At 43.6% G+C, this 144,179-nt stretch overlaps 1 protein-coding gene across 1 annotated transcript; it reads left to right on the top strand.

Moving 5' to 3' along the window:
* The first annotated feature begins 30,379 nt into the window (after positions 1-30,379).
* LOC124595759 lies at positions 30,380-132,185 on the top strand. Its single transcript, XM_047134637.1, has 10 exons — positions 30,380-31,506; positions 55,929-56,006; positions 62,394-62,549; positions 65,237-65,321; positions 79,456-79,676; positions 88,815-88,961; positions 104,824-104,956; positions 110,034-110,189; positions 123,811-123,896; positions 131,150-132,185. The coding sequence occupies exons 1-10, from the start codon at positions 30,436-30,438 to the stop codon at positions 131,957-131,959; spliced, it is 2,943 nt and encodes a 980-aa protein (XP_046990593.1). The 5' UTR covers positions 30,380-30,435; the 3' UTR covers positions 131,960-132,185.
* The last annotated feature ends 11,994 nt before the right edge of the window (positions 132,186-144,179 follow it).

Genomic DNA, 144,179 nt, shown 5'->3' with positions numbered 1-144,179 from the left:
TGGAGGAGGGAGGAGGGTAGTGCGGGCCACAGTCGGCTCGGATGAATTCAAGCAGTGCGCTGCAAAAATCTGTTAGAAACGAATTATAGAATGTATTCTCATCACATACACGTTCTTCTCCCCTCCAACCTCTCCCCATCGTTCCGTATCGGAACCGGTTTTCATAACTGAGTACCGCCTGGATGACCAGATTTGGGCTAATAAGGATCTGCTTGATAGGTTCCCGGGAATTACGCCGGATAATATTGTAGAAACCGCACAATATTTCAGCGAGACAACTGCCCGCCATCTTCAGGTGCTACTGTCGCGTTGCTGAGAAGCTCGCCAATTTATATGCTGGCTTTCTAGAACAGCGCAGGCGCCAGCGGGGGCATAACGTCATCGAAGATCAATCGTAGACGGCGTCGAATACCAGAGCCCTCTGCTGGAGAAACGGGTCGCGGTTTGCGGAAGCGCGCCGCGGCGCGGGAAAATGCGGCCGGGAGCGATGGATCCCGTTCGCGCGCGCGAGGTGTTGGCGCGCGATTTAAGCATTAATGCTGGCAGTCCCATGGTGTCATTCGCGAGGAGTAGGCTATGGGCCGGAACCGCGTTCTCTCTCTCCCTTCTCTCATCATCACGCAACTCAAACGTAACACTACATTCCGCACACACACACACACACACACACACACACAAACACACACACACACACACACACACACACAAATACATAGATGTAGTATTACGTATACTGTAATGGTGCTTGGGGTAAATAAATAAACGAACAAACGCTTATAGTTGCAACGAGCATTTGTGTGTACATGACGCTGTACCGTTATCGAGCATTTGACGCTTATAGTTGCAACGAGCATTTGTGTGTATATGACGCTGTACCGTTATCGAGCATTTGTAGCCTTGGGAAAGTGTTTCCTCACGCTGTTAATTACTTGCTGGAGTCTTTCCGGCTGCAACACAAAGGCGTAATCTTAAACATTTTTAAAGAGACTATGAGCTACTGCTGTGCTTGCGTTTAAACATTTATGACTCGAAGAACGACTGTGTGCCCATAAATGCCATCAGCTTCGTTCTGTAACTTCTGCAATGCAAATTATGGTATATGGAGGGTAGTTCTGCCTCTGCTGCCACTTTCGGGAACATAATTTTTCTTGCATTGATCACCAAGACATGCTGCGGCACCTACGTGTCATCATTGATCGGTATCTGATTCTGAAAATTCGTGAAATATTTAATAGAACAATATTAATTGTTTAGTGATAAAGTATTAAAGTTTGCTTGATTTACAGGCAGTAGTCGCAATTTTAATTAACAATTCAAAAATAAGATAACGTAATGAATTTCCTATTCTGTGGAGTTTCGGATTTTCAGCCGGATGACGTCGACTTCTTTCCGCGATAGTTCGGCTGACAACCATTCAGCCATCGCCGGGTGAGTGTTTTACACTGGAGGTGGCCCTCTATCGCGTTCACGTCCCACTTAGAATATTTCTCGTTCTACAGTGGTCAGGTGCATGCTTAATGTCGATATTACATGAGCATTCTCTTGCAGAAAAAGGGGCTCGCGGTTTCAAAATTCAGATGTCAAATTAATAAAATTAACTGTTGCTAGATATATTATTAGTTATAAAATGTTTACTTTCTGAAGATCTTAAAGAAATCACCGGTCCATCTTATCCAGTTGAAAACCGCCATCACAGTTAATGACATATTCCACCAAATGTATACCCACCGATTCTTTAATAACTGAATCGTAGAAGGGTCTCGTCGCGGCGAAGATTTCCGTGGCAGAATAATCCACAGAATGTCCTGTCGAGATACAGCCCTCGGCTATGGCTGAGTTATTGGGCTGCGAAAGGCGACTGTGGCGACCATGTTCAAACACGTTTCCCGTACTGTGCGTTTTCTCTGACCAATATAGGCCCTGCCACAATGGCACGGTATTCTGCAGGTTCCATTCCTCAGCAATCCTAGATCGTCAGAACAATATCGTCCTTTGTCGAACCGAGAAGACCCCAAGTCTTTGAGGTGGCTCGAAGATTACTTTGACGTAATGTTCCCTTAGGATTCTCCGTAATTTCGATGGAATATTGCCGACATATACGTAGGAGGAACGCCCTGGCCTTGAAGCGTTCCCACTATTTACACCGGTACAGTTTCAAGAATCACAATTTTTGTATTGTTTGCTGTTGAGGGATTTAGGGAACAGCAGCCACTCTAAGGGAAACTGAATTTCACCATGGCATGGGTATTGGGAGGAGCTTTCATATTTTGAATCCACGTATTATAATGTTTCACACTAAATATTTCAAGTGAAAAAGAAAATAATATGCAGGAACTATATGCATTATCTTGAGGGCTTGTACAGTGGCCAAACATTCCTACACAGTGGGTGGAGGGGGAGCGGAGGGAGTGTGGGGGAAGGGTAATGTGGCCAGTGCCATCGCTAGAGTCTGGCATGTTTGTTGTTCTAAATTTCGGACATATTTGCTAGTATCCGAAACGAAACGAAAGGGCTGTAATGTATTGTTTTCAATCGGTTTTTGATTCAGGCCAAATATAACAGAGTAGGTAGGATTTTAAGTAATGCAAATTATGTTGTTGTGGTCTTCAGTCCAGAGACTGGTTTGATGCAGCTCTCCATGCTACTCTATCCTGTGCAAGCTTCTTCATCTCCCAGTACTTACTGCAACCTACATCCTTCTGAATCTGTTTAGTGTACTCATCTCTTGGTCTCCCTCTACGATTTTTACCCTCCACGCTACCCTCCAGTACTAAAATGGTGATCCCTTGATGCCTCAGAATATGCCCTACCAACCGATCTCTTCTTATAGACAAGTTGTGCCACAAATTTCTCTTCTTTCCAATTCTATTTAATACCCCCTCATTAGTTATGTGATCTACCCATCTAATCTTCAGCATTCTTCCGTGGCACCACATTTCGAAAGCTTCTATTCTCTTCTTGTCTAAATTATTTATCGTCCATGTTTCACTTCCATACATGGCTACACTACATACAAATACTTTCAGAAACGACTTCCTTACACTTAAACCTATACTCAACGTTAACAAATTTCTCTTCTTCAGAAACGCTATCCTTGCCATTGCCAGTCTATATTTTATATCCTCTCTACTTCGACTATAATCAATTATTTTGCTCCCGAAATAGTAAAACTCATTTACTACTTTAAGTGTCTCATTTCCTAATCTAATTCCCGCAGCATCACCCGATTTAATTCGACTACATTCCATTATCCTCGTTCTGCTTTTGTTGGTTTTCATCTTATATGCTCCTTTCAAGACACTCTCCATTCCGTTCATCTGCTCTTCTAGGTCCTTTACCGCCTCTGACAGACTTACAGTGCCGTCGGCGAACCTCAAAGTTTTTATGTCTTCTCCATGGATTTTAATTCCTACTTCGAAAGACACTCGGATAAGAAATGACAAAAAGAATTTGTCTTGATATAATTGTAAATTAACAATTTTTCCCATTTTTCCCCCTATGCTTTATTGCGCTGCTTGTCAAGTTTCTTGATTTTAGGACAACGGGAAATACCCTATATGTTTTGATGAGTGAGTTTGCGGGTGTCAAAATGCATGATATAAATGATTATATCTTTTGATTTCTTTGACATGGAAGCTTCAATTTTTTGTACCTCAGAGAGACTGTAGACCTTAGTGTGTTGCATAAATTTCAACTCGATACGTCTACCAGTTCGTGAGAAAAAGGATTTTTTTAACAGTCGGACAGGCAGACCGACAGAGAAACACACAGCAAAGTGATCCTATAACGGTGCTGCTTTAACCAACTGACGTAAGGAATCCTAAAAATTAGAAAACTTGTTTTATTTCAGTGATTACTTCATTTTTAAATCATAACAAATAATATAGATATCATAATAAAATTTAAACACATAATTAGAATCGTCAAATCTAAAAAAAAGCGCCATGTTATTAATAGTTTTTCGCGGAGCAGTTACTCATTTCCCGCGGAACACCAGTCCACGGAAAACCTGCTCTACAGTCTGTAACGGTACCGTGGCGCGGACATTTCAACGTGCACTAAAGCTGCAGGCGCGTACCTGCAAGGAAACAACAAATTAGTTCCACATTTCTGTTTTTTCGACGTTATTATTAAAATATTGGTCGCCGGTACGACAGTATACTTTTACATTTTAGTTTGCAGATGCCGTTTTCTAGGCATACCGTATGTTTTGACAGCGTATCATTTGCACTGTATTGATGAAAGAGTCCTTTTATTTGTTCCGGTAAGATATAGGAAGCGAATGAGATCAGTGCGGCCGCATGCCAAACTCTTTTATCCGATAACGCTATGTCAACATTTACTGAGCTTCGGGAGGCAAAGTTGGACAATGGCTCGTCAGAACATAACGGACACCCTATCACCTAAGTCAAACGCACTATCATGGAAAAGCGCCGTCAGGCTTTGTATTGCAGGCTGGTGTGTTCCGAAACAGTAGAGCTGAGTACTCATGGGCTGTACCTTAGAAGAACCTTCCAGCGTGCCACTTCATGACAGCTTTGGTGATTAAGAGCACGTCTAGAGCTCCTGTGTCTTTCTAGAAAGTGCACCGGCATAAAAAACACACCAACCAAAAAGATTAAACTCTTTGCACCAGCTGTTATATAACGTAGGATCACGAAAGAAGGCGATGCTCCTGCTGCCAGTGTCTCATCACAAGTTTATAGTTTATATTTCTGATCATCGAGCCCTGTGTGCGGACATTAGAAACGAATAATTATTTAAATAAAAATAATTTTTTTAACCTAATGCGTTTCATATCGGATTAAGAAGTGTAAATAATTACTCGTAGATCTATAGTTAGTTCTAAAAATCTCTGATCATAAATTTTTTATAGCTATGAAAATACTTTTAAGATTTATAACGAAGAACATAGGGGCACATGCAACAGATATAATTACAGTGCAGCTACTCACGGAAGTCCAGTACGGGCAGTAATTATCGTGTGGCAACGAAACTTGGTAGTTTTACGCTGGAAAACAAATTAGTTCCAGTTGTGACCACCAGCTCCAACTCTGGCGCTGTACACTGCATACAGGGTGAGTCACTAACTATTGCTACTTAGAATAACTCCGAAAGTATGAGAGTAGCTGAAAACTTTGTGGGACCAATGTTGCATCAGACAACGGGGACCACAATATGACGTTGGTTTTTTGTTGCTAGGTGGGGTCGCATCAGAGATATGAAGGTCAACTTTGCTTTCTTAAATGGGGTGCTATAGTTTGGTACTTATTTTCTGGTAGAGGCTATCGAGACGAATTGAATGATGTGTAACAGTCAGGTCTTTGAAGGTTGGCGAAGGTCACAAAGGTAGCATGAACATCCATTCACAGTAGGTGTTCGAAGTGATGACCATTGGTATCAATGCAGTGATGCAATCTTCTAATCATTGACTGAGTGGTATTCCTTATCACCTTGGCACTTATCGAAGCACATGCTCTGACAATTCTGTCTCGTATATCGTGCAAATAGTAAATACTCGCCGAATACGGCGTATCCATCCAACGTGCCATTGACATGTAAACATCATTCGACGATTTCGCAATACAACACTAAAAGGAACGGTAAGACTAGCATATTCGAATCAAGCGAATGTGAATGATGTATTCCTTCAAAGAACAAGTCGATATGCTTCTAATTTACGGAGAATGCCAACGAAATTCAGTGAGAGCTAGTGTCGTACATTTAAATATGGGTATGATAAATTGAGAACAACTGGATCTTTGACGCATCGAAACATTTATAGCAAAGGAAAGTTACTAGCGAGTAAACGGAAATTGGTACTATTGCCACTGTGGTTCGAGCTCCTTGTCTTAGTTCGCGTCAAATCGCAAGAGAATCTGGCATGAGCCAGAGTAGCGTTGTTCGTGTTCTGCATCGTCGTAAATATCATCCTTGACATATCAGTCTCCACCAAGAATTAACTGGTACGGATTGTGTGCGTCGCATCGAATTCTGCCGATGGGCTCAACTTCAGATTCAGAGGGATGACACATTTATTAATTTGATTTTATTTACTGACGAGGTTACTACATTCACGAACCATGGAAATATTAATTTGCATAACATACATTATTGGACAACTGAAAATCCATGTTGGCTGCGACAAGTTGCTCACAAAAAATCGTGGTCGGTGAATGTATGGTGTGGGATTCTGGAGGACAGAATTATAAGCCCCTATTTTATCGAAGGAAATTTTAATGGTACGAAGAAATATTCGGTCTGTTATTGGAAAAAACACCTTTAGGAACAAGGAACAGACTGTGGTATCAACACTAGGGGTGTCCGGCCATTTTTCGCTGGTGGCTAGAAAAGAGTTGCAGAGACAATTCCCAGATCGTTGGATTGGATGCGGAGGAGATGTGTCGTGGCCGGCTCGTTCGCCAGACTTGACGCCTCTGGAATTTTTCTTGTGGGGATTCGTAAAAGACATTGTTTATAAAGACGTTCCAACTAAACCTGAAGATATGCTAGAGAGAATTGTCAGAGCATGTGCTTCGGTAAGAGCCGATCTGATAAGGAATAACACTCAATCCATGATAAGAAGATTGCAACACTGCAGTGATACCAATGGTCATCACTTCGAGCGCCTTCTGTAAATGGACGTTCATGGCATCTTTGTGACCTTCGTTGATCTTCAAAGACGTTACTGTTACACATCATTGGATTCGTTTCGACAGCTAGTATCAGAAAATAAATAGCAAACTATAACATTCCATTAAAAAAAAACAAAAAAAACAAAAGAGAAACAAAAACAAAGCTGACCTTCATATCTCTGAAGCAGCTCCACCTATCAACAAAAAAAATCAACGTTGTCCCATGCAACTTTTGTCGCACAAACTTTTCAGCGCCTATCATACTTTTAGAGTTATTCTAGGTGGCAATAGTGACTCGCCCTCTATAGAGAGCCTATAAAATGGTTCAAATGGCTCTGAGCACTATGGGACTTAACATCTGAGGTCATCAGTCCCCTAGAACTTAGAACTACTTAAACCTAACTAACCTAAGGACATCACACACATCCATGCCCGAGGCAGGATTCGAACCTGCGACCGTAGCAGTCGCGCGGTTCTGGACTGAGCGCCTAGAACCGCTAGACCACCGCGGCCAGAGAGCCTATATAAAGCCTCTCTATTTGTATGGCGGTTTGAGGTCCACGCTGTTATTTGTCAAGCCATAACGCCAGGGCTCAGTATGGTTATCAAGAGGAAAGATGGTGCGACGTTAGTGAAGCTGTTTTATGTGAACGGCGCCAAATAAAGTGCAGCACTGAAAACGTACCGACGACTGGATCGTCTATGGAGAGGCCTGGAGTCATTAAACGGATTAAAGGAGATGATAATGAAATTCTAAAACATGGGTGAGCTAGATGTGGCACCTGAAAGAGGAATGCGTCCTGTCCCAGTGGAAGTCACTGACGAGGTTGCTGTTGCTGTAACTGACCATGCAGGACGCGCCCCGCGCAATGCTAGTGCTCGCGCAGAGTAACGACAATTGTCCATCCCATGGTCAACACTACCAGAAGTTTTTTGGTCTATTTTACACTGGTACCTGAAGAAGATCCAGACGGTGCAGCAACTGAACTTCAAGACCCGCAGCAACGTTGTGAATTTGCTCTGCGGCTTCTGGTAATGATCGAAATTGATGACATGTGGCCGGAAAATATTCTATGGAGTGACGAGGCACATTTTACACTAAAGGATGCAGTGAATACACAGAACTGCCAAATTTTGGGTACTGTTAGACCGCATGTTGTGCACGAAGAGCTGTTACACTCACCGTATACGACTGCGTGGTGTGCATTCACAAGCACCTTTACGTTCTGTGCCGTTTCTCTTGGAAGAGAATACACTAAGAAGGTCTGCCGGATGTACCGTGACGTCTGCACATTATCGAGATCTCCTTAGCACGTGATTCCTGCTTTACACTGTGCAACTGTGTGGAAACCACTGTTTTCATGCACTGTGGGTAAAACGTCATATCGCTCTCCCAACGAAAGATCTGCTTAATGCAACCTGCCACGAACGTGTTATCTCAAAGGTTTCCCAGATGAATGACTTGCAAGATTACGTGATCTTCATCCATGTGACTTTTGGCTCTGGGGATATCTGAAAGAATGCGTTTATTAGGGAAACGTTCGGTTTTAACTGACCTGAAAGCAGGAACACGTTGCTCAGATTCCACCGGAACTGCAGTAAGCAACTGTTGATGACGTCGCTTTACGAGTGAAGCACGTCTCCGGTGCTCATAATGAACGAATTGTGTAAGCGGCGGGTTATAATAATATCAACATAATGCTTTTCTCAGTTGTTTGATATATTCCGCCCACGTCCCGTTCCTAATTCCATTACGCATGGAAACATTTCTGTACGTCTGTCTTCCATTCACAGCGCGAGATTTGCATCTGGTGGCCAAAACTGGGACTAATTTTATTTTTACAGCCTAAATCGGTTCCACAGTAATGCGTTAAACTATCCACCAAGTTTCGCTGCCGTACGATAATTACAGCCTACACTGAACATCTTTGAGTAGCTGCACTTTGATTATGAGCAGATGGTAGCCAGAAGGTGGACTAATGACGCATCTACTATGTAGAGCATGAGCCCCACGTTTTCCGTTATACATCTTACAAGTATTTTTATAGCTATTAAAAATTCACAATCACAAATTTTCAGTACTATCTGTATGGTTTTAGGAGACTTTATACAGGATAGGAGAAATTACTTTATACTTTGTAGCCCGAACCAAAAATCTGATATCTTAAAACATTATTTTCATGTAAATAATTACTTTATTTTTTTAGTCCTGTGTGTGTGAAATGTTGTAATCGATTTGAAACACCTTGATGAGATTAGAACAGAAATGTGTGGTAAATTTCGGATTTATATCAGTTTATCTTCATCTGAATCAACCAGTATATTGCCTCCTACGTATATCTCACGATAGGCCGTGAAAGTAAAAATTATAGAGATATTTGAACACACACGAAGGCTTACCAGCAACCGTTCTTCCTGTACATCATTCGCGACTGGAACGGGAAAAGGAGAAATGGCAGTGGCACACAGTGTACCCTCCGCCACATGTCAGACAAGGAAGCGAGTTAATAATTCATTGTCACCCAGTTCTGAACTGTGTTCAACGTTTCAAGTCTGTAGCTCTTCGAGAAACGACAGTGGTAAATAAAGTAACCTGCACCACAAACCACACAAGAAATCGAGTTAATATTGCAATGTCATCCAGTTCTGAGCTATGTTGAAAGTTTCAGATCTCTCGTTCACCGGGAAAGCAGTTTAAACTCAATTGCAAAATTTGTGCCGATCAGACAGGCAGGCAAACAAGAAGTGACATAATAAAAACATTTTAAAATGGAAGATGTGGGAACTAGAGATCAAAACATCATCGCAGTGCAGACGTAATAATCACGACACTGAAAAGCGTGGCGTACTGTAAGTGGAGGACAGGAAATACGCTCATGAGAAAATTGAATTAGAGGCACATAACTATGAGTAGTGTTCAGATGAACAGGTACGAAACGCCGTTGACAAATAAACCGGTTGAAATTTGCGTGTTTCGCTTTGCGATAGCATAGCGACACATCTGCGCAATGGAAGAATGCGTCGTCACCCTCCCCTAAAAATTCAAAGCTGTGCCCCCAGCAGGCAAGGAGATGCTCGTCACCTTTTTGGACGTCCGAAGACCGACTCTCATAAATTTCCTAGAGCACGGGAAAACCGTTGAAAGTGACGTGTACCGTGAGACATTCTGTAGCCTGTGCAAGGCCGTCAAGAGCAAACGGCTTGGGCTGCTCACGGAGGGAGAGATTCTGCTCCACGATAGCGGGCGTCCATACGTCTCCCAAGTTCACACGAAGTGTAATGGCAAAGTTCAAGTGGGAGCAGCTAGAGCATCCGCACTACAGTCCAGACATGTCGACCTGCGACTTCCGTGTGTTTGGTACAAAAAAAAAAAAAAAAAAAAAAAAAAAAAAAAAAAAAAAAAAAAAAAAAAAAAAAAATGGAAGCGCTTCAACTCGGACGACGAACTGAAGGACACAGTGGAAGACTGGCTCCTGTCACAGCCACAGGGATTGTGGGAACAGGGAATCCTTCGGCTCGTGAAACAGTGGGATAGTTGTGCTCAGGTCTCTGAAAGAGGAAGCCGCCTGGTAGAATTTTGCGCAGAGCATAACTTAATCATAGCTAACGCTTGGTTTAAGAATCATGAAAGAAGGCTGCATACATGGAAGAACCCTGGAGATACTAAAAGGTATCAGATAGATTATATAATGGTAAGACAGAGATTTAGGAACCAGGTTTTAAATTGTAAGACATTTCCAGAGGCAGATGTGGACTCTGACCACAATCTACTGGTTATGAACTGTAGATTAAAACTGAAGAAACTGGGAAAAGGTGGGAATTTAAGGAGATTGGACCTGGATAAACTGAAAGAACCAGAGGTTGTACAGAGTTTCAGGGAGAGCGTAAGGGAACAATTGACAGCAATGGGGGAAAGAAATACAGTAGAAGAAGAATGGGTAGCTTTGAGGGATGAAATAGTGACGGCAGCAGAGGATCAAATAGGTAAAAAAACGAGGGCTAGTAGAAACCCTTGGGTAACACAAGAAATATTGGATTTAATTGATGAAAGGAGAAAATATAAAAATTAGTAAATAAAGCAGGCAAAAAGGAATACAAACGTCTCAAAAATGGTATCGACAGGTAGTGCAAAATGGCTAAGCAGGGATGGCTAGAGGACAAATGTAAGGATGTAGAGGCTTATCTCACTAGGGGTAAGATAGACACTGCCTATAGGAAAATTAAAGAGACCTTTGGAGAAAGGAGAACCACTTGCATGAATATCAAGCGCTTTGATGGAAACCCAGTTCTAAGCAAAGAAGGAAAGCAGAAAGGTGGAAGGAGTATATAGAGGGTTTTTACAAGGGCGATGTACTTGAGGACAATATTATGGAAATGGAAGAGGATGTACATGAGGATGAAATGGGAGATATGATATTGCGTGAAGAGTTTGACAGAGCACTGAAAGACCTGAGTCGAAACAAGGCCCCCGGAGTAGACAAAATTCCATTAGAACTATTGACAGCCTTGGGAGAGCCAGTCCTGACAAAACTCTACCATCTGGTGAGCAAGATGTATGAGACAGGCTAAATACCCTCAGACTTCAAGAAGCACCTAATAATCCCAATCCCAAAGAAAGCAGGTGTTGACATATGTGAAAATTACCGAACTATCAGTTTAATAAGTCACAGCCGCAAAATACTAACGCGAATTCTTTACAGACGAATGGAAAAACTGATAGAAGCCGACCTAGGGAAAGATCAGTTTGGATTCCGTAGAAATGTTGGAACACGTGAGGCAATACTGACCCTACGACTTACCTTAGAAGAAAGATTAAGGAAAGGCAAACCTACGTTTCTTGCATTTGTAGACTTAGAGAAAGCTTTTGACAATGTTGATTGGAATACTCTCTTTCAAATTCTGAATGTGGCAGGGGTAAAATACAGAGAGCTAAAGGCTATTTACAATTTGTACAGAAACCAGATGCAGTTATAAGAGTCGAGGGATATTAAAGGGAAGCAGTGGTTGGGAAGGGAGTGAGACAGGGTTGTAGCCTCTCCCCGATGTTATTCAATATGTATACTAAGCAAGCAATAAAGGAAACAAAAGAAAAGTTCGGAGTAGGTATTAAAATCCATGGAGAAGAAGTAAAAACTTTGAGGTTCGCCGATGACATTGTAATTCCGTCAGAGACAGCAAAGGACTTGGAAGAGCAGTTGAACGGAATGGACAGTGTCTTGAAAGGAGGATATAAGATGAACATCAACAAAAGCAAAACGAGGATAATGGAATGTAGTCGAATTAAGTCGGGTGATGCTGAAGGAATTAGATTAGGAAATGAGACACTTAAAGTAGTAAAGGAGTTTTGCTACTTGTTGAGCAAAATAACTGATGTTGGTCGTATTAGAGAGGATATAAAATGTAGACTAGCAATGGCAAGGAAAGCGGTTCTGAAGAAGAAAAATTTGCTAATATCGAGTATAGATTTAAATGTCAGGAAGTCGTTTCTGAAAGTATTTGTATGGAGTGTAGCCCTATATGGAAGTGAAACGGGGACGATAAATAGCTTGGACAAGAAGAGAATAGAAGCTTTCGAAAGGTGGTGCTACAGAAGAATGCTGAAGATTTGATGGGTAGGTCACATAACTAATGAGGAGGTATTGAATAGAATTGGGGAGAAGAGGAGCTTGTGGCACAACTTGACTAGAAGAAGCGATCGGTTGGTAGGACATGTTCTGAGACATCGAGGGATCACCGATTTAGTACTAGAGGGCCATGTGGAGGGTAAAAATCGTAGAGGGAGACCAAGAGATGAATACACTAAGCAGATTCAGAAGGATGTAGGCTGCAGTGGGTACTGGGAGATGAAGAAGCTTGCACATGATAGAGTAGGATGGAGAGCTGCATCAAACCAGTCTCAGGACTGAAGACCACAACAGTAACAACTCTGATGATTACAACTGAATAAAGACTACAATTATACCCAGAGTGTTATTTCGTACTTTTTGTTTTGAATACCACTAATGTTAGCACGTAGCAATCAGTTTCGCCGTGATCACGACAGCGACGCAGAGTTGTATGAATTGCACGATATGTCGAAAACGTTATGCCGTCGTCCTGATGCATGGCTACTCAAATGCTGTGGCTACTTGTTCCAAGACATGCAATCTTGCTCCAACGCGTTCCAGGCGTGCTCAACAGGATTGAGATCAGGTGCCCTGGAGGACCACACAAGCACCCGCATGTCTGTGGCGGGTTACGCAAACGAGTCAGATGGGAAGAGATGGGGTGCCGCGTTGTCGTCTAAAGATCGATAGCGGGATGTTGTAGAGAACCACTCGTATACATATGACAGGACAATAGGTTTTCTTATCGTTCTTGAGAAAAAGACGTTATTAGATGTATCATCGCCCTATTTCAGCCCATGTAAGTATCTCACACATAATTGCCTCCATCTCTTGTACGAATGGCACGCTCATGGCAATTCGATGCCTCGTCTCTTTTGATTCCTGACGTAGTGCCATCGGCGTGTACCAACATGTACCAGACCAGGCGACATCTTTCCATGCTTCACAGTTCTTATGGTGGCGCATCTCCTTTTGGATCATCAGTCCTCTGACTGGTATGCTGCCGCCTATTCATAAACCACATATCTGTGCATGTGTCCATTACACAATGGTTTCCATTGCCTTGTGCATCCTCATGTCGTTGATCATCGCTGATTCTTCAGCCTTTGTGTGAAGTTTCCCACCCCAAAGGCAGGAATGTGCCTTAAACCTCTATCCGCTCCTCTGCCCTCTTTGTTAAGGCCATACGCAGAATGATGGTGACTCTTTACACTGGAAGTCGTCTGCTGCCAACACTGATGATTTTTATTCACAGTATCAGTAGTGGCTGGGTTCGAACCAGGGGCCCAGGACATTTCGATTGGTAGTCAGTGACGCTACTCCTAGGTTTCGGTCCCCACACCCCTGCAAAGCCATACGGAGGTGATCCCACGTCCATGGCAGAACTGCAAAATCTGCTTCCCTGCCTCTCAGGTATAACTATCTTTTTTTGCTATTTCTCGTGGCGCAGTTTTAGTAACTTTTATGATTTTGTAGAAATGAAACATAACTGAGAAATAATACTGAAATTGCGGACAACCAGTTAAAGGTATTATTGTATCAAGGAATTACAAATCATATAAACTTTCCAAAACATTGAAACTACAACAACATCGGCCTACGCTGTTAGATCATGTTGTGTACATAGTTCCGCGTAGTCAGCGTGTACACAACTTTCCCAATAGAGCGCGCCCCGCTAAGCACAACAGCGCAGGCGCAGTGCTCGTCCGTCTCCGCACTACGAGATGGCGCTGTCTTAGAGACGGACCAAATGCTGCTTCCGCCGATCCATGTATTAATATGTAACGCAGCCAATGAGATTGCTGCTAACGTAGAACATTTTTTCTCCTTGCGGATCACACTCGCACAGTGATACATTATAACGAGTGTACAGACCTCCGATTAGTCAGTCTGCATTTGTCTGTACCAGTCTGCATTTGTCTGTGCCAGTCTATAGTCAAGTTTCAGTCTGCGCCTAATAAGATTATCATATTCCTGTATATAGCCATGAAGAGAAATATATAGACACTTTGTCAAGTATCAGAGATATGTGAGAATAAGATTAACGTACCAAGACCAAAGGAACTTCAGATTGTCAATTGTAAACAGCATCCAGAATCAAGTTAAGTAATTTCTATGCTTTTTATTATTTTAATAAATATGTGTGAAAATTAACCAAGTTCTGTTTAAAGTTGGTCACCGTCAACTCGCTACTCCAAGCGTGCAAGTGGCATTTGTATCGTCTGACCTAACGGAGGAAGATAAACACGCCACGATAAGCCCACGAGACATATTGCTGACACTCGCCTACTTCGTTAGAGCGACAAGTCAAATAATCTGGTGGTGTGTGTACCGAAGGTCTTACAGTAAGCACACCACAGATCATTTTAAATTATTCGCGGAGGCAGTGCGGCGTAGAGGATTCGGCAGGGAGGCCGTTCGCCGGCGTTTATGATCGGGCAGCGGTGACCCGGGTCAGCGCGGCCGCCGGCTCTGACCGCTCGTAACGCGGCGCACGGAGTAGTGGTGTGGCAAGGTCTGGTGCCTGGTGATGAGGACGCGCTGCCCCGCGAGGTGATGTCCGCGCTGCGCCTCCGGCGCGACCCCGAAACACGGCGCCTGCTGCCGGCGGCTCCCTCCGCAAGATCAGGTCTGTAGCTCCTCCCTTATTCCACCTCAAGTGCATGTTCACTTACACCTTATTCCGACCATATATACGAGGAGCATTCAAGTTCTAAGGCCTCCGATTTTTTTTCTAATTAACTACTCACCCGAAATCGATGAAACTGGCGTTACTTCTCGACGTAATCGCCCTGTAGACGTACACATTTTTCACAACGCTGACGCCATGATTCCATGGCAGCGGCGAAGGCTTCTTTAGGAGTCTGTTTTGACCACTGGAAAATCGCTGAGGCAATTGCAGCACGGCTGGTGAATGTGCGGCCATGGAGAGTGTCTTTCATTGTTGGAAAAAGCCAAAAGTCACTAGGAGCCAGGTCAGGTGAGTAGGGAGCATGAGGAATCACTTCAAAGTTGTTATCATGAAGAAACTGTTGCGTAACGTTAGCTCGATGTGCGGGTGCGTTGTCTTGGTGAAACAGCACACGCACAGCCCTTCCTGGACGTTTTTGTTGCAGTGCAAGGAGGAATTTGTTCTTCAAAACATTTTCGTAGGATGCACCTGTTACCGTAGTGCCCTTTGGAACGCAATGGGTCAGGATTACGCCCTCGCTGTCCCAGAACATGGACACCATCATTTTTTCAGCACTGGCGGTTACCCGAAATTTTTTTGGTGGCGGTGAATCTGTGTGCTTCCATTGAGCTGACTGGCGCTTTGTTTCTGGATTGAAAAATGGCATCCACGTCTCATCCATTGTCACAACCGACGAAAAGAAAGTCCCATTCATGCTGTCGTTGCGCGTCAACATTGCTTGGCAACATGCCACACAGGCAGCCATGTGGTCGTCCGTCAGCATTCGTGGCACCAACCTGGATGACACTTTTCGTATTTTCAGGTCGTCATGCAGGATTGTGTGCACAGAACCCACAGAAATGCCAACTCTGGAGGCGATCTGTTCAACAGTCATTCGGCGATCCCCCAAAACAAATCTCTCCACTTTCTCGATCATGTCGTCAGACCGGCTTGTGCGAGCCCAAGGTTGTTTCGGTTTGTTGTCACACGATGTTCTGCCTTCATTAAACTATCACACCCACGAACGCACTTTCGACACATCCATAACTCCATCACCACATGTCTTCTTCAACTGCCAATGAATTGCCCGCATCTCGTGGTCGTGCGGTAGCGTTCTAGCTTCCCATGCCCGGGTTCCCGGGTTCGATTCCCGGTGGGGTCAGGGATTTTCTCTGCCTCGTGATGGCTGGGTGTTGTGTGCTGTCCTTAGGTTAGTTAGGTTTAAGTAGTTCTAAGTTCTAGGGGACTGATGACCATAGATGTTAAGTCCCATAGTGCTCAGAGCCATTTGAACCATTTTGTCGATGAATTTCAATTGGTTTCACACCAAGCAAATTCAGAAAACGAATGATTACACGCTGTTCAAGTAAGGAAAACGTCGCCATTTTAAGTATTTAAAACAGTTCTCATTCTCGCAGCTGGCAGTAAAATTCCATCTGCCGTACGGTGCTGCCATCTCTGGGACGTATTGACAATGTACGCGGCCTCATTTTAAAACAATGCGCATGTTTCTATCTCTTTCCAGTCTGGAGAAAAAAAAATCGGAGGCCTTAGAACTTGAATGCACCTCGTACATCAGTTTTTGATACGCATAAAACAAAACACACTACCGGAAAAAAATCGGGATGTCAAAAAAATTAATGTAAAGCAACGCAATTTCTGGAATACGTTCGTCTGGATAACAAATTTAAATGATTAACACTGCAACATCACAGGTTAATGTAAAAGCGAGACGATGATGAAGTCCCATACTCCGTAACAGGGTGTAGGGGACGATGCGGGAGACTCGCACCGCCGTACTAGGCAAGGTCCTACTGGTTTGCCATTGCCTTACTCCGACCGTAATTTGGATGAAACATGATGATGAAGACGACACAACAACACCCAGTCATCTCGAGGCAGGTGAAAAATCCCTGACCCCGCTGGGAATCGAATCCGGGACGCTGTGCTCGGTAAGCGAGAACGCTGCCGGGAGACCACGAGCTGTGGACAAAAAGCGAGATAAGCCATTGCAAATGTGAAATGCTGGTGAATTAATAACCGGTGTAACCGACAGAATGTTCAATGCGAGCATACAAACGTGCAATCATTGTGTTCTACAGGTGCTGCATGTCTGTTTGTGGGCTGGCGTTCCAAGCTTGTTGCGCTTGGTCCGTCAATAGAGGGACGCCTAATGCTGTTAGTGGATGATGCAGGAGTGTCGACCCGTGATGTCCTACACATGTGCTCGATTAGAGACAGATCTGGTCATTGAGCACGGCAACGCAACATATCTGTAGAGCATGTTGGGTTACAGCACCGGTATGTGGGCGAGCGTTATTGTGTTGAAAAACTCCCTTGGAAAGCTGTTCATGAATGGTAGCACAACAGGTCCAATCACCAAACTGGCGTACAGATTTGCAGTCAGGATGCATGCGATAACCACGAGAGTGCTCTTGCTCTCATACGAAATCGCAGCCCAGACAATAACGTCAGTTGTAGGACCAGGGTGTCTAACACGTATACAGGCCCCCTCCTAACCAACACTCGGCCATCATTGGCACCGAGGCAGAGCCAGCTTTCATAACAAAAAACAACAGCCCGCCAACCTGTCCTCCAATGGTCTCTCGCTTGACACCACTGAAATCGGAAATGGTGCTGGTTTGCGGTCACTGGAATGCTCGCTACAGGGCATCTGGCTCGGAGCTGTCCTTGAACTAACCGATTTGTAGCAGTTTGTTGTGTCGCTGCAGTGTCAACTGCTGCTAAAAAAAATGGCTCTGAGCACTATGGGACTTAACATGTGAGGTCATCAGTCCCCTAGAACTTACAACCACTTAAACCTAGCTAATCTAAGGACATCACACACACCCATGCCCGAGGCAGGATTCGAAGCTGCGACCGTCACGGTCGCGCGGTTCCAGACTGAAGTGCCTAGAACCGCTCGGCCACACCGGCCGGCACTGCTGCTCAAATTACTGCTGTAGATGCTGTATAATGCGTCAGAGTCATACGCCGAATACGATGGTCTTTCCTCTCACGTGGCCGTCCGGAGCCCGGTCATCTTGCAACCGTACATTCTAGTGACCGCCACTGCCAGCAGTCATGTGTAGGGGCTACATTCCTGCCAAGTCTTTCTGCAGTATAGCAGAAGAAACATCCACCTCCTCGTAGCTCTACAACACGACTTCGTTCAGACTTAGTGAGATGTTGAACACGGCGTCTTTATCGGTTTAAACGCATTCTCGACTAACATCAACTGCCCAACTTCAGTATCAAAGATAACTAACGGGTGTTTAAAGTGAACCTTATTTGCATCCTCACAGTGATGATACTAGCTCTGCTCTTAAGCGATTGGCACGAAATGTGAATGGACATCATCTTTCAGATGTAGAAATACGCTTACCAACTTTCGTTTACCTCTAACGACACCTTTTTGGTGTTGCTATTTTTTTCTATTTGCTATAGAAATTAAAACATCGTCTTTTAAGTGGAACTAGTTGTCTAAAGCGAGGCTTTCTTGCCTCCTGCTGCGATTGAAATACATCAGTCGCTTCAGAGGGCTTTCTTAGGAAAGTGTCAAAATGAACCATTGTTCTCCAACCAGGCTTTGCAAGATTAAGTGATGGAATCAATCCGCTACGAAATCTATTGCGAATAAGAGGTGGTTGAGACTTGCAGTAGTTATTGGCAAAGCTGGAAATGATTTCAAGAAGAGAAACCAAATACGAAAACTTTAACCACACGAAAAAAACAGTAAAAGTAAATATGGGTAGAGGACTGACTATGAAAAAGGAGAGATAATTTCAAGCAATTTTCTGCACGGGCGAAACAGTCTGTTATGTTACATCAGTAAACAACTTTTACTACGAAGAATGTAGGTTTTGACGAGCAAAGCAGTTTTCCTGCGAACAAATATGTTTCAAATAGAGCGATCGATTGATCGCAGTCGATTTCCTTTCGATAAAAGCACTGCTAGATTGATAGAATTATGTTACAAGTTCACCTGAGATCTCAAAAAAGGGATTGTGTAAGAAGTATTTGGAGACGAACATGACGTGACCTAACAACACACCTTCAAAACATTTTATTGTTAAATGCGTATATGAATAATTTTCAAAGGTATTCTCTCTCGTCCGAAATAGTAGTAGTAGTTTTATTCATCCATTATCCAGTTTTACAGGAATGATGGACATTTTATGGATTCGAACCTGCGACCGTAGCAGTCACGCGCTTCCGGACTGAAGCGCCTAGAACCGCTCCGCCACCGCGGCCGGCACCTAAATACAAACCTGGGGGATTTTGGGTCAGCTGTTCTAGGAGTCCAAATTTTTCGCGTTGCACCACCTTGTTCGGCATTTTTGCGTGAGCAAAGCAAATCGCTAAGAAGCGGTACTCGTCATTTATGTGGCCGACCGACGCTGCATGATTATACGACCTTCACGGGCACAGGCAATTTGTCAGCAAGTGCTTAACAAGAACCAGTAAATATTTACTGGTGCCGTTTCACAAAAGGTTACGTCAGGAAGCCGGATCAACAAGTGTTTTCTGTTCAACGCCGAGCGCTGCTGTTTGCTTGTTCCTCAAGCTTCACTTGACTGGATGTGCCGGTTACACCAAGCGTTAACAGTTTTTTTATTCGTCTTTGCAGTCGTTCCTCATGGAGATAATGACAAACAAAGATACAGAAATCATCGTGTTCAGGAAACCTGACCAATTTTCCTCTAAATCTATCATGGAAATGGAGCGGGAAACATTAGTATGACGTTGGAACGGAGAACATATGTTTTACGACTTGTCCTAGCTTTCTGTCCTCTCTCATTATCATAAACAAATGACTTGCTATATTAGCACAGTCAATTATGTACTTGTTATTGAATACCTACTATGTTATGGCCTTAGCTATACCATTAAAAGAGAACGCCTAGGTTGGACAGGGACACAAAGATATATTTCGTCTAACTCTGTCAGCAGTGAATGGTGGCAGCCACTGATTCTAGTTACTCTGCAGAAGGGAAGGCTGTAATAGCCTGACAACTGGGAAAGAGTCTCTCAAACATGGCGAGACAAGCCGGATGTTCACGTGTTGCACTGCTGAAAGCAAACAAGTAGACCTTGAAACGCTAGCAGGCGACAACATGCTGTGAGTCTACACTTCTTCAAAGTATGTTGATATCGGATACTTGTTCGGACTGTAGAGTAGAGTAGGTGGCTATCTGTGTCACAACAGACACGGACATATAATGAAGGGGAAAGGACATGCCTTTCAAAACTGACGGTTTATTACACGCTGTTGGAAATTTATTTATTTTTATTTATTTATTAGTTTAACCTGATCTAATTAGGGCCATCAGGCAGTCTCTCATATCGGACCAAGATTTCATACATTCGGTACGTTTTTACGTTATAGTTATCTAAGCATTAACAATTTCAGTATGACAAATAGTATTAAAATGATGTGAGTGACTGTAGATTCAATGTGAGTAAATAGTACTGACTATGAACTGATAAAGTGAATACTGGCAGTACTTCTACATCTTCTGCTGCTGCCCTGCTGCCACTAATAATAACTATAATAATAATAATAATAATAGTGGCAGATATAAAAAGAATTTATAGGTGTCCATAAAAGTTGTTTTCTGATATAGCGACTTCTGGGGACAGGAAATGTTAGGAAACTGCACCAGCTAAGAGTACTGGGGAATGACGAAGATCAGGTTGGAAAGAAGGACATACAAGGGTAACGAGTGCATACAGGGGTAACGAGTGCGTACAGGGACGATGGTTATCATTATTGTTGTTTGTGTCATTAACTGTCTTCTGAAACTGTCCTTTTTAGGTAGTGGTTTAACTAGTTCCTGTTTCCAGGCATCAGGGAAAACACTTATGGTTAAGGAGTGGTTGAAGATATCTGTTATAATGGGCAGTACTGGGTCAATAACAAGCTTCATCATTTGAACTGTGATGCCATCGTGTTCAGTAGATGCTGGTCTGATACGCATGATGGTTTTTATGACGGTATTGCTGGTAAAATGCTTTGGATAGAATTTTTCGTGGCTACAGTCGTTTACCCCCCATGAGGTAGTCAATGAGTCCCTGTTTCGTTTGCAATTCAATTGTTGATCTGGGTAATGAGAAGTACCGGTTCAGTTCTTCGACTGGGAGCATAGGATGAGCTGTAGTTTTGACTTTTCCTGTACCAAGCCCATTCAGGTTTTTCCATAGGGCAGCTGGTCCATTTCTGTTGTCGGTTAATGTATGAGCATGCCTGAGTTCGGCATTTCTCACAACATGACAGACTCTTTTACGTTTGTGCTTATAAGCAATATTATTTTCAGGAATGGGGCGCCGGCCGGTGTGGCCGTGCGGTTCTAGGTGCTTCAGTCTGGAACCGCGTGACCGCTGCGGTCGCAGGTTCGAATCCTGCCTCGGGCATGGATGTGTGTGATGTCCTTAGGTTAGTTAGGTTTAATTAGTTCTAAGTTCTAGGCGACTGATGAAAAAAATGGTTCAAATGGCTCTGAGCACTATGGGACTCAACTTCTCAGGTCATTAGTCCCCTAGAACTCAGAACTAGTTAAACCTAACTAACCTAAGGACATCACACACATCCATGCCCGAGGCAGGATTCGAACCTGCGACCGTAGCGGTCTCGCGGTTCCAGACTGCAGCGCCTAAAACCGCACGGCCACTTCGGCCGGCCAGGCGATTGATGATCTCAGAAGTTAAGTCGCATAGTGCTCAGAGCCATTTGAACCATTTGAACCAGGAATGGGGCGCAGTTTCCATGCCCGATGTGCAGCGTCTCTCAGATTCATGAGCTGTTTTAGTTCTTCAGTTACAAGGTGCAGGTTTCCTTCTTATTTTTCAGTCACCAGAGAAGCATATTTGTGATATAGTACAGTACGTTTGTTAGCAAATCAATGAAGTTTTTCGTTTATGTCAGAGAGGGGAATAGAAGACGTCCACCAAACTACCCCTTGAGCCTCAGTTGCAAGTTCAGATAAAAAATTAATGCGTTTGAAGTCCCGTTATTTAGTCAGTTGTGGTTTCTTTCTGCGACATTCTAATGAGTACGTCATGAAAATTAAGTCATGGGCAGACATACCAGGTGCAGATATTTGAGAGATACGAAACACTGCGTTTGGGGATTCCGTTGCAAATACAGGGTGGCCAGAAAGACTCTGAAACGCTTTCAAGGGTGTTGTAGGGTAAATTGTACCGATAATTGTTAGTAAAAATTCCATACCTTCCGCCGTTTAATTAGCATTGGAGTTATTGCACGCAAATTCAAGCAGTGTGCCAGAGACTGTGTCGCCAAAAGTGTTCCTCGTTTGATTTCCTCAGACCGAACAAACGTAGCTTTTGCTCGCCAAGCTTAAATTTTTTGCTTCCTAAAAAAGGCACATTTTAACTGGTAATGAGCATTTCAACAAGTGGTGACTGACAGACCAATAGATGTCTGTGCATTACCACATTTTATTGCGTGCTGGTGTGCTGGTTACCTCATTGGCTAATTTCAATGCTAATTAAATCGTAAACAGCGCGACGTATGGAATTTTTCATTAACTATTACTTTTCAGCCAACCTAGCCCGCAATATCCCTGCAAGCTTTTCAGACTGTTTCTGATCACCCCGTATATTGATGAGAGTGACTACTGTTCGTATGGTGGGTAAGAGGAACATGAAGTAGCGGCACCCATGCCCCGTTCCCGTCTACGAGATTTCCTCAAGAGAAAAGCTAAAGAGAAGACTGAAGGAACCATGGGTCATTTTTTCATCCCGAAAACACCAGGAAACCTACTGGGAATAGTGACATTTAAAAGAACTTGTAAGCAGAAAATTACACCCAACAAGCATTAAGAAAAAATTTTATTGCTTCAAGATAAAATTATTTATTTGTTCATAGCAAGGTGGTCGATTATTGAACTTAGATGTTGTAGGTGTTTGATGAACTGTAAACACTGAGTCTGTAATCAATCCAACTCATGTGCACAAAGTAGCTTCAAACTTGTTATTACTTCACAAATGTGTTAAATATTTGATATTAAGCATGTAAGTGAGGAAAAAAAGTTGAGAAAAGATTTGAAATTATGTTTAACATTTGTAGGAAGTCGCTAAGTGCTTTCATTATCAAACACTGTATGAACATAGCCTGAGTAATTTACGCTCCGTTTTAAGCAGAAACTAGCTTTTAATACAGCTTGATGTTTATGACGTCATGGCTCCTGAACCATATAGTAGAAGGATATAATTTTGCAGGTACATTCAATGGTATACGTGGGCACTTGTCTGCAAAATGTGTTGGGAATAACGTTCCAGAATGAGATTTTCACTCTGCAGCGGAGTGTGCGCTGATATGAAACTTCCTGGCAGATTAAAACTGTGTGCCGGACCGAGACTCGAACTCGCGACCTTTGCCTTTCGCGGGAAAGTGTTCTGCCATCTGAGCTACCCAAGCACGACTCACACCCCCTACTCACAGCTCTACTTCTGCCAACACCTCGTGTCCTACCTCTCAGAATGATATTGCGGAGACATGCCTTTCTTTCAGGAGTGCTAGTTCTGCAAGTGATCGCAGGAGAGCTTCTGTTAAGTTTGGAAGGCAGGAGACGAGGTATTGGCAGAAGTAAAGCTGTGGGGACGGGGCGTGAGTCGTGCTTGGTAGAGCACTTGCCCACGAAAGGCAAAGGTCCCGAGTTCGAGTCTCGGTCCGTCAGACAGTTTTAATCTGCCAGGAAGTTTCGGGAATAAAGTTGTTAGTAAAGAAGTAGTTAATTAAAACGTTATGCTTGATGCTGAAGTTTTACTGCATGATCAGTGAAAATGTAGTAAGCGATAACCATTTTTGCTTTCATCATTTTGTTGCAGGCGTAAGCGATAAAAGGTTCGTAAACGTTTGACATGTGTCAAGTTTGTTGGAAGTCTCTGAAATTCTAAAATACTGGATGCATATAGTCTGGATAATATGCGCACCCTAGGTTACACCGTCTCAAGATGGTTCAAAAATGGTTCAAATGGCTCTGAGCACTATGGGACTTAACAGCTATGGTCATCAGTCCCCCAGAACTTAGAACTACTTAAACCTAACTAACCTAAGGACATCACACACATCCATGCCCGAGGCAGGATTCGAAGCTGCGACCGTATCAGCAGCGCGGTTCCGGACTGAAGCGCCTAGAACCGCTCGGCCACAGCGGGCAGCACACCGTCTCAAGGCACATACACAATTTCTAAGTGTAATATACTGCAAGACACACAAAAAGACGACGCACCACGAAGAAATTACCCAAATGCGACGGAAATCTACAGTTATTTTGTACATGTACAGACAAACAAATGACCACAATTTCAGACAAACTGGAGAACATTCAAGAGAATTAATTTCACAATATGATCAAGTGAATAACGCATTCGTCCACCACTGACCCTTAATCGTCTTGCCACTGACTGATAGAGATGGCGGATGTCCTCTTGAGGCATATTGTACTAAATTCTGTCCAATAGGGGCGGTTGATCGTCAAAATCCCGAGGTGGTTTGAGGGCCCTGCCCATAATGCTCCACATCTTCACAGGTGGGGAGATCCGGCAACCTTGCTGGTCAAGATAGGGTTTGGCAAACAAGGGGACAAGCTGTAGAAACTCTCACCGTATACAGGCGGGCATTGGCTTGCCGAATGTAATCCCAGAATAGCTTGTCATGAAGGGCAACAAAACGGTCCGCAATTTATCGTCGACGTGCCGTTGTGCTGTAAGAGTCTCGCGATGACAACCAAATGGGTCATGCTGTGAAGTGAACTAGCACCCCAGACCATCACACACAGTTGTCGGGCCATTTATTTATTTATTTACACGTCAAGTTCCGTAGGACCAAAAAGAGGAGCAAATATCCACGGTCATGGAACGTGTCAATACATGAAATTACAACATAAAAGTAATAACAGATAAAAATAAATGTTCATGAATGTGAAAAAAAGTCAGTCCATAAGTTTAAGTAAACGCTATCAGCAATACAATAAGAATCAGCTTAATGTTTTAAGGAACTCATCGACAGAATAGAATGAGTGACCCATGAGGAAACTGTTCAGTTTCGATTTGAAACCGCGTGGATTACTGCTAGGATTTTTGAATTCCAGTGGCAGCTTATTGAAAATGGATGCAGCAGTATATTGCACACCTTTTTGCACAAGAGTTAAGGAAGTCCGATCCAAATGGAGGTTTGATTTCTGCCGAGTATTAACCGAGTGAATGCGGCTTATTCTTGGGAATAAACTAATATTGGTAACAAGAAACGACAATAAGGAATATACATATTGAGAGGCCAATGTCAAAATACCCAGACTCGTGAACAGAGGTCGACAAGAGGTTCGTGAACGCACACCACTTATTACCCGAACCGCCTGTTTCTGAGCCAAAAATATCCTGCTAGAATAGGAAGAGTTACTCAAAATATAATACCATACGACATAAGTGAATGAAAATAAGCAAAGTAGACTAATTTACGCGTCGAAGTATCACTCACTTTTGATACCGTTCGAATAGTAAAAATGGCAGTATAAAGTCTTTGAGCAAGATCCTGAACGTGGGCTTTCCACGACAGCTTACTATCTATCTGAACACCTAGAAATTTGAACTGTTCAGTTCCACTAATCATATGCCCGTTCTGCGAGATTAAAACGGCAGGTCTTGTTGAATTATGTGTCAGAAACTGTATAAACTGCGTCTTACTGTGATTTAACGTTAGTTTATTTTCTACTAGCCCTGAACTGAGGTCATGTACTGCACAATTTGAAACCGAGTCAATGTAGCACGCAACATCCTTTACTACCAAGCTAGTCTCATCAGCAAACAGAAATATTTTAGAGTTACCCATAATACTAGAGGGCATATAATTATATACATAAGGAACAGGGGTGACCCCAACACTGATCCCTGGGGCACCCCTCCACTTGACAGTACCCCACTCAGATCCCACATCACAGCCGTTATCAACATTGTGAATAATGACCTTTTGCTGCCTGTTGCTAAAGTAAGAGGTGAACCAATTGTGAGCTACTCCCCTTATTCTGTAATAGTCCAACTTCTGGAGCAATATTTTGTGATCAACACAGTCAAATGCCTTAGTTAAATAAAAAAAATACGCCAAGCGTTCGAAACTTTTTGTTTAGCCCATGCAGTACCTCACAGAAAAAAGAGAATATAGCATTTTCAGTTGATAAACGACTTCTAAAGCCGAACTGTACATTTGATAGCAAATCGTGTGATATAAAATGATCAATTAACCTTACATACACAGCATTTTCGATAACTTCTGCAAACATTGATGGCATAGAAATAGGTCTAAAATTATCTACATTATCCCTTTCTCCCTTTTTATAAAGCGGCTTTACTACTGAGTACTTTAATCGCTCAGGAAACTGACCATTCCTAAAGGAAAAATTACAAATATGGCTTAATACAGTGCTAACATGTGCAGAACAGTACTTCAATATTCTGCTAGACACTCCATCACAACCATGAGAGTCCTTAGTCTTCAGTGATTTAATTATTGACTCAATCTCCCTTTTGTCTGTATCACAGGGGAGTATTTCAGACATCAATCTCGGAAAGGCATTTGCTAAGAAATTTATATGATTTCCTGTAGAAACTAAATTTTTATTTAATTCACCAGCAATGCTCAGAAAATGATTGCTAAATACTGTATATATATCTGATTTATCAGTAACAGAAATATTATTACTGCAAACTGACTTTATATCATTGACCTTGTTCTGCTGACCAGATACTTCCTTCACAACTGACCATATGGTTGTAATTTTATCCTGTGAATTAACTATTCTATTTGCATACCACATACTCTTTGCCTTGCTAATAACATTTTTAAGCACCTTACAATACTGTTTATAATGGGCTACTGTAGCTTGATTGCGACTACTTCTAGCATTTTGGTATAATTCCCGCTTTGTTCTTCATGATATTCTTATCCAACTAGTCAGCCACCCGGGCTGTCCATTACTGCTAGCACCCCGTTTAGAATGTTCTAATGGAAAGCAACTCTCAAAGAGCATGAGAAATGTGTTATGGAAAGCACTGTATTTATCATATATATTATCGGCACTATAAACATCTTGCCACTCTTGTTCCTTGACAAGTTTTAAAAAACTCTCTCTTGCTGTTGGATTAATTTTCCTACATAGTTTGTATTTAATATGATATTGGTTTGAGTACAAAAGCCTTTTAGTGTTAAAATTTGTGCATCATGGTCTGAAAGGCCATTCACTCTTTTACTAACAGAATGCCCATCAAGCAATTAAGAATGAATAAGAATATTGTCTATGACTGTGCTATTGTTCCCCTGCACCCTAGTTGGAAAAAACACAGTTTGCATCAGATCATATGAATTTAGGAGATCTACCAACAACCTTTTTCTTGCACAATCATACACAAAATTATTATTGAAGTCACCATATACAACTACTTTCTGGTACTTCCTACAAAGTGAATCAAGAACCCCCACTAGCTTAAGCAAAAATGCTCTGAAGTCAGAGTTAGGGGATCTATAAACAACAACAATCAGAAGTTTAGTTTCACTAAATTCAACTAATGCTGCACAACTTTCAAATATCTGTTCAGTGCAGTGTCGTGATACGTCTATGGACTCAAATGAAATACTGTTTTTTACGTACAGAGCCACTCCCCCACCCCGCAAGGAACTCCTTGAGAAACAGCCAGCTAATCTGTAGCCTGGTAAAGGAAGCCTCTGAATTATCAAATTATTCAAGTGGTGCTCTGATATACCAATAATTTCCGAGTTAACATTTATTAGCAGTTCACCAACTTTATCTTTAATACCTTTTACATTTTGATAAAATATGCTAATTCCTTCTCTACTTGGAAACATTACATCCTCTGAAGGTGAGGCCTTAGGTAGAGGGACTTCCTTTGAGCAGGTATACCTATCAGCTGACTTCAATCTAAAAAAGGTGCAGCTCTAACACCAACTATTACAGGAGTTTTTCCATGAGTGACACCACTACCACCACCACCACCACCACCACCCACTACACTGTCACCTATAAGCTTAGCCAGCCTCCCCTTCCCATACCTATCGAGGTACAGGCCATGCCTAGTGAAACTCCATCTACTGACAGACCCAACTGGCACCACTGAGATGTGACCCATGCCCTCCGCCATCAGCGCCCTCTCAAGCCCCACGTTAACGCGCCTAACAGCCGCATTAAGGTGAGGCCGACCATGACGCTGAAACAGTTGCACGAAATGCACATTAGCGCCACCAGTTTGAGTAGCTGTCTTAACCAAGTCACCACTGACATCATATTCCCCTTCCCTATCGAGACTGTTCCCTGCTCCACGCACTATCACTACCTGGGCCTCCTTCGTAAAATTCTTACATAACTCTCTATGCTTTCAGTCACCTGAGCCAACCCTGCACTAGGCTTCACAATGCTGGTGACCTGGTACTCACTCCCCAACACTTTCTGCAACTGCTGGCCCATACCTCTACCGTGGGAACTACCTAGCAGCAGAACCTTCTTACTGCTAGAGTTTGCAACTAACCTAGGCCTCCTAACTACTGAGGACTGCTGCAGGTTCCCTACATCTACAGCTACACGAGGCTCCTCTCCACTCAACTCTGACAGTTGGTCGTATCTATTGCATGTATACAAAGTAAAACTGTCTGAATACCTCCTCTTCCTAGATACCTTCTTACCAACTGCCAGTTCCCATTCCCCACCACCCTTCACCCTCCTCAATCTATCTAGTTCCTCCTTTGCGCATTGTAACGACACCTGAAGGGCACAGATCTTACGCTCCTGCTCCTCTAATAACTTGTTTCTACTACAGAGTCTACATTCCCAGGAGAGGATCTCCCTAAAATGACCACTGCGTTCCCCACTGCATACCCACCAATGAAAATACTTTGAACAAATCCCACAGCTTAATCCACTACTCACAAACCTACGACAGAGCCTACACTTCTCACTCATGCTAAAATTTTACAGTTACTGAAAAAAAAACTATACGTCTACGTTACCAAAGTGCAGTTACACCAGAAGAACTATTTAAGAACTAACAATAATGGTCTCGAAATTCTCTGCTTACTAAGAAAGCAGCTATTTGTATTAATACTACTACAACACAGCCAATACCAATACCAGCAAAACTTCACACAATTATTAGCTAAAACCAAAAAATTAAAACGGCCACTGTAACACTGAGCGAAGTTAAAACACTGAATGAAAATTTTACTGAAATATTTCACTAGAAAGAATAATGAACGTCAGTTGAAAACTAAAGCACGAAATTTACTAAACGACTTCAACACCATATGGCGGGTGACAGTCAGATTGGTATCCCACAGCTGTCTGGGGCGTCTCCAGACCCGTCTTCGGTGGTCAACGGGGCTCACTTCGAAGCGAGACTCATCATTGAAGACAATTCTACTCCAGTTAATGAGATTCCAGGTCGAATGTGCGCGACACCACTGCAAACGGGCTTGATGTTGTCCAGAGGTCAATGGTAGTTGGCGCAAGGGGCGCTGTTAGCTCAACTACACGTCCTCTTCCAAACGTTGACATCTGCATGTATTGTTCAGGCGCCTGTGTGCGAGGCGTAGATACTGTCCAACTAAGTGCACGAAATGAAATTCGCGAATATTTTGTACCCTGGTGACGATATATGTGAAGTTTGGAAGGTAGGAGACGAGGTACTGGCAGAATTGAAGCTGTGAGGAGGCGTCTTGAGTCGTGCTTGGGTAGCTCAGTTGGTAGAGCACTTTCCCGCGAGAGGCAAAGTTCCCGAGTTCGAGTCTCGGTCCAGCACACAGTTTTAATCTGTCAGGAAGTTTCATATCCGCGCACACTCCACTGCAGAGTGAAAATCTCATTCTGGATATGTCCCCTGTTTACTATCCTTGCCAGCTGCAAGGAGCAATTGTGCTGCAGCGTCACACATTCATCCATCCGCCGCCAAAGTTTAAAATTTTGAATTTTCATGTATGAATAGGAAAAAATGGTTCAAATGGCTCTGAGCATTATGGGACTTAACATCTGAGGTCATCAATCCCCTTGAACTTAGAACTACTTAAACCTAACTAACCTAAGGACATCACACACAACCATGCCTCGCGCGGTCCCTGACTGAAGCGCCTAGAGCTGCTCCGCCACAGCGGCCGACTATGAATAGCAGTTTCTGACCAATTTGCATAACTCCGCGGTGCGTCGTTTTTTTGGCGCAGAGTGTATTTGTTTAACTGTGCTTATCGTTTAACATAAGATTATTCCTCCTAATCATTAGATTACGATAGTACTTCAAATTTTTAAATTCGGTTAATAATCATACAGAAAGTCAAACTTGTGTTGCCCTTGGAAGCCGCTAGATAGGCAACCTGCAGCTGGGATCGTGCAACAAGAATCACGAACAGCGTTAGCCGTCTGGTAACATAGATGTTCCCGTTTCAGGGTGGCTGTCGGCCCGCGATGTGCTGTGGTACCTCACCTTCTGCGGCTTCGCCATCAACTACATGCTGCGCATCAACATCAACATCGCCATCGTGGGCATGGCGCGCAGCCGCGCGCGGCAGCAGACCGGAGGCCCGTCTGCCGCCAGCTACTGCGGGAGCGACGGCGTCAGCGCCCTCGGCGTCCCGACGGCAAACTACACTGACAGCCTCGTCACTGGGGACATTAGCTCTCATGGTCCCCGACTGTTCACCACCCCAAGTGTCAATAGGACAGAGCTGTACGTTCCCAACAACACCAGTACCATTGGCATCGACATTGAGACTAAGTATACCGTCCAGTTCAATATTTCGACCCCTATCATACCTAAGAACGTGGACGCCAACATGTCTAGTTTCATCAGCGCTGTGGACGTGACACACAGCGTCACTGGTACCAACTTTACGATGCTCAATTCGACGGAAGTTCACAGTCCTAGCGCCACTCCATTCAAGACTTCAGAGGATTATAACACTCTTGATAGCATCTATCGTGTTAGTAGCTGGACTGTCAGTACGCGTGCTCCAGTCACCAATGACATTGTTAATGATACAGGCACGGTGGCCGCAGAATTTAGTGATCTGCCAAAAGAAAACAGTATGGGCAACGACACAACTCCCTCTCCCCCCAAAACAAGTAGCTGGCATGACAGCTCTGGTGTCCTAGACAGCGACGGTGTTGACAAGACTACAGTTCCAAAGACTCTACCCAGTCTCCCTCAGAAACAAGGCAGTTCTACAGGTCCTACGACAGTTTCTGCGACAGCGCACCAGATGGCTAGAGCTGACAATACGCAAGCACCACAGTCGATGGTGACAGGAGGGGCAAGTCCACCTCCCCCCAAAACAAGTACCTGGCATGAAAGCCCTGGTAGCCTAGGCAGGGACAGCGTTGACAAGACGTCCGTACCAAAGACTATAACTATTCTCCCCCCGAAACAAGTCAGTTCTACAGTTCCTACGACAGTTTCTACGACAGGAATCCAGATGACTAAAGCTGACAATATGCAAGCACCGCATCTGGCGGGCACTGGATTGACAAGTACAACACCAGTTCCGACGCTGCCAGCCGCAATGGCCCTCACTGCGGAGGAGGTAGGTACCTCAAATATCTCTGCGATCACTGACTTCTGTAGTTATCACAAAGCAGACATTGCTTAACATCTATTGTTGAACATGTTACCACACTTTTCACTTATTGCTAGATGTTGTTGTTATTGTTCTTGTTGCTGCTATTGTTTTTGCCTTCAGTCCGAAGACTGGCTTGATGCAGCTGTTCACGGTACACTACCGTCTGCAAGTCTCTTCATATGCGAACAACTACTGCAAACTACATTCATTTGAACCTACTTACTGTAATCATCTCTTGCTCTCCCTCTACAATTTTTACCCGCAACACTTCCATCCAGTACTAAATTGGTGTTTCCTTGATACGTTGGATACAAGGCTGGAATATCGCATTGTCCTGGACAGTCTACTAGTGGAGGCAGTTTGCTTTTGGTTTCCTATGATCTGTCAGTGAAGTGCTAATGCATATTTGTAAAGTGTGGGTGACGTATGAGTGTTTTTGTACTGTAGGTGAGTATGGAATAAAAGGAAGTGAGGAGATGAACTCTGGGACCGGAACTTAACGAGCTTAACGTACGGATCTAGCTCACGGACTGCCAACAACGGTGTCGCATGGAATTTAATCCTGGACATTCTACACAGCCTGATTGTCAGCTTCTGAGTACCGCCAACTCTCGAATAGCACCAAGCATGTCCCATCCGACAAGTGACTCGTCATAAACATTATCGCCTGCATTTATTTTTCAGACAGTGTGGAGGTAGTATTTGGACTAGTCTGCTGATCATGTAATGCAGGGGTAGTCAACCTTTATTACCTATCGTCCACTTTTGTATCTTTGCAGTAAAAAAATTTCCTAGCCGCTTTCCTGTTCCAAAGTAATGGTAATTTGTAGAATAGGAAAGTAACTTCACAAAATATATAAAGGAGAGTTACGGCAACTTAAAATGTATTATAATAATTACCTAGGAAAACTTTGTGAAAACCTTAGGAAAATCCAATGAAATTGTTTTCAAAACTCCTACCGCCCCCACGAAAGCTGGAACGCCAAAAAAAAAAAAAAAAATAAAAAAAATAAAAAAAATTCAAGTGTGTGTGAAATCTTATGGGACTTAACTGCTAAGGTCATCAGTCCATAAGCTTACGCACTACTTAACATAAATTATCCTAAGGACAAACACACACAACCATGCCCGAGTGAGGACTCGAACCTCCGCCGGGATCAGCCGCACAGTCCATGACTGCAGCGCCACAGACCGCTCGGCTAATCCCGCGCGGCTGGAACGGCCTCTAGTGAGCGAGAGCGACCAGGATGACTGCGACTGATCTAAGGTAAACGACTCTCTGTCATCTCCTCGCTCTCAGTTGGGGAGAGACCCGGCTAAATTGGCAACCGAGGCAGGATTTGGCAAGCACGAAGACAAGCAGTAGAAACTCTCGCCGTGTGTGAACGGGCCCTATCTTGCTGAAATGTAATCCCACGATGGCTATCTTCAGCGGTAAAGTACAAGAAAATTACAGAATCAGAATTGATTTACATAAAACAATAACTGAAATATCGAATTATCCAATAGCTGTGATTCATTCTAGTCAACATACCATATGAGAGAGTTACCAAACTCGCAGCAGTACATGTCACCACAGGACTTTACTGTCTTATAGGCAGAAGTAAACTAAGGCTGTTGTTTACAACCGGCCGGAGTGGCCGAGCGGTTCTAGGCGCTACAGTCTGGAACCGCGCGACCGCTACGGTCGCAGGTTCGAATCCTGCCTTGGGCGTGGATGTGTGTGATGTCCTTAGGTTAGTTAGGTTTAAGTAGTTCTAAGTTCTAGGGGACTGATGACCTCAGAAGTTAAGTCCCATAGTGGTCAGAGCCATTTTTTGTTGTTGTTTACAAGCACAGCAGCCTCCATTTGTATCATGTAGAGTAAGTAACAGCCTCTATATTACAAAAATAACTAACCTATATTCATTTCAGTATAACGATTTAATAAAATTAGCAACTATGTTTGGATATCACCTTTAAAGTATACAATCTTATGCGAAAGGTCATACAACTGTCCTATACAGAACTGTTACATTACAGTAATGATCTTCTGCATAGGACGTGGTGTATTGCTTCACCACTAGTAAATGAACAAATACATTGTAAATCGGCTTTTATTGATGCATTTTAGAGATGTTAAGCAAATATACTTGCTGAGTTTATTTATAAAAAAGCGTTTTAATCCAGTATTGGAATGAAACTGGGTTATTTATTTTTATAATATAGAGGGTGTAGCTTATACTACATGACGCAAACTGAAGGTGTTGTGCTCGTTGTAAACAGTCACCTCTGTTTCCTTCTGCCTGTACACCAACATACTCATTGGTGGCATGAACTACTGCGAGTTAGTCGCATGGTAGCTCACTCAAATGGTATGTCGATTAATGCTATTGCATAACATGGTGTTTTACTTATTGTTTTGGGGAAATCAGTTCTGATTCTGCAATTTCCTTGTATTGTAACACTGAAGGCGGCTATTTATAGCAGAAATCTAGATATGCAAGGCTAATAAAAGCCAGTGGGATTGGGACTGATTGCTGCGTTCCTGTTTTTCCTCAATTTATCTGCAGTCGCTATGCACATCCGTCTCTTGTGGAATCAAGATTGGAAATAGTTATTACATTTTTGAATTCCAAGAATTAGTAACATTAGTGACATAAGCAAAAACTACTTCGTGAATAAATACTTTCGAATATCTGTATAATTGCAGCTTACTCCGTAGAAAGAAAGAGAATATAAATACATAGTTCATGCAACAGAAGCATAAATTTCTGTTTTTCTTTGCTCTTATTATGATCGGTAATTTTCTTGACACGTAACAGTTTTACATGGAGTCTAATGATTCGCACATTCTTACACTTTACTCGACTTTCTAGTACACGAATATGTTTGTAAATGTAATTACTTTTGCGAATGAGTTGAAGATTTTTTTCTAGAACTGATTTCTTCTGCATTGGGAAACAGTTTTATTGCTTTTGGTGTTTTATTGTCACATCTGTGTGGTTTTCCCTTAAGCTAAAGTTGTAGTGGCTTATTTGGTACATTAAATAATGTGGCTATTACATTCCCTAAGAGCTTCCAATTTTCCAAGTTCAATGATTTATTTGGAAGTGTAGCGAAAAAAAACTTCATGTTGTCGGATAGATGTAAGACGTCCTCCTGCAAAATATCAGCGCTTGTGGCGCTTACTAGCAATTTTTTGTTCTTAAAGGAAAATGATATTCTCCAGTAAATATCTGTACGTTACAAGAGAATCGTAAATAAACTGCTGTGTAATGTACAGCTTCATAATCTCCAACAGTCCTTAGGAAACTAAAGAAAGAGAAATTTGATGTCAGTTTTTAGTTCTTGTCGATTTTTATGGCACTACATATGCTCCCTACTGTAAAAACTATATTAAAAATCAGTATAAACGACATTCGCACGTATACGGTATAGTATTCAGAAGAGTAGCCTGCTGCCCGCTTGGCACGTTGTTATCGCTATGGGTAACAAAAAAGTAATGGAGTGTCGCGACTGTTATGTTAGACTGTGCGTAGATCCAATATTGTTATAATTTGCTATAATTTGAAAATCTTGTCTTCGTATTAATAGGAAACTTTTTTGCTTTAAAATAGTAATGGCTTTCCTTCCCTCAGTCAAACATTTACTGATTGACGTGATGGCCTTCAGACGTAATATGCGATATTCACAGATATTTTCTGACGTGCATTCACGTATATCTCAATATTCAGACATTTCTCTATTTTAATTAATCACTTCTCATGTAGTTACTTACTACAGCAGTATGTTAATAAATGTTCAGTATGCTATCTACTTTCATGGAAATAGCATTAACACGACAAATGTTTTTCTTCACAAATAACTTCCCGTTCATTTACTGTCCATAGATTACAATATACACCACGTATAGCAATATCTCAAATTAATTCATTACATGTGTGTGAATTCAGTTATGGCAATGAAACAGAACTGACGCAAGCATCAACAGGAAACTGTATACGATGCAAAACTTATTCATTTATTTGTGTTTTTATCACAATAAGCAACCATCTCTAGACGCAGTTGGAAGCATCTTCTTGCGATACATAGCTGTCCAATCTGCTGCAAGTTCGCCCGGTATCTAAAAGTCACGACCAACATCGTCAGAAAACTCCTCCACCGATGTCTAGGCTCCGTGTGGTACACGAAACAAACACGAAAGACAAACACATTTCGTACCGTCTCCAAAATATAATTAATATAGTAAACTGTTTATTATTTATTGGACATAACAGAATAAACTACTGTACCTTGTATTGTGGGAGCGGCGAAGTTCGTAATGAACCAGCTTGAACCAGGTGAATAATTACACTTTCTCCAACATGCGACCACGAAGCTAAAATTAGAGAAAGTTCAAATAAATAAGAGTGAACAAATTGCTCTTATTATGCATAGCTGTTGTCAGACTTTAAAGGAAAAAAATAGACAATTTTGCGAACGCTGAGAAAATTCAAATTCTCACAATGGCGCCAAGGAGATGCTATATTAAAAAAATCTCAGCATAATTTAGTGGGTCTAAGAAGATGGAGAATGAATGCAAGTGCACATTTTTCTTGCATGTCTGATCATAGCTGAGTATAATCAGAGCTGTCCACTTACTGCCGTTCACCACAAACTGCCGGCTGTTGTGACTCACTACGGTCGAGCGAGTAGCATTCGCCACTTGACTGCTTATTAAGCTCTGAGCCTGATTAACTTTGCGTTTGGCATGTTTTTAAATTACGTTTACTGGCACTCTGAATTTTAACAGGGGACCGGACCTCCAATAGATCTCAAACTGCTGTTCAGTTTTTCAGGCACTTCCTCGTCAGATCAAGAATTTATTACGGCGTTCAAAAAAAATGGTTCAAATGGCTCTGAGCACTATGGGACTCAACTGCTGAGGTCATTAGTCCCCTAGAACTTAGAACTAGTTAAACCTAACTAAACTAAGGACATCACAAACATCCATGCCCGAGGCAGGATTCGAACCTGCGACCGTAGCGGTCTTGCGGTTCCAGACTGCAGCGCCTTTAACCGCACGGCCACTTCGGCCGGCTTACGGCGTTCCACTTGACGGTTTCAATACAGCTTTTGCCCGACCTAACCAATCTTGCTGAACTATTTCAAACTGATTTTCCAGCGTTTCACTTTTTCGACTAAATTCTTTTGAATGTGATGATACTTCTGTCAAAATGCATTATAACACGATTTTTGTAGAAATTCAGATTTTATCACCAAAGTGGCTCTATGATGCAGACAAATTGCAAGTGCCTTGCTGAACCTTAGGAAGAACACCTCAGGAACAAGTCTACAACATTTTGCAACCCCCTTTCTGGAATTATAGGTCAGAAAATGACAATTTGAAGTATCCAGATTACCTAAAGCACACTTTGAGAAGTCTTCTTCACTTGCTGAATCCATCACAGTTTCAAAAGAAACAGTAAGAAAACTCTCCTGTGTATATAAAATTTTGACTGTCGTTTACTTTTCTGTTTTGTATTGCAGTTCGCGAAAGTTGAAAATTGCAGAATAATCCTCCATTTTTCATTCAAGACATCCAGAATTTGTGCATGTATTTACTACTGTTTTCCAACAAATAGTGCCATCTTAGAATATGATGCTCCAGAGTAGTGATTTGCATGCGGAACTTTACTGGATAAATGTAGAGGATCAGGAAGAAATGCAATCGCGAAAATTTCATATTTTCAAACGATGGTTACCGCAAATTGGGATCAGGTACCCTTTTGACATGCAAGGAATTGTCTGTGCCACATTTATTTTCACTGAAAGCCCCATACATCTCATACACTATGCATCCAAAAGTGATAAAATTTTCAGGTGTTGTAACCGGCCGGTGTGGCCATGCGGTTCTAGGCGCTGCAGTCTGGAACCGAGCGCCCGCTACGGTCGCAGGTTCGAATCCTATCTCGGGCATGGATGTGTGTGATGTCCTTAGGTTAGTTAGGTTTAATTAGTTCTAAGTTCTAGGTGACTGATGACCTCAGAAGTTAAGTCGCATAGTGTTCAGAGCCATTTGAACCAATCAGGTGTTGTAAACAAGCAACTAAATAACAAAGACAGAGAATGAGGGCTTCCTGAAGTACTTATAAATATACTTATAAATATGGGAAGAGACAAAGGTACTTAAATGTGGGAAAATTTTGTAACCACAAAATTTAAAACTTCCTGGCAGATTAAAACTGTGTGCCGGACCAAGACTCGAACTCGGAAAAGGTCCCGAGTTCGAGTCTCGGTCCGGCACACTGTTTTAATCTACCAGGAAGTTTCATATCAGTGTACACTCCGCTGCAGAGTGAAAATTTCATTCTGAACCACAAAATTTATTGACGACGTGGAATGCTACCGGAGCAAAAATGCCGAATAAAGTGACATAAAACGAACAGAATGTGCGTAATGCAAATTCTCACGTTGTTGTTTTACCTTGTCAAATCGGGAGACAGGCGATCTGTTACATTAAAATGTGAGGATGAAAATCCTAGGTTAAGATCGCTAAAACTCCTTTATTGATTGCTAGTTTCAGCTCATTAACGAGCCATCTTCAGGTCTAAATTATGTCGTCATGGTTACATGATGTATATTATCTAACCATGACGACCATGTTTAGGTCTGACGACGGCTCGTCAATGAACTGGAACTAGTAATAAATAAAGGAGTTTTAGCGATCTCGGTGTAGGATTTTTACCCACACACTGCAAACTGTTCAACTTTCTTGGCAAGTTTTGCAGCTTTTCCGCAAGTATTTACTGAAATATGTCACTTCAGACCTGCTCGACATTTCTGAAATGTCGCCGCGATGTTTCTTTCTCCCTTCACTTAACGGGATGTTACTTTGAAATTTGTAAGTTGACAGTTTAGCAAACTTGCACACAAAATGTGGAAGGAATCTCAAATGGCCGGGAGCGAACTCCTTTGACCACTTTACACGTAATCAACCTAAACCGAGTTGAGAGGTTTAACTGCTGTGCCTCTCGGTAAGGCTCCAGCGAGCAGCAGCGGGGCAAAAGAAAGATAGCATAACTCAAATTGGAAACAATGGACGACATGTAGCGAGAGAAGAGTAACTGAGGATGGAAAAAGAAAGAGAGGACAAGAAAGAAGTGCACGTGCTTGGACGTGAATAGAGGATACTTGTGTCAAACTGAAGAAAATTTATTATGATGTCAACATGAGACACTTCGAATAATCTTACAAGGTGTGCATGGGTCTTAGTAAACTGCCGTGTTGTGGAAGTTCATGGAAGATTTTCTTTTATTTATTAAATGCAGTTCCACAGTCGTACACAGAAATATAACAAGCATTTTGTTGTGAGGAAAAGTAGCACGTTATCGCGAGAGCGTTAAGTGTCTCTCGTGTTGTCGGCGTATAAGCTGTCTCTTTGCAACTCTGTTGTTACGTAGGCTCCGGCGGCAGCTGTCAGCGACCTTCCTACACGTTACGTAAATAGCACGCAGACTGAACTCCTAAACTTCCATGATGTCTTAATTACTTTGCTAAGCAAGCAAGTATGGAATACAGGCTTCTGAAATCCAGAGGCCTACGATCACATCCTTACACCTCACCCTGATTTGTATAGCTTCTGTGAAATATTCCTTCAAATTTTCCTTACAAATCGCTACAGTGTCGTCAGAGTTCTCTGCAGAAAGTCATTATTGGACTTTCCAGCGATCGATATTAGATCCGAGGGTCGATCTTTGCCTCAAACGATTTGACTGTCGGGTGATCTATAAACTAAACAGCAGTAGCTTCATCTCAGCAAATTAGTCCATTCAATCCGAAAACTACAGCTTCATGGAATAGCGTACCGACAATGTACAGTAATAGTGACGGAACGAAAACAGACACTAAAGATGTATAGAAGGCAAATTACGTTAACTTGAATCGGTTGCAGACGAAAACTAAGAGTCTGTTCAAGCAGAGAAAGTGTGAGGTACCGCTCGAATTCTGTGGTGCCTTAAGTAACTACATTCTTTGGGCAATCATATGGCATAGTACGAAAATCCTGCGCCGAGCGTTCGATGGCAGCCACACTATCCCTGCTCTAACTATAAACACTCCGAAATACCTGCCGGGACGTTCAGTTCTGGCTGGCGCCTTCCTGCCCATAAAATGGCCTTCCACGGTAGGAAAACGTCCAGGAACTGCTGTGGGGTTAGAGTTAGGCCCCAGATCTGGAAAATACACTTACTGTACTCCATGTCAACACAACTGCCTGTACAAAGACGCAAAAACCATTGCAGTTTTTCCAACAAACTATGAGAAACCAGAACTGACATGCCGGACTGCAAGATATCACGAGTCGTTCGCTTAGTTACAGATTCATAATGGTGCCAAGCTGCGTCCTAAAGGTTATGGAAAAGATAATAAACCGTAGTTTGAAGTGGTGGTATAAAAAGCACAACCTTGGTCTCTGGACGGTTTTCGCTTTACGCTTTACGAAAGGCTACGGCACAAACATTACCTTATATTTGATTATCGATATCCAATTTCCAGTCAGTGCAAATGGTTATATTGAGGACGTGTTCACCGAATAACGTATATGATAAGGTATATTACTATACCCATCTCTATTAGACAAAAAACCGCGGATGCACCAGATTACAATAGATTTTTCAAAAAGCTGGTGCACTCTGTGTCAAATTATGGATTATAAAAAATGCAATATAATTAAGCATACTAAGTGAACGATCGGAGTTCTCTCGAAGGATTCGATTATGTCCCTACTGCTTGTTAACATATTCACGATGGACACAACACGACGCCTTAAATCTAAACGCAAAGTTTCTACAATACGGTTACTATTCGTTTACACACACTTACTTGGAGATAAATAAACTAAGCACTACAGATAGAAACTCTACAGTAGTTACATTTACCAGGCACCTAGTATGCTCAGCGGAACCAAATGACCAAGTCCAGGTCGCCGTCATACCTGTTGTTCTCTTCACTGACTTATAGCGACGGTGGAATATACACGTTAAAAACGCTACTGAGAAACACGAAAAAACGATATAATTCATAAAGCTAATGGAACTCATGTGGGGAGCAAGGCAGATGGCTGGACTTAATGTTATTCAGCGCTTTAGTGCGACCCCATTTTGATTGTGTGATGCCTGTACTTGGATTTGGCTTTCGATTCAGTATTTCGATGCCTTAGCTAGTGCCAATACAAAACACTGAACAGAAGTCCCCAACAGCCGTGGTAGAGTTCACGTTACCAGAAGCAGCTCCGGCTAGATGTCCGCTGTCAGCGCACTATCCTTAACCGGACGTCTTCTTCCGGACGGAGACAATCGTAGTAACCTCCCTAATGATCTCTCCAAATGGAGAAAACCATTTGAACACGAACTGTCGCTGTTGTTTCAAGTAACAGCATTTCAATGCCAGGACGGTGAACTGTTAAAAAAATCCTACTACTCACAAATACGTTTTCACAGCCTACGTCTGTGGCCATTTGTTCAGGCATACTAAATTTTAATACTCACTAATCCTCACCCCTAGCGGAAGCTTTGTTTCGTTATGGGGTGACAGTTTAGACTCCTTGATCACCAGCATTGCTCTCAGGGAACAAAAAAATGTCAAAAATTTCAAAAATGTTCGAAACTCAAATCTGTGACACTTCAAATTTTTGCAGATTATCTAATAAAAAGCATACATTTTATTACTGACGTTGCATACTTCCAGTTACTTCGGTCTTATGTTGTGCATTTTCATATAGAACTCGGCGTTTGAATTTTACGCCTTGTCCACTATCTACAACGCTAATCAAATACGCTACAACTATTGTTCGTCTCTTGGCTCAGAGAGATTCTTACCAAGTTGTACGCCAGTGAAAATATTTTTACGTTAATTTACATGTACGTGTTGCGTAGAGTATTAAATTTCTTTATACTGGTTTAATTCTATTTAGAATGCGTATCTTAATTACAAATTAATTCGTTCCATTGCCTGTACAAAAGGATATTAATAAGATAAAATGTAATACACGCCTTGTAAGAAGGAGATAGAGGTGCGAGAGACAAGGAAGGCACGAGAAAGCAACCGAAGAGGACTAACGTTATGCGTGAAAATTTTGACGTCATCTGACGCAGCCTTATCTCTTCTGTTAAAGTGACCGACAAGGCAAGTTGTATTTGCTTCCACTGTTTCTGAAAACTTACAGCTACTACAGTGTATACACAGTCTATCGCCAGTTGACAAAATGATCGTCGGCGGTATGCTAACAAGGGAACCTCCCCATCGCACCCCCCTCAGATTTAGTTATAAGTTGGCACAGTGGATAGACCTTGAAAAACTGAACACAGATCAACTGAGAAAACAGGAAGAAGTTGTGTGGAACTGTTAAAAAATAAGCAAAATATACAAACTGAGTAGTTCATGGGAAAATATACAACATCAAGTCCAACAGGATTGCAGGAGCGCCATGCTCCCGTCGTAAAGTGACCAGCTACGGAGCGAAAGTTCCTTGGTTCAAATCTTCCATTGAGTGAAAATTTTTATTTTTTATTTTCAGTTTATGTGACGAACTCTTATGTTTTCATCACTTTTTTGGGAGTGATTATCACATCCACAAGAAAACCTAAATTGGGCAAGGTAGAAGAATCTTTTTACCCATTCGCCAAGTGTACAAGTTAGGTGGGTCGACAACATATTCCTGTCATGTGACACACATGCCGTCACCAGTGTCGTATAGAATATATCAGATGTGTTTTCCAATGGAGGAATCGGTTGACCTATGACCTTGCGATCAAATGTGTTCGGTTCCCACTGGAGAGGCACGTCCTTTCGTCTACTAATCGCACGGTTTTGCGATGCGGTCGCGAAACACAGACACTAAACTTATTACAGTGAACAGAGACGTCAATGAACGAACGGACAGATAATAACTATGAAAAAATAAATAAAGTAATTTTCACTCCAGGGAATACTTGAACCAAGGACCTCTCGTTCTGCAGCTGCTCACGCTACCACGGGACCACGGCGCTCCTGAGCTCACATTGTGCATGATGTTGCCTATGTGGCCCATGGACTACTCAGTTTGTATATTTTGCTTATTTTTTCACAGTTCCACACAACTTCTTCCTGTTTTCTCAATTGATCTGTGTTCAGTTTATCAAGGCCTATCCACTGTGCCAACTTATAACTAAATCTGAGGGGGGTGCGATGGGGAGGTTCCCTTGTAAGTATGTCGACAGAGTAACTGGCGGAGAAGCTGTGGGAAATACGAACTCTTTTAGCAAACACATCGACACTCTGACAGATTAAGCAAGCGTTTAGTTCAACAGCCGTGCGTCAATCTCGGAAGAGAAGGTCCAGCATTCGTCATCAAATATGTGTGTGAAGACTCTTAGAGATACCGGTTCTCTGAAAAGCAGCAATCTATATCCCTATATAATGTGGTTATTTATTATATACAAAACGAGGGAAATTCAAACTGTGGCAGTCAGAACTGACAAGCAGCGCAGAAGAGTTAATGATGGTACTTAGTTCAAATTCAGCTCGAGGAGTCATCAAGCACTTCTTGCGGCATGTGTAAGGATTACTATGGTAAAGGAAGGGGATAGTGACACAAACAGGAACTTCGTTGCGAGTTGAAACTGTATGTCCTGGTGCGATTCGACCTCAAATCTGCGAATTTCTCCTCACACGTCGTAACTCTAAGGGAACATACTATTCACTGCTTCAAAGCTTACATTGTCCTGATATCTCTTCTAAAGTCAAACCCATCGTCCGATTTCAAGTTTTCCACGGTGTCCCCAGTTCAGTTCAGTAGAATTCTCAAATTCTCAATTAGAACAAGTCACGGTCGGTTTCCTAACCCATCATTGGTAAAAGGAGCTTGAGCTTCGTCTCTAATGACTTCAACATCAACAGGAAACTAATTTTACTTCTTTCCCCTCTTTCAAAGACTATTCCCCTCGCTTTACAGAATACCATTTGTCACAGTCAATCTTCAGCACAACTTAAGAATTAGTTGCCTAATGAAATTTTTCCTTTGTGGTAAAGTAGTGTGCAGTGTGGCCGTTTATAGAGCAGGAATCGGAAATGGCGGCTCTGACCAATTAATTCAGTTACAGAACTATACTCTGAAGCGCTTACTGTCAACGATTAAAATATACTGTGAAACAGTAGTCAGAATGCCCAACTCTTTAAACAGATCTCTGTAAGATGATCATCAGTGCGCACCATATACTACTCTAACAGCACGTTTTTGAACAATGAAGCTCTTCTTTCTTAAAGATGAGTTATCCCAGAACATTATTCCATATGACACTATTGAATGAAAATATGTCAAATTGTTGATTTGTAATTCAAGCCGTGGCAAGGTTTGCAATGTGACTGGACTAAGTTGTTTTAGGAGTTCCAAAATGTGCTCTCTCCATTTTAAATTTTCATCAATGCGAACACCTAAGATTTTGAAGTTTCCTCCCTATTCATTATTTCCTCACCATGTGTTACACTTATCATTGGTGTAGGACCCCTAGATGAGAAGAACTGAATGTGTTGCTTTTTTTTTTTTTTTTTAATGAATCTGAGAGCATTCGCAGGAAAACAGTCAGTGATACTATTAAGAACAGTGTTTACTATTTTTCGTATGTCTGCTTGTACTGATTACAATACTAGTGTCATCTGCAAAAATAACTAATTGTGTTTGTTGTATATCAGACGGAAGATCGTTTACATATGTAAGGAACAATAGTGGACCTAACGTTGAGCCTTGGGAAACCCCATACGTAATTTGTCCTCACACTGCGTGATGTTCCCCGACGACACTGGCTGAATTGCTAAATACAACTTCCTTCACTCTTTTGGTTTGCTAAGACATTGTCCACTGGTCGCCTGTAAGATCAGTCCCATAAAACGTCAATTTATGTAGGAGAATATTGTGATTCAAAGTCAAATGCATTAGATAGATCGCAGAAAATACCAGCCGCCACTATTTTGTTATTTAACGCTTGTAAAATCTGGTGAGTGAACGTATAAATGGGATATTATTGTCTCTAAGGTCAGATACTGTCCCAGAATACACTACGTTCTCAAAAGTTTTGCAAAGTTATGTCAGCAGTGATACAGGATGGCAGTTATTAACATCGTTCCTATCACTTTCCTTATGGAGGGGTTTGATAATAGCATGTGTCAGTCTCTCTGGAAAAATATCTTGTGTTAGCAATGCATTACAATTTTCATATAAGATGGGGCTTATTATATGGGAACAAATATCTAATACTCTGTTGGAAACCCCATCAAAACCACATGGCCTTTTCTTTTTGAGAGCATGTACACTGCCGGAAAAAAATTAGTACACCCTTTTAGAGGTTTCAGATTCACTCAAGATGCAACAGTGCATGTGGAGTACATGAAATGATTACTCTTACAGATCAATAACACAAGCAGTTCTGATGTACCAGGTAACGACCCACGCTGAAACACCCGTAGTAGGACGTGGTGTAGTCTCCAATGGCGGCAATGTAGGCCCTAACTCCGACATCTAGTCGCTCGTACAGATGGAGGATATTGTCCTGTGTAAGTAATTCCATGCCTGCTCGACCTGTTTACGTAGTTCTGTCCAAGTTGACAGTCGCACGAGTCATTTCTCGTTCATCAAATCCCAAGCATTATCGATTGGAGGAAAATCTTGAGGTCGTGCAGGCCAGGAAAGTTGCAGCACGTCTTTCAGAGGACATTGATTTTTCACGCGCAGTTTGTGGGCTATCATTATCCTGTTGGAACAACACATCACCTTCCTTTTGCAAGAATGGAAAAAGAAAGGGTCTAACAACATTCTGCACGTACCGAGCGGCGGTTAGAGTCCTCTCCAAAAACACCTAAGGCGAACGAGAGTTGCAGCCTGTCACATACCAGACGATAAGGCTTGGGGTGGGGCCAGTCTGTCTTGGATGAATGCACTCTACGAGACAGCGCTCACCAGGTCTGTGTCGTACGCGCAAACGACCATCACTTGCATGCATCCAGAAACTGCTTTCATCGCTGGAGACCACGGCGCTCTATTCCAGCTTCCAAGCGATCTTCTGACGGCGTCGGTCGATCGATGCAAGTCGATGCTGTAGCGGGAGCAGAAGAAGGGGTGCGCGTGCCCGTAGTCCCACTTCTAATACCGGTTCGCAGCCGTTCATATTGACACGTCTGGGCTCATAAGCTCTCTTATCTGTGCTGTGGTAGCTGTACGATCTGCAAATCCTGCCCTTACACCCTTACAATTCGACGGTTCTGGCTGGTGTCTGTACTGCGTGGTCGTCCAGTCGTCTACGGTTGTGAGAATGTTCACGTGACCACTGATACCATCATCGCTGCACAGCTGACACAGCACGTCCGACTTGTGTGGCAGTTCTCCGAAAGGACCTTCCCGTCACTCGGAAGGGCCAATTTGACTCCTTTCAAACTCGCTCAGTTGGCTGTAGGAAGCACGAGTGTGTCTCCATGGCATGGTGGTCTACTTGCTTCATGCGTTTGTGCCACTGAGCCCTCTGGCCTTGAACATTCTCTATTAAAGGATAGACACAGCTCTCGATATCTCTTGGCAGATGACATTGAAACTATTATCAGTACATCTACAATCCCCTAGGTAGCATATGCCGTCATCGGATCAACATCGACGTCGTCTTTCCAAGTGCGCTATTTTTTTTTTTCCGGCAGTGTATAATTTTCTTAATTTCAGAAGAAGAATTTGGTCATACATTCGTTTGACTGAATTCTATGAGAGCTGCCTTTTCAGCATACTGCTGTGATATTACTCTTGAACTTTTTGTCCCTATATTTTCTATTATATTCAAGAAATGATTATTAAATATATTTGCTGCCTCTGACTCATCATTTATAGCCCTTTCATTCAGTTCAATAGCAATGCCATCCTGTTATGTGGCTGTTTGTCTTGTGTCTCATTTTAGTACATTCCATGTAGTCTTAAGTCTGTTGTTGGAGTTATTGATTTATGAGATAATGTGCACGTTCCTTGATTTTTTAATAATTTTCCTTAGTAATTTTGAGTAGTGTTCTTCACGACAAGAACGGAAAGCACGCCTCTACAGTTGACACAACAATATCCATGGGAATCAATCATGCTGGGAAGGAAGGAAGGAACATAAGGCTTTAATGACCTATCGATGATGAGGTCATTAAATGTGGAGCACAAGTTCGAACGAGGAAAAAATAGAAAGGATATCGGCCGGGTACTTTTTAAAGGAAGCAACTGGTATTTACCTTAAGCACGGAAAACAAAAATCTGGATGGTCGCTTAGGGACTGGAATTGCCGTCCTCCTGAATGCGAGTCCACTGAGACGCCTAGGAGGGTTGAACAAAGCTATGGAGATATCCAAAACACAGTACATTACCATGCTTAATGCTGTGTAGGAAATTATCACCGGACCCTTGCCATGTTTCGCTCTTGGGAAATAAACTCTGTCTGTCAGAAGTCTGAAATAGTATGAAACTAGACTTATCCGACCAAATGACTTCATTCTATGGCTCCACAGTCCATCTTTTATGACTTCTTCACCAAGTTTCACTGTTACGGATATTTGAATCACTGATGAGTGGCTTTTGAATTCCAGCCCGCCCTGCATCTCATAGCTTCTGGAGCTCCCTTCATGTTGTTTTCGTACTGGAAAGGTTCGCGAGTGCGACACTCAATTCTGCAGTCACTTTTTCAGCTGTCGTCCTCTTACTTTTCGTCACAACGCTCATCAACGATCGTCCGTCACGATCACTCAACACACTTTTCGTCCTCGTTGTGACTTAGCGGATCATATCTTCCGTTTTCCTTGCATGTGGTGCAAATCTTCTACATGGTGCCAAACAATTCGGCTTCCTTGGTCGCTGAAGCACCCACGATGCAAGCACCAACAATTTGCATACGTTAGAATTCATTTAGCTCCGACACAATCCACCGGCAACTACACAGAACACTGCTCTGACCACGATTGACGCTTGCAACGTAGTGAGGACAACGCAAAGGTGCCTTTTGTGGTCAAACACAACAGCGCAACCTGCAGACATGGCTATCATCTCCATTTTTGTCCAAGGATCCATTTCTCGTGGTGTTTCCGTATTTTTCTCCAACTCCTCTACCTCACCGCCACGCTAGAGCTCTAGCTCCACTGTCTGTAACAAAATTTTGTTGAATTCTTGTTGAGAAAAAAGTTGCCTGTCAAAACCACTGTCACAAAGCTGTAAGAAATTACGATGTTCTGTGAAACTGTCCAACGAGATCCAGTATCTCTTTGAGAAAAGTGTATTAATCTAACATTTTTAATAACAAAGATTCATTTCCGCCATGTTGCTGTCGTCTGAAATTTGCCATGCTTCTGGACTCGACTTAATATTTAATCAAATTGTTAACATACCTCCGTGCGGTAAGTTTGATGGCAGCGAAGTAGGTGTTGGACTGCAAATACAAGGGTTGTCTAAAATCTCATTTAACGTAACATTCACCACAGGAGTTGCGTCATAGCCCTTAAGAAAAGGTAGTTGTGACGCATTTCGGAATGCCCTTCATCCTGTAGGCCTATCTGTCAGTAGCCAAGCGAGCCGGTTCAAATAGACCATGTGTGGTATAGTGATGAGGTTTTCAATGGATCACCTTTTTTAATAAGGGGGACATACGCGTGACCTCCTCAAGAGGATACAGAGCGAAATTCAATGTCGCAATTTTTATCTCATTCGTCTTTGGATACAGCGCATACTATGAAGACTCGCTGGATATGTCCATTGTGAAGTTTTATAGTAGTTTCCTATCTTTCACTTCATATGATGCATAGCATTAGGTACTTCACTTGCAGACGCGGCTCGTAATTAGAGGCTCTGAGGCGGAGCCGCCCCAAAATATATGTTAAAGTAAATTTCACAAGAACGTATTACATAATTTAAATTATCAGGACGAATTTCGCATATTTTCCATTCCGATTAAAATAACGACGGTCAACGTTTTTGGAACTGTTTGTATCGATAGATGTTTTCCGAACGGTTAGTAGTGTTTAGGCTGCGCCTTGGAACGACCTTAAGCTGCATGTAGTAGCGGTTTGGGGGCGTGGCTTCTACATAGTACTGCTCTTTATGGGCGACCCGAAGCCTCAGAGCTTGCAGCCTAAGGTTGTCACACCAACCACCATACATTTTTCAGGTTCCACTACCTATGCAATAAAGGAATGTAGAGTGGCCGAAACTTCGCTATCCAATCTCTGTCTCTGCACATCTGTACTACGCTTCGATGCGTTATTAATCGACGTTTAGTATTATTGTTTTGATAATGTTTTACATAGTTGTTTTGTTTCTGCCATTGGCTATTTTATCCACATTTAGAATAAGTTTGCAAATATCCCGCCAGAGTGCACTAGACTACCGTAACATAACAGTACTGCCATCTAACGAGAGTTTCATAAGTAATTAGAGGACAAAGCACGCGCAACTTGTGCCGTTACTTTACTTTCCTTGCTTGCTGATGCTGACTGCTTTTGTTGATACCGTGTGGTATTAGCAAGTTTCTTTTTCGGAGTGTATTTTGCAAGATTTTAATGTTTTACTTGCTGGTGAATATCTGCGACATACCGCGAGTGTGAAACAAGCGCAATATGAATTCAGTGTTCAATTTAATTGGTAAAAACTTGGAATACGGCCATAGGATGAAAGTGAAAGAACTTGGTGCATCCAGACCCGCATTGAAGATCTCTCCGAAACGCGTCTTTTCATATGATTTGCTGCAAAGTGTCAGAAAATGTAATGATGACGTATAAAAACACTAACCAAAGATTTTAACCCGAAGTTAGCTTCTAATGATATTTAATACCTGATTATAGAAGATACAGTACGCAAAATTATGGGTAGAGAGTGATCTGCCCACCCCCTCCCCCTGAATTCTTAGTTGTTTATGTCAGACTAATCTGTAGCGTAACCCGAGGTCTATGTCGGCTCCGATCGATAAATGCCGCAGCCTTCCCCAGTATAGAAATCACGAGCCGCGCCTGAATCACTTGGTTATTTTACCTGAGAACTTCGCGCTGCACAAGCTCAATGAAGTTGCCGTGTGGAGTGGCCGCGCGGTTTGAGGCACCATGTCACGGATTGCGCGGCCACTCCCGCCGGCTGTTCGAGTCCTCTCTTGTGTGTGTGTGTGTGTGTGTGTGTGTGTGTGTGTGTGTGTGTGTGTTGTCCCTAGCGTAAGTTAGTTTAAGATAGTTTAAGTAGTGTGTAAGTCTAGGGACCGATACCCTCAACAGTTTAGACCCTTAAGAATTCACACACACACACACACACACACACACACACACACACACACACATGTCGCTCATTTAAGTTACCGTTGACTGTTGACTGTTGACTAGTTCCATCGTAACCGTGCTCACTGTTATGCAGGTTCTTCTCGATGCTTTTCCATGCGGTATATAATCGTGTAATGACAAAATAATTCCCTATCTCAGTATTTAAACTGGCTACTAAATAACAGACAAATGCCGTGAATAGCCACATTCACATCGTACTTTTTTAATCACATCCGTCTTTGTTTCTGATGATGTGTCTTTTCTGTAATAGCACAAAGTTCGTTTCTTCAAGAGAGTTGAGCTCAGGAACAATAGTAGGCTGATAGTCCGAGAAAACTTATTTGTTAATTGATAATGTGCACCACAGTGACCCAAGTTTTCAATACAATGAGTACAGAATGATAAAGGTGCATAAAGTGTCACAGCAGAATATTTTATGCGATTCCAACAAAGTAAGAAAAAAATGAAAAACATAAGCAGCAAATGTGACTGTCAACATTATAACGTTTAACAAAAAATTTGTATTATCCATGCAGAGTATGTTTATGCTATGGCAAGGTTATTATGCCAGACAATGTTAACACATTGTTTCTAGTGTATAATATGAGTTAACAAATAGGAAAAGTTGTCTCTGTGCGAGCTGCCGGGGCTAGCAGTGTATTTAACACTAAATTCTAGAATCTACACATGTAAATGATGCTCTAAGGCCCCCCTATTCTAACTCTGACTTTTGCTGTTGCACAAGGATTAAAAAATATGCGCAAACTGACTGTAATCAACCCTGCAAGTGGAGTAGAAAAGAGTTTGGCACCTGCAATAATTTAATTTGATAAGTAAGTTAAATAAAGGAAGGTTTCATTAACGTAGTGAGAAATGATGGGTTGCTCTACCGATTAACAGAATGAAAGTTCTGTCCAAAATAACAATATGATTTATTCAGACTAAACACAAATTAATAAACAAAAACACATGAAACATTTATAATACATCAAATTGGCTCAAACTGGATACACAAACAAACGCTGTGAAGGTGAAGTTGTCCCTAAACTAGATTGTGAGGTTTATGACGAAGTGGTATGTGGAGCCAATTCCTTGCCACTCAAATCTTAAGAGAGACACACAGCTAACCCAACATTAATTGCTGCTACTCAAGACAGAACAAAGTTAGAAAAAGACGGACAGGCGCACTCTGCTGGGCTCTGATTATCACCTAGGAAAATCCCTATCTGCCGGTGCTGCGGACATACATTACCAAACTGTCTTCTTAACTACCAGAACACGATCTGGCGTACCGTAGGCGATGGCTGGTTGCTTCGACGTCCTCGACCGAAAGGCGAGAGCCGACTACCTAGAGCACCCGTACAGGCCGAACACACAACATTCCCGCCCCCACGACAGTGGCCGTGGTTAAACGTTCCAATCAGCAACTCGAAAACCGGCGGAAAATTCCACTCCATTGCCGGAGCACTACCATTCCACCAATGGAGATTCTTGGCGCCAATTTCTGCGCTAATTTTGCTACGTCACGGAGCTATGCCCTGAGCCAGCCAATCACAGTTACTATTTTGCAGAAAGCGCGGGAATTTTCCCGCCACAACTGCCTGGGTACACAAGTCATTCCCACGCCTCGCTGGTAGCCCGCCAGAAAGTGTTTTCGCTAAGATTCTGCGAAGTAACGGAACCTCTAGCCCAGCCGCTACTTCAGACCCCTCCGGGCGTGTCTTTTGACAATGTCGGCGTCTGCAAAGCATTCACTCGACTTCCTCACACCCGTCGGCTTAACCCTTTCCAGATGAGGAGAGCCCGCCTGTCACCGGACCACCCGGGTGACGAGAGACACTGCGTGGAAAGTCCGCGTGTGAAGGAATAGCAACTTTTCACCGCATGCAATTAGAGACGAAAATCGTAAGATAGAAATATGAGAGGGGGCTCATGCCACCTCTCATCTGTGCCACTCTATAATCTACCAGATACATTTCTGTTGATGCAGATTGTCATGAATAAGCTCAAACAGTGGCCCTATTTCAAAGATCTGTCGGATTCCAGTTCCCCTTTGCTTCAGCTGCCAGTCACGTGACAGCACAGAAAGCAGCCACCAGCGTGAGCCCCGACACTCGTATGGCTACGTCATCACTCTACTTTACGTTGCTGAGTATTGCACGTCACGCAGGAGGGACAGCTCTACAAACTTGGCTTCTCGCGATCGTTTAACTTTGAACTATTCAGTGCAATGAGGGACGTAGACCGGACCTTGCAGAACAAATAAAAACAACAGGGCTCGTCGAGGATTTGAGCCCGGGATCTCTCGCACCCGAAGCGAGAATCATACCCTTCTTCTTTTTTTAGTTTTCATTTTGTTCACTTTAGTTCGTTGCATCTGCTCGGGGCGGACGTCGTAAGACATCCAGTTAAGTTTGTTGTTGATTTGTTGACTTCGTTATTTTATTACAGAGGGGACATTACCCTCTAACCGAACACGCTGAGCTACCGTGCCGGCTGTCCTAGACCAACGAGCCTTGGCGAAATAAGATTCTACTTCCAAAGAGCCTGCGCGGATGGTCAGCTGTTAGACTCTAAGGACCTACACTTCTATTAAAAAAAGAGAACAATGTTGTTCCAACTCAGTGCTTTAAAACAAACGCTTCTTGTAAGTCCAAACTGACACTATGAATGCATTAAATTAATGATTCAAAGCATGACACTATGACCTAGTCTCTTCCTTGATATTGTTTGACAGTTTCTGTTTTAAAAAAGGAAGATAAACGTCGATAAAATTTATGATTTATAATACCTTTTGGATGATTGTCGAATCTATGTAAGGATGGCGAAGGAAAATATTCTCTGCAGCATAACACAGAGAAGGGAATGGAGAAAAATTTACATTACTTAATAATTATTACATAACTGTATTTGTACAGTAAACGGTCATAGTTTAATGCATTTTACTGCAAAACTCTATGCCCAGGATCCATGATAGATGATTCGAACCTATTTCCATTTTCTTCATTCATCGCGGTGAGATGTTGACAAAGGTTTTTCATAAGGGTCAACGAGGCAACACGAAGAATTCAATAGATTGACGGTAGTACCGTCAATGATTTGATGCCAGCGGAAAGTTGGCCAGTAACCAGTAATGAGTTACAAAGGAACAGTGTGAAAGTATTGTTTTTAATTAATTTTAAAGTTATTTGGAAATATGTTTCATTCGGTAAAAATCACCGCTCTTCCAGGTCTTCACACACATCTCAGTATACATAAACTGAAGTCATCAATTTCCAGAATAATTTATTCTTTAACGCTTTTCTTTTTAGAAGACACAAAACGTTAATGTCGTAACACCATACACAGATGACTGTTACGTAAGTATTTCAATATACATCTGCCATCAAGCGTGGCTGTTTCAGAACAACTTACATCGAACTCTGACGTAGAACTGAAGTTACAACATTACATTTTCGTTTATGAAACAATTTCATTGTTAAAAACATAGGGCACAGCATCAAAGGGAAGCTTCCAGCATCTTCTTTCTGCGCACGGCCGTCGACTTTCTGACGTCTGCGTCCGGCAACTCCAATATTCCGGCCCAATTGGAAGATTCCTTCCGCTGCCGTTTAGCTGCTGCGCCGCTCATGAAACACGGGAAACAACAAACACACAAATTTGTAGATTTCAAAACAGAAATTAAGATAATTTATTCAACAGTTGACTGTGTTATACTACACTTAATATGAATAAGTTCAGGAGACATTTGCCATTGTCGTTGCTGCGCTGATGTAAAGAACCCTGGGTAAGAAATAAGACGAGTTATGTATTCCAGAAAACGAGGCCGTAACCTCACTGACAGATAAATCGACTTCACCTTTATTGGTAACATCAATAGGTTTCGACTTACCTCTTTCTTAACTTTTGCATTATTGGCCCGAAGTAGGAAGTCCAAGATTCACCCACAGAAACACGTCACAGTCAAAATCAACTGGAGTCTTTTTAAAACAGTACAAGCATTGCTCAACTATATACCTTTGATGGTGGTGTGGGTTAAGCACCATAAGGAGATGGCGGGAGATGTGTTGAGGGGTTTGGAAGGGATTAGATTAATACTTCGGAATATGAAAGGGATGGGAATAACTATTCCGGGAATTGGAAAACCTCTGCAAAATTTTAAAGGGATGCAATTAGTACCTACACGACATCTTGGGAAAGCCTGTGTGGAGCTCGGAAGACTAGCCCTTTCAGGTAATCGACGGCGAGCCTCTATGGATTTTGGATGGAATGGTGGTAGAACCTTCAACAGAACGTGGGAAAGTATCTACGAAGTTCGCAAGGAATGTCTAGCAGCTAGCGCAAGCTTAATTTTTGACATAAATCACACATCAATGTACCTCACTCGTTGCGAGTGTGTGTCCACATTTTTTATCTTGTCTCCAAAATTATTCTCAGCTATGGAAAATGCCTACGTTGCATCTAGTTTTACAAAGTGAAACGGGAAGGTAGAGGATAAAACCGTCTGAAAGGTCTATTTAAAATCAGAGTAGTGAGGCAACTCAAATCACTTAATAAAAGCAAGTCTTCTGGTCCAGACTGTATACCAATTAGGTTCCTTTTGGAGTATGCTGATGTATTAGCTCCATACTTAACAATCATATACAACCGTCTCTCGACGAAAGATCCGTACCCAAAGACTGGAAAGTTGCACAGGTCACACCAATATTCAAGAAAGGTAGTAGCAGTAATCCACTAAATTACAGGCCCATATCGTTAACGTCGATTTGCAGCAGGATTCTAGAACATATATTGTGTTCGAAAATTATGAATTACCTCGAAGTAAACGGTCTATTGACACACAGTCAACATGGGTCTAGAAAACATCGTTCCTGTGAAACACAACTAGCTCGTTATTCACATGAAGTGCTGAGTGCTATTGACAAGGGATTTCAGATCAATTCCGTATTCCTGGATTTCCTGTACCACACAAGCGGCTCGTACTGAAATTGCGTGCTTATGAAATATCGTCTCAGTTATGACTGGATTTGCGATTTCCTGTCAGAGAGGTCACAGCTCGTAGTAATTGACGGAAAGTCATCGAGTTAAACAGAAGTGATTTCTGGCGTTCCCCAAGGTAGTGTTATAGGCCCTTTGCTGTTCCTTATCTATATAAACGATTTAGGAGACGATCTGAGCAGCCGTCTTCGGTTGTTTGCGGATGACGCTGTCGTTTATCGACTAATAAAGTCATCAGAAGATCAAAACAAACTGCAAAACGATTTTAAAAAATATCTGAATGATGCAAAAAGTGACAGTTGACCCTAAATAACGAAAAGCGTGAGGTCACCCACATGAGTGTTAAAAGGAACTCGTTAAACTTCGGTTACACGATAAATCAGTCTAATCTACAAGCCGTAAATTCAACTAAATACCTAGGTATTACAATTACGAACAACTTAAATTGGAAAGAACACATAGAAAATGTTGTGGGGAAGGCTAACGAAAGGCTGCGTTTTATTGGCAGGACACTTAGAAAATGTAGCAGACCTACTAAGGAAACTGCCTACACTACGCTTGTCCGTCCTCTTTTAGAATACTGCTGCGCGGTGTGGGATTCTTAGCAGGTAGGGCTGACGGAGTACATCGAAAAAGTTCAAAGAAAGGCAGAACGTTTTGTATTATCGCGAAATATCAGAGAGAGTGTCACAGAAATGATACAGGGTTTGGGCTGGAAATCATTAAAAGAAAGGCGTTTTTCGTTGCGATGGAATCTTCTCACGAAATTCCAATCACCAACTTTCTCCTCCGAATGCGAAAATATTTTGTTGACGCCGACCTACATAGCGTGGAACGATCACCACAATAAAATAAGGGAAATCAGAGCTCGTACGGAAATATATAGGTGTTCATTCTTTCCGCGCGCTATACGAGATTGGAATACTAGAGAATTGTGAAGGTGGTGCGATGAACCCTCTGCCAGGCACTTAAATGTGATTTGCAGGGTATCCATGTAGATGTAGAGCGATGTGTCATTACACGATTCACGTAAACTCTAGGCATCATTCCGACGCCGGCGACTTGCCTGACACGAACTGTGACTGTTACAGGATGGCCGCTACGACTGGGACGAGTACCAGCAAGGCCTGGTGCTGGGAGGCTTCTTCTGGCTGCACTGGTCCACTCAGGTAGGTCCTTCCGCGGAGTGCGTCGAGGTTAGCAGGTAAGTCCTATGTTATGACCATATTATTGGTTGGAATTCAGCTGTTAAAGACCTCACTTCTCTTTGGTAGTATCCACCTTGTTGTAAACAAAAAACGTAGGATAGTTATAGACATCAGACGAGTGGATAGCTCGAAATAAGTTTACTGCTGTGAGAGGAAACTGGCGTTCAGATCTGCAATATGCAGGATCACTCAAAAAGTATCTGCCATATACAGCAGCGTGCTGATACTGCGATATCTGAAATTTTAGGATGTGACCAACACAAGATGCATTTCTGAGATCCAACTAATCAATCCGATAGTAGTCCAATCAGGAAAATTGTTTAAGGCAATGGCTCGCAGTATCTGGCGAAAACAACCAGGTCAGTCGTGAGCGTGTTGCTCTGGAGCTTTGTCAAGACAAATATTTAAGAATCAAAATTCTAGTGTGCGTAAGATAATTAAATGCGACTATAGCATCAAAACATAAATTGGTATTTTGAATAGCAGAGTCAAATCGAAAACATTAGTACAAGGAAGATCATGCTAAGAGATAGGACAAATCTAAAAGTATTTCCACAAGATATTAAGAAATGTAATCAGTAAGAAGTTCAAAAAAAGCAAAAAGAGTCTGAGAAGGAAAGATATCCTACGAAATTAAAAAACTAATAGATTAAATAGCTAATATGCAAGGGGGAAAAGAAAAACGAGACATACGAAATTTTTATGTAACACGATAATGTAGAAAATCAAGTCGATGTGTAAGATGCTAAATTCGGAGGCCGTACATTCCCGACGCTTCTTTCTTCAGGTATTGCAATGTCTATTCTCTCATAAGCGATAAGGTCGCAGCAGAGAGAGTCTATTTTTTCAGCTACATATGTTGTTTTGAGATCTAATGAACAGATAACCTAACAGGCGTTGCAGTTAGATGTTATCTGGTATTATCTGGCAAATATTGTCAAAAATAGTGTTCTACAATAAAGTGATGCCACGTGTTGTAGGAGGCACGGACGCGAATAACGACGAAGTTTACGAAGTGATGACATTGAGAAGAAATGTTGACAAGGATGACTGAATTAATGTTTTAAAAAGAGCGCTGAAATGTTGTGAAAACGGAGGAAGAGAGAATCGGAGTGGGACGACGACCACTGAACCGTACGGGTTGCTATCAGAAAGATGTCTGCATATATTTCGATCAGGAAGCAGGAAATAATTCGCTTTCGTATGAGCCAAGTTGGAGAAAGTGAGGAACTGCAATGATTTGTGGATGTAACGATGGTCAATGGATAGGAATTATAGGACGCGGACTGATTTTAAAAATGAAGCGACAAGAAAAACATGCGTAAGTGTTGCAGAAGCAGAGGACGCGGAAGTTCTTACGAGGCAGGTATAGAGAGATCTAGGCACAATATCAAAAATATCCAGATGCAAATACCTGTTGAGATATGGGCCACTTATATATGTGTCGAGAACGGTCAGTACACAGTGACATAAGATGTCTCTTTGTTAGCGTTTCTTATTTGTTGTCTTTTTCAGAGTTTGCACGCTGGATATGTAGGAGCATACATTGCAACGAATACACGACGATTCTGAAATAAGCATGTGAAGAACTGGAGAAGTTGAAGGGTCTTGCTTGGTTAATTTTGCGCGAGTAATCACTTTGTCTACATCGCAATGATCGTGTAAAAACTCTCGGACTGCAGTACTACCACGCCAGATCACATTTCTCACAATGGATTCTAAGACGGAGCATTGATGATTCATAGTTCCCAGCTATCAGTTTATTTACGGATGAGATGGGACTTACACAACGTAGGATAATGAATACCTCATAACCATGTACGGGCAGATGCAAATTAGCGCACGAGCCTGAGAGAAGGAATGAAGTTCGCTCTATTACCAATGTGCGTGCAAGAATTGTAGGATTAACTGTTGTTTGCCACCAGTATGTGCGCGACAGATTGGTCACATTACACGAGAGCGTTATCCTTACGGAAATAAAACAAATATGGTTTATGCACAATGAGGCATGACCCCCAATTTGTACTGTTTGTACGACAGTACCTAACACAAGCGTTTAATAAGCGATCGATTGTTCAAGGTGATCCAGTCACATGGGTCTCCCCATTCTTTCGACCTTAATGTCTAAGGTGTCAGGCTACGAGAACATTTAAAAGCATTCGTGTGTTCCACACACACGTGCGTACATTACTAAAACGCGTGTGCCATACGTGTGGTTAAATTCGAGAGCAACTAGATGTGTACACACGAGTTCTCGGTTCTTTGAGGAGGAGGACAGGAGGATGTTTATTGGTGGTTGGTAACTACTTTGAGCACCTCATATAGTCTCAGTAGACAGGTAGTTATCACAGGATATAATGACCCATATATCAACAAGTAGTTTATGTTCTAATACATGTTTAAAACACTTTTTTCTAGCTTTGAACAGTACTTTGTATGAACATGAGTATGGGACACTTTCTTATCTAGACGCACTGTATAAGACCAAGTTCTTTCCTCTTTTATTTTAAGGAGCTTATTTATACAGTCTGAATTGAATCAAGTACCATTGCTGTTTCTAGAGCGAAATGGCTTCGCACTTCAGACTTTACAAAAATTTTCCTCAACAGTTGATAACGACGACAAGTCAGATGTTGTACATCAGGCGCAGTCATTAATTAGATGTCAACAAGTCGGGAAATAAGCTAAAAAGTAATAATACAAGGTGTTAAAATGTCACATATTCCTATAGAAATTACTATTGGTCAAAACTGCCAAAAAAGTTCATATAATTATGTGACTGGAAACCAATACCTGTTGAGATATGGGCCATTGTTGGGAACACACTCATAGGGCATGAACTTTACCAAACAGATTAACAGGTTATGTGTAAAACCGATTTCTGTGCAATTAATTACAAGCGCTATTGAGGAACGTTACCCTTGCACAAAGGTAACGACTGTGGTTTATGCACGACGGAGCATCACCCTATTTTCTGTAGACCGTACGATAGTACCTCAGTGCAACGTTTCATGGCCAGCGGATCGGGCGAAGAGGTTCCTTAGCACTGTGTTCCAGTTCACGGACGTGAATCTGTTGGATTCAGGACTGTGGGGACATTCAAAAGCATTGCTGTATTGTCGAACCCATCGAAGACATGTGGAGGTTACAGGAACGTATGGCCAATGCATGTGAGGCAATCCGAATGGAGCCAGGTGTATTTGAAAGAGGGCTCAAGGATGTGTCAGGATGCGTGGTAACCACATGCAGCTCTGCCTATGGTGTCTACTGCTACGTAACAGACAGCTGGGAAAGACAGAAGAGACTTGCCCATGGTTTCTGTACATGTTATTATACGAACTAGTCTTCTAGTTTTGACCAATAGTACCTACTATGGGAGTATATGACACTTTTTTAAAACACCCAGTATACAGGGTGTTCCAGGAGGGATGGCCAGTATTCAGGGATATTACAGCAACGATCACTTGAAGCAGAAAAACCTCAACTGGACATATGCCCTATTCAGAGTGGTTTGCGAGATATAACACATTTATTGTATGTTGTTATTTATTTTCTGTGTTATTCATACATGCACATACTATGACACTCGTTTTACAAAGTATCAATTGAAAAATATGTCTTTTTAACAGGTACATCTCCAAGCATTATCGTACACGTCACAGTACAGCTGTTGTACAGTTCACAATAAATGCTCCAATATCCCGCCGTCAACTTCAATGTACACTCCTGGAAATTGAAATAAGAACACCGTGAATTCATTGTCCCAGGAAGGGGAAACTTTATTGACACATTCCTGGGGTCAGATACATCACATGATCACACTGACAGAACCACAGGCACATAGACACAGGCAACAGAGCATGCACAATGTCGGCACTAGTACAGTGTATACCCACCTTTCGCAGCAATGCAGGCTGTTATTCTCCCATGGAGACGATCGTAGAGATGCTGGATGTAGTCCTGTGGAACGGCTTGCCATGCCATTTCCACCTGGCGCCCCAGTTGGACCAGCGTTCGTGCTGGACGTGCAGACCGCGTGAGACGACGCTTCATCCAGTCCCAAACATGCTCAATGGGGGACAGATCAGGAGATCTTGCTGGCCAGGGTAGTTGACTTACACCTTCTAGAGCACGTTGGGTGGCACGGGATACATGCGGACGTGCATTGTCCTGTTGGAACAGCAAGTTCCCTTGCCGATCTAGGAATGGTAGAACGATGGGTTCGATGACGGTTTGGATGTACCGTGCACTATTCAGTGTCCCCTCGACGATCACCAGTGGTGTACGGCCAGTGTAGGAGATCGCTCCCCACACCATGATGCCGGGTGTTGGCCCTGTGTGCCTCGGTCGTATGCAGTCCTGATTGTGGCGCTCACCTGCACGGCGCCAAACACGCATACGACCATCATTGGCACCAAGGCAGAAGCGACTCTCATCGCTGAAGACGACACGTCTCCATTCGTCCCTCCATTCACGCCTGTCGCGACACCACTGGAGGCGGGCTGCACGATGTTGGGGCGTGAGCGGAAGACGGCCTAACGGTGTGCGGGACCGTAGCCCAGCTTCATGGAGACGGTTGCGAATGGTCCTCGCCGATACCCCAGGAGCAACAGTGTCCCTAATTTGCTGGGAAGTGGCGGTGCGGTCCCCTACGGCACTGCGTAGGATCCTACGGTCTTGGCGTGCATCCGTGCGTCGCTGTGGTCCGGTCCCAGGTCGACGGGCACGTGCACCTTCCGCCGACCACTGGCGACAACATCGATGTACTGTGGAGACCTCACGCCCCACGTGTTGAGCAATTCGGCGGTACGTCCACCCGGCCTCCCGCATGCCCACTATACGCCCTCGCTCAAAGTCCGTCAACTGCACATACGGTTCACGTCCACGCTGTCGCGGCATGCTACCAGTGTTAAAGACTGCGATGGAGCTCCGTATGCCACGGCAAACTGGCTGACACTGACGGCGGCGGTGCACAAATTCTGCGCAGTTAGCGCCATTCGACGGCCAACACCGCGGTTCCTGGTGTGTCCGCTGTGCCGTGCGTGTGATCATTGCTTGTACAGCCCTCTCGCAGTGTCCGGAGCAAGTATGGTGGGTCTGACACACCGGTGTCAATGTGTTCTTTTTTCCATTTCCAGGAGTGTATTTGTGCACTCTTGGGTGAACATGTGTTGCTTCATTGAGTGCCTCTGCACGTTCCCTAATGACGGCAGTAGCGTCCAGGATGCAACCAATCAATTCATCTCACGTAATCATCCTTCGATTGTACACACCAGACCTCGTGCAACCCCATAAACGCAAATCGAGTAGCGTAAGGTTGTTCACTGTACTACCACGACCAATCCAGCGATGAGTGTAAGTGAGGTTGAGATGTTCCCTTGCAGGTATGGTTAAATGTGGAGTTTTGTCATGCTGGAAGTACATTGTGTTCTCAAGTTGTTCAGAAGACAAATTTTCCAAAATAATGCAAGTAGTTCTGTCCCGTCATTCGCTCTCCTAAAACGAGAGAACCTATCACCAAACATACATTAAATATGGCCGGCCGGTGTGGCCGAGCGGTTCTAGGCATGGGCATGGATGTCTGTGATGTCCTTAGGTTAGTTAGGTTTGAGTAGTTCTAAGTTCTAGGGGAATGATGACCTCAGATGTTAAGTCCCATAGTGCTCAGAGCCATTTGAACCATTAAATATGTTCAGTTTCGGAAACCCGCCAGGGTAGCCAAGAGCGCTAATGCGCTGCTTCCTGTACTCGGGTCGGGGCGCCGGCCCCGGATCTAATCCGCTCGGCGGATTAACGACGAGTGCCGGTACGCCAGCCAGCCTGGATGTGGTTTTTAGGCGGGTTTCCACATCCCACGAGGTGAATACAGGGCTGGTCCCCAAGTTCCGCCTCAGTTACACAGCTCGCAGACAATTGAAAATGTTCGCACTATTCCATGGCTTACACTAGATGCAGACAGCTGGGGTACACTTATTCTGTTCCAGGGGTTCGGGATGGCGGCAGGAAGGGCATACGGTCACCATCTGCAACTAACACTGCCAAATCAATAGTAACACGGCCGACCCCGCGTGAAGCGGGGCTAAGGCCCCAAGAAGGAAAGAAGGAACGAAAATGTTCTACTTCAGAAACGGTTCGCAATAGAGCATATGTCCATACAAAGTTTTTGCTTCAGATGATCGTTCCTGTCACATCCCTGAGTACTGACCATTCTTCCTGGGATACCCTGTACTCTGCCTGCAGGATATGGATTTCAAGACTATCATGGTGACGCCCTGCAGACAAATTAGTCTCCCCAAGGTGCTAGTTGGGTGCAGGCATAGAAGTGAGCGCTACCACTTGTTGTTGCAGATCCCTGGCGGCATGCTGGCGCAGCGGTTCGGGCCCAAGCTGGTGTTCGGCGTCAGCAACCTGGTGGCGTGCCTGCTGGCCGTGCTGCTGCCGCTCGCCGCCAGCATCGACTACCGCGCCCTCATCGCCGTCAGGGTCCTCCAGGGGTTCATCGCCGTAAGTACACTCCTCACTGCTCCAAGTCTTGGAAAACCGTTTCCATCCGGGAATTATTTTAGAATCTGCTCCGTGAAATGCCTTCCCTTTTAGGTCACATAAAGTATGTGATCAACAGTATATGGACACCTATTAGTGGACATTAATATGCGATACGTACGCCCTTCCCTTTATCATGATTTAAGCGATGCAGTGGTCACATTCAGTGAGATGTCTGAATGTCTGTGGAGGAATGGCAGCTCATTCTTCCTGAAGAGCCGAAATCAGAGAAGATAGTGATGTTGGACGCAGGGGTCTGGAGCGCAATAAGGGCATCATACCCAAACCAAGTAAAACACTTCCTTGCTATAACACCACCTCCTCTATACTTCATTCTGGAGAGCTAGATTTTTCAATCGGATTGCTACAGTATATAGCGTGATTCATCACTCCAAATAATTCGTTTCCAGTTCATCCACTGCTCAGTGGCGTTGCTCATTACATCGCTTCAGTCGTCGCTTATCACTGACTACTTGTGATGAGCTGCTCGACCATTCTGTCCCATTCTTTTTAACTCACTACGCACGTGAGCCTGGATGGACCTCCTCCACATCTGGGGTCAGACCTCCTGGCAAATATACCGAGTGCGCACTGAATTTCTTTACCGACTGAGCTGCTGTTCCCCTGAGGCGCTCCATTAATGGTCTGACGTTGTAGTTCCGAGTGGCTCGCATGCCAGGTCTCTGCCGTTGTGCAGACTTGTCCAGACTTGGCAGGAAGATCGACCACTGGCCCCAAAAGCGAAGCATCCCGGCTGTCTCAGAAGTGTAATAAATGTTGGGTAACACGTCATATACGTCGCTACAGTGTAAGGGGGCAGCCGTCTGACCACTTCACACTTCAGTTCTCCGTCCAGAGATGCGCTGTTCTACCGTTGCCCACCACTCACTCTCGAGAGAAGACAGGACAGTCAGAATGCTGCGAATTGGGAGACGCAGTGATAATGGGGTCTCCCGGCGATTCCAGCGGCATCGAATGTGTCGCAGCTTTCGCCTGTCGCAATGTCGTTGTAGCTGTATCCTGAAGCTTTTTAATGACTTCATTTTCGCCGTTCGCTGTACTCCTTACTGCAATATCCACTATTGCAGTTTAGACCTTAGGTAGCTTTCAAGTAGTTACAGATGCTGAAAATACAACAATAGTCAACATCAAAAAGAATAAAAATGACCTGAGTCTCTATGGCTCGTGTCAGCTTTTGTCACGTAGACTATCAGTATGTAACGCAAAGGATAAGATGTTCCTTACTGATACGTGCACTAAGCATGAATATAGTGTCATGTGTTTTTATCCTGTCAGTCACAGTAACAAAGGCTGACACGAACCATAAAGGCTCACGTAATTTTTATACTTTTTAATGTTGCCAACTGCTATGTTTTCAGAACCTGTAACCACTTGAAAATTGTGTAAGATGAAACTGCAACTAATTAAATGAAAATTAAAATGGAAATAGATAACAGTACGTAAAACAGATATAAACAGTTACTTTACAGTAGAAAGTGAAGTCAAGCAAAACTGTTGTGCGGAAAAAAGTACGCGAACACTTATAAAAATGTAATTTAACCCTAGTCAACCCATCCGAATGGGTCTATAGTGCCGCCAGTTATCTTCGACAGTTAACCTACGACACTTTTCGGCATTTGTCTAGTTTGCAGTAAGGCAAGGCTTTTATCAATCAAGAGGATTACTCTTCCTTGTCGAAAACTATTTGCAGCATTTATAGGTACAAGACTTTCGAGCTACATCGACCAAGCTACAAACTGTGACATTTAGAATAGCAACTGTGTGGACCGTCTCAGCTTGCTTGGATACAAGGTGATCCAAACCGCTCGGAAACCTTTGTCCACAATTGAGTGACAAAAATTACGAACAGTACATCTTAGTCTCAATGGTTCCACTATCCTAACCAAGACAATCCTGGAGATCTACCCTCAAGAGGCCCATGTGTAAAGCGCCTACGTTAATCTACCTTACTGTGATACAGATGTTTAACCCACAAGCTTAAATTTAGCAGATGTGGATTCTTGGATATAAAAGAAGCACAAGTGGCCATCTTGGATTGTAGCATCAGAGTGATGAGAGAAACATTGGATTTCTTAAAATGTCCCCCCCCCCCCCCCCATTTTAAACTTAGCTCAATTCGATTAGGTCCACCGTTTTGGATTTTTGAATTTCCTACCATTTTAAACAGAGATTTCGTGCCAGTTTTAAAACTTCCAGCTTCTTCGAATCTTGAAATTCCTGTCATTGTATGCTTAGGACAAGTGGCCTGCTTCCGCCATCTTGGACTGTGATAACAGAAATTTGGGAGCACGAGTGGGGGGTAACATTGTACGATGTCATCAGGTGACCATAAGCTGAAATCAACAGGAATATGACAACAATGCAGGCTGTGCCAGAACCTGCAATTCACTAATACTGCTGTCTGCAAACAAATAAAGGTACCGGAGATTCTAAGGGCGAGTAACCTGAATCACAACAAGAATTATTACTGTTGTCCTGGACGACAGATATGAGCTGTCGTATAGGCTACTGAGAGCCGTAAGTACAAGTCTCAAATACAGTAGTTTCAGAACTTTCAGTCGCAGAAAACTAACAATGCTTATTATCATTTATCATTTTTGTCCAACGCCTTACCTTGTGTGCTGCAGGGAGCTGCCTGGCCTTCGATGCACTCTATGACGGCAAACTGGATCCCTCCCAACGACAGGAGCAAGTTCGTCACAGCGTATCTCGGTAAGTAAGAGCCTCTCTAGTTCTGAGACGTACGAATGTCTAGCATAGCGGCTTTATTTTGTACCTACCTGATCTCATTTTCCAGATTTCTGCGTTACTTTCTTTTTTATCCACATTATCCAGCTAGAAACTAATGCAGTCCATTAGTTTTCCACAAATACATTATAACAGTCTATTTCTGTGTGTTTGTAGCTCATGCCTGCTACTCGCCAGTTAGACATTCCCTGTAAGTTTGGTTGAGTTTTCGGGTCTGGGCGACAGATGGTCGTAGCAATACCGTACCAGCCGTCTCTACTCCTTCCATAGCCTCCACTATTTTCATACATTCCTATTTCTCATAAAGACCCTCCTCTGTTTCTTCTCGTACATTCCGCAAGAATCGGAGCATTAGTAGCTTGCTGCTTGATACAGTCACGTCGTTTAAATATCTGTGTGTAACGTTTCAAAGCGATATTAAATGGAATGAGCATGTGAGGATTGTGGTAGGGAAGACGAATGGTTGGCTTCGGTTTACTGGGAAAATTTTGGGAAAGTGTGTCTTATCTGCAAAGGAGAGGAGCATATAGGTCACTAGTGCGATCTATTCTTGAGTACTGCTCACGTCTTTGAGATCCCGCACCAGATCGGATTAAAGGTAGGCATTGAGGCAATTCAGGAACAGGATGCTAGATTTGTTACCAGTAGGTTCGAACAACGCACGAGTATTACAGAGATGCTTCGCGAACTCAAAGAGTAACCCCTGGAGGGTAGGTGACATTTTTTTCGAGGAATATTACTGAAAAAATTTGGTGAACCGGCATTTGAAGCTGATTGCAGAACGATTCTACTGGCATCAACATACATTTCGAGTAAGGATCACGAAGATATGATAAGATAAATTGGGGATCATACGGGTACATATAGATAGACATTTTTCCCTAGCTCTGTTTGGGAATGGAAGAGGAAAGGAAATGACAAATAGGGGTATAGGGGACACCCGTCACGTACTGTACGGAGCATGTATCTGGAGTAGCTGTAGAATCGTTATACATTTGTACACTTCTCAGGAACGTCTGTTCTTTCGCTTGAAACATACTATTCGTCAACAGTGTTTTCATTTATCCGTACTGTCGCAAAATAACTTAGAGAGCGATTGTTCCTTAATTTTCTTGGCACATCTTTCTTTCAAAACTGTTCTGTGGCACATTAACAGAACCATATTCCACGTTTCATTTTAAGGAAAACAATGAAGAAATGCCAGACTTTAACCTTCTATCGAAACCAAGGTCATTACGCTTGAAGCACTGGCTCAAACGCTCATGGACGAGGATGAATTTGTGCTATATTTCCCTTAACTGTTCTTATTGTTAGTCCAACCACGACGACGAAGACTCAGCACCGTATTGAGATACGTACCGCTTGGGAGAATAATGATCTATATACAGTAAGTAACGTGAAATTATTACAGTTGAAACATCTAATAGGAACTTCAGCGTGACACAGAAAACACAGGCACTTCAAAGCAAACACGACACATCAATTAAAGCCTAGGACTAATAGTAAGAATTTTCTTAAGACCCTATATTACTCTGACTTCATAATGCTCGAACCACCTTAAATACGAAAAAAATGGTTCAAATGGCTCTAAGCACTATGGGAGTTAACAACTGAGGTCATCAGTCCCCTAGACTTAGAACTACTTAAACCTAACTAACCTAAGGGCATCACACACATCCATGGCCGAGGCAGGATTCGAACCTACGACAGTAGCAGCAGCGTGGTTCCGGACTGAAGTGCCTAGAACCGCTCGGCCACAGCGGCCGGCTTTAAATATGAACACAGGTGGAAAATACCCAAGTTACAGAATCAAACCCATAAACTAATCCGCGACCATAGTTCAAGTTTGAACAGGTAAGTTACAGATACTGATCCATTATCCAATTAAATTCTATCGAAAATGCGCCCCTGCTCTTCCAGGGCAACCAACTTAAACAAGAACTAGAAGTCCGAACAGCCTCCATTTCTGCTCTAGAGATAGGTGACTCTGTGTCGCCAATCAGGACGCTCTGTTCTCTAAACAATTCCTTTCCTATATTTGCTTAGTATTTAGTTAAAATAAGTAGATAATATCCACTTTAAGTAACTTACAGAAGTTTATGATTTATACGAGGTGTTCAAGGAAAGGCCAACGGCCTTGCTGCAGTGGTAACATCAGTTTCCGTCAGATCACCGTAGTTAAGCGCTGTAGGTTTGGCTAGCACTTGGATGGGTCACTGTCCGGGTCTACCGGGTGCTGTTGGCAAGCGGGGTGCACTCAGCCCTGTGAGGCCATTTGAGGAGCTCCTTGACTGAAAACTGGCACCACCAGACACGTAAACTGACAGTGTCCGGGAGAGTGGTGTGCTGACCACATGCCCCTCCATTTTGCATCCGGTGGCACTTAAGGGCTGAGGATGATAGGGGGCCAGTCAGTACCATTGAGCCTTCAGGGCCTGTTCGAACGGTGTTTGTTTGCTTAAGGAAAGTGTTCCATGTTATTGTAGGATATAGTAATGGTAAACAACAGAAACTTGCAATAAATGTACAATATCCAGTCAGACCTTTGTAATGAGGAACTGACCATTAGATGTCACGAGAAGAAGTATAAAAGGAGGCGGAGTGTACTGTATTGTCAGTAGAGAAACTGCAGCAGCAAAATGGATCGGTCACAAGAGTTCAGTGACTTTGAAAGGACTAGTCACTGGATGTCAAGCTGGCACAGTGACTGTGAGTTAGGAGTTCAAAAGAATGGGATGCAATGGTTCAGCAGCTCTTCATAAACCACACGTTTCTGTAATCAGTGCTAAGCGACGCTCGAGGTGGTACAAAGAACGACGCCGTTCAACAGTGGATGACTGGAAACGAATGACTGGCTTATAGGGAGCTGCTCGACCGCTGCACCCCATTCTTTTTGACTCCCTACGCACAGTCACTGTGCTATCTGGACTGTTGATAGCAATCTGGAGCTCACAAGTGATTCCTTCCACTGATTTCAAGCGATTTTTTTACAATCATCCTCCACAATGCTCGAAGATCCCTGTCCTTCAGCACATGCGCCTTGGTTTAGCTGTCGTTGTTCCCTCGAGTTTCCGCCGGCCGCGGTGGTCTTGCGGTTCTAGGCGCTGCAGTCCGGAACGGCGGGACTGCTACGGTCGCAGGTTCGAATCCTGCCTCGGGCATGGATGTGTGTGATGTCTTTAGGTTAGTTAGGTTTAAGTAGTTGTAAGTTCTAGGGGACTGATGACCTAAGATGTTAAGTCCCATAGTGCTCAGAGCCATTTGAACCCCTCGAGTTTCCACCTCACAGACACATCACCAACAGTCGACTTGGGCAGCTTTAGAAGGGTTGAAATGTCTGTGATGTATTTCTTACTCACGTGACATCCAGTTCCATTCTACATTCGAAATCACTGTGCCCTGCAGACCGATCATTCTGCTGTTACTGCTTCTCTGTTTACAGCACAATACCTCCCGCATCCTTTTATACTGACGGAGGGTGCAGCCTCTCGCTACATCTAGTGATCAGTTATGCATTGACCATATGTTGGAAGGCGTGTAAGTAAGGAAGAGGCTTTATGAAAACTTTTGCCACTTCATTGATTTAACACTACTAGGGAAGATTGTGAGCAGAGATAGCAATAAAGGCTCAAGAAAGAGTTATCTATATACGAGGTGCGTTTTTTAAGTAAGGTCCGTTTGAACATAAGCGGACAACGAAAGGTTATTTCAAAAAATTAAATTTATTTTCAGAAAGTACATACTTCACTTTACTTTTCGACATAGTTGCCAAGTTTGTTGAAACATGTATCATACCTCTCAACCAATTTTAAAATAGGCTCTTCACAAAAACTTGCCGCCTGCTCCGATAACCAAGAGTTCACTGCCGTTTTCACTTCGTCGTCATCATTGTAGCGGTTGCCACTGAGATGTTGTTTGAGGTGGAGGAACAGATGGTAATAGCTCGGGGCTAGATCACGACTTTAAGTCGCTCTGCGTAGCTTTGTCCCGGTTTGGAAGTATGCTTCTGCATTGATAGTGGTTTCTCGTTGCATGAAGTCGACCAATAAAACACCACGCTTTTCCCAAAACAACGACGCCATGATTTTGCGCTGGGACAGAGTCTGTTTGGCCTTCACCTTTATAGGTGAGTGTGTGTGTCTCCATTCCATGCTCTGTTGCTTCGATTCGGGCGTGATATGCGAAACCCATGTTTCGTCTCCAGTTACGATCTGACTCAAGAAGCCGTCACCTTCTTAGTGATAACGAGTCAAGAACTTCATTGCACACTCAAACCTTTGGTTTTTATGGTACTCTGTTAGGAGTTCTGGGACCCAACAGGAGCACAGTTTCCTAAACTTTAGGTGTTCAGAAACAATGTTGTAAAACACTGATCTCGACACATTAGGATATTCGTTTGAGAGACCTGTTATTGTGAAGCGCCTGTTCTCACGAATCCTCACTTCAACTGAAGCTACCAAATCGTCTGTAATCAAAGAAGGGCGACCGGAGCAGTTCATCATGGACGTTCTCACGGCCATCTTTGAATTCTCGTACCCACTTACGCACTTTGTTTTCACTCATAACAGTATCACCGTACACTTCGCAAATCTGTCGATGAATTTCTGCAGCAGACAGGTTCCTTGCTGACAAAAACCGTATCACTGAGCGAACCTCACACGCGGCGGGCGAGTTGATAGTCTTAAACATTTTGAAAGTGCAGAACAGAACCGTACAGATTAGCTACAGAGCTGAAACTTAGCACAGTTGTTCCCGAGGCATGCCGGTACACGACGCAAGCGCTCGTTGCGGTATACGCTCGATCTACTAGTGCCTACAACAAAACGGACCTTACTGAAGAAACACACCTCGTAATTTCATTGGGTTATTGACATAATCAAAAGTTTTCACCTTGATAGTGACCATATTCGGGCTCTGAAAGGAATAAGGAAAACGGAGACTCACAACGCACTCGTAATGTAGCGAGTCTGCAAGTTTTCAAACTGAATGAGGTGTCAACGTGATCAAAGATCCTTTTACACGAGTGCATTTCTTGTCCCAGTCGACTAAAGGTAGGATGTGAGTCTACTGCAGCGCTCCTGGTGTTTTATTCCTGTACTGACTCTCGCCTGTATGACTGGTCGTTTTTGTTTTCACGTCAACTCCGACGTTGCGTCTGTTGTGGGAGATGTCTGCTGAGCAGTTTGGAATCTGAACGGTGTAAGCTAGGCTATCAGGGACTATTCTTTTTCCAAAAAAAAGTAGGAAGTGTTATAATAGACTGTAGGAAGAGTTAATGATCGAAGCAAAGTCCACAGCGAATTTTGTTGACGAAGGCCGTATGTTAAATTCTTCACACTTCTGAGATCTAAGTCCAGACATTTCAAAATATCCACATTTATTTGCTCGGGAAAGTATATATGTACAAACATATCAAACAATTATTAGAAGGCAGTAAGCAGTGCCTTTTTATTTCATCCATTTTATCTTGTATTTCTTTCTTTAAGTGCCAAAATGACACCGACAGTTTTTTTCGTTAAAAAGCTCTAAGTCTTTCAGTATTAGAACAATTTTTATCAATAAATGGGTGTCTATTTACGTCCTTAGTTATGCATAGTGTAGGCTTTTTCTTGGTCTGGGTGTTGTAGAATGTACATATTTTCTTATTTTCAGATATTAACGTCTATCATGTCGGAGACTGTTTTTAGGAAAAACGCCAGCCCCTTGTGCAACCTGTGCAATATGTCACGAAAACAAAGCGACCAACAAAGTGAAAATTAAGAAGACACAAAAGCACACGATCCACTACCATAAGAGGATTGAGCTTGGCAGAACAGTTTAACTTAGATGTTCGAAGATGACGCCACAGTCTTATGTTTCTAGACGTGCATTGCCTGTTGCATACTCTAGATTTTAGTACTCTATATTTGGCACAGTCACATGATTCTTGATGTCACTGTCATGCTCGAGACGTGCCGATTTACAGGGAAGCATGTGACAGGCACCTACAACTACGATGCCAGAAAAAAATGCAACGCCCTCAAAGACAACGGAAATTTTTGGAACATGTGAGGTGACAGGTAGTTCGTCACTGTAGGAGTAAATGGCAATGAATTCCGATCAAATGAAACACATGTATTCTTATTAAAGGATGCCCAAACAGTCGCATCAACGCACAGTGTACCACTCTCTGGCGGCAACGCACGGATGTGTTCTTGCGAGCAAACAACTATACAGGTGCCGAATGGCATCCTGCGATAGACTGTCCTAAGCATCTTGCATCCTTTTTGCAGTTCGGCAAAGGTCCTTGCAGGCCCTGGAGAACGTAAAAGTTCCTTTTTAATCACGTCCCGTATGTATTCAATTGGCGAAAGATCCTGTGATCTTGCAGTTGTTTTACAACACGAAGAGCACTTTGCGTCGCACAGCCGTATGTGGGCATGCACTGCCCTGCTGAGAAAGAACATCACCTTCTTAGGAAGAAAAAAGGCAGTAGCACAGGAGAAGAGCGTGTGGAAGGTAATGGGCAAAGACTACTTTGCCCTGCAGAAACACCCAACGTGACCGCGAGTTGTAACTCATGACTGCTCTCCTCCTCCCCACCCCCCCTCCCCTTCCCCCCCGCCATGAACCCTCGGATGGGTCCTGTGTATCGTGTGTGAATGTACTGTGAAATAGGCAGCACACCAGATTTACGCCTTACATGTATACATCCACCACTCATATACAGACAGAAACTACTCTCACCATTGAAGACAGCGGAGTGCCAATCCACTCTCCAGTCAATTCTTTCACGACTCCAGGGTAGCTATGGGTGGAGGTGTCGTGGTGACAGTGGAAACCTGGCCAGACTCACATATGTACTTAGTCCTGATGCAAGCAGACGTTTTCTCACTGGTCCCTGATGACATAGCAGGTGCCTGCAGTTTGTCCCTGGATGATGACTGATAGGCCACTGCTGCTCGCACTGTGCGATGATCTCCACATACGTCTGTATTACGCGGACGTCCAGAAACTGGTCAGCAGATGTGGGAATGTCCCACAGGCTAATGTTGAAAGCTGCGATACACTACCGATAAACTGTACCCAATACGTGCAGCAGTCCTCCCATACATCAATCCAACTTCCCGCAGGCCCAACTTTGTTCAAATCGATGGAGCAGTTCAACGCGTCGGTGGGGAATGCCTGTACCCTAGAATGAATGATGCAAACATCGTTCACCTCTAAATTCAGCGTAGCTTCTGGCTGCAGAGTCAAAACAGAGAATGCATAGACACGACTCCTGAAAGCCATTTGACTGTCAAGACACTACAACCCCACACTGCACACATGTTATAGCCTGGTGCCACTGAAAACAGCCATTAAGAGCGTTGCATTTCTTTCCAGCAGTGTAGTAGTCCGTTTGACGAGAAAGTCGCTCGTGTAAAACGGGTTTAAGAAAAAAGTGGGTCTGAGCACTATGAGACTTAACATCTGAGGTCATCAGTCCCCTAGAACTTAGAACTACTTAAACCTAACTAACCTAAGGACATCACACACATCCATGCCCGAGGCAGGATTCGAACCTGCGACCGTAGAGCTCGCGCGGTTCCAGACTGAGGCGCCTAGAACCGCTCGGCCACCAGCGGCCGCCCGGGTTTAAGAGAATGGTCTCATAGTCAAGAGGACGTCTATTCAGTTTCTCGTCCGAAACCTAGATTTAGATTTGCCGTGCTTTCCCTACTTCGTTTCATACAAATGTTAGTGTTATGGCTTGAAGAAACTACAATCGTCTTATCATAACTTTGGGTTCTTCGGCTGCTCTGGGAGACCCTTAATCGAACTATAATAAAAGAAATATTAGTTCACTTTGCTACAAGATTGATAAAAAGATTTACTTGACTTTATACAATCCATTGCCGAAGGACTTTACAGAATATTTACAACTGTCTTTGAATATTAAAGAGTCACTTGATGCACACATTTACTAAAGTCTTCTCTTGGCGTACAATGTTCACAAAGTTCATAATGACAGTACTTTCTACAACATGAGTCACTCTTGTGTCCTGACTAGTCGATGTTGTCTTCTTGATGGGAGGTCACGAACTGGGCTGAGCCTTCCTCTCCTAGGTTCTATATCGGCCTCCGTGCGGTGGCCCTGTGGTCATGGGAGCGGGGCTGTGGATCCACCAGTACCTCCCAATAGTCGATTAGAATTGCAGCGAGACACTGCTAACTTCTATGGTGCCCATGCTTGTTGCCGACTTTGGTGTGATATCGCGACCTTTGGACGATAGCCCAGTTGGGATAATCCGTTTCAAAAGGACTAGGACGCTTTTCTTCCCTCGACCTTCCCCTCAGCCATATCACTTGTTTGATCTCGCCGTCGGCGGGATGTTAAAATCTAATTTTCCTTTCTTCTTTTGACACTAGTGTCTAAAATTACATCAACAAACCGCTGTTTCCACGTCCTGTGTCTAATTCAACATATACTCATACAAACCGTCAACCAGATGTCCGTACGATCGTGTTCTGCAAGGAAGATGGCATTCTCGTCAACGGACAACCATGCCAAAGATGACGTCAGGGCACCTATGAAACGAGGTAGTGTGTGTCGGGTAGCCCCAGATTCACAATCGCTGTCCACACAGTCACAGATGGTGCACATTGCACAGAGAAGATGCCTTCCAAACTCTCTGCGGTGGAGGGTTGTAGAAAGAAAGGAAGCAGGACAGTCGCAAAATGGCTTGGCCCGATGGCTTCATGTGAATCGTTCTGTTGTTTATCGGGAGTGGCGACAGTTTACAGAGATCGAAACTGTATCCCGAAGACCAGGGCGGGGCCGGTCACGTGTGATTTCAGAAGAGAGAACAGTTATTTGGCTGTAAGGGCACGAGCATTACCACTTTAGTACTGGACGACAACTGGCATGTGAGCTCACAGCATGCACTTGACGTGTTGTATCGAGGCAAACGGTGTGCAGAAGGCTAAGACAGAACGGCCGTTATTGTCGGGGACCTACTGTATGTCTACCTCTGACGCATCTTCACAACAGGGAACGTCTAGAGTGGAATCATCAACACCTGGACGGTCTAACAGTGGGCCAATGCTGTTCTCACAGATGACTGCAGATTTAGTCTGGAGAGTGATTCTCGACGAATTCGCTTCTGGAGGGAACTTGGAACGATTTCAGGAAATTTTGGAAATTTGTGGTAAGGTCTTATGGGACTAAACTTCGGTATAAACTGCGGTCATCGGTCCCTAAACACACACACCCATGCCCGAGGGAGGACTCGAACCCCCGACGGGGAAAGCCGGGTGGACCGCGACAAGACGCCTAAGACCGCTCGGCTACCCCGCGCGGTCACGATTTCAGGACCCAAACAGTGTGGAAAGAGACTGATACCGAGGAGGATTCCTGATAGCGTGGGCAGGGATTATGTTTACCAATCGAATCCCTGTTCATGAAATTGTAAGGGTGAATCGGCAAGGTTTAACTACCGCCAGGTATTGTGACGAGATCTTGTTACTTCAAGTGCGGTTGTTGTGAGGTGCTGCGGGCCCGGACTTTGTACTGATGGACGATAATGCTCGACCGCCAACAGCGTGGATGGTTGAAGTTTTCTCTGAAACGGAAGATATTGCACGCACGGCTTGGCCTGTCGCTCTCCCTAATTGAATCCCATATACCGTGTCTGGGGTGCACTAGGGAGACGGGCTGCGTCACGTCAACATCTACCAACCCAAGGCGGCGGCTGCTCTGCAGGAAGAATGAGCGTTATTGCCTCAGCATGAGATCGATGACGTCATTCACAGCATGCCTCGTCATTGTCAGGCCTGCATTGCTGCCAGATGTCGTCACAACTCACACTGAGTACATTAACCAGTTGTCGGAATTTGTGTGCAAATCCGTTAAGTTGCAAAACAAGAATAACATTTTTGTCTACCGTTGTGCGTGTTGCAGTTGCTTACGTTCTGTATTCTTTACATTGCTTCTACTTTACCATCACCTATTTATAGTGCTTTTGTAGCGAAATAAACGCAATCTTGCAAAATTTCCTTTGTTGCTTTAATTTTGGACACCAGTGTATTTTCTTTCAAGGGTGGTATTTACCTGCAAAATGAGACGATATAATACACTGCTGGAGGAAAGATCGTAGCACCGAGGAAGAGTTATGCGACATAAACGATAGTTGATTGGTGTATTTCTACATTTTAAAGACGATATATATTCAATTTTCTCGCCAGTCGCACAAGAGTGGCGCCGGTCGCGCCACTATGAGGATGCAATCAGGTTTGCTTTCAATACACGCTGTAACGGTCGTGAGCGTTAGTTACATTTGAAATTGAGCGAGTTCAGCTGATGTTAGCCAAACTGCCTTTATGGCGGCATAGATGCCATTACACTGAACAACAAATATGAAATGAAAGTGTGTACATTGCATGATTTTGAGTTACTTATGTTTATTTCAGTATAAAATGATACAAAATCGTCATCTTCATAAATATTTAGCTCTAGTTTTTTAAAAAGTAATCTACATTTTTGTACAAATAACTCCATAACTAAATTGCATTCATGTTCAAATATTCAACATAACAAATTTTAAGGAATACGTACTTGAATTATGTTATGCGTTATGTATTTCAGTGCCATTCTGGAAGTACAAAAGTAAAACATTATGAAAAATTGAAGATAATATTACACGAATGAAAATACTTTGTAAGTCTACTTTGTACCAGAACTATGTAAATCACAAAAGAAAATACATAAATTAACTAGTGACAAATGTATATAAAGGATTATAAATGTTAAATGTCCATATGTACAGTATATACAATTACATATTTTGTTCAGAGATAAATTCAGAAGATGACCGTTTTCGCTTGGCTAGACGTTTATACACAAACTCGGGAACATCCCTTATGACAGTCCAGCAGTAATCTGCTAAAACAGTAGGGCTCCACTTTCCGGCATACCTCTTTTCAAACGTGGCAATATCTTGATGAAACCGCTCCCCATGTTCATCATTTACTGCACCACGATCTTTGGGGAAGAAGTCAAGTAGACTACGTAAGAAACGCATTTTCAATGAAATGTTGCAACCAAGAATTTCATAAGATAACAACATGTTATCTACAGTCTTCTTGTAATTTGTTTCTCGTTTGTTCCCTAAGAACTGTAAACAGACTTTCTTAAAACATTCCCATGCATGCTTCTCATCACCTTGTATGATTCCATCAAAAGTATGGTCTCCAAAAAGCTCTAGAATCTCTGGGCCTACAAATATGCCCTCCTTTACTTTGACATCACTTAAGTAAGGGAGTTTTTGCATTAAGTACTTAAACGCGTCACCATCTTTATTCATTCTCTTAACAAAGGTTTTCATGAGACTCAACTTGATGTGCAAGGACGGAAGTAGAATCTTTTTAGGGTCTACTAGAGGAACACTCTTAATGTTCTTTTTACCTGGTTGAAGAGATTTTCTGGTGGGCTATTCATGTTTACTGTAATTTCAGATGCACGAGCTCGGCTATCCCATTCACAGAGAAAGCATCAATATTTAATATGCCCTAACTGCATACTTAATAGCAGTGCAACCACTTTCAAGTAACCACAAATCTGCCATTGAGAGACATTATACTTGATGGCTTCTAGTAAAATTCTCATGTTTTAGTATGACTCTTTCGTATGCACACTATGCCCAACTGGAATATATAAAAGCACTGCTTTTAAGCTCAACTTTGACGAATCAATAAAGAGTCTCCACTTATCAGGGTTGTATTTAATTCTGAGAGCCTTCATTAGACCATTTATGTCTACACATGCCATAAGACTATCTTGCATGTTGTTGCTCTCTTCTGCGGTGGAATGAAACATTTACATAGCTTTGCAGAAAATTACGCTGCTGCAATCTTGATGCTAAAATCTCAGCCTTAGCTATAGAGAGCTTCAAATCTCTAATGAAATCACTTAACTCATTTTGAGACAATTTTTGTGGATCATCAGTTGATGATATATTTGGAAGAAACTCTGGATCGTGTGATGTACATGGTTCAGGACATTCAGAATCCCCATCAGAAGTAATCTCATACTCTGTCGGTGGTTCAGGAATTGGCAGTCTTTCCCCATGTAGAACTGCACGTATGGCAGATGGAATGTTAGGATAGATCACTGTCCGCTTATTCTTAGATTTTTCCTTCTTGATAGGAGGAACCATAAAAAAGTAGCAGTCACTGACATGGTCAGTTGGCTCACGCCAGATCACGGGCACTACAAAGGGCGTTGAACGTCCTTTCCCATGCATCCAGTTCCTGAGGTTGCTGGCACAAGTGTTGCAGATCACATGTGGAGCCCAGGGTTTATCCTGATCACCTATTTAACACCCAAAATAACACCTGTAAGCTTTTTTAATCAATGGAGTCATTTGCTGTTTTTGTGAAGCTAATGTCACTTCTCCACACACATAGCAAAATGTGTCAGCACTGTTCACTCAAACTCGTGGCATTTTTGTTCACTTCAGTAGCAGTCAACTTGAACAACTGGTAGTTAATCTGGAAACAAATGTGAAAAAATTATTATATGCATTAATAAAGTCACTGAAGTTGAAGAGGAGGGAGACAAAAAGATCGCTAAAATTGGTATCAAAATGTTTATATCCAACATATTGCACACAAGTAAGACCAGGGACAATAATGTAATCCATTGTTACTAGTTGTTATGACTTTGACAAACCATTATAATATTTGATTTTAAACTTAACATAAAAATCCCTATATCATTATCTCACGATAATAAAACAGTGTAAAAAGAAAACTAGAGCTAATTTTGAATTGTCTTTGTGATATTCGCGATCAGCACATCAGAATTGATAGGAATTGGCTATTTTCATTCGATTTACATTTTCATTGTTGCACAGTGTTATCAGCACCTCACTGAGTTTGAACGAGGTCGTGCAATAGGGCTACGAGAAGCAGGATGTTCTTTCTGCGATACTGCAGAAAGACTTGACAAGAACGTAGCCACTGTACATGATTGCTGGCAGCGATGGTCACGATAATGTACGTCCCAAGAAGATGGGCTCCAGACGGCCACGTGGCAGACTATTGGGTTCAGTGTATGACTCTGGGGTCGTATGACTCTGGCGCATCGTACTGCTCATACAGCAGGAATCTGAGCTGCATTTGGCAGCACAGTGACACAAACAGCTCTTACTAATCCGTTACTTCAAACACAGCTCCGAGCCTGCAATCCACTGACCCCAAATGACGGCTATTTGCAACTTCAGTGGTGTCAAGCGAGAGCTCGTTGGAGGGCAGGGTAGAGATCTGTTGTGTTTTCTGATGAAAGCCTTGGTGCCAGTGATGGCCGCGTATTTGTCTAAGGATGCCAGTTGAGGGACTGCAACCAACCCGTCTGCGTCCTAGACACACTGGACCTAAGCCTAGCGTTATGGTCTGGGGCGTGATTTCATATGACAGCAGGAGCATCTTGCCCGCAAGTTTGTTCGTCAGTCTGGTGATTCGAGCTGTTGTGCTGCCATTCATGAGCAGCATTCCAGGGGACGTTTTCCAACAGGATAGCGCTCGCCCACATACCGCTGTTGTAACCCAACATGCTATACAGGGTATCGACATATTACCTGGGCTGCTTTATCACTACATCTGCCTCCAATCGAGTACATATGGGACATTATCGGACGACAACTTTAGAGTCATCCACATTGACCGTCCCTGTATCGACCGACCAAGTGCAAAACGCATTGAACTCCCTCCCACAAACATCCGGCTCCTGTACAATGTAATGCAGGCACGTTTGCATGCTTGCATTGCGTATTCAGGTGGTTACACCGGTTATTAATGTACCAGCATTTCAGATTTCCAATGGCTTATCTCGCTCTTACTTTGGCCTGTGATCCTGCAAAGTTAATCAATTAAATATGTTACCTAGGTAAATTTACCTCATTACTCTACATTAATTATTTTTTGGTGTTGCGATTTTTTCTGTCAGTTTAGATCAGTCCGACCTCTACTGACAGAGTGTAATCTTTTGCAAAGGCGCTCCTTACCGGCGAGGTGTTCTTTGTGCTGAGAAGCGACACCTGGCCAGCAGCCGAGTGACACCGTTTTGTGTGTGCGGCAGGCAGCAGCGTGGGCGCGGCGCTGACGTTCCCGCTGTGCGGGTTCCTGATGGAGTGGTTCGGCTGGCCGACCGTCTTCTACTCCACGGCTCTGTTGGGCTCCGCCTGGTTCCTCGCCTGGTGGTTCCTCGTCTTCGACCACCCGCACGTCCACCCCCGCATCTCGCGCACCGAGCTCGACTACCTCAAGTCCAACCTCGGCCAGAGCGTCGCCAAGCGCAAGGTACGCCCTGGACCTTGTTTTCCTCTCTACAAAGAAGAAACAGAATGTGTGTAGTGAATCTGCAGAGTTACTCTCCTAATACCCCAGCCACACTGACTGACAAAAAAAAAGCGATGTACCCAGATGGGGAGATAGAAACGAACGAAAATATCGAGTTACATTTATAAGGAACTTTCCAGTATGAGCCCGCATTCGATACGATGTTGTCCAATGGCACCTCCGTTAAATGTACTATTTAAATCAACTTAATTACTATTGGCAGCCTTTAATACCCACTCTCCCAGTACCAATAACTCTAACTATTTTGGGTCTGCAGCCTCACCATAAAAGGTTCGTCGTGTGAGACAAGGGGAATTATTCTGAACGAAAGTCATTTGCCCATCTGACAGTCGCGATGACCCAGTGTCCGTTCATAGGGATTGTCAAACTGTAGGCAAACCAATTCAGAAATACGGACAATGTACCTAAACATAACCAGTCATAACACACGGATTGCTGTGGACACTGAAAAGGAAATGGAGGCACATAGGAGCTACCCTCTTTTGATTGGCTGTCTCATAAACAACAACAGCGACGAGCTGTCATTGGTCACTCCGTTCTCTTCTTCCCCACTGTCTTTCTTGCTCCTCCAAGATGACTTCCCCAATATACCTGTGGCCTGCGAAGCACCACTACTACTGTTAACGGTAAAGTAACACTTGGAAACTGCTGACACACCTCCAGTCTGGGTTCGCGAAATACCTCGGCGTTCCTAGAGCCACTATGGTTCTACAACGAGCCGAGGGATCGCAATGTATCGCGAAAAACACTTCCGAGAACGGTTTAACTTGACTGTGTATAGCGTTTGGCAGCTCCCAGGAGACCTATGTTCAACGTTTGCGAAATAGCCTTGAAATTCCCACACCTGCTACGCTTCCGCATTGACTATAGGAGTCACAAGGCACCTTGACAAACATATCTAAGAACAGGTTGAATTTTCTGTGTCCAGCGCTCTCATGGACCACATCCCCAAGCTAGCGGCCAGTCACCTCTCCATAGACGGGAGCCGTTAGGCAGCAAAGTGTTCCGTACGTCGCCGAACCAGCAGTTTTTCCACTGTCTCCCTTTGACTAAAGCATGACCAGTAAAGAACTTAACTGCATTTCTAGACTATTGTCTCACTGAATAAGAGGTCACAGTTGAACTCTTTCTGGTCAGGATGAATGCATTGATTCGGTTGGGAGAAATTGTCATACACCTTTTGTATTTTCTGCTGAGGAAAGCTGGCTCAAAAAAATGGTTCAAATGGCTCTGAGCACTATGGGACTTAACATCTGTGGTCATCAGTCCCCTAGAACTTAGAACTACTTAAACCTAACTAACCTAAGGACATCACACACATCCATGCCCGAGGCAGGATTCGAACCTGCGACCGTAGCAGTCGCGCAGTTCCGGACTGAGCGCCTTAACCGCGAGACCACCGCGGCCGGCGAAAGCTGGCTCATAACTGCTTCCTGATATCCTTAACAGTGGCAGGGATGGAGATGATGTTCGAGTTGGTCCCACACATGTTCTATCTGGGGCAGATCATTGTACACTCGGGAGTACCTCAGTATCACAAAGTTCATAGAGACAACTGCCATCATGCGCAGACGAGCACTGCTGTGTTAAAAAATAGCACCCCAATACTGTTAGAGGACAGGAAATACATGAAGACACAGAACGTCCGTGACGTACAGCTGTGCCGTCAGAGCCCCCTCAATCACTACCAGTCGTGACCTCTAGTGATACCAGATTGCTCTCCATACAATGTAGCCAGGAGTAGCAATGTTGTGCCTCTCCAAAGCAGTGGAAGATTGGGTCTTCTGCCTAGGCCGCCCCCATGATCACCTACGATGGTCATCTGGGGTACTGCATTACCATGATTCATCACCAAACTCTGTATGTCGCCGTTCACCAGCACTCTGTGCTTTCCGGTCACGGCACTACTCCAGACGTAACCGTTTGTATCGTTGTGTTAATGCCGGCCTACGCATGGGACAGTAATTCCCCAGTCCAGCTGTTGTTAGACTCTTGCCCAGAATGTTGCAGGACGTCAATTACTTGTTCTAAGGTGTCACGAGGTGCATGGTACACTATATGGCGATCCTTCTGGTCAGTCGTGGTCGGCCTGAACACTCACGGTCCCATGCAGTCCAGTACCAGGCTACTGTCATATCCGAATGCCTCGCAAATCTGAATATTGTGAGCATCCAGTTAAAGGGAGACCACTCCTTTGAAACTGGTATAGGCATGGGCGCTGCGGTCGGCAAAGCCTGTGTAAGACAACATTTGTCTGGCGCAATTGTTAGATCGGTTACTGCTGCTACAATGGACGGTTATCAAGATTTAAGTGAGTTTGAACGTGGTGTTATAGTCGGCGCGAGAGCGATGGGACACAGCATCTCCGAGGTAGCGGTAATGTGGGGATTTTCCCGTAGGACCATTTCATGAGTGTACCGTGAATATCAAGAATCCTGTAAAACAGCAACTCTCCGACATCACTGGGGGCGGGAAAAGATCCTGCAAGAATGGGACCAACGACGACTAAAGAGAATCGTTCAATGTCACAGAAGGGCAACCCTTCCGCAAATCGCTGCAGATGTCAATGCTGGGCCTTCAGCAAGTGTCAGCGTGCGAACAATTGAACGGAACATTATCAATATGGGCTTTCGGAGCCGAAGGCCCACTCATGTACCCTTGATGTCTGCACAACACTAAGCTTTACGTTCGCCTGCGCCCGTCAACACCGACATTGGACTGTTGATGACTGGAAACATGATTCCTGGTCGGATGAGTCTCGTTAGAAACTGTATCGAGCAGATGGACGTGTACGGGTATGGAGACTACCTCATGAAACTGTGGACCCTGCATGTCAGAGGGGACTGTTCAAGCTGGTAGAGGCTCTGTAATGGTGTGGAGCGTGTCCAGTTGGAGTACTATGGGATCCCTGATAAGTCTAGATATGACTCCGACAGGTGTCACGTACGTAAGCATCCTGCCTGATAAACTGCATCCATTCATGTCCAATGTGCATTCCAATCGACTTGGTCAATTCCAGCAGGACAATGTGACACCCCAAACGTCCAGAAAGAACACTCTTCTGAGTTTAAACACTTCCGCTGCCCACCAAACTCTCCAGACATGAACATTATTGAGCATATCTGGGATGCCTTGCAACGTGCTGTTCAGAAGAGATCTCCATCCCTCGTCCTCTTTCTGATTTATCGACAGCCTTGTAGGATTCATGGAGTCAATCCCCTCCATCACTACTTCAGACATTATTCGAGTCCACGCCACGTCGTGTTGCGGCATTTCTGCGTGATGGCGGGGGGCCTATACGATATTGTACCAGTTTCTTTGGCTCTTCAGTGTATGCCTCACTAGGGTTGGTAACAACACTAAACACTCTGGTGAACGTCTTACCAGTCATAGAGAACTAAAACTCTACACTCCAACCGTGTATACGTGCACATTGCTACATTGATATCCGACCTAGTCTTCCGGGCGCTTCACTTTCTTTGACAGGCCATCTATATATAGGGTGAGTCAAGAAGACTGCATGAGTGCTTCAAGATTTTCGACAACTAATTTTTTTTTTTTTTTTTTTTGCAGTAACGTCTGCAGTCCTGGCAAGAATGGAATCATCGCCATTTTCGTGCATGTAAAAACGTACATCTAACACCAGATTCCTGGTTTTTCAGAAAGGATGATCTGGTTTTAACAGTCTATATTTATTGGTGGATATATTTGTACACTATAAAACAGGGACAAAATTGAAAACAGTCACAAAACCTTAACGTTTTTTTTTTGTATCACTACAAGCTCTCTACGATTCGATTATGAAACTTTCTAAATTACTGCACAACGGACATTCCGAGAAAGAAATGTGTGTTGACAGTAAGTAACTTTAGAGAAACGCCGCTAGATGCCATTCCAACCATTGATTGTCTTTGAACCTAAGTCTCCGCAACCGTGGAGAGAACTATTCTATCAACGTTAGAGAAATTGATTATCAAGATATTTCTCCAGTCTTCTACTCGAACGGCGGGCAAATAAAGCTTTCCCCTCACTCCCCAAAGTTGACATGCCTTTGTGATTCCGTCACGTAGTGCATTCGCGTCGGTGGCGCATCGCCTGTACACCGTTAGCGACGCCAGCGAACATTCCGTCGAGATTTGTTTTGTTAACGGGAGCATGGCAGGTCTATACAGGATCAAAGTGAGTAGCCAGTCATAGAAGGTGGTCGTGTTCTCTTACTTAGCAAGTTATAATTTGCTACAGCTGTGCAGCGAGATCTGCATCGACAGTTCAGTTCTGCAGCTCGTATTGGCCACATCACGGCAGCTTCCTTTTACAAATACAAAATGAGCTTGTGTGTCGTAAAATGGTCTGGCATACCTTAGAAAAATGTCGAACGATTTCGACTTTTTGTCCATTGGCAGCATAAAATCGACGCTAGAAGCATAACAGTAGACACTCCAACCAAACAATGTTTAAGCTAACATCGCATGGGATGCAACTTCCAAGCACTAAACGAAGGAGATAAGGAAAAACTTATTCTGTTTTGCTATATCACAACGGAGAGATTTTAAGAAGGTAGAGATGTATACTAGAACTTAGAGAAAGCAACAACTGCACGCTATCCTAACCACGAAAGAGATTGAATTACAGTGTTCTTTACGGTTCCATTCTGACAGGACCTTCCGAAATTACCCTACCTATCAAAGAAACTGATGCATCCAGAAGACTCAGTCTGCAGTTGAACAAGTGTGTGTCAGTGACTGCGGGAGGACGACGGTTCAAAGCCGAGTCCGGCCATCCTGATTTACGTTTTCCGTGATTTCCCTAAATCGCTTAGGGCAAATGCCGCGATGGTTCCTTCGAAAGGGCACGGCCGATTTCATTCTCCATCCATGACTAATCCAAGCCTGTGCTCCGCTTCCAATGACCACGCTGACGACGGGATGTGGAACACCAGTCTCCTCCTCCTCTTCCTCCTCCCTCAGTGACTGCGGTCCAGCTTTTCGTAGACGTTTTTGGATTGCTCCATCTGTGGCGATATATATTTGAAGATGGTGGTAAGTTCCTATGGGACCAAACTGCTGAGGTCCTCGGTCCCTAGACTTACACACTACTTAATCTAACTTAAACTAACTAACGCTAACGACAACACACACATCCATGCCCGAGGAAGGACTCGAACGTCCGACGGAGGGAGCCGCGTGAACCGTGGCAAGGCGCCCCAGACCGCGCACTTTGAAGAGACAAGATGTCTGCCGAAGGGTAAAAATCCTGGTTGACATCACACTTCTGATGAAAGAGTAAAGAGCATTCGCAAGTTTTTGAGCGGAGTTCATAAAAATGCACTCGTCGTACAAGCAGAGAACTTGGCCATTCACAGTACAGGGATCTGGCGAATGTTACAGGCAAAGTTTGCCTACAAATAGTAGACACTGAAAATAGTGTACTTTTTCACGTTTTAATGATAAAAGGGAAAGTGTCGATGTAAAGGATACCGTCTCACAAGATATGAAAGAAGGCAGATGTTTACTGCGGTTAATTTTCAGTGGTGAAGTAATATTTCCATGTAGCGCTTAAGATAACAGGCATAATGTGTGCAAATGATGACTCCAGAACCATTAGGAAATCGTCGAGCGTGTAAGAGATACGCCTAAAGTGAACGTGTTTTGCGTCTTTTCTTACGAAAGACGTACGGATGAGTCCTTATGCGAATTACACAATAAGTGGAATGAGCTACCTCTAAATACTGCAGACGTGGCTCTTTTCTCAACTTCAGGAAAACCATAGGACTTTGACAGTTGCCAGTTCCAGCAGGATGGAGCTCCACCACACTGACGCAACCATCTCTGGCAACACCTCAATGACATACTGCCCTCAACAATATATAGTGAGCAGGGAATACCGAGATACTGCCCTCCAAGACCCTCGAATATGTCGGTTTGCGACTTTTTCTTGTGAGGATACGTTAAGGAATGCGTTTTCGTTGCCGCTTTAGTTCGTGACAAGAATGACTTCAAAAAAGAATAACACCAGCATTGACTTCTGTCGATAAGGAAATCTTACACAAAATGGACGACGAATTTTCACTATCTTCTACATGTTGTCCGTATGCCTGGTGGTGGACACACAGAACATTTATAATGACGTAGCAAAAAACTTTAGGATCTTTTGTGTATTTTGCAATGAGTCTCTGTTCTGTAGCATGTTTCTATCAAGAAATATAATTTCTTAACAGCAAGTCGCTTAAAGTGTAGTTGAAGGACAAAAATTAAATAATTAAATAAATTCTTTCACTGAATGATCTTATGATCTAAAGAAACCCTTACAACGTCTGTAACTAGCGAAACTAATGTCCTGGTACTCCATAGCTTTTAGTACCAGTGGTGCCTAGATTTCGACAGTTTTAGGACTGGACGAGTTGGCACCCTTTTTTTTTTTTTGTTGCGAGAAGTGATTGTGATACATTCGGTAAACAGTACCTAACCAGGTAAAGAAATAACAATACCACTAAAACAAATAATAGATATAAAATGACATTTCACGTTTTGTCTTTTTTGCGTTACTCCGTTCCCCTAAATGACAAATCAGGTTCCGTGATGAACGACGACTAAGGTCCCAATGAATGGAAACCGAAAATAAACCTACAATCACGCCACTAAGAACGAATAACTACAATCGTTTTGCAGTTACCGTCCAGTCAGCATTTTACTCAATGGTTCCAAAGCCTTGACGTATAATGCCCTTGATCGAGTGACTGATGACATAGATCAACGCGATATCTAAGACGATTACCACTCTGACTTTCGTAAACGCCATAGCATGGGCTCTCTGTTAAATAAAGTAATACATGAATACGCCATATAAAATAGTGAGACTACGATGCTGACGTTATTAAACTAAGAACAGTATTTGATGCCGTCAGCTATAATGATGTGGTCACAAAAACACGTCTACATTTTCTTCTTATCGCGGGCACTCGGGTTGCTTCGGCCTTACATATAGCTAATAAAAAACCTTCACTCAGTGATGCCACCTACGCAACCTAATTTTATCAACTAATGCTCAGAAGTATTTGTGTGACGTAATGGGAAACACTCTGAATGCTGTTTTGATCAAGGGAAGCTCACCGAATTATTCCCTGTGAGTGGAAAACTTCCTCAAGCGCCTTACTGCATTAGCATTTGGGTAAAATCCCCCTAAAGATTCTGCATCAAAAAACTGCGAATAATCTGAAACTTGCTTTGGATGAACAACTAGCTTGGCAGCGAACACTTTCGTCTACTGATGCCTCAGCCCATAGTCTAAACCTACCTAGCTGTACGATTATCTGGTATGAATTTCCTGTTCACGGAAAGATGTAAACTGTGATGGTTTGCATTGTCAGCTGATACTGTTATGACCCTTTCTAAATGTTGAACTCCACAGAAAATATACGAGCTATTTCAACTTCTCTCGTCATCAATGTAATGAAAAAGTGGAAAGAATACGTTGTTAGGAGTAAGGTAGTACATAATGCTCCTTATCTTGAGGAGATTAATAAACTCATAATAAATAAGACAAAAATAATAATGCACTGCAGATAATGACGGATGGACGTCTACTTTTGCTAAGTGAATCAGTTTTCAGGGAGCATGTGACCGTTATTCTATTAGTTACATATTCTCGACCTTTTCTTTCAAAGACAATAAAGATATTGTAGCACAAACTGTTGTGTGCATTCCATATATTCCAACTGCAAAGGAGTAATAACAATTAGTGTTTTCATACACAGCCATACCTAAAATTATCTGGGAATTGGGCTAAGCAGTGCGGATAAGAATTTGCGCCCGTCCGTGGTACCATTACTGCACACTCGAAAACAAGTAAAATGAAATGCACACCTTTTATTGCAATCACTACAACCGCCACAAAGGAATTATCCGAATACGACGGAAATCGGTACGTGTGATTTACATGCACAGACAAATAAATGATTACAGTTTCGGAAAAAATGGTGGTTTATTCAAGGCAAAAAACTGCACAAACTGGGCTAGTCAGTAACGCGTTGGTCCACCTCTGCAAGCAGTTATTCGTCTTGACACTGATTGATATTGTTGTTGGATACCCTCCTGAGGAATTTTGCCAAGTTATATCCAACTGGCACGTTAGATCTTCAAAATCTCGACATGGTCGAAAGGTCCTGCCCATAATGCTCCAAACGTTTCAATTGGGGAGAAATTCGACAACCTTGTTGGCAGAGGAATGGTTTGACAAGCACGAAAACAAGCAGCAGAAACTGTCGACGAGTGCGGGAGGGCATTATCTTGCTGAAATGTAAGCCCAGAACAGCTTCAATTATGGGCAACAAAACAGGCTGTAGAATATCGTCGACGTATCGCCACGGATGACAACCAAAGGGCTCCTGCTTCGAAAACAAATGGCACTCCACCCACTCCTGGCTGTCAGGCCATATGACGGGCGACAATCAGGCTGGTATCCCACTGCTGTCCAGGGCGTCTCCAGACACTTCTTCACTGCTCACCGAAGCGGGGTTATCACTGAAGACAATTCAAATCCAGTCAGTGAGACTCCAGGCCAAAGACATTAGCGATACGTCGATGACATTCTATCCCCCGTTTTGTTGCCCTTCATGGCAAGCCACCCTGAGTTTACTTTTCAGTAAGATAATGCACGCCCACAAACGGAGAGAGTTTCTGTTGCATGTCTTCGTGCTTGCACAACCCTACCTTGACCAACAGTGTCGAAGGATCTCTCCCAATTGAAAACGTCTGGAGAATTATGGGCAGGGCTCTACAACCAGCTCGGGATTTTGACGAACTAAAGCGCCAATTAGATACAACAGGGCACGATATTCCTCAGGTAGACTACCAACAACTCTGTCAATCTATGCCAAGCCGAATAACTGCTTGCATAAGGGCCAGACCTGCTCAATTTGTGAAGCTCTTTCTCTTGAATAAATCATCCAATTTTTCTAAAATTGTTATTATTTGTTTGTCCGTACATGTGCATCACGTCTACCGATTTCCGTCCCATTACGATAAAATTCCACGCGAATCGCGCAGAGCGTTGATAGCTACTATGGTGCGATCCTTGCAGCCGCCGACGCCGTGGGGGAAGATCCTGACGTCGATGCCGCTGTGGATGAACGTGCTGGCGCAGTGGGGCGGCATCTGGGGACTCTTCACCATGCTCACGCAGGCGCCCACCTACTTCCGGCACGTCCACGGCTGGAGCATACGAGCGGTGAGTCCACCGACAAGCCCTCCTTAAATCATTCAGTGATAGCACCATCTAGCTTTTGTGTCCGCCAGCTGCGATATTTTCTCTAAGGAAACAATTGATGATATCTTAACAAATGTAAGAACGTTTGTACTGAAGAATGCTAGCCATTAAAAATGTAACACCATGAAGATGGTATGCAACAAACATCAAATCGACATGAAGTGTGATAGTCTTGCATTACTTTATACTTTAACCTGTGAGATTAAAGGCGGGTACGATTCCAATTTAGAAGTCCATGAAACATCACTCCTTTATATACAGTGTATTCCAGCAGGAATTGTCAGTATTCAGGGATATCACGGGAATGGTCATTCGAAGCCAAAAATTCTAATAAACATGGGCTCTACGATGCATGCCTTAGGAGCTATGAGCACTTGTTCATCTTCGCTGCTGTGAAATGCATCTGTTCCGCTGAACAAGTCTTCATACCTATTAAGGTATGCATGTTGGAGCCCAAGTTTAGTAGACCTTGTTTTCTTGTTTTGGTCCATACCGCTCCCCTCAGAATATTGAAAACAAAGAGCTTGGGGGAGAAGAGATATTTTTTCACGGTATAGAAGATGAAGTGCTCTTAGATCTTTAGGTATCATTTTAGAGACGACGTTTTCTCGACTTTTTTTGCATCAAATGATCGTTCGTGTTATGTCCCTGAATACTGAACGTTCTTCCCCTGACGCCCTGTAGAATCTGATCCATATGTGAATAAACATAATCTAACTCTATTTATAAATTAGCGTTAACGCCCAAAAATATTATTTGAAAGCACAACGGAACAATTAAAGGGGAGTGTAACAAAAGCTAAATGAAGATTATTCCCTCGTGGCTTTAAATATAGTTAAAGCGAACGTATTTCTTAAGTCAATACATGTCGAGAGAGATATGGAACACGTGAAAGGCTAACTTGAATAAAGATCAGGTGAGTGAAAAATAAGTTCATAAGAATATCAGATTATATGTATACTTAAGATATTGTTCAGAAAGTGAAAATAAAGTATTATGTTTCACATAGAAATCCAATTAGACAGAACAACTGTCTTAAATGCGCCAGCGACGTACGACAAAAAAAGGTCATCATACAAGGGGCATTCATTTTAACTGAAGACACTGAAATACCACAAAACGTACACGTCGGATAAAAAAAAACTTATAATTCCAATTTGTTTGTCTCGGAGAGGGACATCCAATAATACCACACTTCACCCCCACCTTAAACCCTGCGTGGATGGCGGGGGGCAAGTTTGAAATCTTCAATGGAAACCCCCGTTTTTTATTGCAGATTACGGCTCTACGGCAAAATCTACATACGTTGTTACTGAAGCACTTTCTTCGTTCAGCCACAGATGGCGCTGTAATCAGAGGAATAGAAACGGGTACATAATCGTAATTTACGACATGCTACTCAATGGCCTTTGAATATCCACTGGCACGTGGGACCCCACCTCCATGCTGCGGGGATAGGACAGGCCAGCATGTCATAACTTCTAATTGGAAACCCCATTCGCAACGTTGTATTCCTCCGACATATCGAACAGGGGACTACTCGACTCACCACTGTGGCCGCGGCTCGAGGCGAGTACTACTCTACTTTTCTAGTAACAGTAAGTGTGCAAACGCAGTACCGCCAACTTCAGTACACTTAGTGGACCACTTTTCATATGACCGTTTACAGAACAGATGCATATCTGTGGGAATGTCAGCACAGGCTTTTCTGGTGCGGTCGATCATGTTCTCACGTCGTGTTGGCACTTGCTGGTACACCTTATCTTTTAAATATTCCCATGCAAAGAATTGCGGCGACGTCAAATCCGGCGACCTAGTGGGACAATTAATAGGACCACCCCTGCCGATCCATCGACCAGTGTAAACATGGTCTAATAATTCCTGTGCTTCAGTTGCGCCGGGTAACTGTTATGCTGAAACCACAAACATTGTAGGACGCCCAGGACTACATCCCGCAGTAGTACCGGTAGTTCCTGTTCCAAAAACCTTGGATATTTGCGTCCATCCAATGTGCCATCGATAAAATACAGACCAATGAATTTGTTCCCCATGATGCCACACCATCCTCTAACCGACCAAGGACGTAGACGGTCAACTTGACATAACCAGGGGCAATTGTCTACACTCCAGTAATGCCTGTTGTGGCGGTTAACGCTGCCATGGTTCGTGAATGTAGACGCATCGTAAATAGTACCTTGGCAAAGAACGTTGGGGTCGTCTTCATATGTTGATGTGCCCTTTCACGTAACACTATCCGTTTATGGAAATCGGCGCCACGAAATTCTTTATGCAGTGATACGTGGTATAGATGATACTCATGATGATGTATTGTGACAGTACTACCCACGAACGTACCGGAACCGCGGTGTAATTGCTGGGCTCTTAACCGTGGGTTGTGGTGCACTGCCGCTAGTTCTGCTATCTCATTAGCTCTCCTGTAAAGCGCTTGCTTCATTTACTTTTGCTGGTCCATAAGCTGCCATCTGACATAGAGGCATTCACAACCTTGTAAAAGAACGAACGAGAGCGAGCTTTCTCTGGAAGACGCTCGGCATAAAAGACAACAGCAGCGTCAACATTTCTCCTACATTCTCCTTAAATCAGGATCATTTCAGTTTTTTATTCTGTGGTTGCAACATTCATCGTCCATTTGCACGTCTGTTTTCCAAATGATTGGTAGGTGTGCGACAATAAACACAGAGCAAGTATTGTAAGCTGTAGAGCCGCTATGTGTTCTACGTCCACACGGTACGTGAGCCAAGGTCGCAGTGTTATGACACGTCGTAGTTCACTGCACGGCCACGGTGGCTCCCCAGTTGTTCCCTGTTACTTACGTCGGAGGAATACAACGTTGTGAATGGGGTTTCCAATTAGAAGTTATGAATACCGGTCTGTCCTACCTTCGCAGCATGGAGGTGGGGTCCCACATTACATAGGTTATTCAACGGCCATTGAGTAGCATGTCGTAATTTACAATTATGCACCAGTTTCAACTCCTCCGATTACAGCGGTGTCTGTGGCGAAGCGAAGTAAATGCTTCAGGCAAAACGTATGTAGAATTTGCCGTAGAATCGTAATCTGCAATAAAAAAATGTGTTTTCCCATTGATGATTTCAATGTGATCCCCCGCGAGCCACACTCGGGGAGGGGTGGGGGGGGGGGGGAGGCGGCTCGCGTTGGTATCGTTCGATGTCCCCCTCCGAGAAGACAAACTGGAATTATAAGTTTTTTGATTCGATGTGTAGTTTTCGATATATTTCAAATGATTCAAATGGCTCTGAGCACTATGGGACTCAACTGCTGAGGTCATTAGTACCCTAGAACTTAGAACTAGTTAAACCTAACTAACCTAAGGACATCACACACATCCATGCCCGAGACAGGATTCGAACCTGCGACCGTAGCGGTCTCGCGGTTCCAGACTGCAGCGCCAGAACCACGCGGCCACTTCGGCCGGCGATATATTTCAACGAGGTATAAAAGATATGAAAATCTGGATAATACTTCCCATGTATTCTATCGAAGTTGTGACTCGAAATAAGACCTACGTTAAACATGACTGTGAAATATCTTGCAGAAAGGAATCTAAAGTTCTACAATCTGAAAATGCACATAGCGCCCAATCTAAATGCTGGGAAAGTAATCAGGCAGCAACCGTCTCACCAGAATGCAGAAAAAAATCCTTCCAATGTGTCAACTTCATATACAGGGTGGTCCATTGATCGTGACCGGGTCAAATATCTCAGGACATAAGCGTCAAACGAAAAAACTACAAAGAACGAAACTTGTCTAGCTTGAAGGGGAAACCAGATGGCGCTTTGGTTGCCCCGATAGATGGCGCTGCCATGGGTCAAACGGATATCAACTGCGTTTTTTTAAAAATAGGAACCCCCATTTTTTATTACATATTCCTGTAGTACGTGAAGAAATATGAATGTTTTAGTTGTACCACTTTTTTCGCTTTGTGATAGATGGCGCTGTAATAGTCACAAACATATGGCACACAATTTTAGACGAACAGTTGGTAACAGGTAAGTTTTTTAAATTAAAATACAGAACGTAGGTACGTTTGAACATTTTATTTCGGTTGTTCCAATGTGATACATCTACCTTTGTGAACTTATCATTTCTGAGAAGGTATGCTGTTACAGCGTGATTACCTGTAAATACCACATTAATACAATAAATTCTCCAAATGATATCCGTCAACTCAAAGCATTTGGCAATACGTGTAACGACATTCCTCTCAACAGCGAGTACTTTGCCTTCCGTAATGTTCGCACATGTATTGACAAAGCGCTGACGCATGTTGTCAGGCGTTGTCGGTGGATCACGATAGCAAATATCCTTCAACTTTCCCCACAGAAAGAAATCGGGGGACGTCAGATCCGGTGAACGTGCGGGCCATGGTACGGTGCTTCGACGACCAATCCACCTGTCATGAAAATGCTATTCAATACCGCTTCAACCGCACGCGAGCTATGTGCCGGACATCCATCATGTTGGAAGTACATCGCCATTCTGTCATGCAGTGAAACATCTTGTAGTAACATCGGGAGAACATTATGTAGGAAATCAGCATACATTGCACCATTTAGATTGCCATCGATAAAATGGGGACCAATTATCCTTCCTCCCATAATGCCGCACCATACATTAACCCGCTAAGGTCGCTGATGTTCCACTTGTCGCAGCCATCGTGGATTTTCCGTTGTCCAATAGTGCATATTATGCCGGTTTACATTACCGCTGTTGCAGAATGACGCTTCGTCGCTAAATAGAACACGTGCAAAAAATCAGTCATCGTCCCGTAATTTCTCTTGTGCCCAGTGGCAGAACTGTACACGACGTTCAAAGTCGTCGCCATGCAATTCATGGTGCATAGAAATATGATACGGGTGCAGTCGATGTTGATGTAGCATTCTCAACACCGACGTTTTTGAGATTCCCGATTCTCGCGCAATTTATCTGCTACTGATGTGCGGATTAACCGCGATAGCAGCTAAACCACCTACTCGGGCATCATCATTTGTTGCAGGTCGTGTTTGACGTTTTTCATGTGGCTGAACTCTTCCTGTTTCCTTAAATAACGTAACTATCCGGCGAAGGGTCCGGACACTTGGATGATGTCGTCCAGGATACCGAGCAGCATACTTAGCACACGCCCGTTGGGCAGTTTGATCACAAAAGCCATACATCAACACGATATCGACTTTTTCCGCAATTGGTAAACGGTCCATTTTATCACGGGTAATGTATCACGAAGCAAATACCGTCCGCACTGGCGGAATGTTACGTGATACCACGTACTTAAACGTTTGTGACTATTACAGCGCCATCTATTACAAAGCGAAAAAAGTAGTCCAACTAAAACATTCATATTTCTTTACGTACTACACGAATATGTAATAAAAATGGGGGTTCCTATTAAAAAAAAACGCAGTTGATATCCGTTTGACCTATGGCAGCGCCATCTAGCGGGCTAACCATAGCACCATCTGGTTTCCCCCTTCAAGCTAGACGAGTTTCGTTCTTTGTAGTTTTTTCGTTTGATGCTTATTTCGTGAGATATTTGGCCCAGTCATAATCAATGGACCACCCTATATAGCAAACAGATCAGCAGGTCCTCATAGCAGCAAGAGCAAGAACAGAGTGTCCAAGTCAGAGTGACACTTCGTCTGCCGGGCACGCGGCCCTCGCTAACCGATTTTGCTCGTCAAGCTGTTGTGTTGGCTGAGCCACGTCCAAGTTCAGACAACTTGCTAAGACGTACCTCACAGCTTCCACACAGCGATATACTATGACAGCAGGTGTCTAGATGACTACAGGTTCCTTGAGATAGACAAGTGGCTATTAACGTGCACAGGAATACGCGACTCGAAATGTGATTGACAGCAGACAACTTTCAGGTGTACTGCATACGTGCATTTGGAAATTATTAATATTTCAGTGCAACTGCACAAACTAGATATAAATAATGCCATTTACGTTCTGTATAAAAGAAAAGAGTACACAGCGAGTTTCTCATTCAGAAATTGCCTCTGAATGGCTGTTGTTTGTTAGAATATTGTGTTACGCCTCGTGTAAGATGGAAAAACGTTTACTAGATAATATCGGAATTCCAAAGCAGCAGGATTGTTTCATATTGAGAAAACAGTTTATTGTTCCGCGGTCCTGCTGCTAAGGCTGCCTGAGAGCCCATTACTGTTACGGGAATGTGAGATCGATGATTTTAGGAGGGTCCGCAGCTCGTGGTCTTGCGGTAGCGTTCTCGCTTCCCACGCCCGGGTTCCCGGGTTCGATTCCCGGCGGGGTCAGGGATTTTTCTCTGCCTCGAGATGACTGGGTGTTGTGTGATGTCCTTGGGTTAGTTAGGTTAAAGTAGTTCTAAGTTCTAGGGGACTGATGACCATAGATGTTAAGTCCCATAGTGCTCAGAGCCATTTGAACCTTTTTTTGAACTTTAGGAGGGCCATAGTCAACGCCATGCAGGCGGACTCTTGATGCTGTTCAGGAAGAGTGGTCTGGTCCCAGCAACAGAGGTTTCATTCTCACGCTTCCTTCGCCACACACTACACTGTACACCACATATTACAGTCACCACGTGTAAGATGTAACTCTGACACACTGTGAGGAAATGGGCCAATGGTGGAGGAGGGAGAAAAACCATTCTGATTAGGCGATTGAACCTACCCCTGGGATTTGCCACCAACCCTTTCTCTCTTTTCTTGTCACTGAGGCCACGGCAGTTATTTTTCAGACCCGTCTGTACAAGAAATGCCCAGTCCCCAGCCATGTCGTTATCGGCAGTTGCATTCTCTTAACGCATGTGGTCTGACTTTTCAAAAAGATTTCCAGTTGTTACCGAATACTCTTGCTGCAGTCACCACAGACTCCTACTGTAGCGGCATCTCCGCAGACAGACCAGCGATGCAGGTTGTCAACTCCGCTGCGGAGTCTGGCCAATGCAAGAGTGTTTACAAACGAATACCACGCTTGACAACAAACACTTAGGTACGGCCATCTTCCATAAGAGGGCATCAACCAGCAGCAGAGGAAGGGGGCGCGACGATCAACGAACTATTTCCTGGCGATCACGTGTGTGCAAATAGTCCCAGAAATATCCTTCTGCCCAGGGCTTGGTAAGCTGTTGCCTGGCCGTTCAGCCGGCAGTTCTCAGCTCACCGAGTGCAGAGAAATCGGCCGGTCAAGTGGTGTGCCACCTCGACCATCCTCTCTTCCACAACGATTGTGAGATCTTGATTCCTTCGTGTTGGCCTGTCTACCAGCTATTAACTGCCGACTTCGACGTGGAACAGTTGTATGGGTATAGAGTCCAAGGGAATTCTGATTACAGGAATTACTTGTTATTTCCTTGATTCGCAGAAGGGATCCTTATTGTTTTCTGGTTTTGAAGAGTGTGTTGCAGTTGGTGGTTTATTGTAATTTCCTTAATAAAAAAGTTGGCAAACCGAATTATTTGTTGCTCTGTAGATTTAGCAACTCCTGCTAGTGATCATAACATGGTTTTAATATCAGAGGATTTACGATAACGGCAGTACGAGCTTTTCTGAGCTCCACAATACAATACAATGCCTGCCAAAAAAATAAAGGACTCAGAAGGAGAAGAAGAAACGAACTTAAAATTCGTGGGTTGAACGGAATGTGATGTCATTGCAATGATTCCAAAATCGAGTTAAATTTACGAAGAACTTGGCAGTATAAGTCCACTTATGACCACAGTGATTCCAAAATCGAGTCAAATTTATGAAGAACTTGGCAGTATAAGTCCACTTAGGACTATTATGCTGCACCCCTTCTAGCCCAGATACATGAACTGATTCGGTTGAGAAGAGTACCACAAAGCCGTTGTATCCTCTTCAGAGGCAAGTTGGACCCCAGCTGTTGTAACCCATCCTTGATATCCATGAAACTGTGTAATGTGTGAGTATGACGTGCTGGGGCTCGCCAGTGGATTCTGCAAACTGCCTAACAAGCTTATGTACTCGACATCGAAAAGTTATTCAAGCTAGTGTATGCCGTGTGTAACAATTGCTCGTTTCAGTAATTGAAATACTCTGCGATTTCAAAACTGTGCCAAATACAAATTGTAGCAATTCTCATTAACCATTCATGGTGCAAATGAAGTAAATTTCGTACTGCATGTATTAATTGTTCCAAGTAGTGGCGTCTGCTTTACAGTGCTGCGCTGTAACAGGAATAGCACAATTCAGTCACGGAACAAAAATCTGTCAGATTTATATTTTAATTAGGATTGAAACTGTTGTCACGAAAGTAAAGTACAATTTGTAAACTTTCACGTTAGTTCATTTTCTCGTATTATTATCACAACTGGATAATGTGCAAGAAATTGTTTATACAAAACGTGAACATGTGTTCACATATTTATATGTCAAATGACTGCTTACTCGAAGCACAGGAATGTATGACAATGTGCGCGAAAATTCAATAAATGATTGCCTGAATCAATTGCACTTGGGACAGACTTCTGTTAGCAAGTGATGGATACCTCAGAGTAAATGGAATATTGTTACGGAACCGCGACTGGCTCTTCAAATTTGTGCAGCGTGCAATCACAAGTCAACAACGGATCGAAGATCCAAATAAGTAAAATCACTGAAGAAGCAACACAAGTTGCGGAATAGACCTCGCAAACTGTGAGCTGCTCAGACCAAAGACAGTGCTAACGCTAAAAAGCAACGCTTACTCAAAGGAGTCAGCAAAAATAGCGCCAGACTGCAGCCAGGCGTCTTTCTCTCTCGATATGACCTCACAGACACACGTCTTCACACCGTTCCTCGTCTTCTCTGTGTTCCTCTTGGCTCCCAAAATCCCGATGGCTTGGAGGGGTGATTCACAACTTTCGCCACAGTGATGAGCAATATTTTCTCTGAATACTCTAAAACGCAGGCGATTCCAACTAAAACTTTTTCACCATCTCTTACTGCACGTTCGTTAACTGACACTGTGTATCCTGTGTCGCCACTCACTGCTACACACTTTCACACCACAGCGCCTAAGCTGATGATTCATCTGAATGGTCAGCAACAAACGGAATGTAAGATTCTGAAATTTTCCCACACTGGAGACGGCGAAATGGCAGTTTAGTGTTTTTGCATCGTCCTAAGGGTTGCACAGATGCTTCATGGCAGCAATACTCAGAGGACCTGCGGTCGCTATGCTCTAACTTCTAAGGTTCGTGCCAGTTTGTGGCCGAACCCCGGCAAAGTTAAGAATATACAACTCTGAAATTTATTTAGTATCGTAAAGCGATATGTGAGTGTACTGTCACATGTGGCTCTGGGACGGCATAGACGTCCTCGTTGATCCCTCACAAGCTCTATCAGGAACCGATTTTGGGAGATTGTTGGTCATAGGAGTATCTCAGAATCACACTTCACATGTGCTATGTGTGCACAGGCATTGTCCTATTGAAAAATGGCGCCATGATATTGCTGCATGAGAGGTAACACTTGAGGACGCAGCATGTCCGTGGCGTAGCCTATCATTGTGCTGTCAGAATCCCCTCAATCACTACCAGCAGCGATTCGATGTGATACGCGATGGTTCCCCATACTGTGACGCGACCAGTAACACCGCTGTGCCTCTAAAAATCAATGGGATAATAAGATATCTGTGCAGGTCTCCTCCGTACTCGTAGACGACGGTCATTCTGGGTAGTATAGAACCGTGAGTCGTCACTGAGCACAGTAAGACGCCATTCATGAGCAGTCCATGCGTCCCGCTCACCGCAAGACTCCAAACGCAGCCGCTGGTGTTGTAGTGTTAACGGCAGCCTACGTACTGGACGGTAATTACCTAACCCGGCTGCTGCTGGTCTCCGAACAACGGTACGGGGTGGCACATAATGTTGCAAAGAGCGCATTACTGTTTTGCTCTCGGCTGGGAGTCTCAGGTGTGAAGGAGTTACGAAGTGCGTGGTGCGCAATACGGTGATCTTCCCGCGTGGTGGTCAGGCACGGCCGACAGGAACCTTGACGAGTATGCCTGCCTTCACGATCCCATTCAATCCAAATCGGGCCACTGTCACATCCGAAAGCACCGCTGAGGTGCATAATGCACGATTCGACCAGAAGGCACTGAGGCTGCTTTCTATTGGTAACACTTGTCACACGAGTATGTGGCATATCCGTGCCCTTCAAAGTGCTCACTCAACACCAGACGCTCCTCACTCTCCTTATGTACCCTATCATACCCGATAATAACAACAAACACAATCAACACTAATAAACTCTGGTGGACGTTCTACCTGTCAGAGAAAATTATAGCTCTAACCATTTACACACTCGCCGACGGTGGGTAAGCGTGCGAAGTTACTTCGACATCCGATCATGTCTTTTAGCTCCTTCACTTCTTTTTGTCAGGCTGTGTACTTTAGGAAGGTCCTGCCAGAACGGAGCCATAGAGAACACTCAAACTTCAATCCTTTTCGTGCTCAAGATAGCGTGCAACTGTTGCTTCCTTTAAATTCTGTTGTGGATCTTTATCTTCTCATTTTCTCTGTAGAGTGATGCAGCAAAACAGAATGCATTTTTCCTTATCCCCATCGTTTAGCACTTGGAAGTTCCATCCTACACGATATTAGCGTTAAATTTTGTTTGGGTGGAGAGTGTAACGTTCCTTGCTTGCTTTTACCATGGATTTTATACTGCCAATGGAAAACTGTCGACACCATTCGATGTTTTCCTAAGATATATCTGAGCATTTTGCGACACACAAGCTTATTTTGCAAAATGATCTGCCAGGTTGAAATGATCTGGCCAGTACGAACTGCAGAGTCGAACTGTCGATGCAAATCTCGTTGCACACCTGTAGCAAATTCTAACGTGTTAAACCAGAGAACAAAAACCACCTCTGGCTGGCTCCTTTCTACGATGAGTCCCTTTGATCGTGCATAGTCTTGTCCCAGTCCAAATCTAACCTTAAATGCCCAGACACAGCTTAATACTTCCCTTTCCTAAACTTCACATAATCGTCTCAGTGTTTCATTACTGCCCACACTGTCTGATCCCTCATATTCCCCCATTTTCCTGTATTCATTGAGTTCTTTTGTTTTATTGAAATTGCCTATGTGATCCATATAGTCTGCAGTTACAATTTTTAAGTCTTTCTTTTAACTGATACTGCATTACTTTCCATGTTTAATACCTCTTGAAGTTGTCTCCGTAAGTACTGTTTTATGTTACTTGGTTTATTTATTTAGTGCATACTATACATAGGAACAGTTTTTGAATATACTGTTAATGTTTTTCCTGTTTTTCCCTTTTTATTTGTATATTGTTCAACTTTTTAGTTTTTAAAATGCGTTACCAGCACACTTACTGTATGTCCCCTCACACTCCTTCATTTTCCTCCATTTTTTAAATTTCTGTTTATCTTATCGATATTGATTAACTTCCTCATACATGCTGTAGGTACTTTGATAATTCTTTATTTTAATTGGTTTGTGTATCACTCTCCATGTTTTATACCTCCTGAATAGCGTTGTCAAGTACTAATTTTATTTTATTTTACTGGTTTTGTTTATTAACATGAACTGCTATTTATGCATGCTGTTCCAGTTTTTTATTTAATTTTTTCCTGTTTACTCCCTTTATATTTATTTATTGTTCAGCTTTTTTCATTACATTACCATCACGTCCTCAAAGAGGTCATTTACTGTGCGTTTGTGCTTCAATCTAGATGTGTAATTTCTTTTCCAATGCCTTTTACAAATGTTGTAACTTCTTTGGCGACAACAGTCAGGTAACGCTGAAGACGGCCTTGTAAAACGTAAAACCGATTAACACAATAAAGTTAACACTGTACAACAAAAGTAAAAAATGCTCAAATGTGAATGAATTCCTAAGGGACCAAACTGTTGACGTCATCGATCCCTAGACTTACACCCTATTTAAACTATCTTATGATATGAACAACACACACACCCACGCCCAAGGGAGGACTCGAACCTCCGGCGGGAGGGGCCGCGCAATCCGTGGCATGGCGCCTCAAACCGCATGGCGAAAAAAAGTAAACTAGTGCTTTTCATTTATTACTCAAAGATAGTTAAGCGGCGCACCCGGTTTCATTTTCTATACACTATAGTTGTGGAACTGTGTTGACAACGGCAGGTCGACTTTGGGGAAAGAGGAGAGAATTTACACGTCTGCCATTCAATTAGAAGGGTAGAGAAATATCGTACTACTCATACTATTTAAAGTTTATGGAAGTATTTTTGTTGTGGCGTAACAAGACAGCCACGCCACTCGGAAGTAGCCGAAAGGCACGCGCTAAGCTCACGCAGATGGGCGTGAGGTCTGAAACAGGATACGTAATGAATGCTACACTCCTGGAAATGGAAAAAAGAACACATCGACACCGGTGTGTCAGACCCACCATACTTGCTCCGGACACTGCGAGAGGGCTGTACAAGCAATGATCACACGCACGGCACAGCGGACACACCAGGAACCGCGGTGTTGGCCGTCGAATGGCGCTAGCTGCGCAGCATTTGTGCACCGCCGCCGTCAGTGTCAGCCAGTTTGCCGTGGCATACGGAGCTCCATCGCAGTCTTTAACACTGGTAGCATGCCGCGACAGCGTGGACGTGAACCGTATGTGCAGTTGACGGACTTTGAGCGAGGGCGTATAGTGGGCATGCGGGAGGCCGGGTGGACGTACCACCGAATTGCTCAACACGTGGGGCGTGAGGTCTCCACAGTACATCGATGTTGTCGCCAGTGGTCGGCGGAAGGTGCACGTGCCCGTCGACCTGGGACCGGACCGCAGCGACGCACGGATGCACGCCAAGACCGTAGGATCCTACGCAGTGCCGTAGGGGACCGCACCGCCACTTCCCAGCAAATTAGGGACACTGTTGCTCCTGGGGTATCGGCGAGGACCATTCGCAACCGTCTCCATGAAGCTGGGCTACGGTCCCGCACACCGTTAGGCCGTCTTCCGCTCACGCCCCAACATCGTGCAGCCCGCCTCCAGTGGTGTCGCGACAGGCGTGAATGGAGGGACGAATGGAGACGTGTCGTCTTCAGCGATGAGAGTCGCTTCTGCCTTGGTGCCAATGATGGTCGTATGCGTGTTTGGCGCCGTGCAGGTGAGCGCCACAATCAGGACTGCATACGACCGAGGCACACGGGGCCAACACCCGGCGTCATGGTGTGGGGAGCGATCTCCTACACTGGCCGTACACCACTGGTGATCGTCGAGGGGACACTGAATAGTGCACGGTACATCCAAACCGTCATCGAACCCATCGTTCTACCATTCCTAGACCGGCAAGGGAACTTGCTGTTCCAACAGGACAATGCACGTCCGCATGTATCCCGTGCCACCCAACGTGCTCTAGAAGGTGTAAGTCAACTACCCTGGCCAGCAAGATCTCCGGATCTGTCCCCCATTGAGCATGTTTGGGACTGGATGAAGCGTCGTCTCACGCGGTCTGCACGTCCAGCACGAACGCTGGTCCAACTGAGGTGCCAGGTGGAAATGGCATGGCAAGCCGTTCCACAGGACTACATCCAGCATCTCTACGATCGTCTCCATGGGAGAATAGCAGCCTGCATTGCTGCGAAAGGTGGATATACACTGTACTAGTGCCGACATTGTGCATGCTCTGTTGCCTGTGTCTATGTGCCTGTGGTTCTGTCAGTGTGATCATGTGATGTATCTGACCCCAGGAATGTGTCAATAAAGTTTCCCCTTCCTGGGACAATGAATTCACGGTGTTCTTATTTCAATTTCCAGGAGTGTATAAAGAAAAGTACGTAGCTGCTGGAATACTTAACTTTAATCCATCATTGTTGTACATCGCTCTTGACGATACAAGTGAGACTCTGTAGATTCAGGCAATGTTACTAATGGCGCCTTGCTAGGTCGTAGCCATTGACTTAGCTGAAGGCTTTTCTGACTATCTGCTCTGCAAATGAGCGAGGCATCGTCAGTATGCATCGCTAGCTACGTCGTCCGTACAACTGGGGCGAGTGCTAGTAAGTCTCTCGAGACCTGCCGTGTGGTGGCGCTCGGTCTGCGATCACTAACAGTGGCGACACGCGGGTCCGACATGTACTAACGGACCGCGGCCGATTTAAAGCTACCACCTAGCAAGTGTGGTGTCTGGTGGTGACACCACAAATTTCTCCACGGTTGCGGATAGATAATAGAACTCTTATTTGCAACAAGACAGTATGTCATCGAGCCGATATTTTGTTGCGAAGAATTGTGAGATCCGTCATCGCTGGGTTGGGCAAAATGTCTCTCGAGATTCGACACTTCTTCGCTACACGCCTTCTTCCTTTGATCACACACTATGCGATTTCCTTTCGTTAGAACTCATAAAAAATTCGGTGTACGCAGCTCCACCAACTACTCTGGGGAACTGCTTTTATTGTTTTAGCGGAGGGTGGGAGTACAGTACATTTTGCTATTCGAGAGGAGAAAGCCAAGTGCCAGCACAGGTTTTCTCACTTTTCCATCTCATTTTTAGCTACGAAAGACGGGGACAGGTCACTTCAGAGGTGCACATCACAGTCACCTGCACTCAACATGTATGCTTACAATACCACACTCAGAGTTCGCAAAGGAAATATGCCAATGGGGCGAAGGGTGAAAACAGGCGGTTGAACCTACACCTTGGCCTCTTCCAGCCAACACTGCTATATAGCTTTGACCAAAAGTATGTTTACGGAGGAGAGGAGTAATCAGTGACTAGAGATTTGCATAACTCGATTTCTCCAAACACATTGTGAACAAAATATTTTATAGTGAAAATGGCTGTTATTCACGAGCTGTTTCTTTTTCGTAGTTATCTTGTTTTTGTTCAGAAAAACAATAGTTATTCTCTTTTCCGCAGTTATATAACAATACGTATTTCATGTCACATTACTTCAGTTGCTCTTCCACCTTTCACTTCACGTCCAAATTTAAACGCACTGTATGTCAGCTGAGTTCATTATAAATTTCAAGACTGAAACAACCATGGACTTAAAAGCAGTAATACATGTAACCTACTTTTAACGTCCTTCGCATTTTCGGTTTACAGTACCTCCTCTAGTGTCAACAAACAGGTAAAATGAAATGTCATGTGGCTAGGGCCTCCCGTCGGGTAGACCGTTCCCCTGGTGCAGGTCTTTCGATTTGACGCCACTTCGGCGACCTGCGCGTCGATGGGGATGAAATGATGACAACACAACACCCAATCCCTGAGCGGAGAAAATCTCCGACCCAGCCGGGAATCGAACCCGGGCCCTTTGGATTGACAGTCTGTCACGTTGACCACTCAGCTACCGGGGGCAGTCAACAAACAGTTGGCTAACATAAGACTGAATGGCTTACATCTCATAAAGTACTCGCTTACGAATATTATAGGAATACATCCTAGCTCTGACAAGTATTATCTCCTATAAGAACATGGGACACTTTAAAAAAACTACAGATAAAACCAGAGGTTATCCGGTCTCCTGCTGAAAAACTGCTCCGATATCAGTACTAAGTTGTATTTATCCTGCTAAATATTGCAAGAAATCGATGTCTCTTTCCCTCCGGTGAACCCTTTGGTGTAAGTCGTTACAGATGAAAATTTTAGTAAATATGCAACTTTCAATATAGTTAGCACACAATATGTCACCAAAAGTAAATTTTAACAGTTTTGTGATAGAGATTGAAACCAAAGTAATCGCACTCTGTATTGATGTGATGCACGTTTTCAGGATTTCAGCACAGCAATATGTGTTGGTGGTACAGTTCGGCACATTCGCGTCAAATGGGTCCAAACTCTTTGTTTCAGACTGGGCTTCTATCTGGATTCCCGCACATCTGCAGAATCACATTCGCAATGATGGTGTCTTGGGTTGGAGACTACATGCTGAAGAAGGAGATCGTCTCGCGGACTAATCTAAGGAAGATAGCCACTGCCCTGTGTAAGTTTTTGGACAACGGTAAAGTTATCGGAAACATAATAGTCTACACCTTGGAGAAGCAAACATTCTGCTTTGTAAGCTCCTAGTCTTTAGATCTCTACATAAATTTTCCATTTTGTTCTGGTCTTGGTGAGTGTTCTATTGGTTTCTTGTCAAATGGCACCTACCTGTTATTCAAAAACTTGTATGTGAAATGTATTGTTTCTGAAATAATGTTTCACAAATCTCGGTCATTTTCACTTATTAGTTTTCTGCCCTTTACTCCTACAGTGTTTTCTTACATTTCTAGAATCAATTTTGTATTATATCTCTCCACGTAATACCGGGTGATGAAGAAGTCAGTATAAATTTTAAAACTGAATAAATCACGGAATAATGTAGATAGAGAGGTACAAAATGACACACATGCTTGGAATGACATGGGGCTTTATTAGAACGAAAAAAATACAAAAGTTAAAAAATGTCCGACAGATGGCGCTTAATCTGATCAGAATAGCAATAATTAGCATAACAAAGTAAGACAAAGGAAAGATGATGTTCTTTACAGGAAATGTTCAACATGTCCACCATCATTCCTTAACAATAGCTGTAGTCGAGGAATAATGTTGTGAACAGCACTGTAAAGCATGTCCGGAGTTACGGTGAGGCAGTGGCGTCGGATGTTGTCTTTCAGCATCCCTAGAGATGTCGGTCGATCACGATACACTAGCGACTTCAGGTAACCCCAAAGCCAATAATTGCACGGACTGAGGTCTGGGGACCTGGGAGGCCAAGCACGACGAAAGTGGCGGCTGAGCACGCGATCATCACCAAACGACGCGCGCAAGAGATCTTTTCACGCGTCTAGTAATATGGGGTGGAGCGCCATCCTGCATAAACATCGTACATTCCAGCAGGTGTTTATCAGCCGGACTGGGGATGATGTGGTTCTGTAACATATCGGCGTATCTCTCACCCGTCGCGGTAGCTGTTTTGCTGTCCAGCGCCATCTGCCGGACATTTTGTGAACTTTGTTTTTTTTTGTTCTAATAAAACCCCATGTCATTCCAAGCACGTGTGTCAATTTTTACCTCTCTATCTACATTATTCCGTGGTTTATTAAGTTTTCAAATTTATACTGACTTTTTGATCACCCGGTATTCCGAATTGTTCAGAACTATCACATTCAGATGTTTTCGGTTTCGCTTCATCCGATAGTCCCACACTCTACGACTCGCCTGTGTAGTGATTTGTTCCAGAAATATCATTTCAGGCCGTTTCTCTTCAATTGCAAGACAGAATTTTGGTACTAGCAGAGCTCTCCTTTTGAACCCAAAAAAAAAAAAAAAAAAAAAGATTAAGTCGTGCACAATTTTCTCTGACATCTCAAAGAAAAAAAGACGAAGGTTTAACGTGTTGTCCTCTGCAACAAGCTGCTTGACTCTGGTGTGCACATTATTTAGGGGAGACGGCACTGCCACGGAGTGGCCTGGTGGAGTGAACATATTATGAAGTCCACGTGTTTGAGCGATAAAAGCGTCACTCTACGTTAATAGAATGTTGTTCTGTTTCCATTTGGCATTAGCTCCAAGTGCACCTTTCCAATCAGTCTGATGATTTCGCCTATGCGTTCTCGATAAGAAACTCTGGATATCGTTGAATAAGACAATAATATGGTGTTCTGAGGTCACTGAAGGTTGTTACAAATAAACTTACACAGCCTAATTAGTATGGTGGCATCAAATGAGGCGTTATATTGTCTTCATCGTACTGTTTGTGACATTTTTATAAAGTAGTGAAATCACTGCTTTATATGCTTCATTCCGCATGTCACTAGAATTCACTGTTGCTTGTTAATATTTTTGCATATGTAAACCGTTCGCCTCCAAACAAGTAGTACTGAATCATGTTATTTCCACAGGACGCTATCGAACTGAAATATCGACGATAAATTATAAAAGCAAGAGAAGACTAGACGCTTTTGAAAAGTGATGTTGCAGAAGAATGCCGAAGGTTACATACATAGACGGAGTGCGTAAAAAATTCACAAATAGGCTAAAAGAAGGTATGAGTTGATAGGATCCGTCCTGAACCATGGGGTAACCGTTATTCTGAAAACTGATGGAAGTTATATTTGGAGGCGAAGGAAGGGGGGCGGTTGGGGGGGGGGGGGGGGAAGGGGAACAGATTCAGCAGCAGTTATGTAAAGAGACTTCCACGGGAGACAAAAGTAGACTAATTGGAGTTCAGCAGTATACCAGTCTTCTGAATAAAGACTACAAAAACAAATGGACACTGCTACAGAGTCGTAAATGTAATAATTCAAAGCAGCGAATTGTGGATGGAGTAGAAACCACTTGCTGAACATGAAAATGCATAGCTACTATATTTCTTTTTCCCGAAAGAGAGGCTTTTTGCTTGGGATTACATACTGTTCCGTTGGGACCTGATATTGAATCTTATGCATTATGTCCCAATATCGTGCTCTGTGTAGGCTAGGCTGCCAAGTGTATTGACAGTCCGTTTTTGTGGTGGTCTGGACGGCAGGGTGTCGTGACCAACATAACAATATAATCGGTCTGACCTTTCAGTTGGTCAGTGTTCTTGTGCATTGTCGGTACCGCAGAACTGAGCAATAACGAGGGGAGCAGGGCAACAGATATGCCTCTCTCACCGTCCCAACCACGGTACACTGCGTGACTCATTGCCGCATACATGTCGCACCCTTAAGGTCTAGTAACTTACCACATGCGTACAGTTGGTTAGATGTCACCCTTCCTAACACCCCCCTCAGTTCAGAGTCTGCTGTAGTTCAATGTGGTCTAAAAGTGGAGATACGGGTCCCTGAAGAGTACACATGAAGAATGGACCAGCTCATTGGAAGCGTTGTGTCAGTTATGTATCAGTCCTGGTGCCAGGTGTCAGTGGCTTGAAGATTCACACCTGAATATCCACACCAGCCGACCAGTTTTTACTGCCTCTTACTGCGGCACAAAATGGAACCTCAAGTACTGTAGCCAAAGATCCAGCTGGATGTATGGATGAAAGAATAGTGCAAAGTTTGACAAGTGGTAAACTCTCCTTGCTCGCAGCAGTAGTCATTTGAGAGAGTGGGGTCGACAAGGAGAGAACAAACTACCGAAATGCACTGTGTAGCTAATACAGGGCCAACTCCCGGCAACATGGTGAGTGGAACAACTGCCTGCAAAGACCATGGACCTCTACATTATGTCACGGAGGTGAGGGACAGTGCGTCTTGAATTTCAACACTGCTGTCTGTTGCCTTTGCTACAAAGTAAGGCAAAAGTGCTCTTCCAACAGTGCAACGGCTTTGCCCACAATTATGGTTAGCTGATGCACTACGGTCCTGTGCAGCACATCACCACTTCTATCACAAGCTGAAGATGTGAGGAAAATGAGGAGACTCCCGTCCTTCAATCTGCTTTACTGACAACGTCCATTGACCAATAGCGAGAACAAGTGGAGGTACCATCCAAAAAAACGTCCTAAGATGACAACTGGTTCGCATGCCGTCATATCTGTGGATTATTCCAGGACTGTAGAAGAGACTTAAGTTAATGTTAAATGGGTGTTCTGTTTTTTTTTTGTTTTTTTGTTTGTTTTTCCGCAGATTAAACCGCGATGTCCCGATATTCCATTGTGGAACGAAGGACGATAGCTGTCTTTCGGTCCCGAAATATCGTACGAGAAAAGTTCGAGGCCTGGACCGGACTGGATGCACCATCGCGCGTTATAATTGCTAGTATCTATAAGAATTTTGTAAGGACAGGATCTGTTCTAGACGACCGAAAGGGAAACAGCGGTAAAGAGAGATCTATCCGATCTGAAGAGAATATCATCCTCATTTAGAGAGGTATGGTAGCCAGCCCAGCCAAGTCCTCACGCAGACTTTCTCTAGACACTTACATTTCTCAAAAGTGAGTTGTTAGAATTTTGCACCATGATTTAGAAATGACGCCATGCCACTTGTAGACTGTGCAGCGGCTCACAGAAGCGAACAAGCAAGCATATGTGAGTGCTGCACAAATTATCTTGGAAATGCTGCATTTGGAGTCTGACTTTCTATTCGTGTTTTCTGACGAAGCAACACTCCGCGTCACCGGTTGTGTGAACAATCACAACTGTATCATTCGGACGATCGAGCACCCTCTGGATGTTAGAGGGAGCATGCGGGATTCCCTCAAGATGAACGTTTGATGTGCAGTGAGCAAAGTTAGTATGACAGGGCCCTTCCTTTTTGAAGAACAGGCGGGCAGGGGAGAGAATTACCTTGCCACGCTCAGCACGCTCATGGAGGAGAACGTGCCACTTGCCATTCTCCAGCGAGGGTACTTTCAGCAAGACAGTGCCTCTGTTAATTACAGTGATAGGGCTCGAGATTACTTGAACAACACGTTCTGTAAGCGTAGTATCGGTAAAGGTGGATCTCTCCCACGGCCAGCACGTTCACCCGACCTGACGCCATGCGATATTTGGCCATGGGGTATGGTCAAGGATCGTGTCTACTCCAGCAAACCCAGCAAATTGGACGACCTGAAGCACCGCACCACTGAGGCCAATGGGCCTTATAATCAACAATGGACACACTCTGTAAGTGCACAGAGCGGGATGGATGCCAAAGCGAAACCCTGTAACCAAATTCTTGTCTTGTAATTTCACGTGATTGAACACCCATTTAATGTTAACATCTTTCTACCACACCCTATATACAAGACAATGAAGTTATCCAGAATGAGATTTTCACTGTGCAGTGAAGTGTGCGCTGATATGAAACTTCCTGGCAGATTAAAACTGTGTGCCGGACCGAGACTCGAACTCGGGACCTTTGCCTTTCGCGGGCAAGTGCTCTACCAACTGAGCTACCCAAGCACGACTCACTCCCCGTCCTCACAGCGTGAACCGTGCTTGAGTAGCTCAGTTGGTAGAGCACTTGCCCGCGAAAGGCAAAGGTCCCGAGTTCGAGTCTCGGTCCGGCACACAGTTTTAATCTGCCAGAAAGTTTAATGAAGTTGTTGTCTACGTCAGTTTGGCCTTGTGGTAAGTAGTGCTGAGTGCGTGAGTGTCGGTGTTGTTGCAGGCACGGTGGTGCAGGGCGTGCTGGTGCTGGGGCTGGCCTACTCGGGCTGCAGCCCCGTGGTGGCCGCCGTGTGCCTGGCCGCCGCCGTGGGCGCCAGCGGGGCCGTCTCCACAGGGCCGCTCGCCTCGCTCGTCGACATCAGCCCCAACTACGCCAGTAAGTACTGCCCCTCTGTCTACACTACTCATCTCGTCCTGTTTGCCGCTGTTCCATTGTTATTTTCAACATCTCTGAGGGCTTCCTAGAGTCAACGTGTAGCCACAGCTGGTGAGTCGAGTGGACATACCAGGAGTAGCAACAGTTTCTGTTTATACACAGCATTTAGTTTAGTTTTTGTTCTCACTTGCTTCTGCGAGGAAGTGAATCGTGTCTGCGTACTGTACTGTGTTGACTAGTCTATGCTAACTTATTTTAAGTTATGCAAATTAAAGAGGGAGTGGAGAGAAAGGAAAAGAAGAGGAAGAAATTAATGGTACCAGCTACATCAGGGCTTCCTCGCCCGGTCAGCCGTGCGGTCTAACGCACGGCTTTCCGGACTGGGAACGAGCGTCTGGTCCCCGGCAGACTTGTGTCGAGGTCCGGTGAGCCGGCCAGTCTGTGGATGGTTTTTAGGCAGTTGTCCACCTGCCTCGGCAATGCAGGCTGGTTTCCCATATTCCGCCTCAGTTACACTATGTCGGCGATTGCTGCGCAAACAAGTTCTCCACGTACGCGTACACCACCATTACTCTACCGCGCAAACATGTGGTTACACTCGTCCCTGGGGGGGGGGGGGGGGGGGGGGGGGGGAGTCGAGGTTGGGTTGTTTGGGGAAGGAGACCAGACAGCGAGGTCATCGGATTAGGGAAGGACGGGGAAGGAAGTCGGCCGTGCCCTTTGAAACCATCCCGGCATTTGCCTGGAGCGATTTAGGGAAATCAAGGAAAACCTAAATCAGGATAGCCGGATGCGGGATTGAACCGTCGTCCTCCCGAATGCGAGTCCAGTGTGCTAACCACTGCGCCACCTCACTCGGTCCTTGGGAGGAGGGGGGGGGGGGGGGCTACGTCGGGAGTCTAACCACACAATAACCCTGAAAGAGTGGTTCGGTGTGGGGCGGAGGAGGGATGAAGTGGACTGCGGTAGTCGTCGTGGGGTTCTGGACCACTGCGGCTGCGGCGGGGACGGAGCCTCTCCGTCATTTCTAGGCCCCCGGTTAACATACAGTACAATATATCAGGACTTTGTGCGCAATGAGCAATGATAAATGACTTTGTGCGGAATGAGCAGCGATGAATGAATATGTGTGCCGGATGTGCCAACCACTGCGCCACCTGAACACAGGGTTTGTCGGAAATGCGCAGACTGTCTTGGCATGCTTCCCAGCCGACCCACACTTCTACCCAGCGTCACCGATTCGCAGTTCCCATCCGTATCCTCCATGCTCGCTAATTTTAGATTCCCGCTGGAGGTCGAACTCAAATGTGCATCCACACTGAAGTGTCCGGATTCATTGCCCATCACTGCGAATCAATTATACACTCCTGGAAATGGAAAAAAGAACACATTGACACCGGTGTGTCAGACCCACCATACTTGCTCCGGACACTGCGAGAGGGCTGTACAAGCAATGATCACACGCACGGCACAGCGGACACACCAGGAACCGCGGTGTTGGGCGTCGAATGGCGCTAGCTGCGCAGCATTTGTGCACCGCCGCCGTCAGTGTCAGCCAGTTTGCCGTGGCATACGGAGCTCCATCGCAGTCTTTAACACTGGTAGCATGCCGCGACAGCATGGACGTGAACCGTATGTGCAGTTGACGGACTTTGAGCGAGGGCGTATAGAGCGCATGCGGGAGGCCGGGTGGACGTACCGCCGAATTGCTCAACACGGGGGCGTGAGGTCTCCACAGTACATCGATGTTGTCGCCAGTGGTCGGCGGAAGGTGCACGTGCTCGTCGACCTGGGACCGGACCACAGCGACGCACGGATGCACGCCAAGACCGTAGGATCCTACGCAGTGCCGTAGGGGACCGCACCGCCACTTCCCAGCAAATTAGGGACACTGTTGCTCCTGGGGTATCGGCGAGGACCATTCGCAACCGTCTCCATGAAGCTGGGCTACGGTCCCGCACACCGTTAGGCCGTCTTCCGCTCACGCCCCAACATCGTGCAGCCCGCCTCCAGTGGTGTCGCGACAGGCGTGAATGGAGGGACGAATGGAGACGTGTCGTCTTCAGCGATAAGAGTCGCTTCTGCCTTGGTGCCAATGATGGTCGTATGCGTGTTTGGCGCCATGCAGGTGAGCGCCACAATCAGGACTGCATACGACCGAGGTACACAGGGCCAACACCCGGCATCATGGTGTGGGGAGCGATCTCCTACACTGGCCGTACACCACTGGTGATCGTCGAGGGGACACTGAATAGTGCACGGTACATCCAAACCGTCATCGAACCCATCGTTCTACCATTCCTAGACCGGCAAGGGAACTTGCTGTTCCAACAGGACAATGCACGTCCGCATGTATCCCGTGCCACCCAACGTGCTCTAGAAGGTGTACGTCAACTACCCGTGCCAGCAAGATCTCCGGATCTGTCCCCCATTGAGCATGTTTGGGACTGGATGAAGCGTCGTCTCACGCGGTCTGCACGTCCAGCACGAACGCTGGTCCAACTGAGGCGCCAGGTGGAAATGGCATGGCAAGCCGTTCCACAGGACTACATCCAGCATCTCTACGATCGTCTCCATGGGAGAATAGCAGCCTGCATTGCTGCGAAAGGTGGATATACACTGTACTAGTGCCGACATTGTGCATGCTCTGTTGCCTGTGCCTATGTGCCTGTGGTTCTGTCAGTGTGATCATGTGATGTATCTGACCCCAGGAATGTGTCAATAAAGTTTCCCCTTCCTGGGACAATGAATTCACGGTGTTCTTATTTCAATTTCTATGAGTGTATGAATGCATGGAACCACACAGTATCGATGGACAGTGAATCCACAACGCTCCGTGCGGATGCACATTAATGTTCGACCTACAATGCGAATCTAAAAGTGGCGACTATGGAGGACATGGACAGGGCCTTCAGACAGGTGGTGCTGGGTAGGAGTTTGTGTCAGCTGGGGAGCGGGCTGAGATAGTCCGCACATCTGCGATAAACACTGTGTCCGGTTGGCAACGTGATTAAAGTAAATGCCTAGAAGGCAGGAGACCTGCGTCCGAGTCCCAGTCAAGCACACATTTTCACTCGTCGCCGTTGATTCCACATAAAATCTCAATGCAGCTGATACCATTAATTCCTTCCCTTTACTTTCCTTTCTCCCCTTCCCCGCTTCAATGTAAATAACATTTATTACAGCTGTGAACCCCGCTCATTATTCTAAGCTGTTTCGTAAAATTCAGTGTATTTGTATTGTGTTAGCTGACTTTCATGTGTAGTAAAAACCAGAAGCATTATATCAGCACTTAAGTTCCAGATCAGTCTCATACACCGCCCTTCTAAAAAATTCCGAGGCACGTTTTATTCCCGGCGTGCTAGTGATGTTAGCGCAGTAACTAAGGCGGCAGCTTGAACTAACAACTGTAAACAACTTGTGAGCAGACATTGTTAAGTAGTCGACGTGGGGTCATAGTGTATCAACGTTGCTGTGTCACAAATCGTGATGGAGCAACATCTCTAAATCAAGTGTTCAGGACATTCTCCAGAATGTTTTGATGAAGAAAGTTTGCAAAGTTTACCCCGCACATCTTGACCCACGAACAAAAACAACGATGCGTGGATACCTACCGCAGTGCAATGAATTGTAAGATGAGCGCAATTCTTTTAGGAAAAAAATCATCACAGGAGACAAGAAATGGTGTAATCAATACGAATGTATCAAAAAACGTTGCTGTGTCACAAATCGTGATGCAGCAACATCTCTAAATCAAGTGTTCAGGACATTCTCCAGTGGAATTCTCAATGTGGAATGCGAGTTGAACAACATTGCAAAAGAAGACTTTTTTCCCAGTTCTATGCGTTGTACTCAAATAACTTAACAAAAGCAAGTCTTCTTCTCCAGACTGTGTACCATTTAAGTTCCTTTCAGAGTGTGCTGATGCAATAGCTCCATACTTAACAATCATATACAACCGCTCGCTCGACGAAAGTTCCGTACCAAAAACTGGAAAGCTGCACAGGTCACACGAATGTTTAAGAAAAGTAGTAGCAGTAATCCACTAAATTACAGGCCCACATCATTAACGTCAATATGCAGCTGGATTTCGGTGCACATATTGTGTTCGAACATTATGAATTACCTCGCAGAGAACGGTCTATTGGCAAACAGTCAACACGAATTCAGAAAACATCGTTCTTGTGAAACACAACTAGCTGTATACAAACACGAAGTGTTGAGCGCTACTGACAAGGGATTTCAAATTGATTCAGTACTTCTAGATTTTCAGAAGGCTTTTGACACTATACTACACAAGTGGCTTGTAGTGAAATTGCGTGCTTATGGAATATAGTCTAAGTTATGTGATTGGATTCGTGATTTCCTGTCAGAGAGGTTACAGTTCGTAGTAATTGACGGAACGTCATCGAGTAAAACAGAAGTGATTTCTGGCGTTTTCCAAGGTAGTGTGTTATAGGCCCTCTGCTGTTCCTTACCTATATAGACGATTTAGGAGACAATCTGAGCAGCCGCCTTAGGATTTTTGCAGATGATGCTGTCGTCTATGGTCTAGTAAAGTCATCACAGATCAAAACAAATTGAAAAACGATATAGAAAAGATATCTGTATGATGCGAAAATTGGCAATTGCCCGTAAGCAATGAAAAGTGTGAGGTCATCCACATGAGTACTAAAAGGAATCCGTTGAACTTTGGTTGCACGATAAATGAGTGAAATCTAAAGACCATAAAGCCAACTAAATATCTAAGAATTACAATTATGAACAACTTACATTGGAAAGAACACACAGAAAATTTTGTGGGTAAAGCAATCAAAAGATTGCGTTTTATTTGCAGACCACTTTGAAAATGTAACAGATATGCTAAAGAGACTGCCTACAGTACGCTTGTCCGTCTTCTTTTCGAGTGATGCTTCGCGGTCTGGGATCCCTACCGGAGAGGATTAATGGAGCACATCGAGGAAGTTCAAAAAAAGAGAAGCACGTTTTGTATTATCCAGAAATAGGGGAGAGAGTGTCACTGACATCATACAGAATTTTGCGTGGATATCATTAAAACAAAGACTTTTCCCCTTTGAGTAGGTCCAAAAAAAAAGCAGCGCATTTGCTTACAGGTTTGTTTGCTTGCTCCTACGTACGTCTCACAAAAAGAACGTGAAGGTACAATTAGAGAGATTCAAGCTCACAAGGGACCTTAACGACTGTCACGATTGGAACATGAAAGGAGAAAATGGCACTGGTACACAAAATACCCTTCGCAACCCACCTTGAGGTGGCTTGTGGTGTGTAGCAGTAGATGCGTCTCAAAAAATTCTTTCCGGTAAATGAAACTGACGTCGTCTCTTTTGGTGCATGATCATCGCCTTCACTAATGCTTTGATTGATGTTCCCTTCTAATGTGACGTGATAGTTACACGTCTCACCAACGGTAAGGAAATCTGCGCACAAAATTGGAAGCTGTCTTTCCAAAACGCGTGAATGTCTGGATTTCACGGCGAATGTTCTGACGTAACTCGTCGTTGGTGCGTGGTTTGTTACTGTACACATTATCTTTAACGTCACCCCATAGGAAAAAGGCAAGTGGTCAAGTCAGGTGACCTTGGATGCAATAATCCATTGGAAATCACTCTAACAGAGAAAAATGATTCACTTTGTCGCCAGCTTCGTCACCAAGCCTTGAATGCTGTGTCTAACCATTCGTCATTGATGGGATATATGTGTCCTTGAGCGTTGGGACCTCTGTGTCTCATATCTACCTAGTGCTAACATACAACATGAAGCTTTGGGACAATACTATGGGCCATGTTGTGGATATATAGGGTGTTCATTTTAACTAAAGACATTGAAATATTTCGAAAACTATACATCGAATAAAAAGAGGTCATAATTACAATTTGTTCGTCTCATATGGGACACGATACACGACCCCCCCCCCCCCGTGCGTGGGTGGCGAGGAGCAACTGGAAATCTTCGATGGGAATCCCGGTTTTTTATTGCAGATTACGATTCTACGGCAAAATCCAAATACGTTTTGTCTGAAGTATTTTATTCATTTCGCCTCAGATCGCGCTGTAATCGGAGGGATAGAAACTGGTACACAATCGTAAATTTACGACATGCTACTCAGTGGCTCTTGAATATCCAATGGCTCGTGGGACCCCACCTCCATGCTACGAGGGCAGGATAGGGCAGTATTTAATAAATTCTGATTGGAAACCCCTTTCGCAACGTTGCTCTCCTCCTACGTATCGAACAGGGGACTACTCGACGCGCCACTGTGGTCGTGGCTCCAGGCCAACGCTACTCTACTTTTCCAATTGGAGTAAGGGTTCAAATGTAGTCCGCCAACTTCAGTAAACTTAGTGATCCGCTTTTCAAATGACCGTATGAAGGATATATGCATATCTGCGGGAATGTCAGCACAGGCTTTTCTGATGCGGTCGACCATCTCTTCATGGTTTGCTGGCATTTGCTGGTACGCCTTATCTTTTAAACAACCCCATAGAAAGAGATCCGGCGACATCAAAGCCGGGGAACTAGCGGTCCAATTAACAGGGTCAAACACGGTCTAATACCTCCCGTGCTTCAGTTGCGTAATGCTCTGGGCAAATGTCATGCTGAACCCACATACGTTGTCGAACGTCCAGGTCTATATCCAAAAATGTTCGTTATTTGCGTCCACTCAGTGTGCCGTCGATAAAATACGGACCAGTGAGCTTGTTCCCCATGATGCCCACCAAGGACGTTGACTGTCAACTTGCCGTAACCAGTGGGGACTGTATACACACCAGTATGACATGTTATGCCGGTTAACGCTACCATGGCTTGTGAATGTCAAATGGTTCAAATGGCTCTGAGCACCATGGGACTTAACATCTGTTGTCATCAGTCCCCTAGAACTTAGAACTACTTAAACCTAACTAACCTAAGGACATCACACACATCCATGCCCGAGGCAGGATTCGAACCTGCGACCGTAGCGGTCACGCGGTTCCAGACTGCAGCGCCTAGAACCGCACGGCCACACCCGCCGGCTTGTGAATGTCGACACATCGGAAAATATTATCCCAGTACAGAACGTGGGGATCGTTTGCATTTGTTGACGTGCCCACACATAAAACCTACCCGATTATGGAAATCACCGCCATGAAGTTTTTGATGCAGTCGCACGTGATATGGATGGATGATACTTACGACGATGCAGTTCTGTGACAGTGCTACCTACGAGCATATCACAATCACGGTGTAATTGCCTGGCGCTTATCCGTGGGTTGTGGTTCAGAATGGTTCAAATGGCTCTAAGCACTATGGGACTTAACATCTGAGGTCATCAGTCCCCTAGAACTTAGAACTCCTTAAACCTAACTAACCTAAGGACATCACACACATCCATGCCCGAGGCAGGATTCGAAACTGCGACCGTAACAGTCGCGCGGTTCCAGATTGAAGCGCCTAGAACCGCTCGGCCACACTGGCCGGCTGTGGGTTGTGGGATACTGCTACTAGTACAGCTGTTTCATTAGCTACTCCTTTAACACGTTCGCTTCGTTTCCTTTTTGCCGGTCTGTGCGCTGCCATCAGACATGAAGGCACTCACAATCTAGTGAAAGAACGAACGAGAGCGAGCTTTCTCTGGAAAACGCTCCGCATACAAGGCAACACCAGCCTCAACATTTCTCCTACATTCTCCGTAAATCAGGATCATTTCAGTTTTTTCTTCTGTCGTTGCAACATTCATCGTTCACTTGCACGTCTGTTCTCCACATGATAGATAGGTGTCCAGGCAATAAACACTGTGCAGGTATTGGAATGCTTAGAGCCGCTGTGTGTTCAACATCTGCACGATGCATGAGCTCCGGTCGCAATGTTCTGCCAGATATGGTACGGCGTAGTCCGCTACACGGCCCCAGTGGCGCGTCGAGTAGTCCCCTGTTAGATACGTTGGAGGAATACAACGTTGCGAATGGGGTTTGCAATTAGAAGTTATGAAATACTGCTCTGTCGTACCCTCGCAGAATGGAGCTGGGGTCCCACGTGCCACTGGATATTCAGGGGCCACCGAGTAGCACGTCGTAAATTAAGATTGTGTACTCATTTCTATTCCTCCGACTACAGCGCCATTGTGCCGGAACGAAGTAAATGCGTATGTCCATTTTACCGTAGAATCGTCACCTGAAATAAAAAGCCGGAGTTCTGACTGAATATTTCTAAGTTGCCCCCGCCCCGCCACCCACGGATGGGGTGGGGTAGAGAATCGAGTGTGGTAGCGTTGCAGGTCCCCCTCCGAGACAAACAAATTGGAATTTAACATTTTTGACCTGATGTGTAGTATCAACATATTTCAATGTCTTCATTCAAAATTCTGTACTGAAATGTCTGTATAGAAGGCTGTGAGCGATCACATGGAACAGCATGTGTTTACAGGTGGCACATTGCGTTTGTTTCACGAAAGTCAGATCGAATCGGCTTCTTCTCCATTCCAAGAATGACTGACGTAACTTATTGTGTTTCCTTGATATATTACTAGCTAGCCGATGTGGCCGAGCGATGGCCGAGCGATGGCCGAGCGATTCCAGGCGCTTCAGTCCGGAACCGCGCTGCTACGGTCGCAGGTTCGAATCCTGCCTCGGGCATAGGTGTGTGTGATATCCTTAGGTTAGTTAGGTTTAAGTCGTTCTTAAAGTCTAGGGGACTGTTAAGTCCCATAGTGCTTAGAGCCATTTGAAACATTTGATACATTACTAGACAACTTGGTGATTTTGCTGGTTTGTACATCATTTGTATGTAGTGGGACGTATATGCACCAGAATACTTCATAGAATACAGAAAATATTTTTGTGTCGCACGTCCAAGTCATCTTCAAATGTTATGTTGAAAACTTGTGTGCTATATTTCACGTTTTCATTGACAGGAGAGTAAATATGTGTTGTTACTGACTTTTTATACTTGTTTCCATAGTTGATAATTTGATAAAATCATTCTACAATAAAAAAAATAAACTCTCAAGTTCCTAGGTTCATATGAAAGCATGTATCTAGCTACGTGCGTCGGAGATATGAGGCCCCTTTCACCAATTTTCAAAATCGATCAGCTTAAAATTTTTTTGATAGTGGCAGACAATTTTTATCATGAAAGGGTGAAATGGTTTACTTCGACCACCGAAAGGTTCCTAAAGCAGTCGCTCACATGTCTTAAAGGAACCACTTAACCAGTGGCGATTCATAAGAAACACGCACTCTTCCACATCGTCAGAATCAAACAACACTGGAAGAAGCAAGTCGCACAGAAAAAAAAAAAAAGGTTCAAATGGCTCTGAGCACTATGGGACTTAACATCTGTGGTCATCAGTCCCCTAGAACTTAGAACTACTTAAACCTAACTAACCTAAGGACATCACACACATCCATGCCCGAGGCAGGATTCGAACCTGCGACCGTAGCAGTCGCGCGGTTCCGGACTGAGCGCCTAGAACCGCTAGACCACCGCGGCCGGCAAGTCGCACAGAAAATCACGGACAGTATACCACGCTACACTGAAACACGAGACCCACACACGGTTAGTGGAACTTCACTGTTGTCATACTTCATAGACGTTGCCACATAGACGAGTTACGTGAGAACAGCCGCCGTGAAATCAGAGGCTCTGGCAGCAGCATTCTTGAACATGCAGCGCCTTGTTTAACTGTGTATACAGATGGGGGGAGGTCACTTCCAGCACCTATTGTAATGTACCTTCATTTCTTAACGATGAAGGTTTCTCATTTACAAATGTTCTGAGGTGTGGGGCTGATCTGTTATTCTGTTATTCTGCACAACAGATTAATCTGAGATGTACCCTTTACCCTGTGGCTCCTGCAAGATGCAATTTCCACCCCCACACTACTACAGAAGTCAGACAGACGCTCCTAACGTTCTAAAGAGAAATGCCTGAAAAACTTTCCGCAATAAATATCTTCTGGAGACGTCCACTGTAAGGAAATGACACAAAAATTCACAAAATTTCTTACGTAACCAGTGGGATACTTGGGTACTGGGGTAGTGCTAGTTAGTGTAAAAAAGACATGAAACTAACGAAAGTTATTATTTATTTTGCAAAAATTCTGAGAAATCACAATGGCACTTTTATTTATGAATTGAACAAGTTATATCCTGATTCTTTTCGGAATGTGAAGTTACCTCTCAAGGATAGGATTCGCTAATGAAATTTCTATACAAAGCTTAAAATGGTTGTTGACTTGGCAGAATGGCTGAGAGGCGCGCCTACTCAACTTGAATAATTATCCCTTAGAATGTTGCTAGGTACGGTCAAGGCTGTCACATGTGAAATGCATGAAGTGTACTATTGTGGAGGAAATATGGGGCTTGCAATAGCTGTAGCGCACAATACTGTAAGCTGCGATGACTGCTGTCTGCGCCGCTCGCTGCTGACAAATAAAGACAACTCTCATTCTATCTGGATTGACCTTCGCCAATCAAACTCTGCCTATGCCTTGATGAAGTCAAGGATTCCTATTCGCCACTAGTCTAACTATTGGAGTGGTACATCGGTCAGATAACCATTCCACTGCGATGCCACTCAAAATTCGCTCGCAGGCGTTTAACTATAACTCTGTCCATTCACACCGCACAAGAAGTGTGTCGGCCAAAACAGTGAACAACGCTTAATTGCAAGGACTCAATATAGAGTAGCACTTCGATTTGCTCTCGACAGAGGTGCTCTCCCAGTGAAGTACTGAGGAGAGACTTGTTCCTCGCTCCAAGAGCGACAACGGAATGGTGCCTCTCCACGCCAGACGTGAAGGGGAATATCTTTTGGTCTCTTCCATTATTCCTTCAGCTCAAGGTGTCAGAAATATCGTCTGCCAATCAGCATTGCTCTTCTAAAACGGGAGAATGACGTTTCGTTTAAGGTGACCAATCTGGAAACCTGTAGCATTGACGTTTGGCGTTTGCTGTCTCCCTGTGAAAATCTCTGAAACTGCATGCCATGTGTAAAGAATGCGTAGGCTGGCCGTTCCCACACAATGTAGTGGAATTCGCTTTTAAGTCGAACACGGGGTTGTTCCCCCCTTTCACTCGGGCCAACGCTGTCCGCTACACGGGCGGTCACTGGCCGACATAGGCTGGGTCGTCCTCTGAAGGGACCTGCATCCCGTTGTGTGGTTTCTCTCCCGAACTAAAAGCTTCTGTGACCGTCGTGTCTGGAATGTATGTGTGTATGCCAACCTCGAGTATTTCAACCACGGTGTGCTTACTTGTTAATTGCATATCGTTTACATGAATTCCTACAACATTGACTTTATCTTATCGAGTTTGGGTTCGATGAAGCGTCTTGACGTGCAGAATATGATTGTGAGGGCGGAATATGTAAGCAATGAGGGTCAGGAGACCACGACGTCTTACAATGTGGTTTATATCCTCTTTTATCAACCGAGCGAGGTGGCGCAGTGGTTAGCACACTGGACTCGCATTCGGGAGGACGACGGTTCAATCCCGTCTCCGGCCATCCTGATTTAGGTTTTCCGTGATTTCCCTAAATCGCTTCAGGCAAATGCCGGGATGGCTCCTTTGAAAGGGCACGGCCGATTTCCTTCCTCATCCTTCCCTTACCCGAGCTTGCGCTCCGTCTCTAATGACCTCGTTGTCGACGGGACGTTAAACACTAATCTCCCCCTCCTCCTCTTTTATCAAGATTTGTACAAAACTTTTCTTGGAGCCCCTCACGAGTGGGGCGCAACATCAGGAATAAAAATTCTGTAATATCAACGTTACTGCTGTGCCAGAGCGAGAAATTTTCTCTTGTCCCTTGTAATAGTAGACCGCAGTCGTATCGTCCTTCTGGACATTATAACATCATGCCTTTTCATGATACATTACACCTTTCTTGTGGCATCGCACACTACAAGTTGTTGAACATTTCTACAACTACATCTACCCCCGACACACCACTGTAAAGTGGATGGCAGTAGTTCTGTACCAGTTATTAAGATTTTCTCCTGATCCATAAACATATGGATCGTAGGAAAAATGATTTTCTAATGCCTCTGTGCGTGCTATAATTAATCTAATCTAGTCCTTGCAAACCATGTGGGAGCGATATTTGGGGGGGGGGGGGGGTCGTGGAGATGTAGTATTTTCATAGACCCATCATTTACAGCCGGTTCTTGAAACTTTGTAAGTAGCCTTCTCGGAATGTTGTTCGTCTGTTCAAAATGGTTCAAATGGCTCTGAGCACTATGGGACTCAACTGCTGTGGTCATTAGTCCCCTAGAACTTAGAACTAGTTAAACCTAACTAACCTAAGGACATCACAAACAACCATGCCCGAGGCAGGATTCGAACCTGCGACGTAGCGGTCTTGCGGTTCCAGACTGTAGCGCCTTTAACCGCATGGCCACTCGGCCGGCTGTTCGTCTGTCTTCACAGAGTTTGTCAGTTCTATGTCTTCAACATCTCTGTGACATTCTCCCACTAATCAAACAAACCTGTGATCATTCGTGCTGCCCTTTTCTGTATACATTGTATTTATGGAACTAAACAACACTGTGACACATTCTAATGCTCTTCTCTGAACCTTTTCCCTCTCTTTCTCTGTATTTTATGGCAGAGACAGATGATGTAAAAGTTAATTTCATCCTTAAGTTCAGCACACCAGCTCTTAAACGTGTACAATGTGAAATACTTACAAATGCTGGATATGTTGTGTACGTCTTTGTACACAACGGCAGGGAGAGGTGATCTACATAGTAGAGCGGCAGTTGTCATAGGAAATCTGGACAGGAGCAGAAATGATTAGCGAACAAGTTAACACAGTAAACAGAAAATATACTTAACTTTGTTTCTCCAAGCGAATGACAACTCATTACAAATAATGCAACAAGAAGTAGAGTCCAGCTCTCAGTGTCAACAAGGTTGAGGCTTCCTGTACTAAAGCACGAAAGAGAGTGTCCCAGCCGGGGGGGGGGGGGGGGGGTGGCTGTCTGGCTAACGCAGGTCGTCCTATATTGTGGCAGCAAGGGGCGCTCCCAGTCCAGAGCCACTGAAGGCGTGGCTCAGTGGACGTGCGCCATTGGTACCGCCGGATTCCGGAAGCGCGACTGCTAGTGGCATCTGACAGAAACTTGTAATTCCATTGGCAACTGTGACGCCCGTGGGCAAAACACAACCTCATCTCTAACAACAACAAAAACTGCAGAAAATGGCGGACACTGCTTATGACGGTCTCCAGCGCGCGTTTCTTCACGTTGTAGAATGTGAAGAATAGACTGAAGTACCAACCAGAAAAAATTGGGTGTTCCTAAGTACACTAGCCTCTACGTATAACACTCTCCCCTACATATTAATGCTACCTTTTACGGTAGATAATAAGTTTTACGAGTATGCTGATAGATCGAACTCTCTTGGTGTAACTACTACCAACTATCTGCATATTTTGTGGTTTCTACGGATGGAAGTTACTGGGTAGGAGATCGGGGAGGTAAGTACCGGGGCCAGCTCCGTACCGATTTGCACTGCACCCAGCGTTTTACACCTTTTCAGTCCGCTGAAGAAGCACTTAAACCTTTTGTATATGAATAACCTTTCTTGATGTGACCTGCAAGTGGTTTGGTTTCGTGTTACAGGCATCCTCATGGGAATCACCAACATGCTGACCGTGCTGCCTGGTTTCATATCGCCCATCATCGTGGGTCTGCTCACTTACCAGAACGTAAGCACCATTTGTTTACAGTCACGTGTTTTGCAGAATGGTACTTTCTCATTTTTTAATCCATATGTGCTTATGCCATTTTGTCCTGTGTGAGAAATGTTATGCCAGAATGCACAGCTTCTCATGAAAATTTCTTAATTGTCAGAAACACGCCCGCACAAAAATTCAAAGGTTGGTCCGAATACCACGGTACTTTATTACGAACTGTCTTGTTTTAAACAGGAGGTCCTTGCCTCCCTCCTATTTGACGCATGGCTCACTTAGTCGCTAACATACGTATAGTTTTAACGTGGAATCTGTTTAAGGATGCCACGCCAAGTGGTTTAATAGCCATATTAAAAAAACTGCTACGTATCAAAGAGAGCTACATGACAGATTCAACAAAAGTCAAAACTTAGCGGACAACCGAAAGCTGAACGAAACGAAAATGAGCACAACGAGAGCAATGAGAGAAGCGTTCAGTGACTTTGAAAGTAGAATTTTGTCACCCGACCTGACTAAAAACCCTAAGAGATTTGTTACTTACGTAAAATCAGTAAGCGGTTCGAAATACTCTATTGAGTAACTCATTTTCAGTAACCATACTGGCACCGAAACGGAAGATAACAGAGATAAGGCCAAAATACTAAATTCGGTCTCCCAAAATGTTTTCACAGCAGAAGATACGGTCCTTCCCTCCCATCATCGTACGAACGTCGAACGGCAGAATTTGAGGTAACCGATCGCGAAATGGGAAAATAACTACAATCACTTAGTAGTGGAAAGGCATCAGGACCAGATGAGATACCTATTAGACTCTACAAAGATTAAGTGAAAAAACTTGCCCCTCTTCTAGCAGCAGTTTATCGGCGATCGCTGGAGCAACGAAAGGTATTTAGTGACAGGAAAAAAGCGCAGGTCATTTCCGTTTTCAAGAAGGATCGTAGCACGGACGCACGTAATTATAGGCCTATACCGTTAACATGTTTGTTGGAAAATTATGGAACATGTTTTACGCTCAAGAATTATGATTTTTTTGAAGGACGAAAATGTCCTCTATAAAAACCAAAATGTGTTTCCCAAACAGGGAGCGAAACTCTGCTCGCTCTGTTACTCCATGAGATTTATAGTGATGTAGACATCGATGCTCAAGTTGATGCTGTGTTCCTTGTCTTCAGGAAGGCATTTGACTCTGTTCCGCACTGCCCTTTAGTGAAAAAAAAAACGGACTTAACGAGTATTGGACGAGATTTGTGACTCGATTCAAGACTTCCTTGCACATAGAATTCAACACGTAGCTCTTAACAGAACAAAATTGACAAGTGGCAAGGTAATTTCGGGAGTACCCCAAGGAAGTGTTGTAGGACCTTTAATGTTTACAATGCATGTAACTGTTTTAGTAAAGAGCGTTGAAAACTCTAAGACTGTTCACAGATGATGCGGCTGTTTACAAGAAAGTTGCAAAGCCAGAAGTCAGAATGCAGAATGTCCTTCAGAGGACTGATGAATGGTGCAAGCTCTGGTAGCTGGCCCTGAACGTAAATAAATGTAACATATTGCGCATACATAGGAAAAGAATTCCACTATTGTACAATTACGCTATTGAGGACAAGTTGCTGGAAACAATATCTGCTGTAGAATATCCACGAGTAACTACCCTGAGCGACCTCAAGTGGAATGACCGCATAAAACTAATAACAGGAAAAGCAAGTGCCAGCCTGAGATTCATAAGAAGATTCTTAAGGAAATGTGGCTTACCGGGTGTTTGTTCGACCGATACTTGAGAACTGTTCATTACCATGTAGGACTGATAGAAGAGACAGAATATCCAACGAAGAACGGCGCGTTTCGCCACGGAATCGTTTGGTCGGCGTGAAAGCGTTACGAACTCCAGTGGCAGACGCTACAAGAGAGGCGTTGTGCATCACGAAGAGGTACACTGCTGAAATTTCGAGTGAGCTCTCTCCGGGAAGAGTCGGACAACACATTACTTCCTCCCACGTTCGTCTCGTGAAACGACCACGACTAGAAAACTGAAGAAATTTGAGCTAATGTAAGAGGCTTACCAACAATTATTTTTCCCACGCGCCATTCGCGTGGGGAACAAGGAAGGCGGGATTTGGCTAGTGGTACAACAAGTAGCTTTCATCACATACCGTTGGGGGTTTACGGAGTGCGATGTAAATATACATATAGTTGTCAGTGAATAATACTAGACTTACTGGGAATGGAAACCTTGTTTTTTATTTTGCTGGCTGACATCTGAACTCGACTTAGAACGAAAATGCTCTGAAAACAGCCTGCATAGAGTAAAAACAAAATTCATTTTCCCATTTTCTAGAATATTAGCTATGGGTAGCTTTGAGGGATGAAGTAATGAAGGCAGCAGAGGATCAAGTAGGTAAAAAGACAAGGGCTATTAGAAATCCTTGGATAACAGAAGAGATACTGAATTTAATTGATGAAAGGAGAAAATATAAAAATTCAGTGAATGAAGTAGGCAAAAATTAATACAAAGTCTCAAAAATGAGATCGACAGGTAATGCAAAATGGCTAAGAAGGGATGGCCAGAGGACAAATGTAAGGATGTAGAGGCTTATCTCACGAAGGGTAAGATAGATACAGCCTACAGGAAAATTAAAGAGACCTTTGGAGAAAAGAGGACCACTTGTATGAATATCAAGAGCTCAGATGGGAACCCAGTTCTAAGCAAAGAAGGGAAAGCAGAAAGGTGGAAGGAGTATATAGAGGGTCTATACAAGGGCGATGTACTTGAGGGCGCCGGCCGCGGTGGTCTCGCGGTTAAGGCGCTCAGTCCGGAACCGCGCGACTGCTACGGTCGCAGGTTCGAATCCTGCCTCGGACATGGATGTGTGTGATGTCCTTAGGTTAGTTAGGTTTAAGTAGTTCTAACTTCTAGGGGACTGATGACCACAGAAGATAAGTCCCATAGTGCTCAGAGCCATTTGAACCATTTTTTTACTTGAGGGCTATGTTATAGAAATGGAAGAGGATGTAGATGAAGATGAAGATGAAATGGGAGATGTGATACTGCGTGAAGAGTTTGACAGAGCACTGAAAGACCTAAGTCGAAACAAGGCCCCGGGAGTAAACAACATTCCATTAGATCTACTGACAGCCTTAGGAGAGCCAGTCCTGACAAAACTCTACCATCTGGTGATCAAAATGTATGAGACAGGCGAAATACCCTCAGACTTCAAGAAGAATATAATAATTCCAATCCCAAAGAAAGCAGGCGTTGACAGATGTGAAAATCACCGAACTATCAGTTTAATAAGTCACGGCTGCAAAATACTAACGCGAATTCTTTACAGACGAATGGAAAAACTGATAGAAGCCCACCTCGGGGAAGATCAGTTTGGATTCCGTAGAAATGTTGGAACACGTGAGGCAATACTGACCATACGACGTATCTTAGAAGAAACATTAAGGAAAGGCAAACCTACATTTCTAGCATTTGTAGGTTTAGAGAAAGCTTTTGACAAAGTTGATTGGAATACTCTCTTTCAAATTCTGAAGGTGGCAGGGATAAAATACAGGGAGCGAAAGGCTGTTTACAATTTGTACAGAAACCTGATGGCAGTTATAAGAGTCGAGGGGTATGAAAGGGAATCAGTGGTTGGGAAGGGAGTGAGACAGAGTTGTAGCCTATCCCCGATGCTATTCAATCTGTATATTGAGCAAGCAATAAAGGAAACAAAAAAAAAAGTTCGGAGTAGGTGTTAAGAGCCATGGAGAAGAAATAAAAACTTTAAGGTTCGCCGATGACATTGCAATTCTGTCAGAGACAGCAAAGGACTTGGAAGAGCAGTTGAACGGAAAGGACAGTGTCTTGAAAGGAGGATATAAGATGAACATCAACAAAAGCAAAACGAGGATAATGGAATGTAGTCGAATTAAATCGGGGAATTAGATTGGGAAAGGAGACACTTAAAGTAGTAAGGGAGTTTTGCTATTTGGGGAGCAAAATAACTGATGATGGTCGAAGTAGAGAGGATATAAAATGTAGACTGGCAATGGCAAGGTTCAAAAATGGTTCAAATGGCTCTGAGCACTATGGGACTAAACATCTGCGGTCATCAGTCCCCTAGAACTTAGAACTATTTGAACGTAACTAACCTAAGGACATCACACACATCCATGCCCGAGGCAGGATTCGAACCTGCGACCGTAGCGGTCACGCGGCTCCAGACTGAAGCGCCTAGAACCGCACGGCCACACCGGCCGGCCAATGGCAATGAAATCGTTTCTGAAGAAGAGAAATTTGTTAACATGGAGTATAGATTTAAGTGTCAGGAAGTCGTTTCTGAAAGTATTTGTATGGAGTGTAGCCATGTATGGAAGTGAAACATGGACGATAAATAGTTTGGACAAGAAGAGAATAGAAGCTTTCGACATGTGGTGCTACAGAAGAATGCTGAAGATTAGATGGATAGGTCACATAACTAACTAATGAAGAGGTACTGAATAGAATTGGGGAGAAGAGGAGTTTGTGGGACAACTTGACCAGAAGTAGGGATCGGTTGGTAGAACATGTTCTCAGGCATCAAGGGATCACCAATTTAGTATTGGTGGTCAGCGTGGAGGGTAAAAATCGTAGAGGGAGACCAAGAGATGAATACACTGAGCAGATTCAGAAGAATGTAGGCTGCAGTACGTACAGGGAGATGAAGAAGCTTGCACACTTCCTGACACTTAGCATGGAGAGCTGCATCAAACCAGTCTCAGGACTGAAGACCACAACAACAACAACTAGCTATAGTTACTGTTGGACGCCTTTCTTATTTTCTTTCTTTCCACTTGTTGTTCAACAGACCACATTTTCTTTGTAAATTTGAGACTTTATTGATTGCAACAAGACTGTGGAAAAGAGTATGATTGTGCACAGTTTGTCAAAATGTTCCTAAGCATGGGATAAATAGTGGAGTTTTCTGCGTGCATTGCGTAACGAGTTAGTGCTACATCTACATCTACGTACATACTGCGCAAGCGACCGTACAGTGCGTAGCGGAGGGTACCTTATAACACTACTAGTCATTTCCTTTCCTGTTCCATTCGCAACTCGTTATAATAGAACCAGAATTTACTGTGGACCTAATGAAGCATTACCTTATAGTTTTTTAATTTTGTCTCAAGGACGGTTTTGTAGTAGCGCTTGACGCAACCGTCACTGATATTTTGTACCTTTCACGAAATTCATCCTTTTCTTTAGAATAATTTTCTATTTAAGATTTTTTGTGTAGGGTGTTTCAAAAACCGGGGGGGGGGGGTTAAGATATGCCCGGAAATACTTCATTTTATAAGTGGGCTTGTAACACGCCCGGGAGTGCTAATGGGGGTGGGGACCCTGAAACTGGTTGTCGTTCCTTGACCGTGCGCCCTGTCCACACCACGTACCTGGTAATCCCACGGCGGTCGTACTGTTCTGCTCCACACTGCTGCTGGCTTGCCTGAAATTATCTACCGAAATATGCAAGCGGGTTAGGGAAGCCACTCAACGTCAAAACACAACACTGTTCTACGTCTGGTATGAACAACTATATTCCGAGACGATAAAAGAAAGTCACAGGTTGCACTGGTGGTGGTGGTTTTGGGGAAGGAGACCAGACAGCGAGGTCATCGGTCTCATCGGTTTACGGAAGGACGGGGAAGGAAGTCGGCCGTGCGCTTTGAGAGGCACCATCCCGGCATTTGCCTGGAGCGATTTAGGGAAATCACGGAAAACCTAAATCAGGATGGCCGGACGCGGGATTGAACCGTCGTCCTCCCGAATGCAAGTCCAGTGTCTAACCACTGCGCCACCTCGCTCGGTACAGGTTGCACTGTTTACATTCTAATTCATAAGTGTTTATCCCAATTAATGGATGACTACCAGGCCACAATATCACCCAGACGAGAGTATTCGTAACCGACACGACGCGGGTGATTCTTGATGATGCGGAAGCCGAATTATCGTACGAAAGTTTTTACGCTCGTCACGCATACACAGATTTCTTTTGGTACCAGTCCTCCTTGACACTAGTAATGATATAACACTGATTATAGAATTAATTTTTCAGTTTTCACTTCTCACTTGTACGAGCGTGCGCGTAACCATCGCGGCGCGGCTGGTTGTTGATAATGCGGAAACGCGATGACCGAACGCACGTTCTCACGCTCGCTACAAATCACTGGCACTTGATTGCACTCTTTTGTGGCAACTAATTTCTACTGATTCACATCAGTTCATTCCGGAAGACCGAACACGGCGCGGATGACTGATACTGTACGGTACGACACGCAACGAGAGGATACACATATACTTTATCAGCAGCACTTCTCATTTTTAAATTAATTCTTGATGCATTTTCCTCTGAATCATTTGCATATTTTATCACTTTACTGTAATAGCACTTGTAGCAACACTTCAACTTCCATACTAACAATGCCTCTCACATGCAGAGCTACCCACAACACAACATAACAGTTCCGTGTCCCGCGCTCGACTCTACACACGCGACTGCCCGCAAAGATTCTCCGCAACAAAGCCAGCGATATGACAGTACTCTTACAGGCTGGTATAGAAGGAACATTTTATGTCGTTTTATCGATGAAAATCAAACTGCTAATGAATTCTTCCAAATCAACAGAGAGTGCACGAATGTAACATAATAATCATGTTGTTTATACATTATGAGATCCTAATGCCCTATAGTCACATGGTGCGGGATGCGCTGGGCAATGACTAGCACGGTAAATAAATTTGTATGAGAGAAACGAATCCATGGCCTATACGTTCACCCGCGTCACTTGACTTGCATTGTTAAAAGAATTAATAAATGCAAATAGCATTGCACACGCGTATGTACTTTAGTAACGTGTCATGGAACTTGCAAAAGCTGCATGAATATGGTCAGGATTGCACGGGTTAGTGGGTCGATCGCCTGATTCTACACCTACAGTCCTACACGTATCAGAAAATTACTGAATGAACACGAATTTATATTTATAAAAAGACTTGTGGTCACCTATTGAGCTGAAGCTACATCGAGATGCAGTAGTACGTGGATCTGGAAATGATCTGAAATAGTGCAGTTGCCTACTACCACTCGGTCTAGTGAAAAGTGATTCGAGAAAACACTAATTTAGCCACATGGTCCTTTACCCAGCGGCTACAGCAACTGTGCTTTTTTTATGTCTTATGTGTTGCTCAGTGTGTAAGCACATCCTGTTAAAACATCAAAAAGATTTGTGTCCTTGTATTCTGTCCACAGCAAACACCGGACGCGTGGCGCATCGTGTTCCTAATCACGGCAGCCATGCTGGTTGTGCCGGGCATAGTGTACACCTTCTGCGCCTCCTCAGAGCTGCAGCCATGGAACACGCCCACATCCGCCGATCCCCACCAGATGGAAGCGATGCCCGAGAAGGTGCCCCTTAAGTCTGACGTCGATGAGGACGGCAGCCCGACGACCAAGCTGTACTTCCAGGACGATGGCAACCTGCTTACCAAACAAGACTTCCAGAAAGACGGCAACCTTCTGACCAAAAAGGACTTGCATGAAGATGGTAGCGTGCCGACAGAAACAGACACTAGCACGCTGCCCAAATCAGACGTCCAGGAAGACGGCAGCGTGTTGACCAAACTCGACGGCAAGCAAACAAACCAAGATGCAAACGAGTCCAGAGACACGATAACTAAACCACAAAAAGAGACGATTGCAAGCTTTCCAATCGTACCAGATGTTGGAAGGGACGAAGGAGTGCCAAACAAACCAGATGTTAAGAAAGATGAAGATGTGCCTACCAAAACAGATGTGGAGGAGGTCGATGTACCAGCGAAACCAAATGTTGAGGAGGATACAATTATGTCAATCGACCAAGAACCCGAGATAGAGGGAAGTGAGCCAACGAAAGCTGATATCAAGGAAGACGGCAGCGTACCGACCAAGTCAGACATCCAAGGGAATGGCAGTGAGACCCAGCGGAAGACAGAAATCGAAATGGAAGACGCCAGGAAGCCCGATGAAAATGTCAAGGCTGACCAGCATAGTGCAAAGGCAGCCGCACAATCAGACTCATGAAGGTGTTAACGACTCATTGTTGAATGAAGGGACATTCTGCCATTCTTTCAACGATTCTACAACCCTAACAGTGTACTCCAATCGTTTTCTCGGTCACTGGTTGCGACGCACTCCACACGTCGCTTACAACGAGCTGTGATAAATGTCGACTATCTGTGAAACCGCAGTGTAACTAGAGACCTGTAAATATTGTGTTGTCATCCTAGTTCCTGTATTAGATTAGTATGTTTTGTCGTTCAAGTATAATTAATAAATATTTTTCCTAGAGTGTCTATTAATATACGTATATATTTTATCTCAAAGTCTCTTGGCGAGAAACAGTGGATAATTTAAAATATCTTGCAGCGTCCAGATAGTGCAAGATTCTCGATTTGACGCGATTCGGTGGCATGCTTGTCGATATCGCTGTTTTCTTAGTGGAACAGCTTTTTATAAGCCCACACCAGTCTGGATGAATTTCGTCGCAAATCGTCCCACTGTAGAGAAACTGGAGGTGATTTCTGAGGCAGCATTTTACGGCCCACCACACTGGCGACGCCATCCTCCACCCAAGGAGGTGGACATGCAGCTGGTGGTATGCTACGCAAAAGGAATTAAGAAAGTATTGAGTACCTGAAACAGAAAGCCAGTTCACACCGGGCAGCATCTTTGTAATGGTCACCGCTGATTTTTATCATAATTTAAATGAGTGCTCCACTTCAGCAACAATCTAAACCAATAATATATAGTATCAAAAAGCCCAGAAAACTATAAAACTTGCCTTTTGCATAACAGTTGCAATCGTCACTTGCAGGCTGCACTGCATGCGTATATATATATATATACGCATGTGTGTGTGTGTGTGTGTGTGTGTGTGTGTGTGTGTGTGTGCGTGTGCTTAAACTCATCATGATGGACGATTCTCAAGGAACTTTCTCACCAAGGTACAAAGTCGCGCGACATCGTAAAGTAACAGTTATTAAAAAAAAGTTGTAGAAGTAAATGGTACTGGAGAAGAGCTCTATTTTCGGGAGGCATTACTTTTAGTATGAATCTTCTCGTAAAATTACAACTAGAACATGATATGGGTTTCAGAATCTTTCAAAAATGTGCCTTGCTGATTTCAGAATCCTTCTGCATATGATAGAGAAAAAATTTCGAAAGCTCCACTGTACTTTGGGGAACCTTTCCAAACTTGTCAGGCTATGTGTCACACACTGGTTCATTGCCAGTCGTGAATCTTTCAGAAATCTGTTGTATATAGTTAGAATTTTAAAACAGGTGATCTTAAGTATCGTCACAGAAACCTGTGAACCCACGATTACTTCAATTAAAATCCTTCATAAAGATATGAAAGAATACTATTTTCATTTATTTTAATAACGATTTTCTTAAGAATACTACTTTGTCAGCTACATTTACGTTTATTACTTAAATTTGTCTTACAGTACTTGTAGTGGTGGTTATCAGTTCTCTCTCAATGCTGGACGGGAATTTCAAATGTCACGATGTATGAAGAAAGGAAGAGTCACAAGAGAATATGTGACTGCTATTTGTGCTGTAGGGTGTTGATAGTGAGGAATGGGTTGGTGTGTTACTCTGAGCATTTGAATTCGTAATCCTACCATAAAATCCTATTTCTAATTGTAGAAAAACATAGTCAATTTCTCTCTAAACTAATTACATTTTGATGTGTGTTCTTTTGTTGTTTCCGTAAACTGCAAATTCGTCTCTGCTCCGAACTGACTCGGTTAACTCCTTCATACAGTTCACAGTGGGCCTCGCGATAAAACCTTGGTCTGTATTCTTATTCCTTTCGGGTATCAACAGGCTTCTGAATTGCTCTTTTTGTGTAAGAGACTCCTCTGCTCCATCATCTCGATCTTTATCCGTTTCGTTTTCGTTGTAAAAAATTGCTATGTTAAGGTTGTAATATTAAATAGATAAACAGGGTGATCGCTGCGCTTCCATTAGCTCGCGCACTTTGCGAGAATTTGCCCACTTAAAGATTGCGGCTGCAGCCTGAAATGTCTTGGCTCTGGCTTAGTAGCTGAAGGCCACGCATTTAAGAATGTAAAATCCAATCTTCTGACCTTGGACTAATTTAAATAATTCATCGTTCATGAAAAACAATGTACAGTATTGAATTATTGCGCAAGGAAATGCTGTAGGATGCACCTGGATAAGAGATGCATGGAAAATGGAATGAATCGTACTTATTAAATGCATAACTACAATTACAGGCAAAATGAACATTTATTGACTTCGATTTATTAGTGAGAACACTTGTAAACATAATGCAATGTGACAATTGCTGGTGTCTGATATATCTCAAGTTTCATACTTGATAAATCTTAAAGCTTGCATCTAAGTCCGCTACTAAATTGGTGATTTGTGGGACGGGAATAATCAAAGGATGGGTGAACCATACACACTCTTAGTCCACATGCAGTTACTGAGTTTTACACAGAGGGGAAAAGAAAAGAACAAAGGTCTTCCACCATGACCACAAGTGGCTAGCAAAGAGAGTATGCTCCCTCGATTTTAACATGCGAAATGAATGCGTAAAATTACCATTGAAATACACACATGAAGATCAAAACATGAGCTGAAAACGTATTTGATTTAAATACACTGTATAAGAGGAATATTATGCAAGCTACGGCACTAAAAGCTCTTAAACCAGAACATGAGCACATGGTGGGTAACAAGTGAAGGTAAGTACCGAACACACAGCAATTTCAGAAAAAGGGAGTGCGCTTACGCTTAATTTGGGGCAAAGGTTAAAAGATATGAGAGCTGAAAGCTCTTAAACACGAGCACTAACACATGGTGGTAATGAACAAAGTTAAGTACCGAACAATGGATGCTACAGAATAAAATGGATTGAAAAATCAGTGGCAAAATCACAGTAGCATTATATAATGCACAACGCATTCGCGGTTAGAAAAATGAGAAGCTGATTGAACTCAACCGTTACCCATTCAACGCACCTTCACGTCTTCAAATGACTAGTTGAATCAAACAATAGGCTACAAAATCACCTAAAATTTCAAGGTATTCAAAACCCGCGATACAAAAATAAAATTAGTCACGCAAACTAATAGAATATAAACCTATAAGAGACAAGCTAGACTGAAAATTCTAAAATTAACTAGACTATTGAAGAGAAACTCTTCGAGCAACCAATATTGACAAGTTCCCAGTGGACAGTGAAGAGCTCCCTTAACAAAACTGAAGTTTACCTTAAATCAGAAGTGCAGAGAGCAGGCCTATTTTATCATGGCAACCTACACCTAAGGTTCGACCATGGCAAACAGAAATCTCTTTGCTACCCACCAAGCATCTATCAAAGCTGGCCATATTGTCACAGTAGCAGGCTACTCTACTCCCACGGTTAGAAACATTGAATTTGTCACTGCACACACGCTTAGATTCTTTTTATTATTCCAGAGGGAAAGGAAAGAAAAGGACAGGCGCAGTGGAATATGGCACTGTGACATTATAAACATGAGTGTGAAACTCAGAGAAGTAGCAAAATGTAATGGAGTTTGCGCAAGTGCATCTGAATCACACAGTTTGCAGACAAGTTTAGTACAAAATACGAAAAATATGTAAACTGTGGCTGATAAGAACGCACTCAGCTGCTCACTCTTTTTATGCCAGAGGAAATTTACCAACCGTACCGTAAACTGAGCTGTCGGAGATACTGATATGAGGTCACTTTTTCTCATGAAGAAGCACACACAGAGGCCCTTCATCACACACAATCTCCAGGGAAAAAGCTGTGCACGGAGTGCTTCTTCCAAGCAAGGACACACCCAAGCAGTTTTTAACTCAGGCCACAAACGTCGAAAAATTAATTATTTTGCAAAAACATATACAATTTTAAACAGAAAAATTAGAATTAAGAACAGGGAATCAATACTATAATCTAAAACATTACTTACTACTAGCAATTTACATTTTAATCATTTAATCCTGTGGCACAGATTCCAGTGTTTCATTGAAACTTCGTTTTGAAGAGCAAAATTGAATTAGACATGTATCGTTATTTCACTTGAAGACAAATCATCACCCTCTTCATGGGTCACTAATGATAATTCAGTATAAAATGTAATAAAACAAATGTCAGTAAGTCTACTGGATATTTACAATAAAAATAATACGCAAATGTGCCTCAGTAAAGAAAATAAGCAAAATGACACTACGTACAGTAAAGAAAATAAGCAAAATTATACTAAGCAAACACCACAAGGAAAACATAACATTAAATATCAAATGAGACTGAGTAAAGCATCAAAGGAAAACAGTGCACAAGACACCGATAAGCAATATAGAATCAACACGATCAAATACATAATGACATTCAGATAAAAAAATAAACAAAACGTGATAACCATAAGCAATGACAATTAAATAAAGAGCAATAAGCAAGCAATGATTAAAAACAACAAATCAGTACGCCAAGAATTCCAAAACTCAAATTATTTAAGACCACTTTTCAGATTCAGAACGTTGTTATCAAAAGTAACCCACTTCTATAACCACACTAAGCGTCCCCCCCCCCCCCGCCCCCCCCCCCCCCACCATCCCCCCATCCCCAGTTCTTAGATCGGAGCCAGGCGAAGCTATACTCAAAGGGTGGGATGAATTTAACAACGGAACTGCCACGACATGGAGGAAACCCTCATTGAGGATGAATAATTTTACTAAAAAGTGAACAATGTAGTGCATCATAGGAAAATGCCATGATTTAACACAACATCTTACCTTATTAAAGTCCACCCACTTCAGTTTCACTTGCAGATCTGCGTGGTATTAGGCCACTGAGTAGGCTGGCAAACTTCAGTGTTCGGAATCGGAATCCGATCAGACGTGTGCACATGCAACTGCAGAATATTGCACTGGGCGGAGAAATGAACTGAATGAATCATCTCAGATGAGCTCGGGATCTTAACTCTAAAGTAACTAACGAAAGGACACTAATTATGTCCGAACGTTCATGTCATAACAATTCGCCGTCAACCTCGCCTATATTGGCCTGTAACATGTACAGAAAACGGCATAAATGATTTAAAGAGAAAGCAACGGCTTGAATTAATAACGAGTCCGACAGAACATATTTTTTTAAATAATCTTTGTCACACAAGTATAGATGTATCTACAACGCTTAACACCAGCTCAGCTCGAGCTCCAACAACAAAAAGATGATAGTATAAGAAAAAGATAAAAGAAGAGCGCTTTTTCCTCTTTCTCGGTGATTTTGCGTTCACCACTTTTACAGCTTCTGGAAGTTTCAGTATTTTAAATGTAATCTTTGAACATATGTCAAAATCATAGTTCCTTTTATAACTACAGTATATAGTTTTCCTATTTTACACATCATTACGTTATCCATTATTACAATAAAAATACGGGAACAAAAAAAGTGAAACATTTTATCGACCACTTGAATGCTTGTAGTTATCGTATCAACAGTATACATCACAAGTTTTCAACAGCAGTTGGGAGGCTGGAAGTTATCTCTCAGCATGTAAATTTCATGTTAGCTTTTTCTAAGGAAACACAGAATGTAAGGTAAGAAATAGAAAATAAAATATTTGCTGACTGAACTGTTAATGAAAGTTTACAAATATAGTAATTTCTTAAAAACATTCAGTATAATTGCCTTCTTGGATATTTATTTAAATGAAAACAATTAACTTTTATGTTTCAGTAATAGATGAGAACTCAATAGTTATTCTAATGTTCTTGGCTCATTTATAATTCTGAGTTCTCTGCCCCTCCCCACCTCGGATCGGCTCTCGAGAAAAAAGAGAAAAGGAAAAAAAAAACCAACGGAGCGAGGGGCGTCATCATGCGTTCTACACATTTAGTACTCTGACTCAAAACCGTATATTTAATTAGGTGTTCATGAGTCACAGTCATGCCTAATGTACACACGGAACCTGAGATTTTACACCCTCTTGACTATTTACATACATGACAAGCTCTCTGCCTAGAGTGTTCAAAATTGTTTCTATCCACACATAACTGACTACTGAAACGATCCAATCTTTCTGTTTGTTCAAAGTTGATTTTTTTTTATTTTTTCGGAAATTCAGTTCTCGAGAAACATTTGTATATAACTATAACATGACGTCGTCGAAGACTGAACCAAGGTCGCAGCATCGTTGTGCGGCGGCGAGTGGCGGAAGTGCGTTCGAGGCGACGGGAAGTTGGCCGCGGTGTATCAGATTGGATGCGGGGTTGTGAACAGGCACAGCCGCCGCGGAAGACAGCTGTCAGTTCGTCGGCTGGCGTGTTATTCTTCACACCGCTCGTCAAGGGCTCACACACACACATACACATCGGGCATACAAGGATCATCAGTTAGCACATAGGGATCGGTGGTCGCAAAGGCCTTCCAGGGCTACTAAACGGCGTTGCAGTTACTTTAGTCACATGCTGAAAATGGACGTCCTCTACAGAAGGTGCTAAAAGATTTGTCCACATGCATCGAACACGCGTGACATCGACTGCATTGAACGGCGCACACTCTCAAAGATACCTGGTGTGTCTCGCTGCTGCAACAGTCTTGTCAACGAAGTCCTCTGGCGATGTAACAGGTGTTTCATACACAACGCCCTTCTGATACCCCCACAAGAAAAAATTGATTGGGAACAGAGCGGGTGATCGTGGTGTCCATGCGACTGGCCCACCTCGACCAGTCCAGAAGCCGGGAAATGTTGCCTGCAGATGTGCCCTCACTTGTCTGCTGAAATGCGCGGAGGCTCCTTCGCGCTGAAATCGAATGCGGCGGCGACGAAAAGGCTTGGAAACATCATTCAGCATGTCAGGAAGACTCTCTCGGAGGAATCTGAGATACTTGCGAGCACGAGTCGGTCCGAGAGAATGTACGGCTCAATTAAACAGTCTTCGACGATGCCAGCTCACACGTAAGAGTAAATTTGCGTTGTGAGTCATGCGTACGTGTAGCATGTGCGTTCTGATCCGTCCACATATGCAGATTGTGAACGTTGGTCACACCATCGAGTGAGAGTGCACCCTCATCGGTGAGGGTGCCCACGAGGAAGACAGGCCGCGGCGCGAACGTCACTCAGCTCAGCAGACAAAGTACGTTTCCACACCTTTTAACTCGTCACTAGGTGTGTACGTACAAACGAGAATTGCATTTTCTGCTGGAATCCGGTATTAAGGAGTCTTATTGTTATTTGTCCTACAATGATCGGGAGTCCATAGGCTTACTTATAACTTGTTGCGGCTGTACTTGGGTACAATAAAATTAAAATCATGCCAAAATGATTATCACTTGCATAAGGCACCATTTCTTGTATGAAATGACGACTGTTAAAAAGAAGAGACTAAATGCTATAAACAAGCCGTTATACCATGTATCGAGTACTGATCTTAAATTAAATTTTGTTGTAGTACGATTACTCAGTAACACTTCCTAATAGCAGATTCCAGTAGAAGATGCAGTTCTAGTTAGTAATTACACGCTCAGCTGCGTGTTTAGAAATGCAGTCTGTCTGCTGGGCTGAGCGAGCGAGCCTTCGTGACGTACGCACCGCGGCCTGTCTTTCTCGTTGGCCTCGAAGTGGCGCCGATGACGTCAGAGTGCATTTAAAAAGCACTCAGTAACCCGCAATTGCCATAACATATTGTGTTGTAATTGCGTTTACGAGCGAAAACAAGGCTGTTTACGGCAGTGTGAATTTTTATTAGTGACTGTCGGGTGCGTCCGTGTAACGCCATAATTATCAGTGTGCTGAGGGATTTTTTAACTTAAGTTTTTAAGTGAAAAACAATCGTTTGTTGCGCGATCGCCAGTTGTATTAACCACTGCATACAAGAAAGTAAGTAAGAAATTAAGTTTCATATATTTCCTAAAACTAATTACACGAAACGAAAATGGATAAATGTTTGAAACAAGCAGATTAGTTTTCAGGTGCCACGCGGGATTAGCCGAGCGGTCTCAGGCGCTGCAGTCATGGACTGTGCGGCTGGTCACGGCGGAGGTTCGAGTCCTCCCTCGGGCATTTTTTGAACTGTTTTCAGGTGAAAACGCTCATTTTTTACTGATTTGGATTATGAACGGGATTTGAAAAGTGAACTGTTGAATATTTCTTCGAAAAGCAAGTAGAAGACTGATACTGTTCCAGCTCTAAATTTTATCATCCTCCGGTGCTGATTTAGAGCGTAGTAATGAGCCTAAAAATGAGAGAAATATTCGGACACAAAAACGAAGCTACCGTAAAGAAGCGGAAGAATTTGTCAGGTAAATATATTAACTACTAATGGAGGAATTACTGCAAGAAAAAACGTTAACTGTGAAACATACGCTACTGTGAATGCGACAATGCGTGCTTACGCCAAGAATTAGAAATTATGGAAACAAATAAAAGACCTTAGGCAAAAAAATGCATATTTACAGGAACGTCTCTCTCAATGTAGCGCCGAGTTACTGAAATTAAAACATGTCTAAAAAGTGATTCAAGGCTCTTTTTCTGGGTGTCAATAGCAAGTGGTTATGAAAGGACGGTATACTAACTGGTCATCTGAAAATATTGAAAAGGCTGAGTCTTAACGTTGCTTATCTCATAAAGCGTTATCTTTTGTCAGGGACGCACTGAAATATCCTGTTCCTAGTGAAATCACTATTAAAAGAAGATTCAAACAGTCAAGCTTTCCACCAGGTTTTACGGATTTTAAGCTTAGTGTTTTGCAAACTCAATCAAAGTTATTAACAAAACTTGAAAAAGACTTAGTTCGTAGCTTTGATGACATGAAAGTAAAAATGGATTTATATTTTGACCAAGTAGTGGAGGTTTACAGAGTTCGTCTCGATATCTGAGCGCTACGGAATGCCGTGCTCAGAGGCCCGGGTTTGATTCCTGACTGGATCGGAAATTTTCTCCGCTCAGGGACTGGGTGCTGTGTTGTCTTCATTAAAATCATCTCATCCAACGGGGTGGAGACAGGAAGGGCATCCGGCCACCCTTAAATTAACCATGCCAGATCCGACCTTAACCATGCCGACCCTGAGAAACTGCGGGACAAAGGCACAAGCAAAAGAAGAAAAGTGGAGGTTATCAGAGGACCACACAACCATGCTCACGTTATGGCCATTATACGTTTGGTAAAGAAAGGGGCAGCACATTTTTTATAGCTTTGACACAGCCATTTCTAAGGACTTGTTGATTGAAACGATTCAAATAATAGTAGAAAATGTTGAATTTAAAGTGAAGCATTTGTGTGTGATATGGGGGCCACCAAACAGAAAACTTATAGGGAATCTGAAGGTTACCTTCGGCAACTCAGGATTCGAGAATCCATCAAGTCAAAACAGGAAAGTATGGTTTTTTTGTTGTTGTTGTTGTGCCTCATGCCTTAAAATTGTTACGCAATCAACTGCTTGACGATGGTTATCGAATAAAATCTGGTAGTTTGGTAGTTTTCTCACGAAATGACCGTTCATTAAATTAGTTACACTTCGGAACACTGTCGTAAATTTACAATATGCCCATAAGGTAACCATGAAACATATGCTCGGTACTGTCACCGAAAGGTAAAATGTAAGGAAAGCAGACAGCTGTTTTCTCTCACTGCATGGCAAACCATCTGCCACAACCTTCCTGAGTTCAGTTATGTTGATGAGACTGGAAAAGTCATAAACAATGAATCTGATGTCCTGAAATCCATAACTTTTGTTGATGGATACAAACTGAAAAGTGCAGATGGAAATTGCTTACCAGAACAAGATAACGCGTTAGAGGAACTGTTTGAGCTCATTCTCACAATGAGAGTAATAAGAAAGAAAGTGACCAGCGTGTTTAAGTTATACCAAAAGCAAATGAGAAAACAGAAAGGAGTAAACCCAAAAAAAAAAAAAATTAAAAGGAAAGTAACCTACTGTTTAAGGAGTTAAAACTGGAAGGCTACGAGTACGTCATGTCTTCAAGCTGTAACCAAGATATTCTTGAGAGCTACTTTCCCAAAGTAAGAGGACTGGGGAGATTTTATGACAACCATTTGCCTACCACCGTTTCCCAAGGAACTGAGACTTTGATTTTGAGCCGTAATGCGAGCGAAATCACATCAGGCAGTACATGCAAGAATGAGAAAGAATTTATTACTTAAGTGCTAATATACTGTCGGAAACACGAGACACGCCTGCAGAACCGTCATATTCTGAGCTGCAATGGACTCGCATTCGGGAGGACGACAGTTCAATCCCACGTCCTGCCATCCTGATTTAGGTTTTCCGTGATTTCCCTAAATCGCTTCAGGCAAATGCCGGGATGGTTCCTTAGAAAGGGCACGACCGATTTCCTTCCCCATCCTTCTCTAATCCGAGCTTGTGCTCCGTCTCTAATGACCTCGTTGTCGACGGGACGTTAAACAGTAATCTCCTCCTCCTCTGAGCTGCAAGACATTTACTGTCTGCAGGAAAGTGAATGTGACAACAAGGAAGTCGAAGATATTATTTCAGAGGTGGGAGAAATTTTTGAGAATTGCACCGAATAAGAATGGGAATACGTTCCTGATTTGAAGGAAAATGTTGAGCTCTTAGAGATCATTCAGAATATGTTGCTTACAGAGTTAAATGTTAACACCCCGAATTAGCACGTCTGTATGGTAAACTAACTGATCACGTAAATGTCTCAGGAAAGAACTGGCTTCAGAGGATCTTTAATAAAGCCAACTGAAAGTTTTATGGAATTCACTTTGAAGATTTCCAAGGCAATTTCATTGATCGTAACCCGAAAGTTTTTGTTAGGTTAAAAGACATTATAAATGAGAAGTAAAGAATCCAGGCATGGAGGACTTTGCTGTAATGTGTCTCGCAAGGACACACACTTTCATCAGAATGAAAGCTGTCAATGTGTAGTAAGGGAACTGATAGTAAACTAAGACAAAAACTGAAAAAAATGGAAAAAATGTAACATTACTTTCTAGAACAAAAAAAGAAAACAAAGTAATACAGTTAAAGAGATTAAAATGATACTGTAGGGTATTTTTCCGTAATAAAGGTCTGTATGGTGTAAAGCTGTGTGAGCCTCTTCCCCCAGAAAAAAAAGCAGTGCGCTCCGAGATGGTGAATGAGATCGATGTCCTTCGGAGGCTTTGCCCTAGCTTTATCACTGACTATACAAAAATAGTCTAACTAGTATATACAGTAGCTTCATAATAATAATACACTGAAACATGGAAGATTTCGATTACATTCATATTTTCATATGAGTTAAACATGTGTGCGCCGTAAGTTTCAAACAACTCCGCATCTGCTGTACTGTCCGCTAACTAGATTCCAATCACCCTATTGTCTCCCGTATCTCTTCATCCCTAAACCTACACACACTCCACATCCTATTCGAATGCAACTTCAACCAACTCCCTTTCCCAGGCAATGAGATCCACCCTGACATTTATCCCTCCTACCAACTTTAACTCTTCCCCACCTATCCCATTCCACATCAGGGCTCCTCTCTCCTTTCCATTTCCATCCACCGACATTCCTTTCCTATTGCAACCACTGCCCTACTCACACGAGACACTACTCTTCACATTCTATCTTTTCCATCGATTGTACTTCCCACTATCCACCTCGACTCCTGCCTCTTATCTCCATATTGTTCCTATCTCACAGACCCGTATCATTCTTCCCACACCCCTCAGTTCTAAGGAACTCTAACGAATCTAATCTCTCCTCCGGCAATACTGCTACCCTTGTGCCAATCCTCCAGATTTTAAGCGAATGTGCAGTGATTCAGTGTTTTTATCAGAAGAATTTAACCGTCCTGTGACGTGTTTTTAAAATGAATGTATTTCCGTTTTTTTCACTGTTCGTCTTTGCTTGTTACTCTAAAATAAAAAACTTCCCAAATTTTGTTTGTATCTTCTCATTACTTTTTTTTTAATCCGCTTGACTGAAGAGCGGAGAATTGTACCGCTGAGAGACCAATCCCCGCTCATGTGGGGCGAGGGGGATGAAATACAAATAAAAATAAGAGTTTCAATGTGGAGCAGTCCGGCGAGAAGGTTCACTGTGACGTCACAGCTCACAGCGTGCCTGCGTGTAACCCCTACTGTGTACTGTATTCTAGAGACCGTGGCTGCACCCTTTCCAGAACGCTTTCGTCCGCCGCAACTGCCCGTGTTGTTCTTTGGCGATCAGCATCCAGCTTGTGCACATGGAACGTGACGGCTTCGTTCAATCGGTGATGTATATAGC

The sequence above is a fragment of the Schistocerca americana genome, chromosome 2, assembly GCF_021461395.2.
Source record: "Schistocerca americana isolate TAMUIC-IGC-003095 chromosome 2, iqSchAmer2.1, whole genome shotgun sequence".
Lineage (NCBI taxonomy): Eukaryota > Metazoa > Arthropoda > Insecta > Orthoptera > Acrididae > Schistocerca > Schistocerca americana.
The sequence above is the reverse complement of the archived record's forward strand: the minus strand, read 5'-3'. Positions and strand labels throughout refer to the sequence as shown.

Excerpts from the sequence above, each read along its gene's own strand:
- LOC124595759 (XM_047134637.1), top strand. The coding sequence starts at position 30,436 with ATGCTGCGCATCAACATCAACATCGCCATCGTGGGCATGGCGCGCAGC. Across the intron at positions 79,677-88,814 it reads AGAGCGTCGCCAAGCGCAAG|CCGCCGACGCCGTGGGGGAA; the intron begins GTACGCCCTGGA and ends CGATCCTTGCAG. Across the intron at positions 123,897-131,149 it reads GTCTGCTCACTTACCAGAAC|CAAACACCGGACGCGTGGCG; the intron begins GTAAGCACCATT and ends TTCTGTCCACAG.